The sequence below is a fragment of the Syzygium oleosum genome, unplaced genomic scaffold (assembly GCF_021117445.2).
Source record: "Syzygium oleosum isolate NSW1041296 unplaced genomic scaffold, Sole_v2.1 Sole_v2.07, whole genome shotgun sequence".
Taxonomy (NCBI): domain Eukaryota; kingdom Viridiplantae; phylum Streptophyta; class Magnoliopsida; order Myrtales; family Myrtaceae; genus Syzygium; species Syzygium oleosum.
Genome location: NW_026607491.1, coordinates 4,294,614 through 4,399,652, shown reverse-complemented (window position 1 = coordinate 4,399,652; position 105,039 = coordinate 4,294,614). Strand labels below are relative to the sequence as shown.

General features: G+C 39.3%; 10 protein-coding genes, 1 long non-coding RNA gene and 1 pseudogene across 28 annotated transcripts; 8 read left to right on the top strand and 4 right to left on the bottom strand.

Annotated features, from left to right (window-relative positions):
- The first annotated feature begins 4,311 nt into the window (after nucleotides 1–4,311).
- LOC115676010 (probable aspartyl aminopeptidase) lies at nucleotides 4,312–29,111 on the top strand. Of its 7 annotated transcripts, none has more exons than XR_008816980.1 (10): nucleotides 4,312–4,525; nucleotides 4,642–4,732; nucleotides 6,219–6,354; nucleotides 6,771–7,043; nucleotides 7,274–7,421; nucleotides 7,911–8,150; nucleotides 8,875–9,007; nucleotides 9,585–9,766; nucleotides 10,654–10,853; nucleotides 11,271–11,753. XR_008816980.1 is itself a non-coding variant. In XM_030598862.2 (10 exons), the coding sequence occupies exons 1-10, from the start codon at nucleotides 4,364–4,366 to the stop codon at nucleotides 29,034–29,036; spliced, it is 1,560 nt and encodes a 519-aa protein (XP_030454722.1). In that variant the 5' UTR covers nucleotides 4,312–4,363; the 3' UTR covers nucleotides 29,037–29,111. The 7 variants fall into 7 exon arrangements, 6 of the variants coding, with proteins under 6 accessions (XP_030454722.1, XP_056169258.1, XP_056169260.1 ...); XM_030598862.2 differs by lacking the exon at nucleotides 11,271–11,753 and adding an exon at nucleotides 28,955–29,111 and having other exon boundaries at nucleotides 10,654–10,766; XM_030598853.2 differs by having other exon boundaries at nucleotides 4,313–4,525; nucleotides 10,654–10,766.
- Nucleotides 19,369–21,233, top strand: LOC115676024 (GDP-mannose 3,5-epimerase 1-like). Its single transcript, XM_056313286.1, has 5 exons — nucleotides 19,369–19,828; nucleotides 19,918–20,011; nucleotides 20,116–20,245; nucleotides 20,354–20,685; nucleotides 20,813–21,233. Exons 1-5 carry the CDS (start codon nucleotides 19,413–19,415, stop codon nucleotides 20,966–20,968), a joined length of 1,128 nt encoding a protein of 375 aa, XP_056169261.1. The 5' UTR covers nucleotides 19,369–19,412; the 3' UTR covers nucleotides 20,969–21,233.
- Nucleotides 22,081–27,536, top strand: LOC115676032 (uncharacterized). 2 transcript variants are annotated; one of them, XR_008816981.1, is made up of 3 exons: nucleotides 22,081–22,217; nucleotides 26,211–26,488; nucleotides 27,140–27,536. It is a non-coding gene; the product is annotated as an uncharacterized LOC115676032 (long non-coding RNA). The 2 variants fall into 2 exon arrangements; XR_008816982.1 differs by lacking the exon at nucleotides 22,081–22,217 and adding an exon at nucleotides 25,330–25,432.
- A 3,161-nt stretch (nucleotides 29,112–32,272) lies between the features above and the next one.
- On the top strand, nucleotides 32,273–39,350 carry LOC115677554 (uncharacterized). Of its 3 annotated transcripts, XM_056312903.1 has the most exons (15): nucleotides 32,372–32,516; nucleotides 33,635–33,746; nucleotides 34,138–34,228; nucleotides 34,339–34,451; nucleotides 34,532–34,654; nucleotides 34,740–34,912; nucleotides 35,056–35,131; nucleotides 35,674–35,760; nucleotides 36,492–36,572; nucleotides 36,663–36,695; nucleotides 37,258–37,311; nucleotides 37,431–37,472; nucleotides 38,560–38,638; nucleotides 38,729–38,799; nucleotides 38,890–39,350. In XM_056312903.1, exons 2-15 carry the CDS (start codon nucleotides 33,693–33,695, stop codon nucleotides 39,004–39,006), a joined length of 1,194 nt encoding a protein of 397 aa, XP_056168878.1. In that variant the 5' UTR covers nucleotides 32,372–32,516; nucleotides 33,635–33,692; the 3' UTR covers nucleotides 39,007–39,350. The 3 variants fall into 3 exon arrangements, with proteins under 3 accessions (XP_030456597.1, XP_056168878.1, XP_056168879.1); XM_030600737.2 differs by lacking the exon at nucleotides 34,138–34,228 and having other exon boundaries at nucleotides 32,273–32,516; XM_056312904.1 differs by lacking the exon at nucleotides 34,138–34,228 and having other exon boundaries at nucleotides 32,376–32,516; nucleotides 33,630–33,746.
- Nucleotides 33,761–52,042, top strand: LOC115677563 (uncharacterized). Of its 9 annotated transcripts, none has more exons than XR_008816927.1 (14): nucleotides 33,761–33,920; nucleotides 46,408–46,498; nucleotides 46,609–46,721; nucleotides 46,802–46,924; nucleotides 47,010–47,182; nucleotides 47,326–47,401; nucleotides 47,944–48,030; nucleotides 48,807–48,887; nucleotides 48,976–49,008; nucleotides 49,565–49,618; nucleotides 49,739–49,982; nucleotides 51,212–51,290; nucleotides 51,383–51,453; nucleotides 51,583–52,042. XR_008816927.1 is itself a non-coding variant. In XM_030600749.2 (14 exons), exons 1-14 carry the CDS (start codon nucleotides 44,555–44,557, stop codon nucleotides 51,697–51,699), a joined length of 1,353 nt encoding a protein of 450 aa, XP_030456609.1. In that variant the 5' UTR covers nucleotides 44,144–44,554; the 3' UTR covers nucleotides 51,700–52,042. The 9 variants fall into 9 exon arrangements, 1 of the variants encoding a protein (XP_030456609.1); XR_008816929.1 differs by having other exon boundaries at nucleotides 33,762–33,920; nucleotides 46,408–46,515; XR_008816923.1 differs by lacking the exons at nucleotides 33,761–33,920; nucleotides 46,408–46,498 and adding exons at nucleotides 44,140–44,746; nucleotides 45,891–46,002.
- Nucleotides 52,043–56,599: 4,557 nt separating this feature from the next.
- On the top strand, nucleotides 56,600–59,425 carry LOC115677593 (copper transport protein ATX1-like). The gene is made up of 3 exons (XM_030600781.2): nucleotides 56,600–56,759; nucleotides 58,217–58,292; nucleotides 58,867–59,425. Exons 1-3 carry the CDS (start codon nucleotides 56,751–56,753, stop codon nucleotides 59,094–59,096), a joined length of 315 nt encoding a protein of 104 aa, XP_030456641.1. The 5' UTR covers nucleotides 56,600–56,750; the 3' UTR covers nucleotides 59,097–59,425.
- Nucleotides 59,426–61,388: 1,963 nt separating this feature from the next.
- Nucleotides 61,389–65,050, bottom strand: LOC115677550 (protein kinase G11A-like). Its single transcript, XM_030600733.2, has 2 exons — nucleotides 64,205–65,050; nucleotides 61,389–62,305 (listed from the first exon to the last, which is right to left on the bottom strand). The coding sequence occupies exons 1-2, from the start codon at nucleotides 64,798–64,800 to the stop codon at nucleotides 61,507–61,509; spliced, it is 1,395 nt and encodes a 464-aa protein (XP_030456593.1). The 5' UTR covers nucleotides 64,801–65,050; the 3' UTR covers nucleotides 61,389–61,506.
- Nucleotides 65,051–72,787: 7,737 nt separating this feature from the next.
- Nucleotides 72,788–78,905, bottom strand: LOC115677204 (uncharacterized). Its single transcript, XM_030600327.2, has 3 exons — nucleotides 76,166–78,905; nucleotides 73,721–74,028; nucleotides 72,788–73,395 (listed from the first exon to the last, which is right to left on the bottom strand). Exons 1-3 carry the CDS (start codon nucleotides 78,334–78,336, stop codon nucleotides 73,025–73,027), a joined length of 2,850 nt encoding a protein of 949 aa, XP_030456187.1. The 5' UTR covers nucleotides 78,337–78,905; the 3' UTR covers nucleotides 72,788–73,024.
- An 8,313-nt stretch (nucleotides 78,906–87,218) lies between these two features.
- On the top strand, nucleotides 87,219–88,660 carry LOC115677262 (uncharacterized). Its single transcript, XM_030600395.2, has 4 exons — nucleotides 87,219–87,598; nucleotides 87,844–87,954; nucleotides 88,143–88,223; nucleotides 88,395–88,660. Exons 1-4 carry the CDS (start codon nucleotides 87,368–87,370, stop codon nucleotides 88,467–88,469), a joined length of 498 nt encoding a protein of 165 aa, XP_030456255.1. The 5' UTR covers nucleotides 87,219–87,367; the 3' UTR covers nucleotides 88,470–88,660.
- Nucleotides 88,661–91,378: 2,718 nt separating this feature from the next.
- Nucleotides 91,379–93,393, top strand: LOC115677238 (uncharacterized). Its single transcript, XM_030600382.2, has 3 exons — nucleotides 91,379–91,502; nucleotides 91,605–91,846; nucleotides 92,522–93,393. The coding sequence occupies exon 3, from the start codon at nucleotides 92,530–92,532 to the stop codon at nucleotides 93,223–93,225; it is 696 nt and encodes a 231-aa protein (XP_030456242.1). The 5' UTR covers nucleotides 91,379–91,502; nucleotides 91,605–91,846; nucleotides 92,522–92,529; the 3' UTR covers nucleotides 93,226–93,393.
- A 415-nt stretch (nucleotides 93,394–93,808) lies between these two features.
- Nucleotides 93,809–95,604, bottom strand: LOC115677372 (UDP-glucosyltransferase 29-like). The gene has a single exon (XM_056313448.1). It carries the CDS (start codon nucleotides 95,498–95,500, stop codon nucleotides 94,313–94,315), a length of 1,188 nt encoding a protein of 395 aa, XP_056169423.1. The 5' UTR covers nucleotides 95,501–95,604; the 3' UTR covers nucleotides 93,809–94,312.
- Nucleotides 95,605–96,104: 500 nt separating this feature from the next.
- LOC115677228 (beta-D-glucosyl crocetin beta-1,6-glucosyltransferase-like) lies at nucleotides 96,105–97,434 on the bottom strand (annotated as a pseudogene).
- Between the last annotated feature and the right edge of the window lie 7,605 nt (nucleotides 97,435–105,039).

The following is a 105,039-nucleotide window of genomic DNA, read 5'->3' as shown; positions in this document are numbered from 1 at the left end:
AAAGAAGGAGAGCGTGTTCTACTGTTTTAGGGCTTTGATTACAGAGACTACAGAGGGGGTGAGGTAAGATTTTCCTTCTGAAAAGGTTGTCCTTGGTAGCAAGGGCATTTTGGCAAGCGCTCCATAGAAAAATTTTTATTTTGGGGTATGTGTGGGATTGCCATATCTTCATCCACAGTGATTTGGGGATTTGATAAGAGGAAGATGCCCTTTCTGAAGCTTGGTTGGTTGTTTCCTCTTTGCTACTGTTATATGCACTCTTTACCGTAAAACTTCCTGATTTTGAAGGTGTCCACGCCATTCTATCTTCCATTTCCTGGTTCCCCAAGGCAGTAGCTAAGATTTCATTGCTGGTATCTGGATCAAAAAGTTCCTGTATCAGTTGCTCATTCCAGCATTCCTCTTCTTTTATAATTAGATCTGACACCATTCTAGGTTCGTTTATGTTCAAGGGTCCCCCAATCAAACCCCGTTTAAGCCATCTGTCTTCTCTAATATTAATCTTTTCCCCATTATTGACTACACATCTGATCGATGGTTGTATGGCATCTCTTCCAATAACAAGGCTTTGCCATCCCCAAGAAGGTCTACTTCCTTTCCTAGCGCACCAAAAATTCTCTCTTAGAAAATATATTCCTTTTAGAAAACGACTACACAAAGATGAAGGATCTTGTGATATCCTCCACGCTTGTTTTCCCAACATAGCCTTGTTGAAAGTCAATAGATCCTGAAATCCAAGGTCTCCGGCATCCTTTCTATACTTCAAGGTTTCCCACCTTTTCCAATGCAAACCCGTTTGCTTTATGTCGTTTTTCCACCAATACGCAGCTATCTTTTTCTCGATAGCTCGGCAAATGGAGACTGGAATTTTGAAAATGGACATCGCATACTGAGGTAGTGCTTGTACTACTGATTTAATGAGGACTTCCTTTCCCGCTTTCGATATCAGATTTTCCTTCAAACCTTCAAGCTTCTTGTTTACTCTCGCGGTAATCCAAGCAAACATCTGTTTTTTCGATTCCCCCCAATCAGATGGAATGCCTAAATATTTGCCCATTTTTTCTATCTCAGGGACTCTCGGTTGTTTTGCCATATTTCTTCTTAAATTCTGTGGGCACTCCTTACTGAAAAAGATTCCCGACTTATTTAAATTGACTGCTTGGCATGAAACAAAGCAGTATTGGTTTAGAACTGAAGCAATATTTTGGCATTCAGTGATTGTCCCATCTAGAAAGAATATTGAGTCATTTGCGAATAACAAGTTGGATAAAGTGGGGCAATAATTGTTGAAACGAATTCCTTTGATGTTTTCATCCCCCACAGCTTTTTTCATCAGCAAAGACAGTACATTGGCAACCAATATAAACAGATAGGGGGATAACAGATCACCTTGTCGGATACCCCTCGAAGGTTGAAAGTAGGGCAATGGCTCTCCATTTAATTTAACACTGAAAGTCACCGTGGAAACACATTGCATTATCCAGTTTACCCATTTTGTGCAAAAACCAAATTTCAGCAAGCAAGCTTCCAGGAAATCCCACTCTATTCGATCGTACGCTTTTTTCATATCTAGTTTCAGCACCGCTTGGAACTTTCTCTTTCTCTTTCTCACCCTTAGTTGATGAAGCACCTCTTGGACAATTAGGATATTGTCTTGGATTTGTCGTCCACTAACAAAAGCACTTTGCTCTTCGCATATCAAATCTGGAAGCCAAGGCTTTAGTCTGTTAGCCAAGACTTTTGAGATGATTTTATAAATAAAATTGCACAAACTTATAGGGCGATACTGTTCCAATGTCTCCGGGTTAGGTACTTTGGGAATAAGGACGATATGAGTCTTGTTTAAAATTGGATTTAACATTCCGGACGTAAAGAAATTTTGGACCTCCTTGAATACATCATGCTGAACCTCTTCCCAAAAGTGTTGATAGAATTGCCCATTTAGTCCATCCGGACCTGGTGCCTTAGTGGTTCCCAACTGGAAAACTGCTGCATTTACTTCCTCTAGTGTCACTTCAGTTGTTAGACAATAGTTTATTTCTTCTCCAACCAAGTTGTGACAATTTTCTAACACTAGTTGAAAACTGCGGGAGCCCTCTAAAGTATAAAGGTTCTTAAAGAAATTCTCCGTTGATTGCTTTAATTGATCAACATCTCGTATCCATTCCTCATTTTCAGATTTCAGCATTGTAATTCTGTTTCTCTGCCGTCTTTGTATGGTGATAGCATGAAAATACCTTGTATTTTTGTCTCCCCACTTTAACCAATTTATTCTCGATCTTAATCCCCAGTACATTTCTTCCTGCCTCCACAATTTTTCGATTTCTTCCGTCAGCGATTGAACTCTTTGTCGGGCTTGTCCTCCACTTGAATGGTTTGTAAGTTGCTGAATTTCCTTCTTCAGGCTCTTGATTCGTTTATGAGCATTTGTGAACTTGCTTTTACTCCAGACTTCTAGTTCACCAGAAACTCTTTGTAGCTTTGTCAACAAATTCTGGTTAGTATCTTCTGCCTTCAGCCAAGCATCTCTTACTATTTCCCCACATTCAAACTCTTCCAGCCAGAAAGCTTCAAACTTAAATTCCTTTCTCCTTTTTGCGTGTCCTGGGGATTGAGAAATTAATAGCAGGCTATGGTCGGACCCAATAGCCAGTAATGCATAAACCTCTACTTCCGGAAAAGTGACTCTCCACTCCATAGAACATACTGCTCGATCTAGTCTTTCCTTCACATATGCATCCCCTTCCCTATTGTTAGCCCATGTATACGCACACCCTTTGCTCTCTAGGTCCATGAGGCAGCAAGAATCTAAGAAATCCTGAAAAGCCTTCATTCTGTAGTTCTCTGCCAAACGCTTTCCAACTTTTTCCCAGAGGTAAAGAACTTCATTGAAATCCCCAGCACAAACCCATGGAAGGTTGTTGGAGTAGCTTATCTGGTACAATTCTCCCCAAATGTGGAGTCTTGCTTGAAAGTCATTTGGTGCATAAACAAAGGTGATACGCATTCTTCGCCTACTTGTTATCTACTCCCCAACCACATCCACAAAGTGTGGAGAGTGAGACTCCACTTTAACCGAGATTCTATCATCCCAAATGAGTGCCAACCCTCCTGCGATCCCTACTGGATTCACCACAAAAAAGTTCTGATACTGCAAACGTTGCTTTAAACGAAATACCACTTCTTCTTGGTTTTTTGTTTCCATTAAGAAAAGCAAACTGGGCCTCTCCTCAGCCACTAGGGCTTGGATGGCTTGAATTGTCAGGGGTGTGCCCAACCCCTGACAATTCCAACACAGAAATTTCATGTGTAACCCGGTGGCTTGTTCTGGCTAGCCACCAGAGCCCATTGTTCATTCCCTGCTGCCAATTGGACAGGGGCATCAAGTAACTGAGTTTCATCAAGTACCGACATGTTAGATTGTTGAGTATTGTAGGGTTTGTACCTCCTTGCTTTCTTGCCAACTGGAATTTTCTTTTCGCAAAGCTTTTTCTTCTGATAAACTGGGACTATGGTCTTAATTACCTCTATTTGTGCAAGATTCGTGACAAAAGGTGGGATTACTTCAGTCATTTGGCTGTCCTGCACTTCAAAATTGTAATCTCCAATAAGTACCTCCTTTCCCTTCCTCACCTTGCTGCTATTTGGTTGCTTCGGTTGGCTGGAGGTCCCTGGTTCATATAGCACCATCTGTCCTGGGTTTGCCGGAGTACCTGGGACCTCTTCTTCTTCACCGCTAGCTTTTTCCTTTCTCCCATAAAAAATCTTCTAGAAAGGGCTATTTTGTTGATCCTCGGTCTTTAACCATGAGCCAAAAATACATCCATTCTCTGAAGCGAAATTTTTTTCGTTGTATGGCACCTCCTCACAGTAGGTAGCATAGTGACCTATCTTGCCGCAAGAGTAACAATAGTGTGGGAGCCTCTCATACTTAAAGTCAAGCCAGACTTTCTTCCCTTCGTTGCTGATAATAAAGCCCGACTGCAGAGGAGACGACAGGTTAAGTTTCACTCTAGCTTTTCCTGTTTTGATAGAGGCATTTCCTTTTGTTTCGATTTTAACAGCCGAGACCTCTCCAATATCATTTGCTATCCAATGTTTGTACGTGGAGGGCAAATAATTTAATAATTATTCGCCGATATCGAGACGAAAGGGTGGAATTCCTCCTAAAATTGGGATTGGAGGCGAGTTCGGGGACTAAATCTGTTAACAAAGATAAAGTATGTGCATCGAAATTAAATAGCGACTGTAGTACAGGGACCGTTCCGCAATTTCCTCCAAAAATAAAAGAGTTCTGTTGTAGCTCCCTCAAAGCTTCGACTCAAGTTCAGATAGGAAGCTGAAGCAACCCCGCAGAACGAAAATGGCGGCAGCGATGGCTCGTCTGCATCTCCTGCATCCTCCCACCACCATCACCAGGCCTTCTCTTCTGTTCCTGAAGCCTTCGCCGTCTCCGCGCGGCTCCCGCATTCGCAAGGTCTCCACTCTCCCTCGCCTCTGCTCCAGCGCTGATCAATCGCCTCAGGTCTCTCTCTCTCTCTCTCGCTCGATCGCTGTGAATCGATGCGTGTTTGGTGGTTCCTGTGCGTGTGTGATTTCGTGCTCATCCGTGTCTCTGTGACGGCTTTGCTTGCAAATCAGGGCGCTTCTCCGTCGGCCGCGTTGAGCGGTTCGATCGTCGGGGACCTCTTGGATTACCTCAATGAGTCCTGGACTCAGTTTCATGCTACAGGTACTTCAAATTCCGTCGTTTGTGGTTTGCGCTTTGGTTTGAGGTAGTTGAGCTTGATTATGATGTTTAGCTTGTCGTGTTTTGTTCGAAATGTGTTTATACGTCTGCTGCCTTGGAAGAGTTGGAAAGCTGCAATGCTTTTCGCTACGGTTCCTTTCTCGTGTAGGAGCTCCTCCTATAGGTGCTCAGTTGCTGTTAAACACACGGAAAGTACTTGTAAAAGGCATCGTATAAGCTTTAGGTGTTTTTTGTTGTTCTGGATGTTTTGGAAGACTGAATTTGCTTCCTGAATTTTCTCCAATGGTCATAATTCTGATGCCGCAATTCCTACATGATACATCAATCTATACGTGGCAATCAGTATAGACAGTTTTGAGTTCGCTAGGTATATGATCAACAGATTCTTTGAAGATATTCAATTGAGTAACTGAAATGATACCGTCGCAAAAAAGGAGCTGATGTGTTATGCCAGAAGTTTGCAGTTTGGATCAGTATTTAATATCTGATATTCGGGGTTCTGCTTATTTGCTAGTCTCTCCATCAAATGTTTGCAGTTATAATTAAAAGAAGGTGAAAAATGTATGAAGCCATCCATATTCCGTATCCTGCACATGAATGGAACTCCTTTGTATGGTATGCTTAATAGATGGATGGTACTGCAACAAGGCCCCATATCCTCAAATTAAATCAATTTCCTTTGGTTCGAGGTCAAACCCTTGCTTTGGTCAAGTAGTGGTTGGTCTTAGAAATCTGGTGTGTATTATATTAGGCAATGTGGTTTGCCATTAGTGTCGTGATATATTCTTGCTCATGAATTTCTTACTAACAAATTCAAGGTGTCAAGGCTTAACTCACAATCTGAAGAGTTAGAGAACATTGCAAATGCTACTTTGATATGCTTTAATTTAATCCTTTCGTGAGGACCAAATGGGAGAGAGTAGCTTTTATTGTTTTTTACTCTGATTTTAATATTGGACATATTTGATCTGCTTTCCAGGAATTTGTTCTATGCCATAAGCATGATGTTTCGATTACATCTAGTGAGGTTCATCTCATCCTAGTTGCTTACATAATCAGCTTTTGAGAGGGGAAGGAGTTTTAGACTTTCTCTGTGTGGTGAATGTTAAGCAACTGTTCTGAGGCAAGAATTTTAAAAAGAAAAGTAGTTATGGATAATAGATAGGCCCTTCCTGCGCGAGCATCGTTAGATGAACTGCTGCAAGTCCTTTCCACTGGGTAAGTGGAACTTTTTATGTAGCAGAGTTTAACATGTAATCACCACAATCTGTAGTATGATTGCACTGAGGCTCCATGTGCAGGGATAGTTATGTAAGATTTCATTGAAACCTCTGGTGAGATTGATCTTGACGATACATAACCAGTATTGAGGCTATAGTCTTGTTTGTTATTGACATATCCAATTGGTACAACTAAATGTGCTTTTCCATAACATTCTGACGATGCTTTTTTACCTTCGTGTTTCCAGCTGAAGCAAAAAGACAATTAATCAATGCTGGATTTCATTTGCTGAATGAAAATGATGAATGGAACCTAAAGCCTGGAGGACGCTACTTCTTTACGCGGAATATGTCTTGTTTAATTGCTTTTGCTGTAGGAGAAAGGTCAGTGAAGAACTTATTGATTTAATTATCATATTGTTGGTAGAGGGAATTGGCTGGTGTAGAGGCAGGCTTGCAATAAACTTATATACTTGACGTTGGTTCTGTGAAGTGCCGGTAAAACGTCATCAGGACATATTGCCTGGTTGATGTCTTAGGAAATAGCGCTAGGCAGCAGACTAAGTACTGAAACTGAAGTAATTATTGTAACTGGTGCCTTTTGAAGCTTCAATCAATCTTGAAGTAAGATTTTCATGCACTTTCTCTTGTTGATGTTTCCTTCACTAGTAATCATATTTGCAAACTTTTATGTTTTTTTAAATTTGCTAAAGTAATTGGCCATTTTGTTTCCATTACTGGCAGCGAATTTTCCATTTCATTGTTTTTGATAACTATGCCTTTTATATTTTAGTTTGCAGATATGATGTTGGCAGTGGTTTTCATGTTGTTGCTGCTCACACAGACAGCCCATGCTTAAAACTGAAGCCAAAATCTGCATCAACCAAGTCTAATTATCTCATGGTCAATGTGCAGACTTATGGTGGTGGTTTATGGCATACTTGGTTTGACAGAGATCTGAGTGTTGCAGGAAGGGTCATAGTGAGAGATAGTGATGGTTCCTTTCTGCACAAGCTTGTCAAAATTAAAAGACCTCTTTTACGCGTACCCACTTTAGCCATTCACCTTGACCGGTACGATTGGCTTCCTTGATAATGAATATGAGGATAGGCCCTAATTATCTGTTGGGCCTTCTTTTTGTTGTTATGTTTACTCTGCTTTGGTCTTCATTTGTGTGCTTGACACATATTGCAGTTATTTTTTGTTTGTTTCTGATATATATCTTGTCTGGTCACTTGGTGACAATTCCATATCCTCGCTGACAGTGTGCTGGGATATTATTCTTTTTCTTCTGATGGTTTAGCACGGTCAACAAGGATGGTTTTAAGCCTAACCTGGAAACACACCTCATTCCACTGCTTTCCACAAAAACGAATGAAACATCTGCAGAGTCAAAAGAGAAAGGTGCCACAATTTCCTCAAAGCCTGTTCATCATCCCCTGCTTTTGCAGGTAAGTGTCTCTATTTGCAATTTTGAAGGGAAACTGCAAAATATTAGATTCTATGAGTGTATGCATACAAACAGTTGTTATGCTAATTCCTTACCAAAAAAAAAAAACAGTTGTTATGCTAATATCCTTCTTAAGTTCCTAAATTATGGCGAGGCAAAGCAAAAGAGTCAATGAGATTGGACCTCATAGGTTCTATAGAAAGTATAGGTGGCAAAATCTATCTCATTTGTTCCAGAAGATTTGGTGATATTCAATTTAGATTACTTTCTACTGGGACATGCTGTCTTCTTTATGTGCTTTCTTTTTTCTCTCCTTCCTTTTCTCTTTGTTTATTGTGGTGCATTTTTTTTTTTGAATTGGTATTTCTGAAACGTGATCGTCAGTTTCACCTGCTTACTTATTGGAGTTGTCTCCAAACCTCAGGTTCTGAGAGAGAATGCTTAGAAATTCCTTATGTCAACTATTTAACATTTCTTTTTTCTCTTCCAGATATTGTCCGATGAACTTGGATGCTGTGCAGATGATATCATGAGTATCGAGTTGAATCTTTGTGATACCCAACCTAGCTGCCTTGGGGGTGGCAACAATGAGTTCATCTTTTCAGGAAGATTGGATAATCTTGCTTCAAGCTATTGTGCATTGAGAGCTCTAATTGACTCTTGTAGATTAACTGCAGATTTATCAACTGAGCATGCTGTTCGGATGGTTGCTTTATTTGACAATGAAGAGGTAAAGTTCTCGGGCATATTTGTATCCTTCGGTTAACATATTCTTATCTCCATTTTATACTCACCCACTCCTCTTACCTAAAAGAAACTATGCAGACAAAAGCAAGGGTGTCCACCTGCTCCTGCGTCTGAAAAAGGAGTTTAAGAATTCAGATAGTTTTTTTGCTTTGCTGATTTAGCCATTGGTCCAAGGTTTTTAGTCACATTGATGATATTTTAGAAAGAATACTGTTCAAGTTTCCTCTTATTAATCAGAATATTGTTATGACTGAGGGATAAGAAGGTTTAGAGTTCTTTGCTACCAGATACTTTCTGTTAATACATGAACATTTCAAGATCAGTAGAAAGTTATGCTTATGCATAGAACTGTGCTATGCTTACAGATAAAAAGGGATATGTAAGTGCTGTTTGTAATAGAATTATATTCAAATCTGTCCCCATTGTAAAGGAAGTAAACATCCAATATCATTGTCTAGATATTTTCTGTAGTTTTGTCTTCACTCTGACCTGTATCAAACACGAGCTAGATAATTAACAAGATGATACTTAACCATTTATATTGTTAGGTAACTGTAGTCAGAAAAATTTTCATTATCCTCTGATTCACATCAGCAGCAATAAATACACTCATGCTGGGAGAGTGTAGTGGATGGATCAGCTTTTATGCATCAATCTTGCTGTACTACTTTGAATGTAGTAGTAAAGCTGTTAACTCTATTGATCAGGTGGGTTCAGATTCCTTTCAAGGTGCTGGTGCACCGACCATGTTTCAGGCCATGAGACGCATCATTGATTCCTTAGCTGATAAGTATGTTGGGGAGAATGCTTTTGAGCGTGCGATACGGAAATCATTTCTTGGTATGTTTTGCTTTTATCATTATGAGATTGGTGCTGCATCCTCCTATTTATTATTTCGTACTTGTTGACTATATATCAAATTACATCTGTATTATGCATATTTATGCCTGCATGGAGTTTAAAGAGATTTTCTTGTCTTTTAGATTAGCTTCGAGGCCGGCTTGTCCTTATGTGTGTGTGTGTGTGTGTGTGTGTGTGTGTGTGATAAATGTAAAAGATATTGTGTGGCAAAAGAAAAAATCTATATGGTGGTGGCTTCTAATAATTGCGAAGAGCAGCGAGAGGCAATGGACCTTTGTGATGAAGTTGCTCAACCACAAAGCTCAATTTTACCCACTCTTCTAATAATATTGTAGATATTAAAGGGTTTAAATTTGGGTTGACAGCAAACAATAATAAGCTTTTTTTTTTTTTACATGTGTACATTTCTTCTGATTTTTCTTAAAGACACTTTGAGGAGCTCCTGTGATCTCCTAATTGAATACACACAGCTAATAAACTTGTCATTTTATCATGTTTTATTTTCATACTAATATGATGTGTACTTCCATAACTGCTGACATCTAGGATTATGCAGTTTCCGCAGACATGGCTCATGGAGTTCACCCAAATTTTATGGACAAGCATGAGGAACACCATCGACCTGAAATGCAGAAGGGGCTAGTAATTAAGCACAATGCCAATCAGCATTATGCCACCAGCGGCATTACCGCTTTTCTTTTCAAAGAAGTGGGCAAAATCCATAACTTGCCAACACAGGTAGATTCAGTTTTAACAATGAGAGATGTCTCTTGAAACTTAAGCTTCTGTTATAGTTCGATCAAGAAACTCTCTAGCATATTAGACCCTTGGGAAATTTAGTTGTCATCTCCAAATTGTGGTGAAGCAAGATATTGACATGTAGCCTGCAGTCTTTAATTAAAAAAGATACTACGTTATTCTGGCCATTTGCGTAACTAAGAACCACTATTCCTTACATGTTAGTATTAATAGTCTATGATAATTAGATCAGCTTTCAGCAATTAACTTTGTCCTAATTCTACTTTTCATTTCTGTGGACCGAAGAGAAAGGTAGGACCTTATGCTTCTTAAGATGATTTTACCGCAAGAGAAGCAAGAAGATCATTATCATAGTCTGGAGGTTTCCAAGGATTATACACGTTATCCTTATCTTTCTCTGTTTTAAAAGTTGTTATCCACAAGTTTCTAAGGATTTTCATAGTCTGGAGGTTTTGGTCATTTTATATGGTTGCTTGAAAGCTGCCGTGGTTTCACCTTTATTTCTTGCTGGACATCTCTTCATCAATCTCTCTCTCTCTCTCTCTCTCTCTCTCTCTCTCTCTCTCTCTCTCTCACACACACACACACACACACACACACACACACACAAACTCAAACACACACACGTATGTAAATGAGTGTGTATTCAGTAATTATGTTGAAATATGGTGTCATTGCTAATGTAGATTTGAAATCAATCTCTCTATGCTATATGGATATCATTATTTATGCAGGTTTAGGACAGAGTTACCAATGTAACGGGTCAATTTCTTTTCTAGATCATTTCTGTCTGAAGTTTCTAGTTGTGCCATGCTTTATACGGGAGACCTAGTACAAAAATTTTCACATGACTATTCTGGGTGTAGGAATTTGCAGTTAGAAATGACATGGGATGTGGATCCACCATAGGTCCGATACTGGCATCAGGAGTTGGTATCCGCACTGTTGATTGTGGCATTGCTCAACTTTCCATGCACAGGTATTGAATTGACCTTGTGTGATTAATTATGATGGTCCCCTGGTCTGTACTCATCACATCTGCTGAAGCTTGTTGCTCAATAGGCAAGTAAGTCACAAATCCCGTGCTTAGTTTAAGAAGAGAAAAGAAAAACATGACTCGGTATTTTTTGACTGCTATATCTCTATGCCAAAAGATTATTTTTCCAATCTTCATGTGAATCTCTCAAGAATTAAGCACTGCTTCGTTTAAGTGTGTGACTCCGGAATCTATTCATGCATAAGTCTATGCAAATTATGTTCAAGAGCTCCTTTGATGGACCGTCTTGAACATAGGAACACCAGGGATCTGTGTGATATGCTGAATTATTTTCACCTTCCAGCAGAGACGCATTTTTTTTAATTTTTTTCCTTTATCTTTCCGGGGTGGGTTGCTTTTTGTTCATGACAGATGCTTTATTTTCCTGGTGAATGTTGAAAAGTGTGAAACTGTTGTCATGGTTATGTCTGTTTTATACATTTGCAGCGTGAGAGAAGTGTGTGGGAAGGAAGATATTGACATCGCATACCAGCATTTCAAGGCATTTTATCAAAGCTTTTCGCATGTAGACAGTAAGCTGACTATTGACTATTAGTAAGTCTACAAGTATGCGTCTGAATTATTTCTTTAATCCCTTGGGGCCTTCTGTGTGCCTAAATTGCAACTGAGAGAGAGAGAGAGAGAGAGAGAGAGAGAGGAGGGGGTGTTCAGGTATCTGTATACATTTCCGGAAAAGTGGAAATTTCTTTCTCAGAGAATTTTGAATGTGTGGATTGGAATTTCGAAGTAGGAACTTTGTTATTCTTTGAAATATCTGCTCCGGTCTGAGCAGGGAGGACATTCCTTGTCTGAGTCAATTCATGTTTTCTAAGTTCACTGCAACGGAATAGGTCAGAGTTTAGTGTTTGCATTTAGAGTACTTTCCAGAACTTCTACTTCTGCAACTACTTACATACTCGGATTCTTTTTGCGTACTCATTTTCTTGGTTTCAGTAACTACTCCTGAAAGATGCGCGGAGCTCGTATCACTCAGTGAACTTGCTTTATCTACATGAACAAAGCAGATAACAAGATCACCCCACATACCCAGACACATACAATGCCAGAGAGATCATTACGGAGCATAGTGCTAGTGATATCTTTCCAACGGATTCCATTTCCTCAACTTGACAGTTTAATAGAAAGGAAATTGAGGGAATGGATTGTCTTCTTCAAGAAGCACAGGAAGCAAGTCTTATTTTCTATTTATTCACTTGAGAGGTGACGATTGACAAAGAAAACGTACATGCATAGGCAACGGCCTAATTTTCTAAAAAACCCTCCAACTTTAGGTAAAGTTTTAAATCTGTTTCGAACTTTTTTTTTGTTTCAGGAAAAATTCCGAATTTTAAGTCTGGTCCCAAATTTGTCCCAAATTTTGTTGTGTAAAAAAAAACAACAAAATTCAATTTATTTTTAAAATTATACCCTTGTGATCCAGTTTCAATTTGATGTGGCACTTCTATGTCGATAACAAATCTACATCAACAAAATAATTGGGCTTTTTTTAGACAAAGAAAAGTTCAGCGCCAATTTGGACTAAACCTAAAAATTGGGTTTTTTTAAAAATTAAAAAACAATTGGGGTGGATTTTTATCGTCCTTAACTTTCATATCTTAGAATGGTTTTATTTTGGAGAATTTCAACAATTTTTATTGGGTTGGATTTGTTATCGAAGTGGAAATGCAATGTCAATCTGTACCAATCGCCCCATTACTTTACTGATGTGGATTTATTATCGATGTGGAAGTGCCACATCAAGTTGGGACTAGATCACATGGTATATTTTTGAAAATAAATTGAAATTTATTGATTTTTTTTACACAAAACAAAATTCGGGGTAGATTTGGAACTGAACTTTAAGTTTGGGGTTTTTTCTGAGATAAAAAAAAGTTCGAGACAGATAAATGGACCTGAAGTTTGAGGTTTTTTCTAAAACAAAAAAAGTTGGGACAGATTTGACACTTGACCTAAAGTTGAGGGTTTTTTAGAGAATTCACCTCACAAGTAACTAGTGGACTACTGTATTTTTCACTTGATGGGAGGATTCTAAGGTTTAAAATATAGCGTACTCAGCAAGAAAATAGCAGTTTTCTTATGGATAACAAATGGGTCGAGACATTCTCATTGTTAATTTACTTTTCATGATCGTCACACCTCCCCTTAGTGAATTCCAACGCTTGACATTCTTTTTAGTGACTAACATATATATACCTTCGCCTTCCACTTTTAGTTATATGTCATATTTTGGGGGACCAGTTATTTTCCAAAATTTAAATGCAACATTGGTTGAGATGCGTATCAAGTATGATTGGTTGGGTATATTATCTTACTTATGCGATCGATTCATAAAATGTAATATAAACGACGGTGATAGCTTTCAATTAGAATTAAAAAGAAGAACACACTGCGCGCGTGCGGCATGTGAGGGCTTGAGAAAAACCATATAGGCCCATTGCTAAAATTAGCCTACAAGTCCATTGAGCAAGGGGAAAGGCTCTCAAAAGAGGTTTAGGGTTGTTTGAGTACATTACACTTCCAATTTTGTAGTTTTGAACGGATTTACTTTTAGTCCTATTTTGTTTTGCCGCAAATGGAGTTCTTGTACTATATTCTGACGATAATTTAAGTGTCGGTTCGTGAAAAGGTTATAAAGTAGCTTTTGACTATAGCGAAAGTAACTGGGTATCTGCTTCCACGATTGAGCTTTGAAAAGGTAGGATTTGAGCCGAAGGGCTTTCCATTTAATATTGCCGACTACGAAATTTTGTGGTCAAAAGGACTTGGGAGTTTAAAACTTTCTTAAGCTTTCTCAAACTTACGATAAGTCATTTCTTAAAAATTTCATTAAAAAAACCCAATGAAATTTATCGATTGAGCATTTGCTATTGAGATGCGGCGCTTACGTGCACGTGTTCTGCATGAAAGTTAAGACATTAAATTCATGCACCTCTAGCGAAGTTCAAAATATCTAGCTCTAATATAAAGCCAGTCCCTGTATAATTTTTCATCTGGAGCCCCAGTACTTTGATCATATTTTTAGTGAAATCGAGTTGAACTGTCGAATCAAGACCGGCTATTATTATATGATGTCTACATACACAAGTCCGTGCACTCAAAACGGAAGTGCCATTAAGATTAATTTTATTGAAGCAATGATGTCGATCTTTATCTCTAATTGAGATCCATGTGGATATTATAAAGGGGTTACTTTTAGGAAACAAAAAAAAAAGGTCAGTCGTCTCCATGACACCTGACTCTTTCGGAGAAGGAGAAGGATTTCCGACTTGGTTCAATATAAGCGCGGGTGGATCGCTCACGCCCGATTCCGCTGCTTTTAAACACCTACGTAGAAAAAAATTTCAATGTAACTCTTGTAGCCAATTTAAGTCTGAAATCGCTGACATTGTGATCAATTATCCTACGTAGCATGGTCAATGTCTGCCGTGGAAAAACTTAGGCAAAACCAGGTGGTTTCGCATAGATTTTTCTCCTTTTTCTTTTTTTTCTCTTTTCTTTCCTTTTTTTTTCCATTTGCAGTCCTGTCCATCTTTCCCGGGCGGCCATGTATGCAGCCACTTCTGTTGGTTCACTTAAAAGGCGACAGCTAACAAAGGAAAGGTACATCCAACCCTGGTCAAGCCAAAAACAAAAGAAAAAAAAAAAACAATCGCCATCGCCATAACCTTAGTCTTTTTAGTAATAAAATCACCATCTTTTGAGCGAATACAAATTTTTTTTTTTTATAATATCAAATGTTTGAGTTGGGATACATATCAAGCATTAATGGTTGATTATACCTTGTCGATTATGTAATCGTCGAATAAAATATTCTCTAAGCGAGCACGCTATGCGTGTCAGGCGGGGGAGAGCAGCGGGACAGGTTCTGGAAAGAGATTTTTAGGGTTTTTCTTCTTAGGGAACCACGCTCTTGATTTTGTAGTTTGGCACATTTCACTTTCAGTGCCAACATGTCTTTGCCACAAACGTAATTATCGTACCATTTTCCTACGGTAATATGAGCTGTCAAATGGTTCTACCAAACGCCCCGGCTTACGGTCGAAAGGCTTCGGGAGTTCAAAACTGTTGACTGAGTCCACCTTATGCAGCGCCTGGCCAGCATAAAATAAAATAAAAAGAAAAGAAACAAAAGTCAAAAATATCTATAAAAAAAAAAGGAAGAAGAAAATAAAAAGAGAGTGCTTCGTGCAAGTATGTGCCCAAAAGGGGAGGAGAGAGAAAGAAAAGTGGGGTCACCGAGAGTGCAGGGAAAACAAGGAAGAAGGGGGCTGAATTTTGTGGTCCAGATTTCAAACGCCAAACGATGTTGGAATTGACGCAAATTGTAGTATGTTATTCGTGAGATCGAGGGCTAGGATTAAGTCGATTTCGGTCGATTTAATTGTGGGGGAGATATTGATCATGGATTGGGCTGGGTTCTTGGTGAATTATTGCCCCGGTTCTCCGCAACAAAAACTATCTAATCTTTTTCTCAAAGGTAGCCTAATTCATTACATGAGACGCGTCAATTCGATTTCTTAGCTGATAAGCATGTTGGGTACAATGCTTCTGGTGATACGGAAAAAAATCAGGTTGGGCAGTGGCCGCTTTCGTAGGAAAAGTTTTGTCATATACACTTTCACATCTATTCTAATTGAAGATTATTTTTTATATTTTGGATGTATAATCAAATTATTCTACTTTCATAGATTTTCTAGCCAAATCCAATTGACATAGTCATAATGCAAACGGTAGAGTATGATGTGCATAAAATTTAGTCAATGTGGGTACCTACATAGACGCCACCGTGTGAAAATCGCTGGCATATGTTGGAGTTACCATTTAGCCAATGCAATTGTCGTGTGGATGTCTATATTGAAAAAAAATGTTATCCATGTTACACTTCGAAATCCCCTATGTCAGCTTAATTTGGTGTCAGAGAGATTTTATTTAAAAATTTGGGAAAATGAAAAGATCTGATCAGTTATAATAAAAGTATAGAGATTTGTTTTAGAAAATGCGTAAATACATGGGCGAAAAGTAAAATTCATCATTATTCCATCTAAGTGATGCGTATTATGTATTTAATGACAGTCGATTTCTATGTGTAAATCAAGAAAGCCAAGTTTTATTTGTCGAAATATGAAATACACGTCACACTTTTATTCTAAGTCGATCACTTATCACTTAGACAAGATAAGTCACTAAATAGATACTCCAGAGAAACGGCGAATAAAACTAGATTCCGTTCAACACCAGCAAATGCCCGCACCGGTATCAAACGATTCCTTTTTCTGATCCTTGTATAGTTGTGTAGTTTCCTTTCCTTTTTATGCTGGCTGGTTGTCTCAACCTTGCCTTTTAGTGCGCACTTGTTGCTCCTCTTTTAGTCATAACACCTTTGCACCTGTCGGGACATCTTTTGTCTCCTCAGGTACGAGGTTTTTGTGTTCGGCTTCACTCTTGTATTTTGTGCGTTGAAAAGTTATACCACTTACCTTACCAAAAAAAAAAAAGGAGGAAAATCTCTTTCGCTCTCTCTCCTCGTGTCTCACGCGATTTTTTTCTTATTCTTCTTCTTCTAAAGTAGGAAATCCAGTGTGACTGTGTCCTAAAATTGGGGATCTTTAAAAAATAAAAAACCCTAAACCTGACCCGCATTCTTTATTGGGTATTTTCATGTCTCGACTCGTTTTATTGTGTAAATAAAGACCTTTGGCCGGCTAGTGACTATTCCGGCCTCAGAGAAGGGATATTTTAGTCGAAAAAATTATGAGTATATTTTTTTAAATTTTTTTTACTTTCCTTCTTTTTTCCTTTTTCTTTTTTTTTTTCCCTTTTTTCTTCTTCTCCAACAGTCACTGCGCCTAACCGGCGACGGCCTTAGGCGAGGGCCGCCCTTGCCGACGTCGAGCGAGAGTCGCCCTCGCCGGCGTCGGAGGTGCTTTGAGCTTTGAGCTTTGAGCTTTTTCGGAATGCAAGTGCACTTTTTTTTCTTCCAACTTAAAAAAAAAAAATACACGGATTAATAGATTTATTATCATTTTTTTGTTTTTTTTTTCAAGAAAACAAGTTGCATTGAGGTTCATTGGCTTTTTTACTTTTGAAATAATCATATAAGCACGCAATGATGGATTGTCTTTGTCCGTGAGATACCCATCGCGAAAAACAAGAGCTTAAGCTGAAACACACAAGCATCACCATCGAAACGCGTCTCCACGAGCCGTCATCAACCGAATGAAAGAAGATAAATGAGGAAAAAATTAGCATTGTATTTTAGTCGTTTCTTGAATCTCTTATCCGGTAGATAGGAAATCAAGTGAAATTGCCCGTCCACTTGCACTTAACTATACCACCACTTCCGTTCATAAAAAAGTCTACATAAAGAACAAGAAGAAGGAAGTTTCGGAGAAGAATATTGCGTGCAGATGGCGGAATTTTGCTCGGGATCGCGTCAACGGTCTGAATCGCGATCCCGAGCAAACTTCCGCCACTTTCAACGGTTTCCGTTGACGCGGAGCAAAATTCCGCCATCTGCACGCAATATTCTTCTCCGACACTTCCAAGATCTAGCCCCCTTTTTCTTTTTGCTGCCACTGACGCGACTGATAAGTGTGACCCCGCCCCCCCCCAACTCAAATCTCCAAGATTTGAGCAAAACCCTAAATTTGTGAAACTTTACAAAGCAGCTGTCGAATGATTCTACCAAACACCAATGCTTAAACTTTCTAAATTTTTCTCAAACTTAACCTAAGTCATTACATGAGACGCATCCTTTAGCTAATAAGGATGCACCGGCGATACGGAGTTCGATAATTTTAAGATGGTAAAAATAGATCAATATAGATTCATGGTCAAAGCGAGAGCCAAAACACTTCCTCTGTTTTTTTTTTCCCTGCGTGACGGGCTAGGATGATTTTAGGAAAAGTTTTTACTTTTCGTAAATATACTTTCATATGTTTTCTAATTTAAGTTTTTATATTTTTAATATCTAATCAAATTCTCTTACTTTCATAGATTTTCTTACCAAATCTCTCTTATTACCATATTCAGTCGACGCAGTATTAATGCAAGCTAGAGTAATGCTTTGACTCATATTCCCCACAAAAGTGGATCCTGCTCTAATTGCTCCGAATAAATTATTACATGTACTAAGATACGAAGACTCGTTTTTCCACAACAACGAAAGCACCTTGCTAAAATTTATTAGCTAATCTTGGCGCCTACATAGACACCACGCTCATGTGAACTCGCATATAGAAAAAAATTTATCCATGTCGCTAGATTTGTTGTTGCAGATATTTGATTAAAAAATTCGTGAAAATGAAAATATTTGATAAGTTATGATGAAAGTACCTGAGGTTTGATTTAGAAAATGCGTAAATACCGGGGTGGAAAGTAAAATTCATCCTCGTCTCATCTAAGTGATGCGTAATATTCTATTTAATAACAGCCGATTTCTCTGTATAAAGCGAAAGAAACCCAAGATTTATCAGTCGATTTCCGGAGCCTCAGCGTTTGGTCGTCCGGTTGTTCAATCACTCACACACAGTTCGACACCAGTAGATGCCTGCACCGGTATCAAACGCAGCGTATTTCTTCGAGTCGATCACACGAATAAAAGAACTTTTAATTTATCAAATGCTCCTCCCGGTTTGCGCTTTATCTCTGACTGTTCCCCGGCCCGTTAACTCCTTGGAGATTTTAGTAATTATCGGAATATGACACACGGTGTGAAACGGAATGTAGAGTGGGTCTTGCGCCCTCACTTTGACTGGAAAATACAAATAAATATATATATTGCAAAAATGTTTCAGACATTTGCACGCGCGTCGCGTTGTCCAACAATGTACCTTATAAATAAGGGAAAAAACCACCAAAAATTCCAAACTTTGTTATTTGTGACACATTTACCCCGATATACACTGTTCACGGGCATTTTCGTCTTTTTAGCTTTTTCTTTTTCTTTTTACTTTTTTTTTTCTTTCCGGCGAGGGCGAGGCTCGCCCGACGCCGGCGAGCCTCGCCCTCGCCTGGGCGAGGGAGGGCGAGGCTCGCCCGGCGCCGGCGAGGCTCGCCCTCGCCGGGCGAGCGAGGGCGAGGCTCGCCCGACGCCGGCGAGGCTCGCCCTCGCTCGCCCGGCGAGGGCGAGCCTCGCCGGCGTCGGGCGGGCTCGCCCTCCCCTGGGCGAGCGAGGGCGAGGCTCGCCCGACGCCGGCGAGGCTCGCCCTCGCTCGAAGAAAAAGAAAAAGCTAAAAAGACGAAAATGCCCATGGACAATGTATATCGGGGTAAATGTGTCACAAATAATAAAGTTTGGGGTTTTTGGTGTCACAAAAAAAAGTTCGGGGTAAATGTGTCACAGATGAAAAAGTTTGGGGTTTTTGGTGGTTTTTTCCCTATAAATAACGATCTCTTATCGCGGACCCCCTACCACTTTCCGCACATCACCTTCTTCTTCTTCTTCTTCTTCTTCTTCTTCTTCTCTGTCCAAGAAGGTAGCTAAAAAAGAAAACCTTCAAAAGCTTCAGGACTTCGTTCAGGTTCTGTGTATTTTTTCTAATACTATTCCTCAATAATTTTTGCAGAATGGGAAGCATCGACGGACCCAATCACCGCGCGTTCACCGATGAGTATGAGGCCCCCAAGAAGGAGCTCTTCCGGCCGTCTGAGAAACTCCGGATTTCCGTCACTGGGGCAGCTGGTCGAATGGGCTCCGCCATCTGTCAGCATCTGAAGAAGGAGGGACACCATATTATCGCCTCCGATTGGACAAAGAACGAGCACATGGCCGAGGATGAGTTCTGTGATGAATATCACATCGTCGACCCGACCGTCATGGACGACTGCTTGAAGGTCACTAGGGGAGTCGACCTTATCTTTCACTTCGCCACCTCTGCGAAAGGCCTGGGTTTCATTGAGTCCAACCCCTCGGTGACCAAGGATGACAACACCATAATTGGCTACAACATGGTCGAGGCAGCGAGAATCAACGGTGTGCAGAGGTGACTTATCTTGTCTTTGATGTATTGCAATACTTGATTTAATGCGACTAACGGGTTGCAGTAACACATGCTATTTATGGTCCGTGCAGGTTCTTTGATGCCTCCGTTGCTTATATTAATCCGGAACTCAAGCAGGCGGAGACCAACGTGAGCCTCAACGAATCCGTTGCCTGTCTCGTTGAGGCATGTTCTCGTTGTTATCTTTTTCTTGTCATGTGCTCCAGCGCTCTGCTTCATCCTTGTTATGCAATTGAATGAGATATAATTTTTGCTCAATTGGCTTTCAGCGTCAATATCCCATTGGCTTTGAAAAGCCTGAGACGGAGGTGTTGTGCAAGCGCTACCACGAGGAATTCGGATTTGAATGCCGAATTGGGAGGTTCTATTGCATTTATGGTCCCTTCGGAACATGGGAAGGTGAGCCTTTTAATTGTACAAGTTGGCTATACAAATTTATCTTCTGCTCCCTCTCCGTCGCTTCATTTCTGGGGGGCCATACTCATTTCCGGGGTGAACGACGCGTAGGTGGAAGGGGGAAAGCTCGGGCTGCAATATGCGGGGAGCCAAGCATTTCCACCGACAAGTTTGGGATGTTGGGGGATGGACCGCACACAATCATGGATAGCTATGTTGAAGACGTGCTGAGGCAACTCTTGCAACTATCTTGTTGTAAGCTCACACTTGTCAGTTCACATGTGCTTTTGCTCTTAATAGTTTGGTTTCCATTGTTATCTGTGTGCAGATTGATGAATTCGGACTGCCGTGAGCCTGTATACATCGGAAGTTTGAACATGCGTGACCTTGTGATCCTGGGAAGCGACGATCACAAGAAACTCGGGTGCGCCGCGGTGCTGAAGGTACTACTCATTCAGCAACATTGAAATTTATTCGTTATTCGTCCTTTTCACCGTTAACCCATTTCGAGTTGAACTTGAATCACAATTCTCTGTGATCCCATTGTTTTTGTACATTAATTGGTTGTAGAATTGGTTGAGAATGCTGCGCTTCTGGATCAAAAAAGGGATTGGGAAGGTGAAACCGCAGGGGACTGACTCGTCGACCGTTGGGTCATCGGAAGTGGTGGGCACCGGAGCCCCAGTTGAGCGCGGTTCGCTTCGAACTGCCGATGGCGAAGAGTGAAAGCTCTCGCATTCTCACATCCCCGGCTGGTGGCGCCGCTCTCGCAGAAGGCAGAGTTTTCAGTAGTACTGGTTGTGGTCGGGTCTTCATCTTCTTCATATACTGTGTAAAGTTTTTGGCTTTGGATTTTTCCTGGGAAGAATAATTCTGAGTTGTCGCATTTTGTTGCGGAAGCGACCACAATTCTTATATTTGGGTCTGTAATATGTAACAATAGTTTCCTCTTTTTTCGAGGTGAACAGTAGCGGAACAGGTTTTACATGCATGATCATCATGAGCTCTCACGTCCTTTATCTTACTACAGCAGATTATTCGATTGGATCGATGTTCTCTTTTGTCTTTCCTAAATCATTTGGTTCTAAATTAGGTATCGTTTGGGTCCGAAATGGAATGGTATCCGCTGGTGTGTCCATGTTATTTCTGGTGGTGGTCCCTGTGTTGATGTCAATGACGAGATGAGACGTGATGCTCCAACTTTTCAACCAAATTTTTCTCTGACTTTTGTCCTCTCGTGTCTCGTCCTAGGCTCATCGGACGAGATATTCCCAGGAATATTTTGTATATTTTGAATTTTCAAGAGGAGATAATACAATAAAACGAGTCATTTTACCATTTCGTTTTGCTTTACGCTTTTTTGCCCCGTGGTTTACAAGAAAATTGTATATATCTGGAATTTCTAGTTCTTGTAATTTTCGTAACGTTTGAAGTGATTTTTTTTTACATTTTTTTCTCATATCTTGCTACTCTTACAATTCAGCTTTACCAAAAAAAAAAAAATTCTGAACATTTCAGAATATATGCAAATAAAGTTATATATTGATTCATCTATCCATCCCACGAATTCAGCTTTGTTTGAAACAAAATGCTTGAACCATTTTAAATATCGGTACTTATAGAATTATATACAATTTTTTACTGGTTTTTTTTAAATTTTAAATTATGACTTTTGTTTTTTCCAGAAGGTAATAAATATGTAACTCTTCACTTAACCTTTTTCCTAATGATGGCAGACTTGAGGTGGAAATGGTACTTTGACTTTTCTATTTCTTCATGTAGCCCGCCTTTTGTACGTCAAGGGTGTTGCTTGTTGCCATAGTCCCCACCCATGTGGGTGATTCTATGTTTATTTGTCTCTCCTACGCCTATGCCTGCAATCAGAGTGCTTCTTCGTCGGCTGCGTTGAGCGGTTCGATTGTCTGAGATCTCTTGGATTATCTCAATGAGTCCTGGACTCAGTTTCATGCTGCAGGTACTTCAAATTCTGTCGTTTGTGGTTTACGCTTTGGTTTAAGGTGGTTGAGCTTGATTATGATGTTAGTTTGTCAGTGTTTGTCCAAGGTGTGTTTAGTAGCTTGTACTATGTCTGCCTTTCATAATGCTTAAGAGATTCTCTCTGGTTTATTGGTGAGCTTGGGAAAGAGTTTGAAAGCTGCAATGCTTTTCACTACAGTTCCTTTCTCGTGTAGGAGCTCCTCCAATTGGTGCTTAGTTGCTGTTATAGCACAAGTATGTATAAGGCTTTCGTATAAGCTTCAAGCGTATGTTGTTGTTATGGATGTTCATTTTCTCAGGTTGTCGTAACTCGGATGCTGCGATTCCTACACGATACATCAATCTATACAGAGCAATCAGTATAGACAGTTTTGCGCTTGCTAGGTATATGATCCACAGATTCTTCGAAGATATTCAATTGAGTAAATGAAACTAGTTAAATTGTTGGAATGAATGCATTTCAGTAGGTATCCCAAAAATAGATCTGACACGTGATGCCAGAAATTTGCAGTTTGGATCAGTATTTTTTTTGGTAAGGCAGTTTGGATCAGTATTTAGTAACTGATATTTGGGTTTCTGCTTATTTGCTAGTTTCTACATCAAACATGGCATGTATGCGGTTCTGATTTAGTATCCATATAAAGTAGGCAAAAAACTGTCTGAAGCAATCCATATTTAGTATCCGGCACATGAATGGAAGTCCTTTGTCTGGTCTGCTCAATATTTGGATGGTACAGCAACAAGGCCACATATCCTCGCGATTAAGTCGATTTCCTTTGGATCAAGGTCAAGCCCTTGCTTCAGGCAAGTAGCGGTTGGTCTTAGAAATCTGGTGTGTATTAGTATTAGGTATTTGTGGTATGCCATTAGTGTCTTGATATGTTCTTGCTCTTGAATTTCTTACTAACAAGTTCAAGGTATCAGGGTTTAACTCACAACCTGAAGAGTCAGAGTACATTGCAAATGCACATTCAACACGAAGTGCAATGGCTTGTTTGATTCACGATTCTTCGATTACTGTTCTAAACTATTCTAGAACCAGAACATCATCTTCTATTACTGGGTAAACAGTATCAAACAGAAGTTAAATAATTTTCCTCGACTTTTTGGAGAATTCTTGCACTAATTCTAAAAATTTACTATCTGAGAAATTGTAAAAAATTCAACTAGAGCCACTTTGAGATACTCTGAATAAATATTGGTTATTTGGATCTCGTAGAGGATGCCATACAAATTATACACAATGGAATATAGGTAACTAGCCAAACCAGTGGAGGAAAACTTTCTCATTATCATCCTCAATTTGTGATATAGTCCTACTATACTAGCAGTCGCAGTTGTATTATTAGTGGCTAATGGTATTGTTATGTAGAAGTTAGCTGCTTTGATATTCTTTCACTAATTTAATCCTGTCGTGAGGACCAAACGGTTTGAGAGTAACTTGTATTGTTTATTCCTTTGATTGTATAATTTCGGGCATATTTGATTTACTTCCAATAATTTGTTCTATGCCATAAGCATGATGGTCCGATTGCATCTAATAGAGGTTCATCTCATCCTAGGTATTGAAATAATGAGCTTTTGAAAGGGGAAGGAGTTACAGACTTTCTGACAACTTGCTGTGCTTGGTGAGAAAAGTAGTTCTGAATATGATAGGCCCTTCATGTGCAAGCTTTGTTAGATAAACTGCCACAAGTCCCTTTCATACGGTAAGCAGAACATTTTATATAGCAGAGTTTATCATGTAATCACCACATTCTGTAGTATGAACGCACTGAGGCGCCATGCGCAGGGGTAGTTGTGTAAGATTTCATTGAAACTTCCGGTGAGATTGGTCTTGACGGGACATAACCAGTATTGAGGCTATAGTCTTGCTTGTTATGGACATACCCAATTTGTTCAACTAAATTGTGCTTTAGATAACATTTCGATGATGCTTTTCACCTTTGTGTTTCCAGCTGAAGCGAAATGACAATTAATCGATGCTGAATTTCATTTCCCAAATGAATATGATGAATGGAATCTAAGGCCTGGAGGACACTTCTTCTTTACATTTTGAGAGATAATTATGGTTCCTTTCTGCACAAACTCGTCAAAATAAAAAGACCTCTTTTACGAGTACCCACTTTAGCCATACACCTTGACAGGTACATTTGGCTTCCTCGCATAATATTACGACAGTAGTTGATCTTCACCTGTGCCTGTGTGCTGGACGCATATCGCCGTTCCTTTTTTTGTTTCTGATATTTATCTTGCCAGGTCACTTGGTGACAAATTCATATGCTTGCTGACAGTGTGCTGGGGTATTACTCCTTTTGTTTTGTTGGTTTAGCACAGTAAACAAGGATGTTTCTGAGCCTAACCTCGAGACACCTCATTCTGTTTCTTTCCACAAAACCTGATGAAACATCTACAAAATCAAAAGAGAAAGGTGCCATAGTCTATGTAGCAACACGTAACACGTTATTTCTCAAAAAATAGAGAATTTTGACACGTTGAAATATGTTGTAATATATATTTTTATATATAAATGATAAATTATTATTTTTAAATTTGATTTAAATCTACAAATAAATAAATAATAATAAAAAGCCTAGAATGTCTGAGAAAAATAAAAAATAAAAAAATAATGGCGTGCGCCGGCAGGGAGAGGAGGAGCCATCTGCTAGAGGGGTTCTTGGTCCATGAAACGGAGGAGGGTGGTGGTGGGTTCAGGGTCCGAGGGTGGGGATTCAAGGGTTTGGAGCTTGGAGGATGCAAAGGAAGAAGATGAGAAATGGCGAGGAAATAGACACAATCGGTGTTCCTCTTCAAGGCCTCCTCCTCGGCGGATGTCATTGGTTCGAGCGAAGAAAAGAAATCGCGAATCGAGAGGGGGAGGGAGTACAGAGCGCGATTGAAGGCATTGTGAAGATGAGAACAGAAGATTAGGGTTTTCTTTCTTTCTTTTTATAAATCTACATTTTGACCCTTAATTTTTTGAAAAATTATAAAATTGACCCCGTGCGTGTCGGAATCGCGTGTCGGCGGCGTGTCCAGCTCGTTGACCGCATGTCGGATTTTCGACACTTGTTGACCGCGTGTCGGAACGTGTCGGAGCATGTTCGACATCGACACATCGGCCTCCTGAACCTGTTTGTGCTACATAGGCCATAGTTCCTCAAGGCCTTTTCATCACCCCTACTTTTGCAGGTAACTGTTTCTATTTGCAATTTTCGAGGAAAACTTTAAAATCTAAGATTCTACGTGGGTATGTATACAAATAACTGCTAAAAGAATATCCTTCTTTAGTTCCTAAACTATGGTGAGCAAAGTAAAAGAATCAATCAGATGGTATTCTCATCTCTGCTCTGTACACAGTACAGGTGGCAAAACCTATTCCCTTTTTATCCAGAAGATTGGTGATATTCAATTTGGATGACTTTCTACTGCAATCCATGCTGTCCTCTTTATGTGCTTTCTCTTTTCTCTCTTCTTTTTCTGTCTGTTTATTGTGGTGCATTTTGTTTTAATTAGTTGGTATTTCTGATATGTTGATCATCAGTTTCACCTGCTTGCCTGTTGGAGCAGTCTCCAAATGAGATGTTTAAGGATTTTTTGCTTTGCTGATTTAGGCCATTGCTTCGATGTCTTAGTCACATCGATAACTTTTTAGAGGGAGTACTGTTCAAATTGCCTTTTATTTATCAGAATATCGTTATGACTAAGATAAAAAAAGAAGATTTAGACTGCTTTGCTGCCAGATCAGTAGAAAGTTATGCTATGCATTTAAATGTGCTATGCTTACAGATAAAAAGGGATATGTAGGTGCTGTTCGTAATAAACTTATACTCAAATCTGCCCCCATTGTAAAAAAAGAGTACATACAAATTCATTGTCTAGATATTCTGTAGTTTTGTCTTTACTCTGGCCATTTTCAAACATGAGCTAGATAATTAACAAGATGATACTTAACCCTTTATGTTGTTAGGTAACTGCAATCAGAAAATCTTCTATTATCCTCTGATTCACATCAGCAGCACCGAATACACTAATGCAGGGAGAGTGCAGTGGATGGATTGATCTATCTGTGCTACTTTGGATCTCGTATTAAATCTGTTAACTCTATTGGTCGGGTGGGTTCAGATTCCTTATAAGTTGCTAGTGCACCAACCATGTTTCAGGCCATGAGACGCATCAGTGATTCCTTAGCTGATAAGTATGTGGGGGAGAATGCTTTTGAGTATGCAATACGGAAATCATTCCTTGGTATGCTTTGTTTTTATCATTACGAGATTGGCGTTGCATCTTCCTGCTTGTTGTTTTGTACTTGTTGACTATATATCAAAGTAAATCCATGTTTTGGACATTTATGCGGACGTGGAATTTTCAGAGATTTTCTTGTCCTTGAGATTAGCTCAGAGGCCGGCTTGTCCTCGTGTCTCTGTGTATGTATGTATGTATGTATGTATGTATGTATATATGTGTGTGCTTGTGTTTTCTTGTATGTATATGGGATGATTAAGTTCTTTTGCTTTTCTGTGTAATTAATGTAAAAGATAGTGTGTGGCAAAAGAAAAGATGTATATGGTGGTGGCTTCTAATAATTGCAAAGGGTAGCGAGAGACAATGGACCTTTGTGATGACTTGACTCAACCACAAGACTCAGTTCTACCCACTTTTCTAATATTACAGTAGACATTAAAGGATTCAATTTGGGTTAAAAGCAAAAAATAATAATTTCTTTTTCTTTTATTACACGTGTACATTTTTTCTGCTATTTCTCAAAGCCACTTTCAGGAGGTCCTGTGATCTCCCAATTGAAAACACACAGCTAATAAACTTGTCATGTTATCATGTTGTATTTTCATACTAATCTCATGTGTACTTTCACAACTGCTGACATCTAGGATTATGCAGTTTCCGCAGACATGGCTCACGGAGTTCACCCAAATTTCAAGGAAAAGCATGATGAACACCATCGACCTGAAATGCAGAAGGGGCTAGTAACTAAGCACAATGCCAATCAGCGCTATGCCACAAGGCCCGCAAGTGGAATTACTGCTATTCTTTTCAAAGAAGTGGGCAAAATCCATAATTTGCCAGCACAGATAGCACTGAGAGATGTATCTTGAAACTAAGCTTCCGTTATAGTTGGATCGAGGAACTCTCTCTCAGTTTAGGCCCTTGGGATGTTAAGCGATCGTCATATCCAAAACTGACGTTATTCTGGCCATTTGCGTAGCCAAGAACCACTATTCCTTCTATATGATAGTATTAATAATCTATGACAGTTAGATCAGCTTTCAGCGGTTAACTTTGTCTAAATTCTACATTTCATCTCTGTGGATCGAGAAAGAAGGGAGGACCTTATGCTTCTTAAGATGATTTTGCCGCAAGAGAAGCAAGGAGATCAACCTTTTTAAAGTATCAAAACATGAATTCTGGCAACAAGTTGTAAATATCACATTGGCTACTATGCGGATGCCATGTTGGCCTGCTTTGACATTTTCTCTCCATTTCACTCTTGCAATGCATATCCCAGGATTAACTGTCAATCTCACATCTGTGTTTTCTCTGCCGAAGTCTGGCAATGATTAATAAGTGCATTATACATGTCATCCTTATCTTCCTCTTTTTCAAAAGTTGTTATTCACACAAAAAAAGTATTATATATGTCCTAGAGCTGCCGCAATAAATAAGTAGACGAGTGCACAAGTATTCAGGATTTTCTTAGTGTGGAGGTTTTGGTCATTTTTATGTTGTTGCTTGAAAGCTGCTGCAGTTTCACCTCTATTTTTTGCTGGACATCTCTTCATCAATCACAAACACACACACGTTACATATCAATAGTTGTGTGTGATATATATATATATATTCATTAATTATGTTGAAATAAGGTCTCATAACTAACATAATTTTGAAATCAAGGTCTCTTTAGTTAGATGGACGAAAATGATGCAACATGGATATCATTGTTTATGCAGGTTAGGACAGAGTTACAAATGTAACGTGTCCGTTTCTTTTTTAGATTATTTCTGTCTGAAGTTTCTAGTTGTTCCATGCTTTATACAAGAAACCTAATAGAAAAATTTTCCCATGACTATTCTGGGTGTAGGAATTTGCAGTTATAATTGACATAGGATGTGGATCCTCCACGGGTCCGATACTGGCATCAGGACTTGGTATCTGCTCTGTTGATTGTGGCATTGCTCAACTTTCCATGGACAGGTATCGAATTGATCTTGTGTGATTAATTATGATAGTCCCGTGGTCTGTATTAATCACATCTGCTGTAGCTTGTTGCTCAATAGGCAAGTAAGTGACAAATCGCCATGCTTAGTTCAAGAAGAGAAAAGAAAAGCATAACTCAGTATTTTTTCACAGCTATATCTCTATGCTGATAGACTATTTTTCCAATCTTCATGTGAATCTCTCAATAATTAAGCCCTGCTTCATTTAAGTGTGTGAGTCCAGCATCTATTCATGCATAAGTCTATGCAAATTATGCTCAAGAGCTCCTTTGATGGACCATCTTAAACATAGGAACACCAGGGATCTGTGTGATATGTTGAATTATGTTCACCTTCCAGCATAGACACATATTCTTAACTTTTTCCCTTTCTCTTTCTGGGGTGGGTTGCCGTTTGTTCACGACAGAAGCTTTTTCTTCCCGGTGAATGTTGAAAAGTGTGATACGGTGGTCATGATTATATCTGTTTTTTACATTTGCAGCGTGAGAGAAGTATGTGGAAGGAAGATATTGACATCGCGTACCAGCATTTCAAGGCATTTTATCAAAGCTTTTCGCATGTAGACAGTAAGCTGACTATTGACTATTAGCAAGTCTTACAAATGTCTGTCTGAATCATTTCTTTAATCCCTTGGGGCCTTCTACGTGCTTAAATTGCAAATTGCAACTGAGAGAGAGAGAGAGAGAGAGAGAGAGAGAGAGAGAGAGAGAGAGAGAGAGAGAGAGAGAGAGAGAGAGTTTTGGTGTTTGCATTGAGTGTACTTTCCAGAATCTCTACTTCTGCAACTGCTAACATACTCGGGATCTCCTTGAGCACTCATTTTCTTGGGCTCAGTAACTACTCCTGAAAGATGTCGCAGAGTTCATATTACCCGGCGAACTTGCTTTATTTACATGAATAAAGCATATGCTCAATTCGTGGATGAAGAAGAAGAATGGAATCTCTTTCTCTACTCTTCATAGTTTTCGAGCTTTGTTTTTCCAGCCACACACACATATACACCACACACAAAAAGCCAGAGAGATCGTTGCCGAGCATAATGCTGGGCACATCGTTTCATAGGATTGCATTTCCTCAACTTGGTAGTTTGATAAAAAGGAAATGAGGGAATCAGTAGTCCCCTTCAAGAAGCACATGAATCAGTCTTATTTTGAAAATAGTATTTTCTGCTGGTTCACTTGAGGGGTGACCACTGACAAACAAAAAAGTGCATGCATAGTCATCGGCTTAATTCCTTAAAAGATCCCCCAACTTCTTATCCTATCCCAATTTTATCCTAAACTTTTTATATCTAAAAAAAATTTCGCAAACTTTTACTATAGTCTCAAATTTGCTCCAAATTCTTCAAAATTATTAACATCGGGGTCAGTTAGAGGTTCACTATTGAAATTTGTGTCTTTACCAATGTCCTTGCTTTCGTATATAACATTTGCAACCTTTGATGTAGATAATTTTAAAAAAATCAGTGGCGATATTCGAGACCGTCCCTCGCTTGTGGCTGGTGAGGGTGGCCCTTGCCAAATTGGGTGAGGGAGACCTGGCCTAGCCAGTGGCTGGCCATCGCCGGAGACTAGCCATCACTGGTGGTTGGCCATTGCCTGAGATCGGCCACCAGCAAAAAGGAAAGAAAAAATTAGAAAAAGGAAAAAAAAGAATAAAATTCAATTTTTTTTAAAAGTTTGTCCACATCAATGCCAGTACGCCAGCGCCAGTACGCCACATAGGACGATTGGCGCTGATTGGACCGCTATGTCAGTATTTTCTAGTTAAAATAGGCGGGATGGATTCAATTGGCAAAATGTGAAAAGGTTAATGATTCAATTAGCACAATTCAAAGATTTATGACTCAATTGGCATAAATGCAATAAGTTTAGGACTTTTTTGATAATTTTTCCCAAATAAATTACACTCTTAATTTTGAAGTTATGTACCGTACATTTTGGTCTTATTTCGTTTGTGAAACTTTACAAGGTAGCTTTCGACTTGAGCGAAAGTAGATGGGTAGCTGCTTTGAAGAAGGTAGGATTTGATCCTAAGAGCTTTAGATTAATTTTACCAAACGCTAAAGCTTGCAGTCAAAGAACTTTCGGAGTTTTATTTTCATGGAAAAACCCAATGGAGATTATTGATTGAGCACTTGCCATTGACACGTGACGCTTCCGTGCCCATGTTCCAATGAAATTAGACATTTATCCATGCATTCCTAGTGAAAGTTCATAGTACTTTGTTTTATAACAAAAGAAATCCCTATATTATTTTTTCATCTGGAATCCAAATACTTTGTCCAATAAGGGTCCTATTACGAAATATTCGGTTTGAGTCATAACTACTTCTCACCACCTGTAATTGGAGGGTCCCCATTTGCGAACCTATCATCACATTCCATCAAGATACGAGCAGCTAGAAAGTCTCTCTCCACATAAAGTATGTTGCAGCTAAGTAACACTACACGAGCCTTTTGGATGTTTATTCACGATACAAATTGAACTTATAATCTCGCGGAATATTTACCATCAACCCAACCACCTTGGTTTGTATAAATTAGAATGTTAAGTGTTCTCCACTGTCATTGTCCCTCCAACCAGTCAAATGAGTATAAATAGTTCAACTTGCATGGAGGTTTAATGAAGTCAAACCATTGTTTTGTCTCTCAACCCCACCTGCACCCCACACTCTCCACGCACACCCAGCACACAGCCGCACACACGGAACACCTGCCCAGCGCGAGCGGACACGCTCCTTGGAAACACAGAAAAAGAAGAAGAGAAATTAGCCCGTGAAGGCGCGGCAAGAACAATTCGCAATATCTAATCTTAACACGCTTAACTCTGCTCGCGCACCCATCAACCTTAATCACGCACGATCTCACGTCCCAGGTCCCACAAGATCCTAGGTCTTTGATCGTGTAGCTTTTGGTTTGTGCCTCTGGCTAAAAGCACAGGCATTATCAACTAGATAAGTTAGAAAAGGTAGGACAACATGGACTACTAAAACAAGTGCAAAAGGACACCCAACCACAGCATCCTCAACTAACAGGCAACTAGAAACAACTTCCGGTCAACAAGGTTGAACCAGAAACATAAGCGAATGACACGGGGTAGGGTATGATTCGTACGATTCCTAGCAAGCCATCTCATGTCGGTGTACATCTCTTGAATTGAATCATGTAAAGGACCGAGTTGGGAGACATGCTAAAACACCGCGACATGTACGGGATCGATGCATACAAAGAATCATCGTGGTTGTCGTGGTGCTTGATTGATGGGTTTACCAAATTATCTCGGCACTCGTCGTGGACTTAGTGCTGAAATCGAGTCGGGTAACAACTCTAGGACATTAAGAATGATGGTACAGCGGTCCAAATTTGATTCTAGCATATGTTTCGGGCGCGGGTCACTAAAGAAGTCTCGTACTCGGTCCTTCAAACATGAAGTTTCACTGAATCAATCTTGTTGTGCGTTTCTGTTTCTGTTTTTGCTTCTCCTGGATGGTTTCTATCAAGCAACAATGCCTGAAACTCCACCGCAGGAACAGAGATTCTCGCCCTCTTCGCGTTCCCACACGCACCCATCTTGTGCGGCCTTTCGCGTTCAACAACCAGTCAACCCCAAACATCAACCAACTTCTCCGCTCTCTCTCTCTCTCTCTCTCTCTCTCTCTCTCTCTCTCTCTCACACGCGAGAGCACATACACACACATACAAAAGCTCCGTTCTTTAAATTCGCTGGAGATCACACAAGCGCAGCACTCTCTCGACATTCGCCGAAAACCCACCAAGAGAAAAGATCATCATCGGCTTCAATCACGGCGGCGGTGGCGGCGGCGGCGAGGGGGAGCGCGCGAGGGGAATGTCGTTGTTCAAGAACGGCGGGGACGGGCTGAGGGGGCTGAGGCCGCTGGTTCACCTGCTGATCCCGCTCTGCGTCCACTGGATCGCCGAGGAGATGACGGTGTCGGTGCTCGTCGACGTCCTGATCGACGCCCTGTGCCCCGGCGACACCACTTGCTCCAAAGTCATCTACTTCAACGGCCTCCAACAGACGGTGAATTCTCACTCGCCTCTTAGTTTTCTCTCTCCGTTACCGCCTTACATGCACGGGGGATGACGTCTCGCTGACGACACGATATTCCTTTTTGGGGTAGTTTTCAGGTGACGTCAGCTACTAATCTGGATATGCATTTATTTATTAAATCGAGAATTTTTGTACTTCACTATTTATATCTCTCTTTTTTTTTTGTCCTTTTTGGATTAGCAGAAGCACTCCCTACTTCTGTGAAAAATAATTTTTAGGCATTATCGATAAGTTTACCGTTTACGAGGACTATTTATGTTATTATGGATAATGTTTTGATTTTTTACCGTGATTTTTGTTTCACTGAATAGTGAAATGCCACTTTCTCGATATAATGCCGAAGACTATTATCAATAATATCCTTAAAAAAAGAAAAATTAAATATTGTCAACGAGAATTATCAAGTAAACTACGACTTGCAGGGTCCCTGCATTGGCTGATGGAAACTGAAGCTTGGATCAGTCATTATCAATGTCAGCTCAATATCTAAAATATTCTTAGCACAGAATTATTCAAGAAGAAATAATTTTTCTAGCACATATAATATGCCTTTTCATTTATCTGTTCCCCTGGCAAATTCCTGGTACTGCTCAAGGTAAATTTCCTTAGCAGCATGTGAAGTAACAGATTACTCGAATGGCGGCTTCCGCCTTGACAGGGCGGTGCTCTTCAATTCAAGATTTTTCTTGTTTTCGGACGAATTGGTTAGATCAATCTCATATGTCATCTGCCAATAATTCCCGTAAACGGGTTAATTAGATTGCCGCTCAACATTTTTTGTTAACAGCGAGAAGAAGCAATGCAATATAAAGAACTTAGTGAAAGAGGGTCATGCTGTGTTTCTGATAGAAACTTCTTTAAGCATGTTTACAATGGCCATGGTGGGCATTCACCAGTTTCCTAGAATGTTCATTGGGAAATACGGATACATATAAAGTATGCTTCGGCAAAGTAAGATCCAATTCGGTGCCACGTTGGGAAAACGCTTAGCAGGACAGTGTTCATTTCGACTGACTAAATTCACAAGTTAAAGAACACTGCCAGGCAAAGATAACTTATTATTTCCCTTTTTTTTTTTTCTAGTTTAGATCGTCGGAGTTTTCAAGATGTTTTCAATCCCGATCCTCGGTCAGCTTGCAGACGAGTATGGACGAAAACCGGTGCTCCTTGCAATCATATCAACGTCCGTATTTCCCTTTGGTGAGACTCACTTGAAAGTAGCTTTGTGAAAATTTGTGAGTGACGTGTGTGATTGTATGTTCATGCATCTGCCGACATGTCTTTCAAGCAGTACTTTCTCCCCTTCTTTCTGATTCATTCAAGTCTAATGCACTTCAGAACAGACTCAGACTACTGATTCTCTCTTATTTACTGGTATTGCCCAAGTTGACCTGCTCGGGATTGATTGCAGTTTGTATGTTGCATGTTCAAACTAGGAGCAAGATCCGGAATCAACAAATTCTTTCATGTTCCTATTGTTTTATTCTTCATAAGTTCCTGTAAAGCTCATAAAATGATTCCTATCATGCCCTCTCTTGTCTGTACCGCTGAATTGACTTGCTTCCCTTTATCCCTTTTGAACTATTGCAAGAGAAATGGCAGATATATGTACTGCAAAGAGGAAAAGCTACTTAATCTTATAAAGGAACTATACCAGGCCCATGCTTTTGTTGCTCCCTTATGTCTGTGATCATATCAAGTAGGCATGTTCTCTGGTAATTAAATTATGATTAGCTTCAATGTAGTTCTCATCAATAACGAGTTCATCCTTTTCTTCGTTCTCTTGTTTCAGCTATGCTGGCCTGGGATCAATCGAGGGGATTTGTATATGCCTATTATGTACTCAGGACTATATCATACATTCTCAGCCAGGGCAGTATATTCTGTGTTTCCGTTGCTTATGCGGTGAGCATTTTCCTGAACTGGAAGAAATCGCGAGTCATAAATAGCAGACTATAACCAAAAAGTTCCTTTCGTCTTAGTAGGCAGATGTCGTTGAACCCGGTAAGAGGGCTTTCGCGTTTAGCTGGATTACAGGTCTTTATTCTGCTTCTCATGTCCTGGGAAACTTGTTAGCACGTTTTCTCCCAGAGAAGTACATATTTGATGTAAGCAGTTGATGAAATTTTAACAGCATCTCTGGTTATCCTTTCGATTTTCTGGTCCTCTTGCTAATGAAATTTCTCCTTACAGGTTTCAATAGCTCTCTTGCTCTGTTGCCCGATATATATGTACATATTTCTGTGTGAGACCGTTAGATTTGCCCCAAGGCAGGACCAAGAGTCAACATGGCTGACTAGGATTAAAAGGGGTGTGTCCAAACGGTACAGTTCAATGAGAGATGCAGCAAGAATAGTTATAAGGAGGTATTAAATTTGCTTATTCGTGTGGCCTTGCAAATTACATCTCGGAAGGACTTCAATTCTTTTACATCGTGCGCATTTTCATAAAAATAGGATCCTGTTTATCTTGTATTTATCTGCCTAATGAATTCCTTGTCACTCTTCAGTCAAACACTCAGAGGCATCTCCATTGTTTCTTTCTTCTACCAGTTGGGAATGACTGGCATCAGCAACGTATTACTGGTATTGCTTTTCTTTAGCCACTACTGGTATATTAATAGTTCTCTGAAACTTAGATGTCTCTGTTGCCGGTTCCTCAGAAGCACACACATGACATGATTATAGACGAATTCAATCTTCCGTGAAGACCAGGAGTTTCAAGACAATTAAGCAGGGGTAGCCAGCACACTTAAAATTGTGGAAAGTGTGACATTATAAATTAGAACTCGAATATGTGGAAATCCTTATATCGTCACATCGATATAATCTTCTTAATGCTTGTCATCTCATATATCTTCTTCATATGAGGTTGCAACATGGTACTTCTGATTCCCAAATCTCTGCATATAATTTCTGATGGTGCTGCAAAGACCATATTGATATGGACTAATTAAAGAGGGGCACAGACTGGAATTCTGTACTTTGTTGGAAAGATCACTGACCCCTGTAGGACTTAAGTGATGGAATTAGTGGTATCCAGTTCATCTGTGTTCATGTTTCTCATACTCTAAGCCGTTACTTTTATTCAATTTAAATGCTTGACACTTACAAAACTACCTTTTCAGTACTATCTGGAGGCAGCTTTCGGTTTTACTAAGAATCAATTTTCGGAGATTCTAATAGTGGTGGAAGCAGGTTCAATTGTTTCACAGGTTTGTCATCAGTAGACCGTGAATTTTTTCTTTGCAGGTTGTTATATTTTCATTCGATAATTAATTAATACAGATTGAGCACTAGGCATCTTTATGTCGCTATTCTTTCTTTCTTCCCTCTTCATACTATGGGTAATTATTATAACATGATTATGTTATGTAATAATGTGAGTGCATGGAAGTAAAGTAAAAAGGAGAGTACAAGGAAGGTTCAGATATATCAGGAATGAATGGCATCATACATAGCCAGAAAATGATCAGAAGTGATTTTGCTCTCCCTGGGTGAAGTTTGGACACACAGGATTGCTCTTGTAGCCTGTCTTTCAGAGAACCTAGTGATTGCCTTTCTACATGTCACTAAGGAAGAGTGATTGAAGAGTTTGAGATGAAAGTTGGCAGCTGGAATGTCAAAATCATCCCTACCCACACATGCAGGGTGGAGAGAGAGAGAGAGAGAGAGAGAGAGAGAGAGAGAGATTCATATGCCACATTCGTTTAACAATGCATTTGTGCCATGTAACAATCAATGCAAAATTTAAGATGCCTGTTAGAGGTCCTACAAAAGTTTTCTTTGGTCTCAATTGTCATTAGTTTGAATTGTGTCTTTTGCAGAACCACATCCCATGTCATTCATTTACCATTTCACGGTGTGACCAACACGTTTGTGATTATTTGGTACAAAATCACCTCGTAATAAATCTTCTGTTTCATTTATGTTCTTCATTTTGCAGATTCTGGTTCTCCCTCTTGTAAATCCTTTGGTTGGAGAAAAAGTAATACTCTGTGTAGGCTTACTTGCATCAATTGCTTATGTAAGTTGTACTTCCTCGGATAACTACAGTTCCCTGTAGTCAACAATTATTGTGGATCGATAATCATGGGAACTGCCTTTTCCTTTACAGGCATTGTTCTATGGCTTGGCTTGGGCATCATGGGTATGTATCTCTATTCACCCAGAATGGTTCTTTAGTTCCGTCAGAGACAAGGAACAATCTCATGCCTATTGAAGCAATAGATATATTCTAGCCTGCCATTATGCAGCATGGTCAGTAGAGATAACAGAAATAATTTCTCGTGAAGATGTTACTAGCGACAGAGGGGATGGGACACTAATACACATACAGCAAGCAAAGAAACAAGACCTCCAACCTCCTTCACAAGATAAAAGATATAAATGAGGCTCATTTCCAAACACTAGCCGTTCTTCAGCAAATGTGAATATGCTAATGGCTTCTTCAGGAGAAGAGAATATTGTTGGAGCAACCCTTCAATCTCTTCTCCTTCTCCCGGTTTTAGGAGTTGTCAATGGCATGAAAATCAAGTAGGATGACTTTGGAAACCCCAGGGAAAATATACAAAGAGAAAAAAGGACACCCTTTATGGTGATTAAGCGATAATGAAGGAACTTTAGTTTTCTCTTCACCTAAGTCCAAAGCTATGAGTTCTGGTGATTCTCTAGGCTTCATAATATAACAACTATGGCAATGCATATTGCAGGTGGCATACTTAAGTGCCTCTTTCGGAGTTATTTATGCCCTTGTTGATCCTGCTGTAAGTAACTATCCTCATCATTTCCTCCCATGAGAGAGTGACTTTCATTCTAATGCGTTGTCCTCTTTGTTACTCTTGCTATTGGTGACATTTATCGACTATAACATCTGAATGTGAAGACCTATGCCATAATTTCAAAAGCATCAAGCTCGGCTGATCAGGTTAGCATAGATATTCCACTATCTATTCTGTTTCTATGCACTGTGCACCATGGACTTGTAGTTACTGCCAAACTCTGCAACCTAAGGATGTTGACTTTGATCCCTCCATGACATCTGATTCTGAGAATACAAACTGAAGATTCAGATATGCATGTGTTAACATAGACAAAAGAGTTTGTTATTGCCATGGGGTTGGTCGAAGGTTAACTAGTTTGGGTTCACTATGATTGACAATGAAAACATTTTTTAGTGTCAAATTATCAGTGCTAAGGACAGTGACATTAGCTCATGCTTATACATGCATAACTTGCAATAATCTTGTGAACGGAAACACAAACTTAAACAGCTCAGTTAGTTAATAAATTCTTTTTATAGCTTTGCCCCAAAATTATGTCGAGAGATATTAAAATAAATTTGTATAAATAATCTACTTGCCTGGAACTTTACTATAAAGGACTTGTCCTTTATCCTCCTTATGTCATTGTTCTTTAATACTCCTTACGAAAACAACATACACACAGGTCATATGCTGTAAGCCAACCTGTCACTGTTATTATGTCATGGATGTTCACATTAGGAAGTCACTTGAAAAATCCTCTGATCTTGTTGGACTTTTTCTCACTTGAAAATACTTTACATCGGACTATTTATATGTCTATGCTCCCTATAAGCCTTCACTAATTGAAGTAGCATTTTGAATAGCAATGAGGTTGAAAATTGCCTGATATAATTGTTTAAGCAAGTCAACCCGACTGGAAGTGATGGAAAAGATTAGTCAGGTTATAGAACTTAAGACATCATCGGACAACCTTCATACTCGATCTGTGTCCAAGCATTCTATAGTATCTGATTTTCTTGAATCCCTTTCTACTAGTGGCGCTCATGCAGTGTTTGGAAAGAAAAAGTGCGTCTAAACATCTGAAGCGTGACGGTATAGTCCCCTGCCGGTCGATGTGCTTTTTTCTTGTACAGTTTCATATTATCTGGACTTTATGCAAGAATTGTTGCTATGTGTTGCGTCATGAAGGCCTTTCCCTTTGAACTCATCACAAGTGATTAAAGGATGCCGGCTTCAATTTACCTGCAGGGAAAGGCACAAGGGTTCATAGCTGGCATACAAGCAATAGCCAGTTTTTTATCACCCCTTGCCATGAGTCCCTTGACCGGTGGGTTGCCTGCTTTTATCTTCATTTGGCATTTTGAAACGTATTTTCTCTATCCGACCATGCTAATCTTTTTATGTTCTATTTTCTCAGCTTGGTTCATATCTGATAATGCCCCCTTCAACTTCAAGGGCTTCAGCATTGTATGTGCCTCTGTATGCATGGTGAGAAAAAGAACTCTTATGATACCCCAGTTTGTCACCCAGTAATAGAGTTTTGATTACATTAATTCTTAAAATAATATACATGTTCAGGTTCTTTCTTTCGCATTCGCTTGTCTGCTTAAACCAGAAGATTGGTCAAGCCAGAACTCAGATCAGGACAACATAGAAGACCAAGAAGCTCCATTACTTTGCAGCAGTACTGGATAAATTACAAAACATCTAACTTTTCATGTAGTCGTGAAATTTCACCTAGGGTGTTGCTGTTGCCTGTACGTCGGATAGGCTCTTGGAGAAGTGATTCTGTTTTCAAGGAGTTGCATATGACAAAGTTGTAAATATAGTAGAGTTTGAGAGCTGAATCTTAGATAAGCAGCTTAAGGTTACTTCTCCAGCTCTTGCCTGTAGGAGATTTTGCTATGAAATTTCACTTTATCAAGTGTATCGATAAAGCATTTCCTCGTTATTGTATTAATTATAACAATCAGCAGTCCAGCTAACTGCTAAATTTTACTATATCTTAATGGCCATCAGATAATGTAATTAAAGTCAAATCAGTCTTTTTGCTTCAGTTCTAGTTATATCGTGCTGGGAGAGATATAAAGATCCAAGAATTAGTCATTGTCAAGAAGAACAGTCTCAAGAGTCCAAAGACCAACTTATCAGTACAACTGTGAACTATATCAATTTCATTTGCATGATCTTATGGAAAAACTGGTGCTGTACAAGCGTGCCGAAAAGATTCATTTCGCTCAAAGACAAGCATAAGAGACTCGAGACGGCTTAGAATAATTATTGTTGCCACGGCGGAGAAAGGCTCCGATAGAACTGGCAAAACAAATGTTGATTACATGTGTTGAGCCAGCTGCAAGGAGTACCAAATGTAATCAATTCAAGGGTTAGTTCAAACAAACTGAGTTGAGATCATATGGAAAAGGAATTGAAGGTGAAGTGCAGGTAGAGAGGATCAATGTCAGCTGATGGCATTGAAACCAAAAATCTATATATGCTGCTATTTTGAGCATAACCGATGAAAATACAATCCACCATTTTAGGTCTCAACTGAGTTTGTTTAGGAGGAGGAATCACCACCTTGTTTAGGCGCCCCCACACATTCAAAAAAATGTAGGATGGTAACCTTCTATTCCATAACTCACATGGAGTTTTACCTGTTTTCCTGTGCGGTATTTTGTTAAGAATATAGTTTGCAAAAACTGCCTCCCCCCACAAATTATGAGGTAAACCTGAACTCAAGAGCATGGTGTTAGCCATCTCCATTAGAGTTCTGTTGTTCTGTTCAGCAACTCTATTTTGATGCGGAGTACAAGATACAATTGTTTGGCGAATTATCCCAAAACTAGCACACAACTCTTTTAAATTGGAAGAACTATATTCTCATCCTCTGTTTGACCTAAGCACTTTGATTCGTCCGTCAATTTGGTTCTCGATCTTATTTTTATACTTGACAAACATGCTCATAGCCTCATCTTTGCTAGATAACATATAAACATAGCAAAATTGAGTGCAATCATCCACAAAATTAATAAAGTACTCCTTTCCACCTCTACTTTCTATAAACTTTAAATTACATAAATCACTATAGACTAGTTGTAGAGGTTCACTCATTCTTTCAACGCATTTGAAAGATTTCTTAGCAATCTTAGCCTCAACACAAGTCTCACACTTGTAACGGTTATCCAATTCAAACTTTGGAATTAGCCCCAAGTTTGCTATATTCATTAGTGTACCATAGTTTACATGTCCTAATTTACTATGCCATAGATAAGGAGACACAATAGTGTAAACTGAAGATTTCTCTTTATTAATAATTTTTGGATACAAAATTTTCGAGTTTACATCAATTACAGCTATATTAGCTTTGAACAGTTCATTATACAAGAATCATTTCCCCACATACATCCCCCATTTGGTAAGTACAAATTCGTCAAATTCAAATACAATTTTGAAACTCTTCTTGACAAGTATGGAATCAGAAATGAGATTCTTCCAAATCTCTGATACGTGCAACACATTTAGCATGATGATCTCCTTAGCAGAGGTGAACTTCAGGATCACCTTTCCTCTCCTGACAATTTTGGCTGATGTAAAGTTAGCCATATAAAGCATCTCCTCTTCCTCAGCCTTCTCATAAGATGAAAACGGGTGTATATCCACACAAGTGATTTGTGGCACATGTGTCCAACCACCAATCATTATTGATTGACACCAAGGATACCCCAAATGCCACCATTGCAGTCAGTCTCTTATCATCTGCCTACCTTGTCAAATTTAGCTACTTGGCTGCACCACCGCCCTTGCTTTTTTTTGGGTGCTTCTCACAATCCATAGCCCAGTGCCCAGGCTTATTGCAAACAAAACATGTCCCTTGGAATTTCTGGGACTGTTCCTTCTGCTTGTCTTTTCCTCGAAAAGATTTCTTCCTCTTCCTATCTTGTTTGGAATTGGAAAACTCAACAGTGTTGGTCTTTGGTTCTATAGGAAGGTTTGCATTCCTTCTGTTATCCTCCTCGATTCTGAGGTGTAGAATGAGATCTTCAAGGTTTATCTCTTTCTATTTGTAATTCAAATAATTTTTGAAGTCTGACCAATCCAAATGCAACTTCCCAATAATAGCTACCACTTGGAATGATTCACTAAATAACATTCCCTTAGCAAAGATGTCGTTCAGAATTATTTGCAATTCCCGGACTTGATTCATAACAAATTTAGATCCATCATCTTAAAGGCTAAGAATTTGGCAACCACGAATTTCTTGGTGCCCACATCCTCAATCTCGCAATACTTTTCTAAGGACTCCAATAACTGTTTAACAGTTCCAATGTTACAATAAAATATTATATAGAGAACTTACCAGACAGTTAAGGATAGAGTTTTGGCATAGGAAGTCCCCGTGCTTCCAAGCCTCCAATGCCCGAACGTCGTGACATTTTGCTCAACTGGATTAATTATCGGGAACACTCTCGATAAGTACTTGACCAGATTCAACGTGGTCAGATAGAAGAACATCTTCTGCTGCCACTGCTTAAAGTCCACACCAATAAATTTCTCTAGTTTCTCATTTGGTGTAACCGAAGATGGTATTATCAAAGAAGGCAAAGCCTCTTGATGTGTACCCGTACCACCATAGATAATTTCAGCTTGAAGGCTTGCAGCATTTGTTGCCACAAAACGAAGCCCCGAGGTATGAACCTCTCCACCGGTAGCGGTCGAAACAACCATAGGAACCTCTCCAAATATGTTATAGACATAAGTGAGTATTTCATTGTTATTAGCCACCACAAATTTCTAATAAACCCAACAAACGATAAGAAAGAACTAAACGACTTAAAATTGTTGAATACGTAAAATATACGTAATAAGAAATTATAATCAAAGATAAAAAAAAAACTCTGAGAAAGCGATCCAAGCCATTGTTTAAATAATCTTTGCAAAAAAAAGATGCTGAATTACAACTCAAACACAGACTAGCTAGATTGCAATATGCAGGTGCGTGTGACTGTGTGCTGTGCGATCTAGAAAGGGAGCAAATGAAAAACATCCATTATGGTTTTGCTATCAAAAGCTTGGTGTATGCTCAGGTATACACTTAATCTGACATTGCTTTTGTTGTGGGAATGTCGGAAAGATATAAGAGTAATCCATGTATGGATTACTGGAGAGCTACAAAGAAGGTGATGATGTACCTTTAGGGTACAAAAGGTTATATGCTTTTATATAAACAGATTGACAACCTGGAAGTAGTTGGTTATTCGGATTCAGACTTCGTTGGTTGCATTGATTATCGAAAATCAACATCTGGATACATTTTTATGTTTGCTGGCGGAGCCGTGTCCTGGAGAAGTGCGAAGCAGACTTTGATTGCTACTTCTACTATGAATGCTGAGTTCGTTTCCTGTTTTGAGGCCACTTGCACGGTGTGTGGTTGAAGAGTTTCATATTAGGCTTAGAGTTGTGGATTCCATTGCTAGGCCATTAAGGATATTTTGTGACAATTCCGCTGCAGTTTTCATGGCTAAAAATAACAAAAGTGATAGTCAAAGTAAGCACATCGACATCAAGTATTTAGTCATAAGGGAAAGTGTTAAAGATAACAAAATGGTCATAGAATACGTTAGCGCTGAATTGATGTTAGCTGATCCTTTAATTAAATGCATGCTATCACTAAGTTATAACAATCATGTGGCTAGGATGGGAATTAGTCCTATCATGTAAATTTTCTTCATATAGATAAATTTGTGAAACTCTTATTCATTAGTGATTTTTTTTTCAATTTTGGTGTACACATTCATTTATTTTGAGAATAACAATCATTTTTACCTATAATAAATATACGATTTATTCATTAAGTTATGTTATTACATATGAGCTGATAAGACGCATTGTGATGCATGGAAGATAATACTCGCTCTAAGAGGACTTATCGCCATGATTCATGTGTTTTGTTTTTAGCATGAAGTTTTTGTGTTTTGGTTCAATATTTCGTTTGATGAATGGTTGGGATCAAATGGGAGAATATTATAATATCAATAATGTGATCCTACATTCGGTTTATTATTGCCCACATAAATTAATTTCGTTGATGTTTTATTGTCCGCATTAAGGTGCATGATAACCATGGTGATCGCCTAATATTAAGATAACTATCTTGATGGAAGAAGTTAGCGGAATGGGTGCTATATATAGGTCATCAAAGTCAAACCCTTTTATTACCTGATTATCTAAAAACACGTCATCAACGTTAAGAGGGCAAATGGCTAGAAGTATCTATTGACGATCGTTCAAGTCTCTGCGTATCTGGTTTTCGACTTCATCAATGGCTAGAGGTTAGTACAGAGTTCTTCACGTTTCTGCATTCGATTCTGATTGTGCATAATTTTTGTTTATCTATCAATAATCGGAATCTCCAGTCTTTCGCTAAGTTACATCTAACAAGGATAACATGGACTACTGGATCAAGTGCAAAAAAACACCAACCATTGCGTCCTGAACTACCAGGGAACTGGAAATAACATCCGACAACAAGGTTGAACCAAAAACATAAGCAAATGAAACGGGTATGAATCGTATGGTTCCTAACAAGCCATCCCATGTCATTGTACATATCTTGAATTGAATCATGTAAAGGATGGAGTTGGGAGATATGTTAAAAATACCATCACATGTATGGGATCGATGCATACAAATAATCATCACGGTCGTCGTTGTTGTGCGTGATGGATGATATACCGAATATCTCGACACTCGTGGTGGAAAGTGTAGACGCCGAAATCGAAGTTGGGTAAGGAGTTTAGAACATTAAGAATGATGGTTAATTTAGCGTATGTCTCGGGTGCAGATCACTAAAGAAGTCCGGAAGGGAAGTAAATGAAGTTTCACTGAATCAATCTCTCTGTGGTTGTGTTTCTGCCTCTCCCGAGTGGTTCCTATCAAGCAACAGTATCTGAAACTCCACTGCAGAAACAGAGATTCTCGTTCTCTTCGCGTTCTCACACGCACCCATCTTGTACGCCCTTTCGCGTTCAACAACCAGTCAACCCCAAAACATCATCCAACTTCTGCGCGCTCTCTCTCTCTCTCGCACACACGCGAACACAAACTCCGTTCTTAAATTCGCTAGAGATCACACAAGCACAGCACTCTCTCGGCCTTCGCGGAAAACAAGAAAAGAAATCATCGACTTCAATTACATAGCGACGGCAGCGGCGGCGGCGGCGGCGGCGGCGGCGAGGAACTCGGAATGTTGTTCGAGAACGGCGGGGGTGGTCTGAGGGGGCTGAGGCCACTGGTTCACCTGCTGATCCCGCTCTGCGTCCACTGGACCGCCCACGAAATGACGGTGTCGGTGCTCGTCGACGTCCTGATCGACGCTCTGTGCCCCGGCGACACCACTTGCTCCGAAGTCATCTACTTCAATGGCCTCGAACAGACGGTAACTATCGCTCGCCTCTTGTTTTCTTTCTATGTTACTCTTTCTTCTAGTTCTTGCTGAGAGACGGAAAACATATTCCTTTTTGGGGAAGTTTTCAGGTGACGTCAGCTACTAAATTGGATATGCATTTATTTATTAAATTGATAGTTTTTATACTTCACTATTTATCACTTCTTCTTTTTTTTTGGTCCTTTTTGGATTAGAAGGAGCACTCCCTACTTTTTTTTAAATTTTTTTTAGCATTATCGATATGTTTACGAGGGCCATGTTATTATGGATAATGTTTTAATTTTTTACCGTAAATTTGTTTCACTGAATATTAAAATGCCACTTTCTCGATATAATGCCGAAGACTATTATCAATAATATCCTAAAAATAGAAAAATAAATATTGTCAACGAGAATTTTCAATCGCCTCCCGCTTTCTTTTTCTGTAATTTTCCTGTGTAGAGAAACCATGCTTTAAGTAAACCACGACTTGCAAGGTCTCTGCATTACCTGATGAAACTGAAGCTTGGATCAGTCATCATCAATGTGAGCTCAATATCTAAATATATTTAGCACAGAATAGTACAAGAAGAAATAATTTTTTTAGTACATATAATATGCTCTGTTCCCCTAGCACATTCCTGGCACTGCTCAAAGTAAATTTCCTTGGCAGATATGAAGTAACAGATTACTCGAATGGCAGCTTCCGCCTTGACAGGGCGGTGCTCTTCAATTCGAGATTTGATATCTGACAAATTGGTTAGATCGATCTCATATGTCATCTGCCAATAATTCCCATAAACGGGTTAAAGTAGATTGCCGCTCAACATATTTCGCTAGCAGAAAGAAGCAGCAATGCAATATGTCGGCTGCCGGTAAAGATTCTAGTGAAAGAGGGTCATGCTGTGTTTCTCACAGAAACTTCTTTAAGCATGTTTATAATGGCCATGGTGGACATTCACGAGTTTCCTAGAATGTTCAATGGGAAATACGGATACATATAAAGTATGCTTCGGCAAAGTAAGATCCAATTCGGTGCCACGTTGGGAAAATGCTTAGCAAGACAGTGTTCATTTCGACTGACTAAATTCACAAGTTAAAGAACACTGCCAGGCAAAGATAACTTATTATTTCCCTTTTTTTTTTTCTAGTTTAGATCGTTGGAGTTTTCAGGATGTTTTCAATCCCGATCCTCGGTCAGCTTGCAGACGAGTATGGACGAAAACCGGTGCTCCTTGTAATCATATCAACGTCCGTATTTCCCTTTGGTGAGACTCACTTGAAAGTAGCTTTCTGAAAATTTGTGAGTGACGTGTGTGATTGCATGTTCATGCATCTGCCAACATGTCTTTCAAGCAGTACTTTCTCCCCTTCTTTCTGATTCATTCAAGTCTAATGCACTTCAGAACAGACTCAGACTACTGATTCTCTCTTATTTACTGTTATTGCCCAAGTTGAGCTGCTCGGGATTGATTACAGGATTGATTACAGTATGTATGTTGCATGTTCAAACTAGGAACAAGATCCGGAATTAATAAGTCCTTTCATGTTCCTACTGTTTTATTCTTCATAAGTTCCTGTAAAGGTCCTAAAATGATTCATCCAACATACCCTCTCTGGTCTATACTGCTGAATTGACTTGCTTCCCTTTATCCCTTTTGAACTATTGCCAGAGAAATGGCAGATATATGTACTACAATGAGGAAAAGCTTCTTAATCTTATAAAGGAACTATACCAGGCCCATGCTTTGGTTGCTCCCTTATGTATGTGATCACATCAAGTAGGCTTGTTCTCTGGTAATTAAATTATGATTATCTTCAATGTAGTTCTCATCAATAGTGAGTTCATCCTTTTCTTCGTTCTCTTGTTTCAGCTATGCTGGCCTGGAATCAGTCAAGGGGATTTGTATATGCCTATTATGTGCTCAGAACTATATCGAACATTCTCAGTCAGGGCAGTATATTATGTGTTTCCATTACTTATGCGGTGAGCATTTTCCTGAACTGGAAGAAATCGTGAGTCATAAATAGCAGACTATAACCAAAAAGTTCCTTTCGTCTTAGTAGGCAGATGTCGTTGAACCCGGTAAGAGGGCTTTCGCGTTTAGCTGGATTACAGGTCTTCTTTCTGCTTCTCATGTCCTGGGAAACTTGTTAGCACGTTTTCTCCCAGAGAAGTACATATTTGATGTAAGCCGTTGATGAAATTTTAACAGCATCTCTGGTTATCCTTTCAATTTTCTGGTCCTCTTGCTAATGCAATTTCTCCTTACAGATTTCAATAGCTCTCTTGCTCTGTCCCCCGATATATATCTACGTGTTTCTGTGTGAGACAGTTGAGTATGCCCCAAGGCAGGACGAAGAGTCAACATGGTCGACTAGGATTTTTAGGGGTGTATCCAAACGGTACAGGTCAATGAGAGATGCTGCTATAATAGTCATAAGGAGGTATTTATATTTCCTTATTCTAGTGGTCTTGGAAACTGCATCTCGGAAAGACTTCAATCTTTTACATCATGCACATTTTCATAAGAATAGGATCCTGTTTATCTTTTATTTATCTGCCTAATGAATTCCTTGTCATTCTCCAGTCAAACGCTCAGAGGCATCTCCATTGTTTCCTTCTTCTACGAGTTGGGAATGACTGGCATCAGCAACGTATTACTAGTATTGTTTTTCTTTAGCCACTACTTATATATTAATAGTTCTCTGAAACTTTGTTGACTCTACTGCCGTTTCGTCAGAAGTACACGCATGACATGATTATAGACGAATTCAATCTTCCGTGAAGACCAGGAGTTTCAAGACAATTAAGCAGGGGTTGCCAGCACATTTAAGTCTGTGGAAAGTGTGCAATTATAAATTAGAACTCGAATATGTGGAAATCCTTATATCGTCACATCGATATAATCTTCTTAATGCTTGTCATCTCATATTTCTTCTTCATATGAGGTTGCAAAATGGTACTCCTGCTTCCCAAATCTCTTGACATAATTTCTGATAGTGCTGCAAAGAACATATTGATATCGACTAATTAAAGAGGGGCAGATCCTGGAATTCTGTACTTTGTAGGAAAGATCACCGACCCCAGTAGGACCTAAGTGATGGAATTTGTGGTATCCAGTCCATCTGTGTTCATGTTTCTCATGCTCTTAGCTGTTGCTTTTATTCAATTTAAATGCTTGACACTTACAAAACTACCTTTTCAGTACTATCTGGAGGCAGCTTTCGGTTTTACTAAGAATCAGTTTTCGGAGATTCTAATAGTGGTGGAAGCAGGTTCAATAGTTTCACAGGTTTGTCATCAGTAGACCGTGTATGTTTTCTTTGCAAGTTGTTATATTTTCATTTGATAATTAATTAATACAGATTGAGCACTAGGCATCTTTACGTCGCTATTCTTTCTTTCTTCCCTCTTCATGTTATGGACAATTAGTATAACCTGATTATGTTATGTAATAATGTAACGGCATGGAAGTAAAGTAAAAAGGAGAGTACAAGGCAGGTTCAGATATATCAGGAATGAATGGCATCATACATAGCCAGAAAATGATCAGAAGTGATTTTGCTCTCGCTGGGTGAAGTTTGGACTCACAGGATTGCTCTTGTAGCCTGTCTTTCAGAGAACCTAGTGATTGCCGTTCTACATTTCACTAAGGAAGAGTGATTGAAGAGTTTGAGATGAAAGTTGGAAGCTTAAATGTAAAAATCATCCCTGCCCACACATGAAGCGTGGAGAGAGAGAGAGAGAGAGAGAGAGAGAGAGAGAGAGAGAGAGAGAGAGAGAGAGAGAGAGAGAGAGAGAGAGAGAGAGAGAGAGAGAGAGATTCAGATGCTGCATTTCTTTAACGATGCATTTGTGCCATGTAACAATCAATGCAAAATTTAAGATGCTTGTTAGAGGTCCTACAAAAGTTCTCTTTGGTCTCAATTATCATCAGTTTGAATTGCGTCTTTTGTACAACCACATCCCGTTTACCATTTCATGGTTTGACCAACGCTTTTCTGATTATTTGGTACAAAATCACCTCCTAATCAATCTTTTGTTTAATTTATGTTCTTAATTTTACAGATCTTGGTTCTCCCTCTTGTAAATCCTTGGGTTGGAGAAAAAGTAATACTCTGTGTAGGCTTACTTGCATCAATTGCTTATGTAAGTAGTACTTTCAGATAAATACAGTTCCCCGCAGTCAACAATTATTGTGGATGGATAATCATGGGAATTGCCTTTTCCTTCACAGGCATTGTTCTATGGCTTGGCTTGGGCATCATGGGTATGCATCTCTATTTTACCCAGAATGGTTCTTCAGTTCTGACAGAGAAAAGGAACAATCTCATGCCTATTGAAGCAATAGAGATATTCTAGCGTGCTATTATGCAGCATGGTGTAGAGATTACAGAAATAATTTCTCGTTAAGATGTTACTAGCAACAGAGGGGATGGGACACTAATACACATACAGCAAGCAAAGTAACAAGACCTTCAACCTCCTTCACAGGATAAAGATATAAATGAGGCTCATTTCCAAACACTAGTTGTTCTTCAGCATATGTGAAAATTCTAATGGCTTCTTCAGGAGAAGAGAACATTGTTGGAGTAACTCTTCAATCTCTTCTCCTTCTCCTGGTTTTAGGAGTTGTCAATAGCATGAAAAGTAGGATGACTTTGGAAACCCCAGGGAAAATATACAAAGGGAAAAAAGGACACCGTTTATGGTGATTAAGTGAGAATTAAGGAACTTTAGTTTTCTATTCACCTAAGTCCAAAGTTATGAGTTCTGGTGACTCTCTAGGCTTCATAATATAACTACTATGGCAATGCATATTGCAGGTGGCATACTTAAGTGCCTCTTTTGGAGTTATTTATGCCCTTGTTGATCCTGCTGTAAGTAATTATCCTCATCATTTCCTCCCATGATAGAGAGAGACTTTCTTTCTAATGCATTGTCCTTTTTGTTACTCTTGCTATGGGTGATGTTTATCGGCTTTACATCTGTATGTGAAGACCTATGCCATAATTTCAAAAGCATCAAGCTCGGCCGATCAGGTTAGCATGGATATTCCGTTATCTATTCTGCTTTTTATGCACCGTACATCATGGACTTGTGGTTACTGCCAAACTCTGCAACCCAAGGATGTTGACTTTGATCCCTCCATGACATCTGTTTCTGAGAATACAAACCGAAGATTCAGATATGCATGTGTTAGCATAACAAAAGAGTTTGTTATTGCTATGGCGATGGTCAGAGGTAAACTAGTTTGGGATGGCTATGATTGACAATGGAAATTTTTTGGTGTCAAATTTGGAGGCACTTATGGATTGCTAGAATGTTCACATTTCAGTGCCAAATTATCAGTGCTGTGAACAGTGACATTAGCTCATGCTTGTACAAGGATAACTTGAACTTATCTTGTGAACTGAAATACAAACTTAAAGAGCTCAGTTAGTTAATACATTCTTTTTATAGCTTTGCTCAAAAGTTGTGTCGAAAGATATTAATATATATTTGTATAAATAATCTACTTGCCTGGAACTTTACTATAAACGACTTGTCCTTTATCCTCCTTATGTCATTGTTCTTTAATACTCCTTACGAAAACAACATACACACAGGTCATATGCTGTAAGCCAACCTGTCACTGTTGTCATGTCATGGATGTTACATGATGAAGTAACTTGAAAAATCACCTGATCTTGTCGGACTTTTTCTCACTTGAAAATACTATGCATCGAGACTTAATTTTTCCTTCAATGCAGCTTGTGAGTAGATTGTTGATGGATGCCATTTTGTGGTGTGGAACAACTAAGTAGGATGACAAGAATGCTATGTGTTGGCAGTCTTATTCAAAATGAGAAACATCTATGAAAGCCCTTGCAGAGAGTATGAACAATGCAGATGATTCTCTTAACTAGACGCAATAACAAATGTTAGAGGATGAGGCTATCGAAATTGGACATCAGGGACTCAAATAAAGTTCATAAAAAAGTTTTGAGGCATGAAAGAAAGATCGGATGATTTATATGTCTATGCTCCCAATAAACCTTCACTAATTGAAGTAACATTTTGAATAGCAATGAGGTTGAAAATTGCCTGATATAATTGATTAAGCAAGTCAACCCGACTGGAAGTGATGGAAAAGATTAGTCAGGTTATAGAACTTAAGACATCATCGAACAACCTTCATACTCGATCTGTGTCCAAGCACCCTATAGTGTCTGAGTTTCTTGAATCCCTTTTCTACTAGTGGCACTCATGCAGTGTCTGTAAAAAAAAAAGTGCATCTAAACATCTGGAAGTGTGACGGCATAGTTCAGTCTATAGTTCATGATGTGCTCTTTTCTTGATAGTTCAGTCTATAGTTTCATATTATCTGGGCTTTATGCAAGAAACTTTGCTATGTGTAGCGTCATGAAGGTCTTACCCTTTTGAACTCATTACAAGTGATTAAAAGACGCCGGTTTCGATTTTACCTGCAGGGAAAGGCGCAAGGACTCATAGTTGGTATAAAAGCAATAGCCAGTTTTTTATCGCCCCTTGCCATGAGTCCCTTGACTGGTGACTTGCCTGCTTTTAATCTTCTTTTGGCATTTTGAAACCGAATTTTCTCTAACCGACCATGCTAATCATTATACATTCTATTTTCTCAGCTTGGTTCCTATCAGATAATGCCCCCTTCAACTGCAAGGGCTTTAGCATTGTATGTGCCTCTGTATGCATGGTGAGGAAATTTTTTTTTTGATGCCCCAGTTTGTCACCCAGTAATAGAGTTTTTTTTTTTTTTTTGGTAAGGGTCACCCAGTAATAGAGTTTTGATTACATTATTTCTTAAAACGATTTATATGTTCAGGTTCTGTCTTTCGCGTACGCTTGTCTGCTTAAACCAGAAGATTGGTCAAGCCAGAACTCAGATCAGGACAACATAGATGACCAAGAAGCACCATTACTTGGCAGCAGTACTGGATAAATTACAAATCATCTAATTTTCATGTAGTCATGAAATTTGACCGAGGGTGTCGTGGTTGCATGTACCTCGGATAAGCTCTTGGAGAAGTAATTCTGTTTTCGAGGAGTTGCATCTGACAAAGTTGTAAATATAGGAGAGTTTGGGAGCTGATTCTTAGATAAGCAGCTTAAGGTTACTTCTCCAGCCTTTGCCCGTAGGAGGTCTTGCTATGAAATTTCACTTTATCAAATGTATCGATAATGTATTTCCTCGTTATTGTATTAATTATAACAATCAGCAGTCCAGCTAACTGCTAAATTTTACTATATCTTGAAGGCCATCAGATAACTTAATTAAAGTCAAATCAGTCTTTTTGCTTCAATTCTAGTTATTTTGTGCCGTGATGGATATAAAGATCCAAGAATTAGTCATTGTCAAGAAGAACAGTCTCAAGAGTCCAAATACTAACTTATCAGTGCAACTGTGAACCCCATCAATTTCATCTGCATAATCTTATGGAAAGACTGGTGCTGTACAGGCGCGCCGAAAAGATTCATTTCACTCGAAGACAAGCATATGAGACTCAAGACGGCTTAGAATAATGACAGTTGCCATGCGAGACGGAGAAAGGCGTCGACAGAACCTGCATAACAAATGTTGATTACAAGTGTGGAGCCAGCTGAAAGGAGTATCAAATGTAATTAATTCAAGAGGTCAGTTAAAACAAGATCACATGGAAAAGGAATTGTAGGTAAAGTGCAGGTAGAGAGGATCAGTGTGAGGTGATGGCATTCAAACCCAGTTCCATTGTTTGGTTCCGTTGACTTTTTGTTATGTAATCTAATCATTTGGAATTCGAGCATGCCGATGTGAGATGTGTGGCTGAAGACATGTTGGCAATTCTTTCGATTGCTTGGACGGTGTCCTTTGATGTGATAGGATCTTGTGAGGTTGTAAGCACGGCGATTCCCCAAAATGCATATTATGTTTTTCTATGTAGCTGATGAACTTCTTCAAATTCCCAATGGAAAATTTGATTCCCTTTATTATGGCGTGTTTGTTTCATAAAAAACTCAAGAAAATTAATATTTTGTAACACTTATAAAAATGAATAAGTGAAAAACATTTTCACCATCTACAAAAATAATTAGGAATAAATTGTTTTCGTTGATAAAAATATTTTTTGTTGATTAATTTTTCTAAGCGATATAACCAATCATTTTTCGGAAAATGTTTATTTAAATCTTGCGTTTTCCACGAAACAAACGCTCCTTAAATTGTGATTTTACTTCTTATTTTATGTGAAAAACAGTGCAAGTGTGCAATGGCTGCACATGATTATCTCCTAGGCCGCGATGCCAAAACTTTAAGATAAGTGTGTTATGAGCCGGGATAAGAACAACGCAAGTATCATAACTTTTGTACTACGCTCACTTGAGTACTGTAATTTTTTTTTTCGCTCACTTAAATGCCACGTAGGAGTAAAATCGATCATTTGAGCGTCATTTCTAACAAATCTTCCTACGTGCATTTTTCACTTAATTTTGCATTCCGATGTGGAATTTTATAAAATAAATGGAATTCTTACGTGGAAATTTTTGTCCACTTGGAGAGAAATGACATCGTTTTGTACGTTGTGTAAAAATATGTCTCTCTCTAAAATAGAAACAAGGTCGTTTATGTGCGTGCAGTAACCTGAAAACGACGACATCGCTCTCATTGGCAAATTGGGGCTTCTCACTCATACGTCGTCTTCCTCATGTTTGTGCATGTCGTCTTCTATCTTTCTCTCTAATCAATTTCTATGAGATAATCGCAAATTAGGGCTTTGATTTTGTTCGATTCCTCAACATTTCGTCTCTAAAGCAAATTGAGCTCTCACTAGCACTCTCTCAGTACGCCCAAAATCCCAAATCAATCTCTCTATGTAATCACAAATTAGGGCTTCGATATTTCTCAAATTCGATCTTCACTTTTGCTTCTCAATTGACATAAACTAAAAGGCAACAGAGTGGAGGGAAAAGTTAGGGATTGTCACGTGATAAATCTTAGTCGACAAAGAGTAAATATTAGTGATTTGTTGTTTTGTGTTGACTGATAAATAAAGTGAGCCAATGCTTATTCAATTTGGTGTTGTTGATAGAGTGGTGTGAATTCAATGCTGAATAAATACACTTCACGTATGCAAAAAGTGTGCTAGTAACGAACAGGGACGAATCTAATCCCATTAAGACAACATTCAATCAAATCATATCAGCGTACGGTCGGCATTGGCATGCAATCGTCGCCAACCCACGTTCAATCTCATGTAACTTTACCACGATAGCGGATGATTCGAAGTCAGCATATAAACTCAAAGCAATGTTTGATTTCATAGTAGCACGCAAGTTCGCGGAGCATGGGATCTCAAAACGAGTATTTTCTTGCATTTACAGGTTAATTCATGCATGTTGCGTAATTGTACTATTGACATACATAATCATGATATGCTTGATTCAAATGCAACATTTTGTTCACAATGCAGTGATGAGCTATTTTATACCTTTCATTCTAGAGTTTAATTAACAACATTCAATGCACAGATGCCAAATTTTTTTAAAATCATCTTTCAATAAATTCTGTAATTGTTCAAAATGATTATAAAAACTAATCACATGCACAGAGCACACCGTCCTTGAGGGTATCCACCCCTTCATTTGGCCTAACCCTCGGTGTATGAACCTATTTTGCTATTAGAATTTTCTTGCTACCTCAATAGCATAAGGACAGGGTTTCTTGATCTAAAAAAAATTACTCCGACATTATTACTATATATACACATGTACCATGCGCGCAAAACAATCTTCACAAATCAAAAGAACCTCGAGTGTGAGAGAATTCCTATTCAAGAGAGAAACAGAGCTTAGAGTAAACTTCCCTTTTATAAATATAAAAAAAAAAAAATGCAAATGGGAGCCCCTATTTATGGGAAATTTTTGAAGACTAGAGCGAGTAGGGTTGTGCAAGGCCTAAATAGCCTTGTAAAAGGCTCAGACAATTTTGCAAAAGGCCAAAATGGCCTAGTGCAAGGCTACTTGGGCCCTGGGCAAGGCCCAGCTCGGCCTTGCGTACTGCCTAGCCAACCCCGCATAGGGCCAGGCCTGCGCCGTGCACCGCCGGGCCGACCTTGCAACTACGTCGTGGCAGTTTCGGGACTGCCCGATTGAAACTTGAAAGCCGCCGCCGTTTCTTGTTTGTTCTTTAAACATCTAAAATGTGCATTTTCCTCTGACTTTCGACCCAATTTTGATCGTCTGTTTGTCTAGAAAACTCTGATCGAAGTGATTCTTAAGACATTGAAAATCTCTCCATCAGATCCACGTGTTCTTATCATCTAGTCCGTGAAATCGTGATTTCCCCGAACACATCAAGATCGGACAGTCACAATCATACACGACCAAATTGGCCAAAATTGGGTGTCATTAAAAGGCTTTCGCTGAGCACGATCCCGTTATACCATTCGACAGAGATATTGGCGGGTGGAATTCCGATCAAAATGTGGTCCAAAATCCCAATAAAAAATTAGGTGTCTACGCGGCCCATTCCACAATGGCCATGTCTCATTATGATACTTTAGGCATGATTGATCAATGAGTGGTTATGTGAGTATCCAATTCATAAACTCTCTATCGCATCCAAAAATGAGATTAGGATCCGCTATGGTATTCTTGCTTTGAAAAAAGGGTTAACACCACAAAAAACCCAAAACTGGTACACCTATGATAAATTTACCCCAAACTAATTTTTTGATCATTAAAAACTCCAAACTGGTACCCCTATGATAATTTTACCCCAAACTAATTTTTTGACCACAAAAAAATCCAAATTGGTACATTTGTGACAAATTTACCCTCCGTTAATTTCAGTTAAATTGGATTAATGAAAAAAAAAATCACAAACTGGTACATCTGTGATAAATAGAGGGTAAAATTCAAAACTGGTATATCCGTCAATTAACATGTGTCATTTAACAAAGCAATTTAGCAGTAAAATTTAACGGAAACTAATGCGGGGTAAAATTGTCACAGGTGTACCAGTTTGAGGGTTTTTAGTGGTCAAAAAATTAGTTTGGGATAAAATTATCACAGATGTATCAGTTTGAAATTTTTCATGGTATTAATTCTTGAAAAAAAATATAAACTAATAAAGGCAAAAAGAGAAAGTAGGGCAATGAACGGTTCACCAACCTATCCTACCAGAAAGTAGGACAAGATGCCCCACAGGCAGTTATAGGCACCCTTGTTTTCTCCGTACTTTGGTACCGCAAACTGAGAGGCCTTGTACTACCCTCTCTCCCTGATATTCCCGTACCGCCCAAAATCTTGGGGAGAGTTCTGACGGCCGAATCTTGTTCACCGCTAATCTTATCACGAATCTGATTCTAATCGCATCATCCGATTTCGTGTGACCTATCTTGGATAATTCGTGTATCCCGTGATAAATGGAAGTCATATTGCGTGTGTTGCAAGATATTAGAAAAAAGGAATTTCGACATAATGAACTCCATAGGTAACAGACCTGATCATGACCTTAGTGGCTCACTAGGCCTGAAGAATAAATCGGAAGGACCAACCCACGTAGGCCCACTCAAAACGCCGCGTGCGTCCAATCACGCCATGCAAAACATTGTTTTTGTTCATATCATGAACGGACCTGAATGAGTGGGCATCCAACTCGAACCAAAAGGCAAATAAAGAATGTGACATGTATTCCACAAAGCACCCCTGACACTTGCAATCTCGCCTGTCCACCTGCCAATCAAGACTCGAGTGGGAAGAGGGTGTTTTAAACGTTACGGTAACTTTGAATCGACAATTCAATATGATGGTGGTCATTGGGTTCGAGCCGTGGACCCGACACCCAGCCCTCCATACCAAACCGAACCGACCCTTCTGTCCTATCGATTCCTTTATAAGGACCACCACCGGATACCCCAATTTCAACCCTCAGACGCCACAAAAAAAAAAAAAGAACCGTAATTTCAAAGTCTTCCTCTGTTTCTGGTTTATCTTTCGTTCTTCAGGCTCAGAACCATGTCTCAGGTATTCATCTGATGTCAGCAATTAGTTTACGAATGCTTTGATCATTGTTGGTGTTCTTGTTTTCGAGAGTTTGGTCGGATTGTTTTTTCCTCTTCTGTGTGTGAATGGGCAAAATTCTTGTTGCCCAAAGATGAGTTTTTTTTTCGAGGTAATCATTGGTTTTTTTTTTTTTTTCGGTGCCTGAGGCATGCTTTCTTTGATTTGACTGAGAAGTCAAGATGGCTTCTTTGTAGGAGCTTGCACCTTTTGATTGCCTGTTTAGCTCATGATGCGTGAATACGCATGTAGACTGGTTGTAATTGGACTGAATATTTTGGATGAGCCTGTGATTTGGCTGCAAATACTATGCTCTGCTTATGTCAGCTGTCAATGAAATAAAGCACTCAAGGTATTCTGAAAGCATCGAGGGGTTATTTCGTGATGCTTTAATCCTGAACATCGGCGATTTTAAAATTGGAATGACTGTGATTATTGAAATGAGTCTATGCTCGAGTAATTGAGGATGAGTGTTGTGTTATGTCATTGAATTAATGTGGCAAAGTTTTCTGTTTCTTTCCTAGCTTGTTAAAATCCTGTTGGGTGGGCTGCAAAAGTGTTAAATCCCAGAATTCAGAGCTTCCAAATTATCCCCATCTCCTTTTGTCTGATAGAAAAAAAGTTGCAAAGGAGATATACGAGAGATGTGGTTACCGAGTAGCTGTACTTGAGATGATACCAGCACATGGGACTTTTTTCCCCACTTTTCCCTCTTGATTTAGTTAAATGCGTGCCTTGATCTATAGGGTTTTCGTCCTTTCTGTGCTGTCCAAGAGGTGGTTGTAACATTTCACCCTTGGTTAAATACACATACCAGTGTGGAGGTCGAATGTTAAGACTCGAGTCACTCAACTTCTCTGTGAAATGCCATCGAAAGTACTTTTTCTTTAGGAGCTTAATGTCTTATCTATCCAACCAAATTCTAAGATTATTTAGATTACTAAGAGATGGAAGTACTTATAAGTATCCCAACAAATGCAACAATTTTGACACGAACATGAATCCCACTGAGGCAACGACGAAGCAGGAGTGTCATCCCCAAAAACAATCTGTCGTTCCAGAACAAATAGGAAGGCTTCTTAAAAAGTTAATTTTGGGGATAATCTATCTTCTACCGTGGCTTCATAGAGGAGCTCAGCTGATTGCACTAATATGAATGTTGATCTGGTTGTGCTTGGTTGTTCAAAATAGTAAAGTACTGACTTTTAAGTGACCCGTGTGAAGTCATATGTAATCTGAGCGCACAAGTTCAGTTGGTCTTTGTGAATTCCAAAGTTTGTATTGATCTGTTCTTTCCTTATGTCTGGATTGTCTTGTTCTTGACTTCTCCCTCTTTACATTTGGAGTTCTTATAAGGAAAAGGAAACCATTATATTGTTTTCCTCTTTTTTGGTTTCTGATACTTTGTTTTACTCCCGCAGACTGTTGTTCTCAAGGTTCGCATGTCATGTCAAGGCTGCGCTGGAGCTGTCAGGAGGGTGCTGGAAAAAATGGAAGGTTCGCTAGTCGTGCATGCTCTGTTTGTTTCCTGTTTTCTGCTCAACAATCTGTCCTTGTTTTGGTCACATAAGCAGGACATTATGGTTGTTTTGCATTGTATCGCTTCCCTGCTATGTGAAGTTTGTTCTTCAAGTCTACTTTTCACAAGTATATTTAAAATACCTTAGAATTTGCCTTTCCTCCAACTAGCGGTTGGTTGTGAAAAGCAACAAATAAGGAATCTGCAATCTCCAAATCGTCAGCAGTTAAAAAATTGTTTACTTTCTGGCTCGGCAACATGTTTTTTTCCAACTTTCTTCGCATGTCCCCTGCTTTGCCAGTCGTAGAATTGTGCTTAAGATAGATATATCAGTTGTATTGCCCATATTTTTCAAAATGGTTTTGAAGACCAATTAAACAGCAGAAACATGAATAATTTGACATCGTTGATAGCATTCTTAATTTGCATTTTTCCACTCTTCGATCTTACATCTGTGTGCTAGAATCTTCACTTGCTGAAAATAATGTGGTTGCAAAATTGATTGGTATTACCTACTCTGATCCTGAAACTGCAAAAAAATTGCAAATTCAGGTGTGGAATCATTTGACATCGATCTGAAGGAACAGAAGGTGACAGTCAAGAGCGATTTGCAGCCCGATGCTGTCCTGCAAACCGTCTCAAAGTCCGGAAAACAAACTGCTTTCTGGGAAGCGGAAGCCCCTGCCCAACCCGAAGTGAAGCTGACCGAAGAAGTGAAGCCCACCGAAGAAGTGAAGCCCGCCGAAGAAGTGAAGCCTGCTGAAGCGGTGGCCACTGCCTAATCTCTTTGCTCCATTCGCTTTAATGGCGCTAGTGATTTATAAATATGCTCAATCTCGATGAGCTTAGACTCTAGTTCACATGAACTCGATTATTAAGTGAGCTTAGACTCTAGTTCACATGAACTCAGTTGTCAAGTGTTTTATGTGCTCGAATGCTAGTTAAGAAGAAATAACTCCTTGTGATTATGTGCGCCTTAGGCATCGATGGCATCTTACTCGTGGAGTTCAACAGTTTTTACTAACGTATGACCAATGAATCGTTTTACGATTGATTAGTTAGTGTGTACTTGTGATTATTTCCGGATGGCTGAGATCATTTGTTGAGTTGATATGGAATTTATCGGCTCCTCCAAAACAAGTTTGCAGCCATAGTGGTAGGCCGCGAAGCTTAAAAGACTACTCTCTTCATTTATATGGAATTTGGAAATGGAATTAAACGAATCATGTCTCGATTGATGATCAAAATTGATGGATCACTTCAATCATTTGGTGAAAGAGAGCTTGACACAAAATAAAGCAATGGATGACTAGTTACAAGTACCATTTATCTACCTTTGTCATGCGGCATATCTATCTGCAAGCATGCGTGAAGATAAAGCATCTTTTCTGGCAAGAGTAGGTCATTGTCCTCTATTTTTCTGTGTTCCAACTTCATTTATCTGCGTTCAAATCTTCAGCACTGCAATTTTAAATTAAAGAAATCAAATTTTGCAGTGCATGATGAAAGCTAAACCTCCTTCTGATAAGAACAAGAAAAATGCATTGTTTTTTTTTTTCTTTTTTGCCTTAATATTTACCAACAGAGGGAAAAACAAAAGGGCTTGGTTTGTTGCTGCTGCTGCTAAATGGAATGATGAACACATGATGTGAAAGAGAAGATGCTCTGTTTACTGTGGGAAGATGGTCCAAGAAAAGGGCAAACGCTTTTTATTCTCTTTCTTCTGATTTTCTAAGTGTATCCGGAGCATGGAGGGCTAGGCCTTCTCAGCGGGGTACTGAATCATTGCATGTTCATTCAAGCTAGAAGCGGCATTGGTCATGAACTAAGTCAATGGGTAATGAAGTTGGGTTTGAACGTGTTTAAGATGTTGATCCCACATGGTGACAAGATTCATCATTGCAGTCTGATCTAAAGGAGAGGCCATGTGCTTCCATAATGTGGACTGTCTCTTCGTGTCAAAATAATCATTTTGATTAAGTGCAAAATTGCAAGAATGGGGCAAGAAATAGAAAGGAGTAATTCCTCCCTCTCCCCCACATTCCCTCAATGCATTCCATGTTTGGGGTTGGTTGACAATGCACACTAAGGTCCTTTTATGAATCAAACAGTCTAATACATCCTCTTTTCTATAACCAGTGTAATGTCCGTCCACTGCGCTGGTCTAAAATTGTATTTATTGTATTATTCAAAACACCGATATCGAGACTAAAACTTGCAAGAGCGATAATATTAAAAACATTACACAAAATAATTAATCACCTCCCAAATTTCATATATTTGGGTTTTTTTTTATGAAAAATTCTCTCTCATCTTTTTGGTAACTATTTAATGCCCACCCTTTTATTTTGGCAAGAGTTTATGGGTATCTCATTGTCCACGACAATATCACAAAGAAAATCATTTGATATTGTGGCAATATGCAATAGTATAATTTATTTTTAAAAAAAATCGTTAGTTTATCTTTACCCACGAATGCATATTGAGAATTCCCTTGATATATTTTCCAAAAAAGAACATTTACACAGTGCTTCCTTTTTATCTGAAAAATTTCACCACCAACAGTTGATCATTAACATGTTTTGCATTTATTATTGCTTAAAGTTAATTGTTTTCCAAACTTCATAATTTTTTATCAGGTCCCCGGCACACGCTTGTGTGTTTATATACGTTTACGGCACATGCATAAAGATCAGAGAATAACCCAAATTTGCGCAATATTATGTACAACATATTCTCTAATATATGCACCATATGACTATTTAAACATCAATTTTTTTTCTCTTTAATACAACGAGATGTACCTTCTTTTTCTTATGCTTTGTCTTATCAAATTCAAGTCTCTTCTCCGTGAATGACGAGCTAGTCTCTGATTTAATATCAAAACTTCGATTGACCTTGCAAGCAACACGTTGTTGCATCATCATCCCCAAAGTTAGATCGACATTATCGAGAGTCCTAAAGATTGAAGCCCCACCTGTCCCAAAAAGTTTCTTTAAGAGGATGGACGTAGACAGATTAGGGATAAAGATCAGAGATAAGAAGAGGAAGTGGGTCTCCTCCTCCAATCAGGATTGGCATCCAAGGCATGCTTTACCCAATGTGATTTGACTCGTGCACGGTCTGAGCTGTGGAAAGTGTGAGAAACAAGCTTAGGATTTGCTTAAATTACATCCTCCTTAATTGATTTCCCTAGTAATACTCTACTGAATTATCAGCGCTGCTATCCGCTTTCACCAAGTCCTTGTAATCAATCGGCCTTGGAGTGTAGGGTGGCTTAGTACATCTTAGCAATGCCCAATTGACCCCATCAAAGAACTGATGGTGCTTGATGGCCGTGGCCCCCATTGTGGACCCCATCCGCCTCGCCGGGTCCTTGATCAGGAGCTGCGCCATCAGGTCCTTCGCCGGCCCTGGGACCGACGGCTCCTTGGGGAACTCGAGGGCCCGGGCCACGATGTTGGCCAGGGTCAGCTCGTTGTCGATCCCCTTGAAGGGCGTCACCCCGTAGAACATCTCGAAGACGAAGACCCCCAGCGTCCACCAGTCCACCGCGTTGCCGTGCCCCTCCCCCAGCACGATCTCCGGCGCCAAGTACTCGTGGGTCCCGACGAAGGACATTGACCGGATGTCGATCGGCTCGGCCACGATCTCAAGGGTGCCTCGGGCGCTGGGCTTCTTCTTGCGCTTGCGCTTCGGGTGGAAGCACGGCACGGCGGGGACTATGCAGCTGGGGATGATGCACGATGAGTCGGCGAACGGAGGGGGCTCGGCCTGGTTGTCACTGGTGGGGCCCCCAGCTTGCGGGTCCTGACCGGAGACAAGCTGAGCCGTCGATGCGGGGTTGTCGCTCTTGAGCGAAAGGTCGAAGTCCGTGAGCATTATGTGGCCGTCCGATCGGACGAGGACGTTTTCGGGCTTGAGGTCGCGGTAGATGACCCCCATCATGTGTAGGTACTCTAGTGCAACCACCACTTCCGATGCATAAAACCTAGTTAAAACAATAATGAATTAGAAACTTTATAATATGACCAGCAAAACATAAATAATCTTTGGATTTGTAGTACCAAGGCATGCGGGTGAGACAAGAGATACATAATTCTAAGTCTACGAAAGATGTCTGCCATGTTCGAGAAGCTCAATGAAGAGGAGAGAATGTGCGTAATGACAAGAAATCATGAAGGTAGGTGGTCCGTGGCGGGTTACATCATGGCGTTCAAGCAGGCCAAGGAGAGATTTGAATCGCGGGGGCCCCTTTGATTATGTTTCGTTTTCTTTATGGCATGTCAATCCAAGAGAAAAAAAGAGGGGAATGATGTAAGAAGAATCTCACAAATCATGCCCCCACCCAACAAAATAAAAAGTGAGAAAGTGGTAAACCCTAAGGACGTGACAAAAGAGAAATTTCCAACTTTAGAAGGACCAATAAAGAAATCGGATTTTGATGACGAGACTATAGTTAAACTGGAATAATAATATAGTGGCCATCATTTTCACGTGGGAACGGGAATGTAGAGGTGGAAAGTTCGAAACTCCATTCCAAATAGGGGGGACTTATAGGTTTACACGGTTTCTTTACGTGGGCCCACTAGGGGCCCGCCAAGCTATTCATAGAGGGATTTCAAAGTTTAGAAATACACCTAGCCGACAAAAAAAAAAAGAAAAAAGAAGAAAGAATGATAATAAATTGTATTGTCTAGAGAGAGAGGTGTTAAGGCCAAAGAGTACTAATGTTTTTGTCTTTATGTATTTTGCCATGCCATGCAAAGTCAGTGCATGGCATATAACTACTAGTTCAAATCTGTAATATTTGATAATTTGAGTGGGCCTCACACAATCCAACCACAAAAAAATCTTTCAATCCACGTAATTCTAGTACACAGAATTTCTCTTTTTTGAGGGTCTGAAAAAGCTCCTTAGAAGGGACATTTCTTTTTTTATCAAAGCTTAATTATACTTTTTTGGCCAGATTAAAGCTTAACTATATCAATCATTGAATGTGGGTGTCTCGATTTTTCAGAGAGATACTGAGGTCAATTTACAAATAACAACATTTTCAGTTCGTCCGATCGGAGCATTATAAAATGTTGGTTGAACAAATATTTTTTTTGGTGGGGAAAAGACAATGAAATGAAAATCATTTCATGCTTCGTCATATATGGCATGTGATTAACATAAAGATTTTATTATTTCTAATGTACCATCTTTTTCGTGTAATGTGTAATCAGTGCATTGAAAATCAAAATCATTTCCATAATAGGTATGGTTAAAGAGCACCTTAGGAGGGGCTCGTGAACAAAACCCTCAACATAATTCTTTTAAAACACTCAAAAATCTTTTCACGATTTTGGTAAATCCTTGACGTTTCGAACTTGGTATTTATATATACATTTGATAAGGAAATTGCTTTGATGGAAAGGAAATCACTCTTTTTTAAAAGCAAAACTTTAGGGGTGAAAGTTTGGTACCAGCAACAATATAATTCGTCTGAAAGATTCACCAGAACTGGTAATGGAGCAGTAATCATTGCAGAAGAAGGAGACCTTAGTATGTACTTTACTGCATCAAATGGTTGCATTTATTATGATTCACAGTGCACGACAGACACGACTTAATACTTTGTTGGTGGCTCATGCCCGCAATCAAAATCGGTCCCATGTTCTGATCCAACAAAACCCAATCGGTTCCCACATGCCCCATTAATAATCCTCGTGAACTTTTCAATTTGTGGTCCTCCCCTTGATTATTAAATCATCTTTCGTTCATCACGCTCATTCGCCACACAATGCCAAGAAACAGAAATTCAACTTCAAAGTGAAACAGTTGTAACATAATCTCTTAGGGGGGCCAAGAGATTATGTTAATGTGGATTGTAACGAATTCGACGTACCGGACAGCCGATTCACCGAACCGCCTCACTGATTGCCGTTGCCGGAGAACGTGGAGGTCCCCGCCGGGGCAGAACTCGGTCAGCAGGCAAGACCACCTCGGACAATCCAACGTGGCGTAGAGGGTGGGCAAAAAGGGATGGTCCAACATTTCCAGAATCTCCCTCTCTATCCTTGCCCGGCCTTCCTTGTTCCTGCCAGCCAGCTCCTTCTTGTCCATCACCTTGGCGGCGAACATGCACTCACCGCCGCCCTTCAGATCCACCAGGTACACACTCCCGATGTCGCCGCTCCCGAGCCGGTACATGAACCGGAGGTCGTCGAAGCCGAGCTTGGAGCCATCGCGGGCCTTCCTCAGGCGCCGGATCGCATCCCAGCGCGGGTCGTCGGATGGCGCGTGGGGCTTGACGAACGAGTTGGAGATGCTCGAGGCGGTCCACGTCGTCTCCGACCCCGAGCTCGGGCTACGTTTTACGGTATCAACTGCCGTCGTTGCAGAATTGAAGCTGAGGCTCCGTAGGTCGTCGGCCGAGTCGTCGGCACATGGTTGGCTCGTGTCGGTCGAGGCGGCTACCACAGCTGGCGAAGCGGTGGCCATAGGTGGTGGTGGTGAGGCCACCCTCTAGTGGAGATATGGAACTTGTTTGATGAGAGGCAGAGAGATTGCGATGGAGTTGGATTGAGTTGAGAGTGAGCGAGCATTCAAAGGATAGAGGGTTTTGAAGAGAGGGGAAATAGGAATGTATGGGCCGGCAAAATCAAGCTATGCCATGTGGCTTGCTTTTGTGTGGCTAGGACCCACTTGTGGACCCAATAGCTGGGTACTAATTCCAGCTAATTATCTTTATTCCATGGCCCAATATAATTTAACATTTATTTCTAGCCTTTTCCCTTTCTTTAGTTGCCTTTTTTCTATAGGTGGGCCAAGTGGGGGTGCCCTAAATTTGGCCAATTATACTTTAATGCTATTGAAATTGAAATCTCACCATCAAAGCACAGCATATCTAGGATACTGTGCGCCATTAGGGTTGAAACATTCGTTATTTCTTTTTAAGGCGGATTCAGCTAAAGACAAGATCATATGATTGTTGTCATTAGATGTAGTCCAGCCAAGATTTCGTGGATTAGTTTATGCAGCATTTGACTGGCACTGTTGCATGTCCGGAAAAGGGGTGTTAAGGCGTTGCATACCTTTTCAATTTTATCTTCGCATGATCTCTTTTGATACCGTTAGGATTCTTCCGAAATAGCTACATATATCGAAGAAAAATGACGATCGATTGGGACATCGTTTCCAACTATTTCTACCCTTTTGCCAGTAGGTTATTATAAATAATAACACCAAGATTATGTCTATTATAGGAATTAATTAATATAAGTGAACCCAACCCGCTAACCTTATAGACTAGATAAGATGTAGGCCAACGTGAATTTTTTTAAATAGTTGGTGATATACGAAATTGAAACCATGCGGTGTGACTAATTTATGCACCTATAAGTTTATTTCCCAGTCACTAAAAGAGTATTGGGCGAGGCATCACACGAGAATGCTCAGGATTCATGACAAGGTTATACCAAGGCCCCAATAATCTTATTTTGAGTTAGTTCTTTGATTTTCTAGGATATTTTGATGAGATTTTCTTAGGCTGAATTGGTACTAAAAGATACTGTTGGTTTTCCTTTTAGCTCTTTCCCCTTTAATTCTTTTCATCTTTTTGAATGCTATCTTCTGCTCGTCATTCGGATTTGCCTCTCTCTTCCTTCTCTATCATTTGGTTTGAAAGACATAATCATGGGTTTGATGCACCTGAAAATAAAGGGAGTGGGGTGGGATTATTCGATTAATTAATTTGTGTGAATTTGTTTAAATATGTTCCAAAAGTGAAAAAATGTATTTTCTCTTCTGAGTAAATTTCATGATGTTAGGTTTTGTTCCAGACCCTAAAGTATTCGAGGCACTTGGTTTGTCTAAATCCTTTCATTCAGAAATTTCAGGACTTTGTTGAGTCTTTCCCTTATCTTGCACTCAAAATTTTACCAATATTATATTTCCAAGTGAATATGAGTGAATTAAAGTCTTATTTGATTCAGTAAAGTTATAACCATTTGTCGAATGTTCGAATTCCTTTCCGAATGTGAATGATGCCAAGTTTTATGTGCTTGGAGAATTGTCCATGTTTGCTGCAAGCTAACGTGTTATTCTTTTTGTCATTTGATTCGATGAAACGGTGATGAAACGGTGGCCTAGGGTAACTTGTCGGAGAAAACTTTTTTCTAACGAGATGGATAGAAGGAAAAGTGTCAGAAAAGTCCTAAACTTATTTCATTGGTGCAAATTTAGTCCTAAACATTTTAATGGTGCAAATTTAGTCCTAAACCCTTTGACCTAAATCAAATTTAATTCCTCTGGCTAATTTTGCTCGGATATTGCTGACTTGGACGTCGGTCGGCCTACCGGGCACGGCCGGCACTGACGTGGACAACTTTTAATAATATCTTAATATCTTTTCGAATTATTTTTTCTTTTCTTTCTCTTTTTTTTTTCTTCCCTTCCTTCTTCCTCAAGTTGGTCGCCGGACCTTGGTGATTGGTTAGAGGCGAGGGTCGGTGAAGGTGAGCCTTGACCTCGTGGCCTCCGGCGTGGGTCGAGCCTTGCCAGATTCGGAGAGGTCGTGTCTCGCCCAACCACTGGCAAGGCTTAAGCCCTCACCAGAGGTCACAATGGCGGCCTCACGCTGGGCTAGCTAGGGTCAAGCCTCGCCAGCCATGGGTGAGGTCATGCCTCACCCAGCCACTAGTGAGGTTTGAGCCCTCGCTAGAGACAGCGAGGGCTGGAGCCTTGCCGGCCTCTCCTTTCGTCGGTCACTTAGGCAAGGCCAGCCCTCACCGGCGACCGGAGGAAAGAAGAGGAAACAAAGAAAGAAAAAACAAAAAATTTGAAAATTATTAAAATATTAATAAAAATGTCATCGTCAGTGTCGGTCATGTCACATAGGCCAACCGGCGTCTATGTCAGGAATGTCTAACCAAAATTAGTTGAAAGGATTGAATTGGCTCTAGGTTATAAGATTTAAGACTAAATTGACACCAATGCAATAAATTTAGGACTTTTCTGACACTTTTCCTTATGGATAGACACATGACTTCAATACCCTGGAATTGTCATAATCTTGGTAATATATATACACACACAAAAGTGAAAAAGACTATTTTGTATTCACCAAAAAGAAAATTACATCTAGAGGCGAAAATGTAGAAACAAGAAAAGAGTAATCTAATCTAAGTGTAGGACCGTAGGTTACATAAACAATCAAATTAATAAAACATTACAAGAGGTTAGACGCAAATAAGAAAATTCTTCATTTAAATAATGTTTCAAATATCCACCTCAAACTCAAGATGATAATGAATCGTCAACAGACTTTGATGACCAATAGCTTGATTAACAGATGCAACTGAAACTTAACAGATGGTCCCACAGCCAGCATACGTTATTGCACATTATCACAATTTCTCAGTGTGCATCCACTCATGAGAGCACCGTCATCAGTCATTTTGGTTATCGAAATAGTCCTCCTAAAATCATAATAAATGCCATTATGTTAAAGTATCCTATATCACTTGTTTACAAAGTTCATATACTCTTTATATATGCAGTTTTCTTCCACCTATTAACTTAAGTTACTAAACATTGGAACTAGATTTGGTAACTACTGCCGTAAACCAAGCTATTTGCAAATTTGTCAAAGTTGAAGCAAGACCCTATAATGAAGCAATGATCTATGGAGAGGGTTTTCCAGGATGCTTGATTTAATTGATTATATGCCATATGGTAAGTAATTATAAGGTGAAAATTGTCCAAAAAATCCTAAATATATTAAACTTTTGCGAACTCGGTTCTAAACCTTTCAAAATTTTGCCAAATGAGTTTTAAACCATTTCATATTTTGCTAATTGAGTCTATTTGGTCAATTTTAACTGGGTTGACGTGGACATCGGTAATGCCATGTAGGACAGCCGACATTGATGTGAGCAATTTTTATAACTTTTTTATAATTTTTTTTCCTTTTTTTTTTATCAAGTTTGGCGAGGGATAGTGAGCCCTCCCCGGGGCTTGGTAGAAAAAGAAGAAAAAGAAAGAAAGAAAAAATAATAAAAAATTCAAATAAATATTAAATTTTTATTTAAAATTGTCCATGTCAGCGTTGCTCATGTTATGTAGGACAGCTAGTGTCCACGTTAGTGATTTTTGGCTAAAATTGGTCGGATGGACTCAATCGGCAAAATGTGAAAATATTTAGGACTCAATTGGCAAAATTGAAAGGTTTATGACTCAATTGGCAAAAAAACAATAGGTTTAGGACTTTTTACTAATTTTCCCAATTATAAGTTGTTTCTAAAAGAGAGCTCTAATATGTATATTCATATTCTTTTCTTTTTGTCTTTGGTGATTATATTTATGCTATATTTGTTTCGTAGAAAATAAATGATTTGAAAGACATTATCCTAAAAATGATCGCTTGAAATAAAAATGAATGATTTCTAATAGAATGTGAAAATATCTGGCGCTATAGGGTTTTTAGTAATTGACACCAAACATAGCCTACTTTTCTAAACCCGCTATCCGTCCAATTAGACATCGCGCAAGTCAGGTACCCTATTTGTACCCATCCCGCTTCCATCCATTGTTAATGGAGAGATTTCTTAAGTCTTGCAATGCTAGTAAGCTAATTTTATAAGTAACAACTTGAGTAAGAGAAAAATCCATGGACGATCAGTTTTCCGAGTATATAAAGTGATTTGGCAAAAATTCAGTTTGGTACTATAATACGGATCACATGTCTAAATATACACAGTGTGCCACATTGCTCTCTAAGTTAGTTCTGAAAATCCGAGTTTTGCTCGTCAAAATTCAAGTTGCGAGGTGACTCTAAGTGAAAATCATAATAGTGGCCTTTTGTTACATGTTTTTACCCTTTCTTCAAAGCAATCTATCTAAAGAATGCAGCCATCTCTATTAAATGTAAGAAGAATTATCTTGAAAACTCATTTTGTGTCTCATGTAGATTCTAAAGTTCCGTTTGTTTCACGAAAAATGGATGATTTGAAAATCATTTTCATAAAAATGATCGTTTGTACGATTATACCACTTGAAATAAATAGTTGATTCTATAGTCGACAACAATTTATACCTAAATATTTTCGTGAATGATGAAAATATTTTTTATTTATTTATTTTTGTAAGCGATACAAACGAGTATTTTTGAAAAAAATGCTTTTCAAATAATTCATTTTCCAGCAAACAAGCAGAGCCTAAATTATTTGCAAATGTGATTAACCCAATGTTGCAGACTAATTTTATGTTTTTTTTATTAGACTAACTTTACTAAGAGTATTGGCCCGTAGGGATCACGACAGACAGACTGATTTAGTGACTTTATCGATTAGATTCCAATGGGTTTTAATTAGGCGTAAAAACAAAGCGTTTTGTTCACTCCTAGAAGAACAAGAAGCATGATGCTACAAAAGAGATGGTAATAATAATTTGACATGCCATCGCAACTAAAAGCTCTCATGCAAGTTCTTGGGAACAAAAGTGCATTTTGCTAGTAATGATGGCATCTATTGACTATTCATTTCATGAAGCAGTTTTGACCCTTTGACCTTTCAAACCTACAAAAGCTGGGATAACTGTATAGTACACGTGCTCATTCAAAAAGCCATCATGAAGTTTAGGAAAAAGTGCGTGACAATTAAATTTTAAAATTTATTATAAAAATGCAATTGAATTTCAAAACTTTCTAAAAGTACAATTAAACCTTAAAATTTATCAAATTGATCAAATCAAGTCTTTTCATTAATTGTATTTTTTGAAAGTGTGGAGACTCGACTGTACTTTCGTGACAAGTTAAAGGACTTTCGGTACACTTTTCATTGAAGTTTATATAGTCAAAAGCATTACATTTGATACTTCTGAAAATCCAGTTCAAGAAGAGTCTAACCCATCTTCTTGTAGATTTCACTTCAATGTTTGGTCTTTACTAACTTACTATTATACTCCAAGAGAAATCTCACGAAGAAGATGAGTAAAATGACCTAAAAAAGGAGGCGAAAATGCATAATTTATATTTTTGCAAACATGATAATAATGTTGGTGTAGCTTAGCTATATCTTTGGTAGTGTTTTAGTAAGATTTAAATAAAAAAAGGGATGGGATTAATTATGTTGTATTATACTTAGGGTCTTGTTTGAAGGGGTAATAATCATGTCCGTAACTCACTAATTAAATTCATTGACTAAGAAAACTTCGAAAACATTGTCCGTTAAATACGCAACTCGTCTCTTATATGTTTGTACCAAATTTCTATGACATTGAAAACTTGGTTCTATCGATTCATTTTGATGAATAAATCTTCAAAATTGACGAGACGAATATAATTTAGTCCATAAGATTTCTCAAATTGGAAAAGTTTAAATCTTTCTCTCATCCTTTGTCTTGTAAATTCACATGTGAATAACCGATAGATTTTGACAGCCAATCAATCAAGATAAATCCATGCAAGGATAGCAGTTGAAGAAAACATTTGCAAGCGCACACTTAACCTAAGAGATGTATTTGGATGAAAAGGAACGTGTCATGAGAATAGTATCCAACGCTTAGTTAATTATCTCCATCGTTCTCGATCATGTCGACTGTTTCGTCGTCACGACCATAGCTAGGTAAAAACCCTACCTGATCACCCTTAATATCATCATCCGACGTGAGACACTCCGTGCCAATATCCCCATCTTCATTGCTGCCATCCTCATCCTCATCTACGTCTTCATGTTCACCTTCGACTGGGTCAAGATCCCCTAAACCATCATCCTTGTGGTTAGAGATGATCACTTGTTCCGGATCTTCTTCAGGGATCATCATCTTCTTCTTCTTCATCAATCGACTCTTCGCATCCGTCAAGAACAATGCTCTCCGAGATCGAATCGTCTCTCAACTCCCCCTCATTAGTCCCGATCGTCAGATGATTGATCCTCGGGGCGAAAGGTCCACATCCGGGAGGAAAATCGATGAGACCTTGGATCCGGTGCCGCTCGACATTGATTTCGGTTGAAGAATGCCCGGCGCTTCTTTTCTCCGTTACATAGATAGCTAGTATTAACACTATACCAAACAAGAAAATTCAGATGAAAAGGTGATTGATTCATCCATATTACCTGTGACAAGTGCAAATTCCACAAGAGTCGGGGGCCTCACAATCTCCATTTTTACCGGTTTTGACCACAATCTCGTTGGTGACTCTTTCTCATATCTGAAAGGTCTCCACCTCTATTTCAGGTAAGAGATGTATTTGAAACAGCTTATGGACCACCGCTACATAAAATGTGTTAGATGAGTTGGGCCCCATTATGTCAGTGTGAATGACTTCTAAAATGACAGAGCAACGAGTTGAACCTTTCTTTTCAGTCTTCGTCGTTTTGCCCCCTAGTACAGTCAACACTGTTCATGTCGCTAAAATCAAGAGATGGGTATGTCCTCCTTGATCAAACGTTACAACTCTTTCTTTTGATGTGTGATCTAAACGTCCATGCCATGGAAAAAGAGGATTTCCCATTTGACGAAGACCTTTTTAGGACGGAAGATTGAACCTAACACTAGGTAAGACGAGATTCTGCGGATCTAATTACTTGAAGTGCTTCCAGAAGGCATTCTTTCCTTCAAGCCCCTCCGGCACTGAATTCGGCTCAATCCAGCTAAAATGGCCGTCACCTAACGCTGGAGTGTGACTAATAAAGTCGCACCGATATGGGTGTCCCTGTGGACGCCACCATGCAAATAAAGTTTCTTCTTCTCTCACCTTCAAATGTTCAAATCCCAATCCCCCCCAACCAAACTTACACCACTGCACCATTATCAGACCAATGCCCATGCAAGAAGCTCATGGCAAGCTCGAGCTCGAGCTCTTGCCATGGTTGCGTGAACTGACTGCCACTCGAGCCTGCGACGGCTTAGCAAGCTTTCTCCGGGAGCTTGGCATAGCTAGGCGACGTCCATGGCCATATGAAGGTGTGCCCAACCACGATCGGAATATAAAGGTCGCGACCATCGCCGACCGTCGATGTGAAGTTGGTGCCGTGTTGTAACAGCATTCAAGCAATGGGTGGAGGAGAAGAAGGGGAGAGAGCTTTGATGTTGTAGCTGCTTGGTAGCTGACAGTTGCAGGAGTTTCCATGCCTTACCGACTACATTATGTATCACATAATCCTGTCAATTTAAATATTTCTATTTAGACTTCCCAAGCTTTGAACTCTTAATCTGACATTTTTTAATGTTAATTTGACATTTTTTAATGTTGTAGCTGTTTTCAATAATCTCCCTCCCTCCCTCCCTCCCTCTCTCTGTGTTCTTGCTTCAATAGCCATTCTTTCGATGAATAACAGCACCATGAAGAAAGGTAACATGAATTAGACTCGAGCGCAAAGCAGCAAGAGGTCACTGCACCTGTACATTATCTTTGGAAGCATAAAACATATTTAGTGAATCTGTGTTCTTGCTTCAATAGCCATTCTTTTGATGAATAATAGCACCATGAAGAAAGGTAACATAAATTAGACTAGAGTGCAAAGCAGCAACAGGTCACTGCACCTGTACATTATCTTTAGAAGCATTAAACATATTTAGTTTCACCAAATGAAAGTTTCACGTCATAGACAGATCTCACAATATAAAAAAGGTCCTCATCCAGCCTTTAAAATGCGCTCTAATTGCAGCACAACTCATGATGCCGCGTAATTTTGTTGATCACGGAGGGCACAGTCGGGTACAATTAGCTCTCCTTGGATTTGACGGGAGCATTTGCAAGATCGTAGATCTCTTTCTTGCTCTTTACCCAACTGGTCTTCTTAGCATAATAATCGATTTTGTCCAAGTCTTCAGCAATCCCCATATATCCATAGAGAAGTGTCTCCTCTTGGTTATCTCCCTGCATTCCTGGCGCTTCACTATCATTGCCTTGGACATGATCTGTAGCTCTCTTCTGAAATTCAACCCTCCCACGTTTATTCTCAGCAAAATACTTGTGTAGTTTACCGGCATTTCCAAGTCCGGAGAATGTGTTTAGGAACTTCACCACAATGACACTTTGGTCTGCAGGCTTCCCAAGACAAACCACCATTTTACCCTCCGCAAAACCTTTACCTACCATAAGACGGAAAACAAACCAAGTAACATAATTATAATAGAAGTCAATATCCCACTTTTAGAATGAACACTTCATATTGAGCCTTAACATCAGGCACATCACACAACGAGTGAATCAGGAATGATCAGAAGCTCTGAGACAAAGCCAAAGGGAAATGCTATATGCAAGACTCTCAAAATTAGTTTAGATGTTGCATTTCTTAAATATAAAAAAACAACTCTTTTTTCACGAAGGAGGTGACAAAGAAGAGGAAATTTTTTAAAAAGTCATCTTCAGAAGGATTAGCATGTTCTCATTTAAAAAACCTACACAAGCACGAACCTCTCAGAAATGTTTCGATCCTTTCCCTAGGGATTACTCTCTGGTCTTTAGGATCATCCACTGCCATAGAAATGTTGTGTATGACTACAAGGGGAGGCCACAAAATCAAGTCCTCCTTCTGAGTCAATGCGATGTCATCAGGCAACACTTCTGGAACCCAATTTATCGGGTCTGCAGTCACAAGACTCCACCCAAGCAAAACACAGATTGCCCTGTGAAGACCAAGATGCTGAGCTCTCAGCCCAACCTTCCGAGACATGAGGGCATGCTTTGCCAAGTTCTGAGTACCTTGAAACTCCTTGGAGGAGCTGTTGTGGGACAGTGATACAAAATTAATCAGTACAGTGAATAATGCATTATTGTAATACCAGCATGACGATATTATTTGTTCTACAGATAAGGGGCAGATGTTATTCAATAAAGACATTAACCATCCTCAAAAGAAAATAATCTTTTAAAGCGCAAAAAAGCACTAAAAACCAAAAGTCGAAATGAGGCCTACAGAAATAAGAAGAAACTAAGCTTATGTGATCAAGACAAATGTGATCAAGAACCAGTGACTATAAACCAGTATAATGAACCATATTAACTAAGCTTATGTTGTGTAGTAAAAGACATTCAGTAGTAGCAACTCCCTTTAATAGCAGCTTCCCGAGAGCCAGCTATTGCAGAAAAATATATGAACCTTTAACCAACAATTACAAAAACATCATGCTGCTTCCAGAAGAAAACACCAACAGTAGTGCATCAGAATGCACTCCATAGACTTGTATATCAGACTATAAAAGCAGACCTCCAAGAGACCTGACAGAAATCGGTGAGTAGAGTGTGAAAAATTGAGTTCAAGTGGGTGGGTGAATGGGTGTATTGAGTGTGTTTGTCAAATTATAATTTCAAAAATTTTTTTTTTGGTAAGGTTTATAATTTCAAAATTTAAGCTACCTTAAATTGAAAACAGCACCTTTTGGGTGCGTTTATGTGCGTAGGCGTGCTTGCGTACATGCATGTGCATCTCCAAGTGTGTGCATGGGCACATATGTGCTACGTGACAAGCGTGAAGAGAGCGCAAAGCTTCTCTAACAAACATGTCCAGGATGTCACTATATAGATCAATCATTCTTTATTTGTTAAACAAAATGAGTATATACCTAGCTCGTATCAGCTAAACATATCCATTACTTTTAACAGTATAACAACTGGAAGCAGAATGCTTGACTAGGATGCGATGAACTGAGAACTAGAATGGCATAAAAAAGTCTCCGGGAGATATGTCAATTTTAGGGACCCACACACGGAAAACAAAATGATGATGTAAATACTGATTGAAGAAAACCTCCAGATGCAGTAATGACACCCTCAAAGACTGGTAAAGTAATTACCAGTTTGAGCAGGAAGTTGAAAAATCATAAAGTCCTCAATCGTGTTTGAGCTAGATATGGATTAAGCCTCAAGTAGAATAATGTACAGCACCAGCAGATCTAATAAGATTTGAGTTGCACTGCCAAGTTAAAGGTACTTTAAGCCTGTCAACACTGATTCTTGACCATAGAAGCTCATGACCATGTACCTTCACCATCCAAACCACGTAAAAAGGAGGTATGCAACTCATTTTAACATTCCCTCTGCTCTATGTCTGAGAATGACCAATCCAAAAAATGCATAATTTTAACTAAAGAGAAACTTATGCCCCTTGAACTGTCACCTTAAACCATGTGAGTAAGTCTGACAGATAAAAATCAGAGAACTACTCTGATTCCAAACAAAAACCATTTTGATTTTGCTCGTATACAGGATCACACCTGGAAGCCAGATCTAAACTTCTCACTTGCCACTGGGCCGAATACCCAGGACAAGATAAAAAGCATTTAACTAAGCTAGAAAATCACTGTTACCATCATTTTGGTTCCACTCCAAACAGCTTGCAGACAATTTAGCTGGCAAGAAAATGGATATAGTTTTCCACTAGCATATGAAAGCATGGATCTCAAGCAAAACTAACTTCGTGCTCGTCAACATACAAAATTGTGCCCAGTCAGCATAAGTAAGAGACAGATGAGGAGCAGAACCCAAAATCTTCATGACTACAACTGCGTCAATATCTTCTCTTCAAATAGCTTAACTTGAATGATACACCACTCACAGTACGAAGTCACAATGAACATTGTCAATGTCAGAAAGCATACAGCACCAACCCTAGAGAAGTTTGTTTTCCTTTTTTAAGGCTGCCAGGGTCAGTGACAATGGCATCTAAACTGCCATTGCAATAGAAGCTCAGCCGATTGACCTAAGAAATTATATAATCCTACGCATAGCCTAAACATCAGAAAGATATTAGCTTACGGCTGACATGGCTTGAAACACAATAGCATAATCCTTAGACAACCAGTCAAAATATAAAGCATGTACTCCACCTTCAAATAAGAAAGATTGGATAGGAAAACAGACCTCCTGCCACATACAACACAGAATAAACTTCCAGCTTTTCCTTGAGCCAGGTATCGTCTTTGAACCCTTGAGTTAGTGTTAAGCTTTTTTGAATAACTTAAGAAGGCATCATGCACTGATTTCTCAAATTCTTCAGATTCCTCAGGAAATTCAGATACTACGGCACTTTCTGGTTCTTCGAATCCATCACCATCATTTGAAAACTGACCCTCATTGGATTCATCATATCTCTTCCTAATTTTCTGGTTTTTGTAAAATCGCTTCTTGTAACTAAAATGTTGTGACTTGTACTGTTTCAAAGGCTGAGATTTATGATAACTCTTCAAGTATCTATGTCCATGTTCCGATAATCTCAATGGATGCACTTGTTGATGCTCCAAACCATTTTGGTATGACCAACAATCATCTGAAACATCATCTTGATGATGCTTTTGTCTATAATATGCCATTTCACTCAATCTCTCTTCATCAGAATCATATGTTACACCACTAGATGAGTATAAGTCAGTCCTATAATCTTCCTCAACCAACTCTTCGCTGTTATCTAGATCCTCAAACTCACATATGTTTCTGTTTGCAGGCATTAAACCTCTATAAGCATAGCCACCAAAATCTTCCTCTACATCATACATTCTTCTTTTCGGTATCCTATTATAAGATTCATAACTGCAGCCTTCTTCCACTTTCAGTCTCTTCACTCTTGGCATGCCTCTATCATACTTGGACATGGAGGAATCAAAATAGATCTCTTTTGGGGTCAATGAGTCCTCATTTCTTCTAATATCATATCCTGGTCTAACTTTTGAGATCTGATTAACTTGCTTTACGCCAATACGTAGAAAGGCAGACTCTTGCGATGATCTGCTCTTATGAATGGCGCGGGTCGAACCATAATCAGAACGTGTCCAATCTTGATGTGAAACATCTGATGCTTTAAAACTCTTTGGAACACTTAACTCCTCCATGGTAGCATTATTCCATGCACTTCTCCTCTCAAAACTCCTATAATCATCAGTATTTTCTTCATCATCGTCTACAGATCGAACAATACTTGGTCCTGTCACCTTTCTAGCATGATTATTTATTTCACCATGGCCGTACTGTACTTGATTATTCACTTGGTCATGAACAGGTATCGCTTCATGCAAATTATCAATCTCATGAGCAAGTCTTTGTGGCTTGCCATCAAAATAGTCATCCTGCTCATCCCCCGGGGTGTCATAAGCATGCTGCCTGTGGATGTGCATATTCCTCAGTCCCATATCAGAATCTCTTCCAGAATCAGTAGGCATTCTCTGGTAATCGGAACCTGCATATGAAGTTTCTGCATATTTCTGCCTCTCTGAATTTTTATTCATAGATTTCAAGGGCTCTCTAACCCCATGAGAGTACATAAGTTCTCTCCGTGAATGACTGCCTGACGACCTCCCAAAATCATTGCGATAACTTAATTCTTTAGAATAAGCTGCAGGCAGAGATGCGCGAGCAACAGCTCTTGAATGAAATCTTGCATCGCTTTGCTGGTGAGGTTTAACATGTTGCAACTTATTATAGTGAAAGCGATCTTGGCACCCGTATCTTTCACTTTCATACCGGCGCATATCAGTGTCCTGTAATGCTGCCTCCATCGCACAAAGTTCACAATAAGGCTCCTCTATAACACCATCTTTCATGGCTACTGCTTTTCTATCCACCATCGCATATTCCCGAGCAGAGGGTGGGATCTTACTTTGACTACTATCTCTTCCCTTTATCAATCTATGAGTCTCATAATCGTTCGATTGTCCGTGCATCAGTCTAGTATCATCTGCGTCAGCATCAGAATCCCCAATGAACTCACCCAATTCAAGTTCCCTTTGTTTAAACTCATCATTGGAAGGCCTTTTCTTGATATGTCCCGACGTCGCCAATCTCGAATCGACCCGACCATCCCTAGCGCCAGGCAAGGGTAAATAAGAACCCCTTCTTTTCGGCGAACTTCTTCCCGCATCCCCTGAAGGCTCATCCAATCCCAAAGGGTTCATACTCCTACGATCATCGCCGCCATGTGATCCGTCCAGACCACCATGTTGCGAAACACCGCGCAGTTCAGAACTCACTGCGGGCTTACCTTTCTGGGTTTTCCCCACCGGAGATAATCCCTCACAGTCCCGAGGCCTTTTCGATTGCATCTTCCCCTTAACTCAACAAGTAAAAAATATACTATTAACCTCACTCGCCCACTCCCTAATCAAGATCAAGCCAAACCAAACCCCGCGCACTCAAAATTCTCAAACTCGTCCAACCGAATCCACTAAGGACACCGAGCGAGGCCGCGCCTAGCACTCGTCAGCGATCGCCAGAAACCCTAGGCGCTACGATCACCGATCACGACCCAAGCAAGGGCCGATCGATCGCCGCACAGCGATGCCGAATCGATCGCGACAACCGAGCAATTGGACGCAACAACAGGAAGAAGATAAAAGCAATTCCCCGTCCTTTTTTCAGATTCGGACCTGATCGAGCGGAGACGACGAAGGAGCCGTCGTCGTCGTCGTCGTCGTCGTCGTCGATGGCGTCGACGGATCGGCGGCGGCGGCGGCGCACGGAGAGGTTCTCGGGAGGCGAGCGTTGGAGAGCGTCCGACCCGGAAGCACCATGAGCAGCAGCAGCAAAGATCGTTTTTTTTTCCTCACTTTTTTTTTTCTAGCAGAGCGATGATGCGCTTGACGGCGAGATGAAGACGTGACCACCAACAGATGATGCGTTTTGGGGACAGTTGGCCTTTTTATGCAGCTCACTTTAGCATCCAAAGTGACACAAATTATTTCCGAAGTTTGCAATACGATTCTTAAATTTTCAATTTATTCAATATAATTTATGAAATTTTAATTTATTTAATGTAATTTATGAACTTTTGGTACATATTCAGATTAGTTCTTAAATTATATGAAAAATATTCAATGATGTCGTTCCTTTAATTTAAGTTCGGGGACAACATCATTGGATAAATTAAGAGTTCAGTGATCACATTGTACGTTTATCTAAAGTTCAGGGACCATATTGAACAAATTGAAAACTCATGAATCACATTGTATATTGGGCAAAAGTTCATAATCTATTTATGTCATCATCAATTTTCTCAAAAACATCACTCATATCGCCTATAAAAATAAATGAACAAAAAAATATATATTATTATTGACAATGAAAATTTTTTCATTGATGAGTTATTACTTTTAGTTTATTTATGTGTAACAAACAGACCCTAATCAAAAAATAAATTGTGAGAATTAATCACTATATATTAAATTTTCATACACCCACTGTGTGTGTGCTCAATTTAGTTTTTATTTTTCGTGCAACATTATAAACCCACGATAAAATTTATAAAGTCAATAGCATGGACAAATAAAAGCTGCTTGACAAATTTTCTTTTAAAAGGAAAACATATGACGAACATTTCGTCATTTTTTTTTGGTCAGAATTTTTTCTTTTAAATAACCGAAAGGAAACACGTTTTTTTCAATTTAAAAAAAATCAAAGAAAATGAAAGAATTGATTTAATTTTTTTACATAGAGTGCACGGATGAGATTGATTGCACACTATAATGACAATTAAGAAATTTTACCAAGTGTGCGCGTTCTTAATAGGAAGTGGATAGTTAATTTTTTTTGTTTCATTTTTTTGTCCTTTTTCTTCTGTGAATATTACCTTTTTTCCTCTTCAGTTTACAATTTTAATAAAACAAGTTTATAAGGTTTTTAATAGAAAAAAATCAAATAATAGGAAATTGGATAATATCCCTTAAATATATAAATAAAACAAATATGGACAGATATATCCATACAATTTCATATGGTCTTGTTTAGGAATATATCTAGGCACTTGTTAAACTTTTGCATAACTTGCAAGAATAGTCAATGCATTATAAACTTGAACACTTTTAAAAATAAAATTTTTGCCTGTATGCAGTCAGGCAGAAAAGATCGCGACGCTTTACATATAAGGTGATCCATAGATGCAAACTTATGGCAAAGACTTATCGAATGAAACAATATTGAATGATTTACAATTCGTAATCGAATTTGAAATGTAGTTTTTAAAATCTGTGTAGAGTCGTGTTTTGAAATCTAATTCTCGAATAATTCTTTTTATGCGAGCAGGCTTCGCATCCAAATAGCGTAATTCCAATCTAAGACTTAAAAAAGCTACTACGACGGCCTAAAAACATTTATTATTTCTAAAAGTATTTCAGCAGTATGACGGAGTACTTTGATATTATAAATTTTATTTCCGCATCACGATGGTCAATGAGCATGCAATTTATGACTAGGGATAATGACACAAACAGTCCCTGAACTTTAGCCCAATATGCAATTTGGTCCATAAACTTTTAATTTGTTCAATGTAGTCCCTAAACTTTAGTCTAATGTTCAATTTGGTCCCTGAACTTTGAATTTGTTCAATGTGATCCCTGGACTTTTGGTACATGTTCCATTTAGTCCATGAACTATATAAAAATGTTCAATGTAGTCCTTCCATTAATTCATGTTTAGGGACCACATTGAACATTTTCATCTAGTCCAGGGACTAAATTGAACATGTACCAAAAGTCTAAGGACCACATTGAACAAATTAAAAGTTCAGAGACCATATTGAACATTTGGAAAAAGTTCAGGGACTATATTGAACAAATTAAAAGTTCAGGGACCAAATTGGACATTGGACCAAAGTTCAGGGATTGTTTGTGTCATTTTCCCTTATGACTATTCAAATAGGCAGCATATTCAACCAAAAAAAATAAAAATAAAAAAATAAGCAGTATAATAACGTATTTTTTTTATTGCATTTCTATTTGATAGTGAAATCGGGGGCATCGAGACTTATTTTCGAAACCAAGAGAATTTGCACAGAGCTCTGCAGAGACCAAGACCTCTCCTTTTCTTCTCCTCTCCTCTCCCCTAAATGAGCAAATGCCTCGTCTTGAGTCGTGCCCACATCCTCTCGAGGATTGGGCGCCTCAAGTCGTGGCTCCATATTTCTGGGCCTGTATCTTCTCCGTCCGTGGTTCAATTTGCATGTTTTTTCACGTCACCGGAAGGCTTATGACGAGAACTTTCCAACGAGCCCAATATTGTTAGGTAAAAATGTTGGAGCGTGGACTCAATATTTCATCTCATATATGGGCTTAAATAGGGCTTATGAACCGAGCATTGTGTATGGGTCTTTTCTGTGTCCGCCAAAGCTTATCAATGATCGGACTGGCACTGTAGTGGTCGATAACTCCTATTACACCTGGGTAAAGACAGATCAATGCATTCGTAGTTTGATCAATTCGACCCTCACAGTCGAGATTATCCGTGGAGTTCACGACCTTCGAACATCTCGGGAGATTTGGCTTGCTCTAGGACAACACTTTACTGATTGCTGCGCTGCCAAGGAAATTGGACTAAAACTTGATTTTCGGAATGCTGTTAAGAAACCCGATCAGTCAATGTCTGAATATCTCCGGCATCTGAAGTCAATTGCGGACTCTCTCACCACAATCAATTGCTCCGTCTTTGATAAGGACTTGGTGATTCAAGCCCTCAATGGCCTCCCGTTTGAGTACGATCCATTGGTCACCATGGTGACAAACGGCCCTACAATTCTCTTCTTTGGTGATTTGCGGACACGCCTCCTCATCCAAGAAAAACGATTTCTCCAAAAATCGAATGCATCATCTTCTTCTAATATTCATCATGCTTTAATCGGTCATGCCACTTCACCCAGTCCATCGTGCCGAAGATCTCGGGGTGGACATTATTTTAGAGGCTGCGAATCTAGTCAAGGACAAGATGGACGGTTGTCGCGGGATCAACCGAGTTGGCAATCTTCCTATGATCGGTTCAATTCATAATCATTATCGGCCCCTTATGCTTCCTCCACCTCCTCTGGTCATCCTAATGGTGGTTTAAAACCCTAAGTTCCCCCATTCACACAGGGAGGTATTCTCGGATCTAGACCTCATCTTACTTGTTAGATCTGTAACGGCATTGGGCACATTGCGCTACAATGTCGACAACAATTCAACCATGCCTTCACCACCACTGATCTATCAAACAATTTCTCAGCTCTCTCGATTGGTGAGACCTCTTATTCAACTTGGTGTCTTGATAGCGAAGCATCGGCACACATAACTAGTGATATAAGTAAAATCTTAATTTATAGACCTTTTTACAATTTGACAAAAATCTCGATTGGTAATGATCGTTCATTGCCTATTAAGAAAGTCGGTAAAGCCTTTTTACATATTGGTTATTTATCTTTACTGTTATCTCATGTCTATCTTAATCTTACTTGCAATCTTCCTTCAGTTACTCAACTTTGCTATAAAAATTTTTGTGCCATTGATTTTAGTGGTTCATCATTTTCTTTGAAGGCTCAACGAACCGAGAAAATCTCCTCTAGTCTAAATCTTCTCATGGTCTTTATCTGATTTCCAACTTAATGGTGTCATCTCACTCGCATCCTATCGTGGCTTCCTTTGCTTCACTCACCTGCTGCATGCTTGTCTTGGCCATCTAAATAATCATATTTTGAGTTGTGTTTGTAATTCTAGTTCTAAGTCAATATCTTGTTAATACTGTCTTGTAGGCAAATCTCACCGATTGTTTTTTGAGTCTATTAGTTACCGTGCATTTTTTCCTTTAGTTGTAATGCATTCTGATGTATAAACAAGTCCAATTTTATTTAATTTTGATTTCAAGTATTTTGTGTTATTCATTGATGACTACTCTCGGTTTACTTGGGTCTTTCTCATGAAAAATAAATTTGAAGTGCTTATACACTTTCATTGCTTCCGTTGTTTTATCGAAATCTATGTTAAAATCAAATTTTTACAAACTAATAAGGGAGGTGAAGATTCCAATAATGTGTTCCAAACATATTTCGTGAAAATGGTATTATTCAACATTTTTCTTGTCTAGACACCCCATCTCAAAATAGTCTGTCAAGTGTAAAATCAGACATTTAGTTGAAATATCTCGAACCTTATTAGTCCATGCTCAGATGCCTCCTTTATATTGGGTTGATGTTGTTCTCACTGCTGTTTACACTATTAATCGGCTTCCTACTCCTGTCATATATAATATTTCTCTTTTCCATTGTTTATTTGAGTTTAAGTTAGATTACTCGTCCTTTTGGGGTTTTGGGTGTGCTTGTTATCATTTGCTTCAGTCTCTTGTCTCTCATAAGCTGACACCTCATTCTGTGTCATGTATATTTCTTAGGTATACGTCAGATCACAAAGGTTATCGTTGCCTTGATCGATCAAGTGGTCCTATTTTTATCGGTTGTCATGTTCGGTTTGATGAGGGAAAATTTCCTTTTTCATTAAAACCTTCAACTCTTAGTCACGTAACCCACTGGTCCAGATTAATTCCTTCGCATTTTGTTTCCTCCAATTAATCTATTCTTCCTTTTACCTCATTTGGCTCTCAAGATCTCATTAGCCTCTTTCTTCTTCTCAAGCCCAACCTCCTAAAATGCCTCTCTCCTCCTCTCGACTTACTCATCCTACTTCCAATTCTTTTTCGCCTCCACCGCCCCTCCCTTTGAATCCGTTCACTGTGTTCCAACCTGACTCCTCTCCAGAACAAATTCCTCTTATAACAGACCCGCAAATTCCCTCTACATCTCTATCCAGCTCCTCCACTTTCGTTTCTTCTTTTTCGACTCATCCTATGTAGACTCGTGCCAAATCTAGAATTTCTAAACCGTGGAAATTTTTTAATCTCTCTCATTCTTTTATTGAAGAGACACTGATTTACTACTCTAAGGCGATTCTTGATCCATATTGAGCGCCCATGGCAGATAAATTTAATCCCTTGGCTATCAATCAAATGTGGGATCTTGTACCATCTAACTCTTCCAAAAATTTAGTCGATTGTAAATGGATTTTAAAATCAAGGAAAATCTGATGGAATTGTAGAATGCTTCAAAGCTCGTCATGTTGCACAAGGATTTAAGCAGTAGGTCAGAGCGGACTATGACGAGACATTTAACTTGATAGTTTAACCCACTACAATTCATATTGTTCTCTCTACGGTGATTTCTTCGAGATGGAGCATACGTCAACTTGATATTTAGAATGCCTTCTTGCATGACATCCTTTTGTGAGGAAGTTTACATGCGTCGGTTTCTCTCATCCTAAGTTTCCGAATCACGTGTGCCATCTCCAGAAAGCCATCTATGGTTTAAAATAAGCTCCACGTGCATGGTTTCATCGCTTTAGCAGCTTTTTATTATCTTTGGGTTTCATGACGAGTAAGGCCGATCCTTTATTATTCGTCTATGCTTCTTCTCGGGGTCGTCTATGCTTCTTCTCGGGGTCGTCTATATCTTTTGTTTGTATGTTGATGATATTCTTGTCACCAGTGATACTCCTCCGTTATTACGGTATTTGATTACTCGATTCTCACAGAACTTTGCTATGACGGATCTTGGATCACTTTACTATTTCCTTGGCGTTGAGGCTCATCACTGCTCTGTCGGTGAGCTTTTATTTCAAACCAAGTATGTTGATGGATTTTTGTGGAAGTTTGACCTTGTTAAGGTCAAGTCTGTATCTATTCCTCTAGTCTCGAAGACTCTATTGTCCATTAACGAGGGTGAGGTTCTCACTTCTCCGACATTGTATCGACATATGATTGGTGCTCTACAGTATGTGTCCATGACCAGACCAAAGATTAGTTTTATAATGAACTTGGTTAGTCAATTCATGCATGAACCAAGATTACCTCATCTCCTGGCCGTTAAACGTATATACCAATATTTAGCTGGCATCTCCACCGATGGATTGCTCATTGAGCGGTGTTCTCCCACTTCATTGACTACTTATGCAGATGCAGACTAGGCTGGATGCTTTGATACTCGACGATCCACCTCTGGTTTTCGTGTTTTTCAAGGCACCAATCTAGTTTCATGGAGTGCTAAGAAGCAGCCCACTGTGGCCCATTCTAGGATGGAGACTAAGTATTGTGCTGTCGCTCACTGTATTGCTGAGATTATTGGAATTCGTCATTTACTTCGTGAGCTCGGGGTCCTCTTTTTTAATCCTCTCACCATTTATTGTGACAACATCTCTGGCACCTATCTTGCTCTCAACCCCGTGGTTCATGCTCGCACCAAACGCATAGAGTTGGATTACCACATTGTTTGAGAACGGGTTACTTCCGGCGATCTATGTGTTCACTACGTGCCTACAAGGGATTAGTTGGCAAACATCTTCACCAGGGGACTATTTAATCCGCGTCACACGCTATTGAGATCCAATCTCTCAATTGTTACACCTACTTCAAATTGAAGGGAGAGTATTAACGTGTAATTTATATGTATTATGGGGTAATCCTATAATTATGTTTCTATATGTACCCTTAGTGTTATTATTAACTCCTATAAATACATATCATACAACCCTAATTGTGGTTGAGCCACCATAAATACTTTATCGTTATTTTTTCTCTGACTTTAAACATCAACATATAGTGGCTTTTCATTCTAAAAAAACCATCATTTACCGTACCATATAGGTTTGAATTGTTTCATTCATTTCCCAGTCCTCCAGGTATGGTTTTGGGCTTTAAGACATTTCTTTCGAGTATTGAAAATTTTGACCGAAGTTTAACCAACAATTACTCCCTCTTATAAATTTAATCACTTTAATTTTCAGCGACTAAGCTTGTACTGTCTTGCCAAAACGATCTACTATTTGAGACTTTTGCCTCCTTTTTCCTACCAAATAGCTAAATAAATGAGAGAATGTTATAGAGCATTTCTTCTGGATATTGATAAGTTATATGACATTAAGTCCAAAACAAACTTTTCTTTTTGGACTAATATTAGCTATGCATAGCACTGAAAGTTTTCATTGAAAATTGAATCTGCCAAATTACTAACTATTCTTTCTTTATCATGTACAAGATTGTAGATTGCAAGATCAGCAATCCATAAAGAGCAAATGCTGAAAATATACGCACGTTCTGTTTTTTGTGCTAACAAATTGATAAAAAAAAAGAGCTAATAAAGAGCACATGTTAAAAAAATGCATACGTTTTTCATGTAAGAGTATGAAAACTTGTCCTAAATCTGTCACATTGCACCTCCAGATCAGAGTTGAGACATAATATCATGTTGTCTATGATTATATATCTTTGTCATATAGATGACATGAGTGTCTTTGAGATTCAACCCTTCTGGTTCAAGCAACTTTCTGGTTCCACCTCAAGATGACTTACCAAACCAGCTTCCCAGATTGGAAAATGGGCCCAGTTGGCCATGTACCAAATTGACAGTTCAACAATTCTAGCTGAAAGAAAGGGTAACACCAAATTCCCAATATCTTCCTTCTTTGGAAGAGTTCCAGGCTAACCGGCAAGATGCCATCTTCTCTTTGGCATTATTATATGAGTGGTCGATGAACTTATCTTTTGTTCAATCTAATTTCTAATTTTTTTAAAAATCTATTCAATGTAGTACTTTCGTTAAGGGTATCGCTTTGGGACATTGAATGTCACATCAGCATTTATTAGGCTAAAATAACGATGTGTATTATTACAGTGTTTTTCCAAATTGGCAAAATCTTTTTCCTTTCTTTTTGGGCCAAATGAATGAGAAAGATATGCAATAGAAGCCACATGAGCCACGTGGACTAACTTAAGTCAACCGTGTCAGAATTTGCGACCGAAAGATCTCTTTTAAGTAGATTAGATTTTTGAAAGGTCAAAGATTAAATTGAATAGAAAACAAGTTCAAAATCATATTGAATATAGAAGAAAAGTCAGACCAACTATATGTCATTATTCTGTTTTCGAAGACAACAAGGTTAGCTTATTATTAATCTCTGTCTTCGATTTGTCCCTTCAAATGTTTAAAGACTTAAGTACATCAAGGAACGGTTCTCGTAAATCTCAATCTTAATTGAAAATCATGGCACAAGTGAGTTCGTAGTCTTCTATTGCCAAAACCAGTAGCTGGCTGTGCAAATGGCAGTGCAGATTCTATTTTTTCATTGTTTTCTCTTGGAATGTTTTGAAAGTGAAGCAAGCTTTCTGCCCTTTCAGAAGCAGAGGATTGAAGCAAAAGGATAAAAAAGGATAGAGTGTGGGCACATAAAAACAGACCCCAAAAGAGAACATGAGCCCTCTGCTTCGAACTAATCCGCAAACAATCGAATCGCTATGCTACCGTTGCATAGAATGAAGAACCACGGGAGCATCAATGGTGGCGGGAGGCCATCCACAGATGAAGACCAGGTCAACGAAGACGAGGACATCTCGAGGTTGGCCATATCGACTTTGCAGGCTCGGGAAGAAGAGATCGTGAAGAAGAAGATGGAGGTGAAGGAGAGAGTGGAACTTCGGTTGGGGCGTGCCGAGGAAGCTACGAGGCGGTTAGCTCAGATTTGGGAGGTCAGCTCTTGATAAGCTCTCAACAGCCAAAGTTTTATTTGCACTGATTTGTCTTCTGTTGCACCAAATTACATGCGCCACACAATATATATTGCTAGAAAATGACCATATATCTCTACATTCTCAAGGTTCATCTGTAAATAGATGAAGTTGCATTTTTTGGACCATTTGGCTACGCTAGGAAAGAACTAAGAGCTAATTGTGAAGCATCATTTGTCGACAACTTTGTCTCAATGATCTGTTAGGAGCTGGAAGAGCTAACAGACCCCTTGAGGAAGGAAGTTGCGACCGTTCGCAAGAAGATCGACATGATCATTCGCGAGCTGAAGCCGCTTGGACAGAGTTGCCAGAAAAAGGTCAAACCTTAAACTCTCCAAATTGTAGTCTAATCTCCGCACGAACTTTTCTGTCATGGTAACGTCGTTCTGCATTGTCTGCCTAGGAGAAAGCCCTTTCGATTACTTTGACACATATGGGACTGATCATTTCGCTTGAGCATCAATACTAATTTAGGTTTGTCATGCGGGTTTTCTGATCCAATCAGGAAAAGGAGTACAAAGAAGCCATGGAAGCTTTCAATGAGAAGAGCAAGGAGAAGGCTCAACTAATGGCCACACTAATGCAGGTATCTTCCATTCGAATCCTGCACAATCGTCTCCGTATTGTTTCTTCTCCTCACTTGATTGTTGTCCTCCTCTAAGGTCAAGCACCGCGTACGTAGTTTGCAATTTGCATAACGTCGGTACCTCCTAGTGATTGATCGTGGCTTGTTTCGTTGTGTGATCTCTGGTATCAGCTTTTATCTGAGAGTGAGCAGTTGAGGATGAAGAAGCTGGAGGAGCTCAGCAAGAATGTGGAGTCTCTGCGTTGACATATGAAGATGCTTCCTTTCCTGATAGAAGTGATCAAGCTATGCTCATTTTAATGCTTCATACGGTTGTTTTTATCTGATCTCACAAGTAAGTATTTGAACGTTTGTCTTAATGAATGAATATGTAGGGAGTGAACAAGTGTATTTGAAACATTCGAAAGCACACTGAGTTGTGTATTTGTACAAGTGTATACGAAACCTGCGTAGGGGAAAATGGACATAGCCTAGACAAATAGTGTGTTGGATTGAGAAATGTTTAATTTTTCACTAAACTAAAATTAAATTGAACTGTTTTCCTGTTTATGGGGGAGAAAAGCAAAGCAAACGGATTCAAACGCTACTTCAAATCACAAACGAAAAAAAAAACTTTTCAATAATATCGGTGTTTTCATTCCAAACATAAGCATGGAGGCTTGGAATACCCCTCACTGCATTTAATGTTAACCTGAATATATTATTAGGAAAAATTACCCGGAAATTTCTTGAAACTTGAGAGCAGCACACGTTTACCCTCAATCTTTCAATGTTACACAATACCCTATTATTCTAAACTTTCGTTTTGTTACGGCCATTAACCCTTCATTATTTTTTATGTTGGCATGTGCATTACATATAATTGGGGTGAAACAGTAATTTCATCTATTTTTTTTGAAGGAAATCTCTCTTTTACCCTTAATTAGCATAGAAAATGAAAAGAATAGCAAAAAGGGAAAAGCTAAATTATATCTAATTTCCTGAAACTTGAGAACAACACATGTTTACCCCCAATCTTTCAATGTTACACAATACCCTATTATTCTAAACTTTCGTTTTGTTACGCCTGTTAACCCTTCATTATTTTTTTTGTTGGCATGCACAGTACGTATAATTGGGGTGAAACAGTAATTTCATCTAATTTTTTTTGAAGGAAATCTCTCTTTTACCCTTAATTAGCATAGAAAATGAAACGAACAGTGAAAAGGGAAAAGCTAAATTATCTTAGATAATGGTGATGCGAATAATTAATATCAATGAATGATAAAGATTTGGTAGAATTTGATGAGTATAGCCACTTTATTAGAAGAAGTAAATACGATTAATTAGGAAAAAGAATAAAAAAAAATCAAGCAAAAGGGAAACAATACCAATAAGAAAAAGGTCAAAGAACAAAAATTGTTTACCCGTTATGGATTTTTAAATGGTTAATTAATGTAAAAAACGATTAGTAAATAAACATATTAGAAACGATGTATATTAAGGGATAATTTTTCGAGAAATAGCAAATAAGTGATTACAGTTTGAACAATTAAGGGATATTTAAGTGTATAAATTGATCTCCTGGAAACTCACATCGTGTTTGCTGCCCCCACAAGAGGAATGCGTTACCACGAAAGGAAACAAACCAAGATGGGAGAGAGGGTCTATTTATTTCGCGAAAAATGAATGATTTGGAAAATATTTTCCTAAAAATGATCAGTTATTAATAACACTGCCCATGGGAAAGAGCTCTCAAGTGCTTCTCATCGATTATGTTGGGCTGCTCCAACCTTTGTTGAATCAATTTTGCTTTGGTTAGTTTTATTTGAGACAACACCTGTAACGAAGGGATTTCCATTTCCGTGGGCAAGATTGCTTTCGTGCCATAATTAGGGAGAAATGAGATGCCCCGATCGAGGTTTGAATTGAAGTTCAGTACACCATTAGTGCGGAGAGCAACCTCTCATCAAACGAATTCAAATGCTACTTAAAACTACAAACGGTATTATTTTTCTGACAGTATCGTGTGAACCAATTAAAACTATTGGAGAGAGTTACTCAAAACTTTAATGAACTCCGAAGGAAATACACGTGTATGCTCAAAATTTCAATATTGCATAATATCCTCTAAATTTTCATTTTGTTATAACCGTTTACCCTCCATTATTTTTTATGTTAGCATGTGCAATATACATGATTATCAGAGGGTAAAAAAGTATTTCCATTCAATTTTTTTTGAAGGAGTTTCTCTTTTTACTCTCAATTTCTATAGAAAATGAAAAGATTAGAGAAAAAGGAAAATCTAAATTAGCTTAAATAATATTAGTAATGGAAATAATAAATATTAATAAGTTATAAAGTTTTTTTAGAATTTGATGAATATAGCCACTTTGATTGAGCAACTAAATACGACAAATTAGGAAAAGGAATAAAAAGTTAAGCAAAAGGGAAATGGTGCCAGTAATAAAAAGGTCAAATAATAAGAATTGATTATTAGTTATGTATTTTTAAATGGTTAATTGATGCAAAAAATGATTAGTAAAAAAATAAACTTCAAAAATTATGTAAGGAAATTATATATATTGAGGGATAATTTTTTGAGAATTAAAATTCAAGTGATCACATTTGAACAACAAATAATTTTATTTTAAAGGATATTTAAGTGTTTAAGTTTAACTCCTTAAAACTCTTGACGAATTTGTCGCCCTACATAAAAAAAAAAACAATCGTTCCCATGAAGGGAAACGAACCAAGGCATGATTTCAAGCCGGATTGGGCTTACCCGACCGATTCCAGGCTAGTTCACACGAGGACTGGTACAGGTGCATAGATAAAAGATTCAGGAACTGGCCTTGGCGATTCCCGGTTTTCTACTGCGAACTGACTGTGAACCGGTTTCGAGACTGTTTCTCGAGTATAACCAGTTTCGAACCTGTTCAAAACCGCATCGTATTTTAGACAAAAAAAAAAAATGTCTCGGAATGCGAAAAAAAAAGGGAAAAGAAATCAGGAAAGAAAAGGGGGTGGTGAATCACTGGAACACAAGATTGTTTGCAGCAAAAGTTGCCCCTGAAACGCCTTCTCTTGATATTTGGGTTCTTGATGAAAAGCCCAGACATGCCGACCCAAACCAAGAATCAAAGCCATCGTTTAGGGTAACCAGACAAACGGGGCGTTGTTGCCCCGCTTACGGTTAACTGTTGCTGGTGTTTTGGCCTCTCCGAGGAATCTCTCTCTCTTCCTCGTGTGCTTCCATCTTCCTCCCGTTCGTTCCTCGCAGCCGCGGCCGCCGACATGGTAACGTTCGATTTCCGGCGTTGGGTATCGTGTCCAGTGATTTGTAGTGGTTTGATGGAAGATGGGTTTCCGTTTATCGACGGAATTCATCCGATCGTGCAGGTCTCAGCCGGACGACGAGCCCGCCGGATAACGGGCTCCGGCGGCTTTTTGTGACTTTACCCATCTGCCCGCGCGGAACTCAGTCGTCGCCGATCGACTCCTCAGCCGAGCTCCGTCGCACGCTCGAGCTGACAGTCCGAGCTCCGTTGAGGCTCCCAAACCGTCGTTGGTTCTCTCTCCCGCTCTCTCGCTCGTGTGAACCGCTCCGTCCGGATTCCTCCGCCCCATCGCTCCCCGAACAGGTTCCCATTTTCTCTCTCGCTGGTATCCAGTGTGCTTGTTGTATTATCAAGAAGACGGGGCCTCTTATGCCCCATTTGATAGTATGATCACCAGCTGTTTGTGTGTTTGTCAAGTTCTTGATTATTCAGTCCATGTGGTTTATATAAGTAAACTCCAATCTGTACATTTGTTGACTGTTCTGAATTATTACTACGTGAGAATTATATCTGTAAACGGTTCACGACGAAAAATTTGGTGGATTGATTAGTTGCAAGAATTTTCTAGTTGGTCAACATGTTGGATTGTGAGAACAATCTCGGATTAGCGAGCTGTTTCGAGACTGGTGAGTGACTCGGTTTCTATTATCCCAGTTAATCTTCCCTGTCTCCGAACAGTGGCCAATGTGTCGAGATCTTTGACAGTTTAACCTCTTCTTGATTGTTCGTTCTGTTCGATCTCCTCTGTCGCTTGAATTTTCAGTTGCTCTTGTTCAAGCAGGTTTCTTTCTGGTTGCTGATATGCAAATGTCGCTTTTGAGCTGGAGACTAATGTCCTCTGTCTTTTTCCCCTCATGAGTTGTCCATTTTTTCAGATTAACGTTGTTTTGCAATCGGAGGGAGCTATTTTCTCCTTGGGTTAAGATAACATTTTCATAATGTAATGAACCAGTGCTCTCTCTCTCTCTCTGTGTTCAGTGACAGCAATGAGCAAAAGGAAGCGAGCGGACTCGAATGCTCCTGCTCAGTCCATGACTGAGCAAGAGAAGATACTCTACAATCTAATCCAGAGCAAGCAAGACTTGGGCATCTGGTCGAGAGACATGAAGCGGGAGACCAGCCTCCCCGACAACGTCGTTGATAAGTCCCTCAAGTCCCTTCTCAGCAGAGGTCTGATCAAGGAGGTGGTCAATGTCCAGTTCAAGGGCCGGAAGCACTTCCTTGCCTCCGAGTTCGAGCCCTCCCCGGAGATCACCGGCGGGAAGTGGTACAACCAAGGGAGCCTCGACTCTGAGTTCATCAACTTCCTCAAGGACCACTGCCTGAAGCACATCAGGAATCTAAAAATTGCGACAGTGGACATGGTCGCGGACGCCGTCCGGCGGTCCAGGGTCCTGAAGAATGACTACTCGAGCCAGGAGATTGGGGACATTGTGAGGGCATTGGTTTTGGACAATGATGTGGTCGAAATGAGGAGCAATGGACTTGGGGAGTTTGCTTCTGTCCCGACTGGTAGGATGTGTTATAAGTGTAGGAGGTCGCCCGATGCCGCGAAGGAACCGAGAGCGGGGGCGATGGCTTCGATACCTTGCGGGGTGTGCCCGCAGATAGCCCATTGTACGCCCGGCGGCATCATTTCTCCGACGTCTTGCGAGTATTATAGTAAGTGGTTGGATTTTTGAATGATGACCTTCTTCTTTGGACATAATCTTTTGGCTAGTTTCGGATATATCAGTGTTCTCTGATCCAAAAGGCTTTTATCTCTTGAAAATTATTTATCTGTGTGGCCTGTTAGCAAACTTTCTTATGACATCCAAGTATTGTTGGTCATTTTGACTGATTTGTGTGTACTCTTTTCTTTAACCGTGAACTCCTCCTTATATATAAAACCAAGATGTGGAAGAGTGTCAATCGAAAGAATAAAAAAAAAACCCATCGGTCGTCAGCGAAAGAAGTTGAACTTGAGTTGAACTTGCTCTCTGTTCGTTCATAATTACTAGTAAACTTGCTCTCTGTTCGTTCATAATTACTAGTACAAGCTAGTTGTTCATGATTCCAAGTACAGTTAGTTTTCGACCAAAAAAAAAAGTACAGTTAGTTGTTTCGAAGGAAGAGAACTCCTGTGGCCATGAAATTGTCTTTTGATATTGGTTGATGCTTACGTGGATGGATGTTTTATCTTGAATATTGCCCTGGTTTTCAGTGTCGATCAAGATAGCCCGATGTGTGAAATCAAAATGGAAATGCGATATACTATCGTCCAAATGCGATACAATAGAGGCTTTGCTTATTCGTTCGGTGTAGTCAACATAACATGGGAGTATTTAGTTTTCTAGGATGACATGAACAGGACAGTTAGCATCATCAGTCGGGTACTAAAATCCTATGATTCTCTTTACCCCAGTTCCTCTTCCTGCACACTTGCAAGAGCTCGTCTACAGCCCCATCAACCTCTTCATCACCTTTCCTTCTCATAATGCCTCTCATCTCTCTCGCTCTCTGCCTCACTCTCTCCCCCACTTTGTCGACGATCACGTTCCTTATGCTCCTCGCCACCTCCACGCTCCGGATTGTCCCCACCTTGTCCCTCCTCACCTCCATGCCGGCACCGACCTCCTCCACCACCCTCGCGTTCACAGGCTGGTCGAACTGCATCGGCATCGCGATGATCGGGACCCCGAACCTCATGCTCTCCATCACCAAGCTCCATCCGCAATGGCTCACGAACCCACCGATACTTAAGTGTTGCAGTATCGCCGCTTGTGGCGATTATTCTTCTAGAGCCAGGCCTCGTCCTGCGACTCTCTTGAGGAAACCGTCTGGCAAGTGGGATCTGCCGTTTGCGGCTGCATCTCCCTCTCCGTCGTGAAACCTCACCACCCAGACGAAGTTCACTTTGCTGGCTTCCAAGCCGTGAGCTATCTCTGTCATTTCTTGCTTCGAGAGGAAGTACTCGCTCCCGAACGACACGAAGACGGTCGACTTCTCTTCCTTGTTGTCGAGCCAGTCCAAAATTTCAGATTTTTCGTCATCTTCAAACACAGTATCTTCCACAAGCGGGCCGAGTGGGACCACCCTCTTATCTATCAAGAACGATAGGTAGTCAATATACTCTCCCTCGATTTCCCCTATGCCCTTGATCATGATCATGTCCGAGGACCGTTCATAGCACTGGAACACTCGTTCGCAATCTTTGATCCCATTAGCAGAACACTCGAGCAAGTTGGTGAACTTATCGACCTGATGATCATGAAGATAGATCTCCGGGTACGGGAACTTGACACCGGGCTTCATGCTAGCATGGCTGACAAAAGCGCACATCGTCGCGCTTGTGCACATGAACTCGACCGCTGGGATGCCCAGCGATGAGGCAATCGCCGGCGCCCAAGGTGGGAGGAAATTGTAAACGACCATATCCGGGTCAAGCAGCTTCAAGATATCAGCGAAGCTGGAGCTCGACATGTCAAAGGCCATCTTGAGGGTCGGCATGAGGTGTGGAGGTAGTGTTTTCGTGGTGTGGTTACGAGGAGGAAGTTCTGGCAGTGAAGGAAGATGAAGCTCAACGAGCTTTATCTTGCTGAAGTATTTGGTGCCTACAAGCTTTGGTTTAATAGAGGCAAGGTTCACAGGTGTGGAACAGAAGTAGATGTGGATGTCTCTATCCGCAAATCGCTTGGAGAGCTGAAGGAATGGAGAGATGTGGCCGTGAGCAAGCCATGGAAGCATGAGAATGCTTGTGAACGTGTCTCTCGCTGGGCTCATTTCTTTCTTTTTTTCTAGTTCACTTTGTTTCTGGGTTGGTTTTCGATGATAAAGAACTGGAATGTTCAACAAGCGTGCATGGTTTATATGGGAAGAGGACGGTGATTCAGAGGCTGGTTTTGCATGAGGATGTACCTGCATGAAACGTGGCCGAGAGGTGGAGGACGGAAGCCGAAACGTTGCGTCGATGGACATGCGTGGAAGCAGGTCTAAAGCGCTTAATGTCACTTGCCTGCTTGTTTTTGGTTTTTAGCCTTTTGTGGCATTTGGACTGGTCATATTTCCATGATAATATAGGATAATGATGTATTCGAACTGAAAAAATAGCAAGGTCATCCTGAAGGACCTGATGCTAGATATGTTATAATTGGACTATAAATTAAAGAACGGACGGGTTGTAACTGAGGCATTATAATAACTAGATACTCGACACGTGGAAAGCGCGGACATGTCTATATTTATAATTTGAATTCTTAAGTAGTAAAACTAAATTATCGATAATGCTCTGGTGTTGGTAATTTAACTCAAGGCAAAGTATAGTATTATTATAAAATATAGAATTTGATTCTTCTCTCATAGATGGGTACATTCGTATGGATCGTAATCCAAATATAAGCTTCTCTAGGAAAAACATGGAGATAAGAGTTTGACCACAGCATAACATAATTTTGAAAGCTTCTGTGCAATCTTTTATTACAACTCTCACTCTCTCCCTTCATCTCCCCATAATCATTGAATAATTTAAGCGATTCAGTAACAAGATCTAACATAAACTCAACGAACTGTCAAACACCATCCTTCACACTCCAAAAAGCTTCACTATCGCATCCTCCACTTCATCAATCTCCTCATCTCCTTTATTCCTAATGCCTACACTCACTTCTTTGACTTTATTCCTCACACACTTCCCACCTTCCTCCACCACAACAGCCTTGATCACCTTCGCAATTTCCTCTCTCTCAAGCTCTCCACTCTCGTTCCTCATCACCTCCAATCTGACCCCGACGTCCTCGACGAGCCTCGCATTGAACGGCTGGTCGAGATGCATCGGCATCGCGATGACCGGGACCCCAAACTTGATGCTCTCCATGACCGAACTCCATCCGCAGTGACTCACAAATCCACCTACGCTTGGATGTGCTAGAATCCTAGTTTGTGGTGCCCATCCCTCTATCACTAGTCCTCTATCTCTCACCCTTTCAAGAAATCCCTTAGGAAGTGCCTCTTCAAGCTTGATGTTCTCTTCCACCGGAAATTTAACCACCCAAATGAAGTCGACATTGCTAAGCTCCAACCCATAGGCTATCTCTTCTCTTTCCTTCTCTGTGAGGAAGTACTCTGTGCCGAAGGACACGAATATGGTCGACGATCTTACTTTTTGATCAAGCCACTCAATTATGTGATTCCCATCCTCTTGGGCAGGGTCTAGAACTAGTGGGCCGACGGGCACGGCTTTCTTCCCCAAAAGATCGCTTAGGTAGTCAATGTATTTGCCCTCCAATTTCCTAAAGGTCTTCATGAAGATTAGGCCCGACGAATGGTCAGTGCATCGCACGACCCTTTCCGTGTCGCTCATGCCACTCTCCAAATTGTTTCATTTGGTTCCTATACTTTGCCATCCAATGGTCTTGAAGACGAATAACCTTGAAAGGATACTCATCGCTCGGCCTCTTGATAAGGTGGAATGCAAATGTGCTCATCCCTGTTGCCACGCTGAAGAAGATGACCGCTGGGATGCCGTGCGACCTCGCAATTTCAGGCGCCCATGGGAGGAGATAATCGAAGATAAGCAAATCGGGTTGGTGATCAGCGATGATGTCGCAGAGGTTAGGGCCTGCCATGTCGAAGGCCATTTTCAGTTTGGGCATGAGGTGAGGCGGTAAGCCCCTAGTTGTGTGGTATAGAGGAGGGAGACCAGGTAAAGATGGGACATGGAGCTCCACTATCTCAATGGTGGAACAATATTTATGAGGAATTGCGATGGAACTAAGGTTGGCAGGACTTGAACATGGGAAGAAGTGGAAGTTCCTCGTTGAGAGCTTCTTGGCTAGCTCTAGAAATGGACCTATGTGACCATGAGCAAGCCACTGAAGCATGAGAACACTAATCGTTCTTCTTGTCGTAGCCATGCTCGATATAATTTTTCTCGTGTGTGTGGCTGTCTTAGCTAATTAATGTTCGCTCTAAGCGTTCGATTTCAAATGGCTATTTATAGAATAATGGTGTATTTGATCATCTGTGATGGTTTTCTGTTTTTTAATATCTCTTCCTCCACTAAAATATGAGATATCAAATCAAGACTCTTTTGTCTCAGCCCAAACAGAAACGCCAATGCCAACTAGGACTTGGCATTTACGTAATGGCATACGCGAGAGAGATTTGATTGTCACTTGTGATTCCATGAGAATCGCAAAAGATGGATTGCGCATGGAACTCAATGGTTGTCTCGTAGAAGAATGGGAGATAATTTCTAAGCCACCACAAAAGACATGAGATTTGTTAAAAATTAGTAAAATTGATTTTGGTTGAGGAGGAAAATTTCAAATTGAACTTTGGTTCTTACTCCAACTAAGGCGGTAGTATATGTTGGTGGGACTAAAGGAGCTATCCTCGCAATTAGATGAGACAGTTCCTGGTAAAGTTAACTTTGGAAATAAATAAAAAATTCTCGTGATGGGCAAATATGACATTAATATTAAATCAAAAGATGGTACTAATGTTACTATTGTAGATGCTTACTTTGTGCCTGGACTTTTCTGGAATTTGCTAAGTATTGGGCAACTTTCTGAAAAAAGGCCACAAAGTTAACATTGAAAATCGAGTTTGCACCATCGGAGGTGTAAACAATAAGTTGATCACGACAGTATAGATGATGAAGAACCGGATGTTCCCTCTGTCTCTTCAGACAAAGACTCTGTCGAGTTTTCAATCGATGACAAAAGATAGCAAGTGGTTGTGGCATTTTTGATTCAGTCATCTAATTTTTGTGGACTAAAATTACTGGTCGAGTAAAATATGGTGATTATGCCTTTCATCGATAGTCCAGACCACCAATGTGAAAGATGTCTCGTTAGAAAACAACATCAAGAATCATTTCTAGTTGGAAAAGCTAAAAGAGCCAAGCAACCTTTGGAGTTGGTACGTCGCAACGTTCCCTGAGGTGAACACCATGGGCAAAACTAATGGATTACTAAGCCCAAAACTTAGGCTCTGTTCGTTTTTCCGGAAAATGTAACGTTTATGGAAAATGTTTTCCAATAAGCCATTTTTCAGGAAAATGACAATATTTTCCGGTATTCGGCTGAAACCTGAAAATCACATGAAAAATATTTTCCGTTGTTTGGTATCCGATTTGATTTTCTAGGGAAAAATACCAAAAAATTCAAAATTTTTAATTATTAAATTATTTTTATTTTCTTTTTATTTTCTTCTTCCTTGGCCTGTGAGGCTTGAGCTCGACCGATTCCGACAAGGTTGAGCCTTGCCTGATTCAGCGAGGCCCGAGCTCGAGCCTCATCGGCCTGTGGCGAGGCTGGAGCTCGCCTATGGCCGGTCACCGGCTGCCGCCATGGTCGGCGACCGATCGAGGAAGAAGCAAAAAAGAAAAAAGGGAAAAAAAGAAAATTTAAAATAATTAAAAAATCAATATTTTAAAAAATAGAAAAGATAAAAGATAAAAGAAAAATGTGTTATTTGAAAGAAAATGAGGTGAAAGAAAATATGGAGCATTTTCCCCACTTTTGAATGTGTTTTTTCCATTGGAGGAAAATGTTTTCCATGACAAGTTTATTTTCCGTGAAACGAACGCCAGAAAATCTGAATTTTTTTTTTTGGAAGTTGTTTTCCGTGAAACGAACAAAGCCTTAGCGTGTACTCTCCAAAGCCCATACCTATCGCAACTTGATACTCGATTTAACATATAATTTTCTTACATTTTGAAGCCGCTACTAATCAATTTTTGTCAATCTGTTAGACATCTAAGTAAAAGAGTGGGAGAACACTTTACTTCTGCGAACTAGAGATTCATGGATACGAGTACTTGATTACTCTAGATAAATTTAACGCTCTTTCGGTACCTTTTGTCTTTATTGAAAACTTTTTGCAGACAGTTTTGGTTAATTTTGACTTGAGCCACTAATATTCAATGGGTGATCAAGTGGGTGAGCAATCAGTAAAGTAACACTTAATAAATCAAAGCAATAAATAAATTGCTAGGAGAAGGGCTAACCTTAAGGCAAAGCAAATCCACAATCTTATTATGGTTTAATTTTCCAAATATTTGTAAGGTGTTAATTAAAATAATGCATGCCTAACCTAAACATGATTTCTAAATGATTATGTTTGTCTAATTAAATCTTTTTTTGGGCTTTTCCTATTTTTGAAAACTAAATTATATGCTATGCTAATCTAAATTTAAGTATTAGACTAGTGACATATGACGTGACCTAACTTTAATGATGGGCAAAATTATTTCAAATCTGATATGACATGCAATGTAATTCAAATGTCCTTAATCATGAAATCACTAATGACATGGACATATGATAACATGGCAATTGATGATGTCACATGTGATGACATTGCAATGACGTGGCAACAATGATGATGTGGTAATGATATGGCGATGACAGGGCAAGAATGATGACGTGGCAATTACATAGCAATGACATGGAGTATACGCGACTAACCCAGTATGATATGCATGCTATTTTTGTGATTTTCTCTTAAAAGTTAAGATATGAAACCTTTTAAAATATGTGATTACCTAATACAAACTCAGGAAATAATTTATAGGGTTAATACCACGAAAAATCCCAAACTGGTACACCTGTGACAAATTTACTCCTAACTAATTTTTTGACCACAAAAAACCCCAAACTGGTATACCCGTGACAATTTTACTTCGAACTAATTTTTTGTCCATAAAAATCCCAAATTGGTACATCTGTGACAATTTTATCCCGAATTAATTTTTTGACCACCAAAAATCCCGAAATGGTATACATGTGACAAATTTACCCTCTGTTAGTTTCCGTTAAATTTTACTATCAAATTGCTGAGTTTGATGACACGTGGTTGTTGACGGGTGTACTAGTTTGGGGTTTTACCCCTCTGTTTGCCACAAGTTTACGAATTTGTGATTTTTCGTGATATTAATTTAATTTACGGAGGGTAAATTTGTCATAAGTGTACTAGTTTGGGGTTTTTGGTAGTCAAAAAATTAATTCGAGGTAAATTTATCACAGGTGTACCAGTTTCGTGTTTTTCGTAGTCAAAAAATTAGTATTGGGTAAAATTGTCACAAATGTACCAGTTTGGAGTTTTTCGTGGTAAAAAAATTAGTTTGGGGTAAATTTGTCACAGATATGCTAGTTTGGGGTTTTTCATAGTATTAACCCTAATTTATATTAAATCCTACTTTAAATTAAGTAATTTTCTAAATTACCAGGTATTTACTAAACATGCAATTCTAACTAGGAAGCTAATCTATCCTAACATTCAATGCAATTTTTTTTTGTATTTTTCAAAATAAGAATACTTCTCAAATCAATAGCATACAATATATAAGCCCAAATAATCAAAGATTCGCCACATTCAAAAATAGGAAATCAAAATAATCAAGAATCCGATCTAATGTCATGCAACTCGAATTCTAGATTATTGAGATTTTCAATATAGGAATTCTTCTAATAGGGATGATGCCTAAAAATCTCAAACAAATCAAGTTAGAAACACAATAATCACAATTTAGGTAATCAATATATTTGAATTAGATTAATTTCGGGGTACTAAACGTGACCGGCGACGAAGGGAGGTTCACGGTGGCAGGAGACTGGGGAGAAAAGTGTCAAAAAAGTCATAAACCTTTTATATTTGTGCCAATTTAGTCCTAAACATTTTTTTGGTGCCAATTTAGTCCTAAACCTTTTGCATTGGTGTCAATTCAGTCCTAAACCTTTTTTTGGTGCCAATCCAGTCTTAAACCTTTTACATTGGTGCCAATTCAGTCCTAAACCTTTTACATTGGTGCCAATTCAGTCCTAAACCTTTTACATTGGTGCCAATTCAGTCCTTCCGACTAATAGCTATTCACGTGTCGAAGGACTGAATTGGTACCAATGCAAAAGGTTTAGGACTGAATTGGCACAAAAAAAAGGTTTAGGACTAAATTGGCACAAATGCAAAAGGTTTAGGACTGAATTGGCACAAATGCAAAAGGTTTAAGACTGAATTAGCACCAAAAAAAGGTTTAGGACTCAATCGGCACAAATGCAAAAGGTTTAGGACTGAGTTGGCACCAAAAAAAGGTTTAAAACTGAATTGGCATCAATGCAAAAAATTTATGACTTTTTTGACACTTTTCCCGGAGATTGGAAGCAGCAAGATGGCCCCCAACGCCTAGATCAAAGCAACAACGAAGGGCTTCTTAGACGCTGGAGACCTGCCAAGAATAGATCAAGCTTTGCAAGGAGCTGGCTCGTGGCAGTTCAAGGATTGACGTTATTGGGAGCTTGAAATTGCTGAGGCTTCAGGTCGAACAATCTGGGCGTTTCGGAGGTGCAAGGCAATGGCAGGAATTGCTGGACCAGATGAAAACCACAGCAAGCTGTCGAGGAGGAGGATAAAATATTCAGTGGTATCAAAGTGCCACGCAAGCTGCGGACGTGGTACACATTTATCAAGTCAGATCCACTCATAATTTGACACATGACAAAGTATTGTAATTAAATAAAATATCCTGCAATTGTCGCAAGTTAGAGTTAAAGAACCATTCAATGCTATCTTTTTATTTTATTTTAATTTCTAGTCCTAGTTCAAGCTGAGTGTTTTCGGTTTGTTTGTTAATTTGTTTCTTGGTGCTGATTTAGATGCGTTTGAGATTTCAGTGAGGAGTCCCAATTGGTCATTGATGCTTCGGTGGTAAGGACCGGAAAAAAATGTGACTGCAGTTGAGGTCAAGTTCAAATTGAGAAAAATCTGAAAAGTTTGCCTTCACTGCTCGAGCTACTTTTTTAACATGCCCCTTGCCAAGTTGTGAGAATTTGAAGCAGAATTACAGGCAAACTCCATATATGTAACAAGAACAATGATATTATTGGTGCTGATTTGGATGCATTCGAGGTTTCAGTGAGGAGGAGGCGAAGAAGAAGGTTTACTCGGTTTGCACGACTACTTTTACTGCATTCGGATGCTTGATCTCCGAGGAGCTCTCCTACAAAGTTAAAGGTGATTCATATACTGGGTTTAGGATTTAAGGATATTCATATGGTTTTTGGATGCTAGTGTTCTTTTTATTATAGCTTGGAGATGCTTCTGGTTAGCCTGGTCATAGGTTTAGTTGTCATTTTTAAGTATGCTCTTGTTGGAGATTCCAATCAATTTAATGATTGAGGATGGGTGTTGTTGATACCTAAATTTTGACGATCCAGTTAGTTAATTTTGGCATAAAAAATTAGGGATCGATCCTGGTTTCTAGGAAAAAAATATTAATTAAAATGCATATAGATATTAGAAGCATTTGCATAGGCTCATATAGTTGCATTTACATTGGACCGGCGGTGGATGGACTCGAGTGAACAGCTCTGAACTTAATGAAATTGGACTAAGCCCGCCTTCAAGAAAATTCTTGGCCCCAACCCATGAGTATTATAAGAGCCGAAATTTTTCCATTAGATAATTGAACAATTAATCTTGATTATTATTCAAATCTTGGAAGATAATTGTTCGATTTGGTTTGATATTATCAGGATTCTAAGAGATAATAAAATTTTAATATCAGTAAAGTATATCTCTTAGAATTTAAAATTGGGATTTTTAATCTAAACCTAGCACTATATAAATGGACACCCATTCACGTTCGAGAGAGAAGGCCACAAATTTTTTTTTGAAGAAACACACGGCTGGAGAGAGAGAGAGAGAAAAAAGCGTGAGAAAAGAAGGCGAGAAGAGCTCAAGAAACTTCTCTTTTTCTTGGGGGCGTCAAACACGCCTAGATCGACGAAGTCAACATCTTCGTGGGTCCCTGTTGTTGCATATGACCACTCCTTGACCGACGTCCAGCTGTTTTGGCGAGTTCCCAGTTCCTGATAAACGCACGGGCGACGCAATAGTGGTAGTCCAGCAAGCTCCAATCAAAACCAGCACAAACTTTGATTCTTTTTGCGGGTTTTTCAGCGAGTCTTCGTTACAATTAAACCCTGCCGTGCCTTACCGAGTTGTTGCGATTAATCAACAAGCCGTTGCCGTTCCGACGAGCCCCACAACTCTTCCGTAGCGCTTCAATCCAATCTTGACGACCGCTGTCTTATTGCACCACTCCGAGCAAACAGCCCCAACTACGTTGACCGGTTGCTGCTGTGAGCCTCGCCGAGCATCAACAACGATTCTTGTGCCTCTCGTTAGCCTCAACGCAACGTTGCCTCCGTCACTCACTGCCTCGCGCCTAGCGACACTTGTTCTTTCTCTGTTTTTGCATATTGTCGAGCACCAGCACGAGGTCACCATCCGAACCATTCAACGAGCTGCAATGCCGACGAGCTTCTCGTGATCCACCGCGAACCACCATTCGCCGGCCACCCCATTTCGATCCGCAATCCCGATTCCGTTAAGTTTGAATTTGGAAACTATCCGCAAATTAGGTAACGATCTCAGCTGATATCGTTTTGAATATCTCATTACTTGATTTGGGTGATATTGTTATCTATTATGGATTTTTGTTAATCTTTGGGTGAGTATGTGATATCCGTAGATATTTAAAAATCACCCCAAGTTAGGAAACTTTCCTAACTTAAAATTGTATCTGGACGACTATCTGACCTTAACCCTAAGGTACGATATGCGGTGGTACGGAAAGATCATTATCTTATCCATAACCACTTAGATATGATAATGGATCTTATCTGCTTTCCAAATTCAAATAATCGGCTCTATGTTGATATCTATAACCCTATAGATATGACCATTAGCTCGATTCTCTTTCCTAATTCAAATTTGATAAGAAGAATCTTGCGGATTGCGTGGATTGTTTGAGTGCGGTTGTTATATTTGTTTGATTGCTTTCTTTCTTTTTTTTAATAAAGAAAATCCAAAATATGTTAGTTAAGATTTAAATTAGAAGTTTTGCATGTTTAGGGAATCCTAAATGTATCTAGAAGATAGGATAACTATTTAATAGTTAAGATTATAATCCTAATTAGGTGTTATTCTAATCCTAATTATTTAATTGTTATCTATTAGTTAAGATAATTATTTAAATTGGGACTTAAGATAATTTATTTCCTAGTTTAAATTAGGTGTTATTCTAATCCTAATAGATTATTTAGGCTATTTTTAGATTCCGAATTTCCATGAAAATCCCAAAAAGAACGAGTTACTTTAGGATAGATTAGGCTAGATTGCATTCTTAATTGGAGTAATTTAATTTCGAATTTAAATAAAAATACCAAAAATATTGCTCTAGAATAGATTAATCTGTTAAACATTGCATGCTTAGGATATAAGTATTTTAATTCCGAATTTCATTGGAAAAATACCAAAAAAAAAATACATTATTTTCCGTCATTAGAATTGGATCACGTTGCCGTGTGACATATAGTTTGCATGTTAAGTTGCATTAATCGCATGTCATTTTTTTGCACGTCATTGCACATATGATAGTTTGCATTTTAATAAAGTGCAAACCCTAAAGAACACCTTGAGTGCCTTGCTTTGTTAATTAGAAATCATATTAGGAT

What these genes read in the sequence shown, in the direction of transcription:
- LOC115676010 (XM_030598853.2), top strand. Translation starts at nt 4,364, where the DNA reads ATGGCGGCAGCGATGGCTCGTCTGCATCTCCTGCATCCTCCCACCACC. An exon ending in GACTCAGTTTCATGCTACAG is followed by an intron (nt 4,733 to 6,218) that starts GTACTTCAAATT and finishes TCGTGTTTCCAG; the next exon opens with CTGAAGCAAAAAGACAATTA. An exon ending in TTAGCCATTCACCTTGACCG is followed by an intron (nt 7,044 to 7,273) that starts GTACGATTGGCT and finishes CTGATGGTTTAG; the next exon opens with CACGGTCAACAAGGATGGTT.
- LOC115676024 (XM_056313286.1), top strand. Translation starts at nt 19,413, where the DNA reads ATGGGAAGCATCGACGGACCCAATCACCGCGCGTTCACCGATGAGTAT. An exon ending in AGAATCAACGGTGTGCAGAG is followed by an intron (nt 19,829 to 19,917) that starts GTGACTTATCTT and finishes TGGTCCGTGCAG; the next exon opens with GTTCTTTGATGCCTCCGTTG. An exon ending in TCCCTTCGGAACATGGGAAG is followed by an intron (nt 20,246 to 20,353) that starts GTGAGCCTTTTA and finishes AACGACGCGTAG; the next exon opens with GTGGAAGGGGGAAAGCTCGG.
- LOC115677554 (XM_030600737.2), top strand. Translation starts at nt 32,322, where the DNA reads ATGTCGTTGTTCAAGAACGGCGGGGACGGGCTGAGGGGGCTGAGGCCG. An exon ending in GCATCAGCAACGTATTACTG is followed by an intron (nt 35,132 to 35,673) that starts GTATTGCTTTTC and finishes CTACCTTTTCAG; the next exon opens with TACTATCTGGAGGCAGCTTT. An exon ending in TATGTGCCTCTGTATGCATG is followed by an intron (nt 38,800 to 38,889) that starts GTGAGAAAAAGA and finishes ATACATGTTCAG; the next exon opens with GTTCTTTCTTTCGCATTCGC.
- LOC115677563 (XM_030600749.2), top strand. Translation starts at nt 44,555, where the DNA reads ATGTTGTTCGAGAACGGCGGGGGTGGTCTGAGGGGGCTGAGGCCACTG. An exon ending in GCATCAGCAACGTATTACTA is followed by an intron (nt 47,402 to 47,943) that starts GTATTGTTTTTC and finishes CTACCTTTTCAG; the next exon opens with TACTATCTGGAGGCAGCTTT. An exon ending in TGCCATGAGTCCCTTGACTG is followed by an intron (nt 51,291 to 51,382) that starts GTGACTTGCCTG and finishes CTATTTTCTCAG; the next exon opens with CTTGGTTCCTATCAGATAAT.
- LOC115677593 (XM_030600781.2), top strand. An exon ending in GGTGCTGGAAAAAATGGAAG is followed by an intron (nt 58,293 to 58,866) that starts GTTCGCTAGTCG and finishes TTGCAAATTCAG; the next exon opens with GTGTGGAATCATTTGACATC.
- LOC115677550 (XM_030600733.2), bottom strand. Translation starts at nt 64,800, where the DNA reads ATGGCCACCGCTTCGCCAGCTGTGGTAGCCGCCTCGACCGACACGAGC. An exon ending in TTCGGTGAATCGGCTGTCCG is followed by an intron (nt 62,306 to 64,204) that starts GTACGTCGAATT and finishes TGTTTTAACTAG; the next exon opens with GTTTTATGCATCGGAAGTGG.
- LOC115677204 (XM_030600327.2), bottom strand. Translation starts at nt 78,336, where the DNA reads ATGCAATCGAAAAGGCCTCGGGACTGTGAGGGATTATCTCCGGTGGGG. An exon ending in TGTGTTGTATGTGGCAGGAG is followed by an intron (nt 74,029 to 76,165) that starts GTCTGTTTTCCT and finishes GTCCCACAACAG; the next exon opens with CTCCTCCAAGGAGTTTCAAG. An exon ending in GATCGAAACATTTCTGAGAG is followed by an intron (nt 73,396 to 73,720) that starts GTTCGTGCTTGT and finishes GTCTTATGGTAG; the next exon opens with GTAAAGGTTTTGCGGAGGGT.
- LOC115677262 (XM_030600395.2), top strand. Translation starts at nt 87,368, where the DNA reads ATGCTACCGTTGCATAGAATGAAGAACCACGGGAGCATCAATGGTGGC. An exon ending in GGTTAGCTCAGATTTGGGAG is followed by an intron (nt 87,599 to 87,843) that starts GTCAGCTCTTGA and finishes ATGATCTGTTAG; the next exon opens with GAGCTGGAAGAGCTAACAGA. An exon ending in TAATGGCCACACTAATGCAG is followed by an intron (nt 88,224 to 88,394) that starts GTATCTTCCATT and finishes CTCTGGTATCAG; the next exon opens with CTTTTATCTGAGAGTGAGCA.
- LOC115677238 (XM_030600382.2), top strand. Translation starts at nt 92,530, where the DNA reads ATGAGCAAAAGGAAGCGAGCGGACTCGAATGCTCCTGCTCAGTCCATG.
- LOC115677372 (XM_056313448.1), bottom strand. Translation starts at nt 95,500, where the DNA reads ATGTCCATCGACGCAACGTTTCGGCTTCCGTCCTCCACCTCTCGGCCA.